This window comes from Gymnoscopelus microlampas, assembly GCF_963454915.1.
Source record: "Gymnoscopelus microlampas genome assembly, chromosome: 8".
Lineage (NCBI taxonomy): Eukaryota > Metazoa > Chordata > Actinopteri > Myctophiformes > Myctophidae > Gymnoscopelus > Gymnoscopelus microlampas.
Genome location: NC_139945.1, coordinates 22,551,500 through 22,669,517, shown reverse-complemented (window position 1 = coordinate 22,669,517; position 118,018 = coordinate 22,551,500). Strand labels below are relative to the sequence as shown.

Here is a 118,018-nt window from a genome sequence, read left to right as displayed (position 1 = left end):
TGTTGGTATTTTGCTGTTGTAGTTTATTTTTAATTTGTTTGTTGCAACGAAGCAACATTATAAACTACAGCCTGTTGTCTTGAAGTATCTCTTTAGAATAGATCATCATACCACCACCTCAATTATTTTTCTTTTGTGAGATTATGTTTTGAAAAGGGAGTCCCACTGGGACTAGGCCAGGGGTCTTCAACGTTTTTCAGGCCAAGGACCCCTTAGCTGAGAGACAGATGAAGCAGGGACCCCCACTACATATTGTATAACATTGTGTTGCAGATTAAACTTTTTCATAGATTTCATAGATAGCTTCATAGGCTTGTTTGACAGCACTGCCATCAGTGTTTGATTCATGTTCATGTGCTTTCAGACAGTTAACCTTTTAAACCCTCAATTTTTGGTCAACTTGACCTTTGGCTCTGTACTTGGTCTGCTCTTTTTCCTTCTACACCAACTCTCTGAAAATAGACGATCTCAGCTTGTAGATCTGCTATTTTGGGCTAATATTACCCATCACGCAAAGATTTGGTGGACCCCCTGTAGTTACTCTGAGGACCCCCTAGGGGTCCCCAACCCCCTGTTGAAGACCCATGGACTAGGCTATAGTGCCATATGTAGACAACACCTGGGAAATAAGCTGCATCTAAGATCAATTTTAGTTGATAACCTTAACTTCAGGCATAAAAGTTAGCCCTCCCTGCCAAGCAAAAGATATTAATGATCGTGTGTGTGTGTGTGTGTGTGTGTGTGTGTGTGTGTGTGTGTGTGTGTGTGTGTGTGTGTGTGTGTGTGTGTGTGTGTGTGTGTGTGTGTGTGTGTGTGTGTGTGTGTGTGTGTGTGTGTGTGTGTGTGTGTGTGTGCGTGCGTGCATGCGTGTGTGTCAGAACACACTTGGTTTGGTTCTTGACTCTTACCTGTAGCCTATTTCTCAATATGTTTCATTCTCTCTGCTGTTATTTGCTGTTATGACACTAGCCCCATTTAGAACCTCTCCCTCCGCTATGACACCTGCATTTTGCCACAGGGATCAATTCAGGTTTATCTTAGTACATTATATATTTCTAATTCTATTTATTATATTCAGACTGGAACATAATTTTGTGCGGCCAAGCACTTCTGCCCCTGACACTAGAGAGCAGTGATGAATGAGTTGTAGGCTACTCTATATGGAGAGTAACCCCCAAAATTATGAATTACTTTGATTGATCGATTGAGTGAGTGACATCTTTATTGACAAAATACATATTTATAGAAAACAATAAAGCTTGAGAGTTTATTTCCATTGTGGTCCTTATTATTAATATGATCATTCATTCATATAAGTGTACATTATATTTCATTGCTGCAGTATTCAGTTTGTGATTGCCAGAAGCCATACAGTATTTACCGAAGACATTATCTAGATCCCATAGCCTGTACATACGAGCAATGGTGTGTACACTGTACACGATCCTGTTGTCTGGGAGACAGCTAGCCATATGGTTCACATGACGGTCATCTGTCATAATCTCTCAAGAACAGATTCTGCACTGCGAGGAGGAACGAACAGCAGAGGTCGCTGTTTTTCCTTTTCAGTTGTCTCATGGGCTACGAGATTGCGACTGTCATGGATGAACTTCAACCTGGTGATTGCACTTTTTCTATTTACAGCCCGTACATCTACATAAACGTTCAAATTTCAAATATGAAGTGCTTACCCTATGGCCATGGATGTTATAATTATGTACGGTTTCTCAAAAGTACCCGTATCTTCCGTATTGTTCAATAAAGATAATTGTAATGCGATTTAATGCGATGTATCAAAGTGCAATAGGCTACACCTTCCACCCAATAGGGTCACGTAGATGAACTGAAAGAAACTACGGAGAAGGTGGCCAGCGATTGGATTAAAATGCTTTTTATTGAACAATACGGAACATGCGGGTACTGTGGATCCGAGTAGAATTGCAACATCCGTGGCCATGGGGTAAGCACTTTATATTTGAAATCTGAACGTTTATGTAGATGTACAAGGTGTAAATGGAAAAAGTGCAAACACCAGGTTGAAGTTCATCCATGACTGTCATGACAAGTTTCAGGGCTTGGGGACAGCTAATAATCAAGCATCAGCCACACAAGTTGTGTTAGGCTTTATGGCAGTTCTAAATCAAACTGACATAAATCGAGTACAAGACACCAGTCAATAATGGGTTCTAGGATTACTTCTATGAAATGTAAGTGAATACCGGTAATGTAACTATTTCTAAAATTGCACCTTGTCTTTCAAAAACATTACATCATAGACTCCCATTCATTCTGAATGAATCTGCATCTGCACTCACCTATGACGCCTAGCGGTCAAATGGCCACATTGCATGTTCATACCTTCAACTAACTCAGTAGTTCCCAAATTGGGGCCCTTGAGGGGGTTCCAGGGGGTCCCCAGCAAAATTACGAACAGAATGCTTAATGAATGACTGTTCAGATCATAAGTTTAAGCACTTCAGCCCCATTCAAAGTTTTCAAAAAATAGCTTATCTACAAGCTCATGTGTGATGCGACGCATCTTCCCCGGTATCTTCAGAGGTGCAGAAAGAATAATCGAAATGTATGGAAAGAGCGTTTCAGTGAAAGTGTGTGTGAAGGTGTGTAGGTGTGTGTTAGTATCAAGATCAGAGAAGGACAGATTTCCTTGGCTCCAGTACAGTTGGACTCTGATTCTATACAGGTTTTCTGCTTCACTGAGAAATCAATGTGTGATGATGAGGAGTATGCTGTGTATTTATCTCTACATAACTTGATTCTCCAGTATTGATTCTGATCCTGACTTTGATATTGACCCACTCTGGGTCCCTTTCTCTGATAATACAGTTTGAGTTCCTCAGCATGCAGGCTGCAGAGATCCTCAAACCCCGTTGAAGTTCTCTGATGTCTCTCCATATGAAGTTCTCACACAGGTTCTTCAGACCCGGGTTAAGAGGCGTTTCCATTGAATGTCTCTTCTTACAAACGGGACATTCCTTTATGTTCTTCTCTCTAAACCATTCCTGCAGAATAATAGGATCTTTGAAGATGTTGTGTCTTTCACAGGAGAGGATAAATCCTCTTCTGTGAAAGACGACGACTGAGAAGTCATTTTGTGAAGCTACACACACTCTGATCGAGCCAGGAAATCAGCCAGTCAGTGGTGGTACTGGTAATAGTGTGAATCCTGGTCCTTATTAAAGTCCATTCAGCAGACAGAGTCAGCCAGACAGAGTAGCTGCAATGACAGTGTGTCTCCTCACACTGGGAGTTATGAGTTTGATGTGATCTTATCACAACAGGTCACGTGTGACCCAAACATATTGAATTGATTGAATGAGATGTGTCAAAGTCAGGACTGTCTTTTATTTATCATATTTCGTATACAGACAGGGAACCATAGAGAGTGAGCTTTGACTGTTAAAAGTGCTTTACAATGTACTCTCACATTAAACCTTTCACACACCGATGGCAGAGGCAGATATTCAATTCACCTACTTACAGGTCCATTTGGTTCAATTTGTACACTCTCAGAGTTATGGGGGTCCATGGCCCTAATGCATACCAAACTGGGGATCCTTGAAATAAAAAAAGTTTGAGAACCTCTGAACTAACCAACTAACTTACTACTGACTGACTGACTAAATAATATGATATGAATAATACATCCATAATCCATATAAGTCTCATTGTCCAATGTCAGTACTTTACTTTTTATTTCATTTTTATACAACCTCTATATGATTGGTATGAACATTGCCTTTTTTATCGTTGATTTTGCATATCTAAAGTGGTGGGAAAAGTACTCGCATGTTTTACTTAAGTAAAAGTATCAATACTTCAATGTAGAAATACTCTGTTACAAGTAAAAGTCCAGAATTCAAAATTTTCTTGAGTAAAGGTACAAATGTATTGGCATCAAAAATGTACTTATAGTTGAAAGTACTCATTATGCAGAATGAATGTCCCATTTCACAAGTTTTACAAATGTATAAAACATGTATAAAAAACATTTGGAAATATACAAGCTTACAATGCGTCGAATCGTGATGCATTGTGAGCATTGTGAGCTTGTATTTAGTGCTGAAGTGGTTAATGTATGTTTTGTAATAATAATCAAAATCTACAAAGTAACTAAAGTTTTCAAATATAATTGTAGTACAGTAAAAAGTACAATATTTGCCTCTGAGATGTAGTGGAGTAGAAGTAAAAGTACTGAAAATTGGAAATCCTCCAGTAAAGTAAAAATACCTCAAATAAATTTGTTAAAAAAAAACTCCAAAAGAAACACCCCTCCTCAAATAACCTCTATGCAAATCACACATGACGTCAACACATGACGTTAAAGTCCTGCGCCATTCCCGGAAGTGTCGGAGCCAAAATGGACGTGCAGTGGAACGAAGCGACAGAAGAGGCTGATGTTGGATAGAAGCTTTAATGACTGTTATTCTCCACATTTCTCCTCAATAAGACGCTGTGTGCTCATACTTCCAACACGGCGAGCAGCGCGGGGCACTTTGTTTAGATGCTGTGAGTTGGAAGGTGTTTATCCTTTATTTACTTACCTCTCTGCTTTGGGCGTTGCGACTTTAGCTTTAGCTTGCTATGCTAACGTAGCATGATGTCAAGTCACGGCTCGTGTTGTTTCCACCGCTCTGTGGTTGATGTCAGTTAGCCAGGTAGTAAACACACACTGTGGTTAATGTCAGTAGTGCTGGAAGAAGTACTCACATGTTTTACTTTAGTAAATAAGCAATGTTGCAATGAAGATGTACTCTGTTACAAGTAGAAGCCCCGTATTCAAAATGTAGCCTACTTGAGTAAAAGTACAAAAGTATTGGCATCACAATATGCTTAAAAGTGCCAAAGTAAAAGTACTCCCTATGCAGAAATGTCCCATTTCAAGTTTTCAAAACGTATAAATACCTTTTGAAAATAGCAGATCTACAACAACTGGATCTGTTGTTTTTGTGTCGTAAATATGAGGAAGAAAAGTGTAGCATGAATAAAACAATCTTGATACACCTGCAACGTTTTTAGCATTCTTAACTCTATATGAGGATCTATGTCAGGTTAAAACTAGGGTTCGGATCCTTTAGGATTTTACGATTCTGGGTCCTTAAAGATTCCCACTTAACGGTCCGATTCCTTAACGGTTCCATTAAACGATTCCTAGGGGGTTCCAAATTAACCCTTAGAAGTGTAACTCTGAGAGTGGAACCAAATGGACCTTTATGGGTCCATTTGGTTCCATTTGTACACTCGCAGATTTATGGTGGCCCTTTGAAATAAAAAGTTTGAGAACCACTGGTATTATAATTGTATAGCAGACATTAAGTCCACATACCAGCTCTAACAGTGTGATAAAACCGGTTCTGGAAACGGTTCCAAATGTGATGGAACCGATTCCGATTCCAAAACACAAGTTTATTTCTTAAACAAAATGACATAAACCTTGAAGTGTCTGTTTCAACATCTAACGTTTCAGTGCCCACGTCCAATTGACTGTGGAGAAATCGTTGATATTTTGATTATGCACGGGGTTGTTTTTACTTAGTGAGATATCACATGTGGTCATGATGATGATGTTGCATGTTTTTCATTCGTTCTGGTGTGTGTGTGTGTGTGGGGCTAGGTGGCCATGGAGCGGCGTGTGGAATGTACTTGGAAAAGACATATCGCTGAGCAGCTGAAACAGAGAGACCGAGTTCAGCGACACGCCTTTGAAGAAATCATCCACCAATGTTAGTATATCTCACACAACAAGCTAACACCAGACCACCCATCGGGGGGGTTTGATCATTGCTTTGGTTTTGCCTACTTACACAGCGGTCTAGAACGGGAGCATAGGATATCACTGTCCTGTTACTGTACATCATTACCTTTACATCTTCCTAAAGCACCCCACAACTATGTCATTCTTCTTTCCTCCTTTCTAGAATGGAGTATTGCTCGTTCTCTACCTCATTGGTTCTCAAAGTGGGGTCCGGGGACCCCCAGGGGTACTTGAGGGGGTTCCAGGGGGTCCCCAGCTAAATGATGGACAGGGACCAAATGGACCCTTATGGGTCTGTAACTCTGAGAGTGTACAATTTGGTTCCATTTGTACACTCTCAGAGTTAAATTAACATTGATTTTACAATATAAATTGGGGTCCCAGAGATAGAAATGCCATTAAATGAGGGTCCGTAGCCTAATGCATGTCAAACTGGGGGTCCTTGAAATTAAAATGGTTGAGAATCACTGCTAGAGAGCCGTAAAAATCTTCTCTTATGGGGGTCCCTGGCTTATCTTTTCAAATGGGGGTCCGCGGTCTAATAAGTGTCTATTTGGGGGTCCTTGGCACGAAAAAGTTTGAGAACCACTGCTCTACCTGTTTACAGGTGCAATAACATTACAGCAGAGCAGAGTCTGACAGTAGGCCAGCTGTGATGGAGACACTGTAGGAGAGAGAGAGACAGTAAGACAGCTGATAGGGAGTCGGTGTAGGAGAGACAGACAGTGGGACAGGTGAACGGAACACAGTGTATTAGAGACGGACAGCAGGACAGCTGAGAGGGAGACGGTGTATGAGAGACTATGGTAGGCCATGAGAGAAGGAGACGGTGTAGGAGGGACTTGTCAGTGAGATAATGGTCTGGCAGGTACTATGATAAGCTTGTATGTGGTTTCTTGCCAACAGTTGGACGTACCGTAATGGAGTTTTGCAGGGAGTGCATCACTGCAGCCACTGCAAGCAGCATGGTCTGAAATGCTGATTGCTGACTGACGTTTGGCTGAGTAATGCTGGAGAGACCGTATAGTCAATGGAGCTTGTCGGCTGTTCCTGTTTCAACCAGAACCATGCTATTATCTAGTTGAGCAAAACAAAGGATTGCTTGATTGTAAATGTGTAACAATGGAACAGTATTGGCAGTTTACCATAGCGAAAAACATAGCCAACATTCTAAATACCATTTCGCACTTGGCACTGGATCATTTTATGCTTAAGCTGGGCTGAGAACGAAACCTTACAGCGCAACCACGGTGGTTTATTGGAGATCTGTGGAAATGATTATCTAGGATTGTCAGAATGCTCGTTGTGGTGTGGTTCAGTCGGAGAGGCAGACGGTAGGCGAGATAGATGAGACAGCTGAGAGGGAGACAGACCCATAAATATAATTTAAATCACATCATACGAATTATATTACTATGGAACTCAGACGTGGTGAACTTCCGCTTTATTTAAACTTTCTGGTCATGTGCCATGCAGGTGGATGCAGGTTTTTCATTCCAACCAAATCAACAGTCAATCCTTCGTCTGTGGTTGATGGACAAGTTTATCTCCAAAGTAATACTCTTCTAAGTCTCCTAATGCTGCATTTACACTAGCAGCGACAAGAGTCACCATTGAATTGTTGCTCAATGTGCCCGTTGATACCGTCAAGTGCACATGTGTGTGGCAGCAACAATCAAGAGCGCTGAAACAAGTTGAAGTCAGCTATGTTTTTTTGTAGCTTTTGTAGCTCGGTCGCAAAGTAGCCTAGATCTCCAGTCTCCTGGACTTGCCTGTTGACGTTCCTGGCATTGGAAGTGGGAGTCAACCTTTAATTTCCCCAACCAACCAGAGTGCAGTGGGCGCTCCAAATGTTGTGACGTCAGGGCTCTTAATGCTGCACATTGGGGGAGGAGGAGGGGCGCGGAGCGGGCGCACAGATCTGTGAACCAATGGGAGCCCACGGATTCTCTCTCCGGAGATTTTGAACCCGCGCCTCTAGACCAGATATCAGACGCGCTAGGGCAGCCTAATCGCACAGTGACGATGACAAGTGTCAGGCGTCAGTTTGTATCTTCATATCGCTAAGTGACTTGTAGCCTGTCGCTTTGTCGCCGCTTGTGTGAACGCAGCATTAGTCTGTGAGTGAACCCCTCACACTAGACACTACAGGATAATCTGGGCAGGGAAGCGGTTCTGACCAGCCTCAAACTGGAAACACCCCCATGATTGTCGGAAGGGGTGTTTCCAACCCAAAATCTCCCCTCTGTAGTGTGAGCCCAGCTTTAATCACTGATGAAATTAGCTGGTGTCAATCAGTGAAATCAGCTGGTGTCAGTCAGTGATATCAGCTGGTAAAGTGTTTGGAAGGAAAACCTGAACAGTTATCCACAATGGACGACTGGACAACACTAAATATCAAAGCATTTATTCCATTTACGTGTGTGTTTTATGTGTGTTTTTTCTTCAGACAACCGTCTGTTGGAGAAGTCGGACCTGCAGACTGTTCTGTCAGAACGCTACCAGACAGATAAATATGACGCCCAGAGGGGACATGAATCCAGGTAAAAGTAGAACTTTTATGGTTTTAGCATGTCGAGGTCAACCTCTGTGTTCTTCACCCTTTGCTGATCGGAAATTCATATATTTCAAGACATCGCTGACTTTTAAGTTTCAGTGCAAGCTTTGGTGATGCAATGGTAATGGTCACTTCCTTGTTTTACTGCAAGATTGTGAGCACTTAAAACTGAAGCCTTTGATTACATTTTGGTTTTCATTTTGGTTGTAGAGGCTTTTAGATCGGCTATTTTCGGTGAGTGATGGCAACGCACGCCAGGCTTCAGGTGCTGGTGTAATGTGGTCCTCTGTACTACAGATATTTCAGCCACAGCTAAAGGGAAACATGTTTCTGACTCACGGCTGCAAGTTGACAGCTGACATGCATAGATGTAATGTGGTAAAATGCACTGGGCTTAATATAGCTGATACAGATCAATTAAAATGTGCTTTGATCAGCTCTGATACAGTACGTTATGCACAGAGTTGATAACTCTTTCCATGAAACTCCTCAACAAAAGCAAAACTGGTTGGTTTCTCATCGAGTCAGTGATGAGTCATGTCATATCCATGTTTGTTCCAATGCAGCAGTTTCACATGGATGTAGTTTTTTTTTAATATTTAATAATTCTGTAACTGAATACATTATTGTTTGAAGGAGACAATCACAATTTTAGTTGTGACTAATGTTTTGTCCCTCCCCTCTGGCTGTATTGATAACTACAGGATTTGAACCTTGATTATTGAACTGTAAACTGAAAAAAATATATATCAATGAAAGTTTTGACCTGATTCTAACAAATTGCCCATCGACCGAGGCTCCTACCGAAGCCGTTCATTCTCCTATGTAGAAATGAGTGGTCAAACGAAAGCCAAGATAAAGTCTTTCACCGACGGTCGCTGGTCAGTTCTCAAGTAACTGTTTCAGCAACATTAAGGGGAAGAGCACTCATTAAATGTATGATGAATCTGAACATCATTGACTTGTTGAACCTTGTGATATGAATCTCGACGTTAAATTGCCATCCTACTCCCAGCCCTACTGTTGTGCAATGGTTTCCAAACTGGGGGTCCCTAAATAACTTGGGGGGGGGGGTCCCCAGATGATTAGCTTACTGTGCAACATTGTTTTCTCTCTCAACAGTAAACAAAGAAACCAACATACAGTATAAGTGTATACAGGGTATCTGCACATTTCTATTTTATTTTACTTTAAGGACTTTTAATACCTCTAAAATGAAGGGGGGGGAAAAGACCACACATTAGTACGTCAAAAGTAACCAACAAACTATACTATAAAAATGTGTTTATTACTTTAGAAAGAGGCAGAAGTTTTGAAAATAGCCGATCTACAAGCTCACAACGCCTCGCATTACAATAGTCAAACTAAATGTAATGCCTCAACTCCTATAATTTCAAGTACTTGTCAGGGTGGGGGGTCCCCAGTTCAAATATGATTATTTTGGGGGTCACGGCCTGAAAAGTTTGGGAACCCTTGCTGTAGTGTGTGGTGACTCTGCTCATGGTGAGATGGACCCAATGAATGCACAATGAATACATGTATTAAAAACAAGTAGTCTACTATTACAGCATTACAATGAATGAGAAGTGGCATGGACTAATGCATTCTGGTTGTTAAAGTCACTATGTGTGGAATGATCACATGACTGGAAACTTGGAACAGCAGACAGCAATTGGTCTCCCGGACGACAAGGATATTATAAAATTGTGGAGGCATTGGGTTGGAATTTATATTCCATGAGAGAGGCATTTTATTATGCGGGAGTTGTCTGTGAAATTCTAGTTAAATGACCATAATATATTAACCCAGGGATGGGCAACCTTTACTATCAAAGGAGCTTTTTTTTGTGCCAATAAATGAATCTGTCTGGAGCCACAAAACATATTTGAGCCTTGTATGAAGGTTATTAAGTTAACAGCTTTCCACACCAGTAGGCTTATCTCCTGAGTTTGGACCTTTTTACAGTTGGAGAATGTAAGAATAACTTGCCTAAATGAAAATTAGAATGTAAAATTCATTTCCATATTGTTTTTCTTCCCAAAGCAACATGGAGTGACTAGACACTGGTCTAGAGCTGCACTAGAGCTGCAGGCTGCCTACCCTTGTATTAACCTGAACTAGTAATGCAACATTATTTCACCAGAGAATATTGACAGGTAGTACTTATCATGCTTGTCCTGATCAGTACGGAGCCTTTATTTCCTTTGGTCATGCTGAGCAACATCCTCTGTGTGTGTGTGTGTGTGTGTGTGTGTGTGTGTGCGCGTGTGCGCACACAGTGTGGGGTCAGACCCGGGCAGGAACGAGGCTTTGCAGCAGGAAATGTCACAAATGAGAATTAAACATCAAGAGGAACTGACCGAGTTGCACAAGAAAAGAGGAGAGGTCAGAATTCTGTCTTATCTTTCTGTGTGTCTGTATCTGTCTGCATGTGTTGGATAGTGCTGTGCAAAGAAAATCTATGAAGCTGATGTATTGATACATATATGCAGTGATGTTGCTAGGTTTTCAATGTAATGGGTCCCGGGACCCAAGGGTGGTCTTTTAGATGGGTCCAGGGACATTTTATGAGTCCCACAAAAATTCACAGCGTTTAACTCGTGTTTCATCTTATATGGTTATAATAAGGTTATATTCATGCAGAACATGATGCTCTTGCAATATCTTTCCTATGTCTGGGAGGGGTGGGCCCTTCATACCTTAAAGAGCAATGAAATCGTAAACCTTGTTTAGCATTATTAAAGCATTAATGCTCTCAGCCGTGTTCTCTATTGCGCTTGGACCATGCCTATCTGTGGTGTTAAAGGAACATTTCCGCATTGTGTGGAGTCAAGCTCTGAATACCTTACCATGTAGTAGCTAGGGTTGGGATCCGGAATCGGAGTAACTGGATCCAACATTGAGGAACCGGAATTGGTTCCATCACATTTGGAACCGTTTCCGTAACCGGTTTTATCACACTGTCACAGCTGTATGTGGACTTCACGTCTGCTGTACAATTATAATACCTGTGGTTCTCAAACGTTTTAATTTCAAGGACCACCATAACTGTTGAGTTACTGGTCCATTTGGTTCCATTTGTACACTCTGAGTTACAGAGACCAGTCACCTGTATGTCTCAGAGTTACTGACCTCTAAGGGTACATTTGGAACTCCCTATAGTAATCGTTAACACATTGACCGCCATAGGTTAATCTCATAATGTACTCACCAGTGCTAACGTTTTATTGTTGTTTTTTGTTTTTTTCACGTTGGCATAGACCTTGTTAAAATCCTTAAAATTGAGCCGTGCACTGTTTGTAAACATCGCAGACATCTGCCTGCTTCTACCACTGAAGAACGCGTGTCAAACGGTGCCTCCATGTTGTAGTTAGAGCGGTTTATGTTAAACAGAGATCGACGAGGAGAAGAAAACAACAAGGAGAAATTTGAGTTTCAGTTTCGTCATTAGAATGAGGGCTGACGGCTTCGGCAAAACCGGAATCCCAAATAAGGGCTTTCCGGTGGTGTTGGTCCGTGCAGAAAATTGAAAAAAAAATCGGAAAAAAAGGAAAAAGCACCACGGCCCGTAGGCTACGGGATCGGCGCTTTACAGTTGGGTTAACGGCCCGTAGGCTACGGGCCCAGCGGGTAGAGTGTTAAAGAGAACCGCTAAGGAATCATACAGTTAAAGAACCGGAATCGTTTAAATCCTAAAGGATCCCAACCAAGCCCCTAAACCCAGTGGTTGCATTGAAGCGCATTGGACATGCTGGCCATTCATAGGTACTGCAGCTGGGGCCACTGTACATGAACGAGCGAAAACGTTTTCGACCAATGGGCACGACGCACGAGCTTGCGCACAAGGTGACGCACGCAAAATGCGTCGCAGAAACGTGTCGCAGAAGTCCCAAATACGCCTCGCCCATCACATTTCCAACACTGAAGAAGGGGTGATTTCGACCCATGCGCTGGGTGAGCAACTCAATACAAATTGATGGGAGGGGATATCCGGTGCCCTAACCCTTATTTTTAACTATGATCCCAACCCTAGTAATAGCCACTCCCACCTACTTGCAGACTTTCTTCCAGTCAGATGAGGTGTAGCTGCTTTTTTTTGCACATGATGAACCATAATATCTGAGGTGTTTGATGTTGTTTGATGTCCTGTGTTCCAGTTGGCATCAAGTGTAATAGAGCTCAACAACCAAATCCACCTGAAGGACAAGGAGATCCAGAGCAATGAAGCCAAGTTAGTATGCACAGGCTTACACACACACACACACACACACACACACACACACACACACAAACAGAGGTGGACATGCATGCGTATACACAATCACATTGGCCACTTGAACATACGTCAACATCGCTGATATATATAGCAGAGCCACCTTGCCATAACCCCACTGCATTTTTTATTTAACAAAGTGTCCTGTATCATAGCATAACTATATGTGTGGCATTTGTAACAAACCAAATCGCTTTCAAATGTGTTGCCAATATGGCGGCCGGCCATGGTGACGCATCACTCCACTGAACAGCAGCGGCCAATGCTGTACTCTGTGTGTGTGTGTGTGTGTGTGTGTGTGTGTGTGTGTGTGTGTGTGTGTGTATATATATATATATATATATATATATATATATATATATATACACACACACACATACTGTACACACACACACACACACACACACACACACACACACACACACACACACACAGTACAGCATTGGCCGCTGCTGTGCTCCATGTAGCATGTATGAATCTTATATATATATATATATATATATATAAGATTCATACATGCTACATGGAGCATTTTCTTGAATAAGTTGTGTGAAATACAGTATTATATAATTATGAAAACAAATAAATCATTATTGTCATTGCAAATGGAAATTATGTCTGTGTGTGTGATAGGATGTTGGAGTACCAGCAGCAGATTTCTAGTCTAGAGGGAGAATGCAAAGAATTGAAGAGTTGCCTTCAGGTAACTATAACTACATACCAAAAGTTAAATATACTGAGGAGTTACCTTCAGGTAACTGTAACCATACAACAAACTAAGTTACACAAATACTTAATATATAACTTATATCTAGATGTGTGTGCTATATGTAAAGATTCTGATGTCTTTGGATCCTGAAACTTTTTCCCTTTTTTAAAGGTCATTGTCTTATGCATTTATGTGAGATAACGGAATGGTAATGTATACAGGACCTGGAGCGAGCCAACCAGACCTTGAAGGATGAATACGACGCCCTCCAGATCACCTTCAGCGCCCTGGAGGAGAAGCTGAGGAAAACGACAGATGACAACCAGGAGCTGGTGTCCAGATGGATGGCTGAGAAGGCTCAGGAGGCCAACAAACTGAACGCTGAGAACGAAAAGGACACCAGGTACTACCCACCCATGTGCAACAGAATTGGGAGTTGGAACATTATGAAATTGATAAATAGGTTGATTGGGTGAAACTGTTGGCCCACCTGGAAATGTATTTTCTGTTTACTAAAATGCTGGGGAGACGGAGAGACCTCTGTTAATGAACAAACACACACTCGATATCAATGATTATCATGTATAGAACTTCTTTAACAAAAAAAACGTTCAATCACTTAACACATTGTGTGCCAAAAACGGTCCGGACCGTTCCGGACCGTTTTTGAGAATCCATGCGTCATGTGCCTTTTCTTTTTTTTTTATACGTGGGGCCCACGGGGGCGCTCTAACGAAACTTTGGGATCATCCAAGGAGTCTCTGAGAAGGAGAGGCCGGATGTGGACCCATGTCAAAAATCCTTCCGATCGGCCGCTCCAATGTTAACTCCTTGACTAAAAGCTTTATATCTCCATTTCTTTTTAACGTGGTGGAAGTGAGATGTTTTCGATCGGCGATCACTCTGCAATGGAGGATCGCGTTACAAATATTATTGTTCCAGGCGTTAGTCGGGACCCTCCGCCGTCTCGCACGCACGCTTTCTTTACATGCACTTCCGCGTCGGGGCTTCTACAGCACTAAACGTATCACCGTAAGTGGATGTAAGATATCCAGGCACTGAACGTACCCAATTTTAATAAACCTCTGGCACACAATGTGTTAACAACACCTTGTAATATTAAATGTATGAGAATAATGTGTTATTATTATTATTATTGTGCTACTTCAGACGCAGACAAGCCAAACTTCAGAAGGATCTAGCTGATGCTGCCAAAGAACCCCTGCCCATCGACCAGTGAGTCCAGCTTTATGTCTATGATTAACAGTCATTTTAGCTTTATGTCTATGATTAACAGTGATGGAGGTTTTAATTGCTTGTAGTATTTAACTCTCTCACTGCCAGACTTATTTCTGGCCGCGTTTGCCCACTGCCAGCGATTTTTCGATTTTCTTACCTTTTTCAAATAGTCACAGAATATTTATCTCCATTATGATCGATCCCCTGATGATTGCTAATCACTGAGGGTTATACTGTGTGGTTTCACAAATGTCAACGGGGTCATCGCGACCTCGTTGACATTAATTGTCTGCCTTTGAAAATGTCTTGTCTGGGCCAAAAATACATAGTAAAACAAAAGTACACAGGAGCCGAGATACAGCCTTTTTAAGTAATAAGTTAAACAAGAAGTGAATGGAGCAGCAAATCTTCTTTTTATTTTTTTGTATTTTTTTTAAAACTCATGATAACTCGTTCTTGGCACTCAAGGCATTCAGAAAAATACTTGTGATACCGCGTTCTTGGCACTCAGAGAGTTAATAGAGCCTGCCTGACTGATGCCTGATTATTGGGTCCGATCCCGAGTTTTGGGAGTCATAGATCAGCGTTTACCCATGTTTTGACCAATGCTTTTGTTAATTGAAAACCATTAAGCCCTGTTTAACAATCTTCAAGAATAGCGTATCTAAAAGCTCACAACGCGTCTCAATGTGAGGTGTTGTGAGCTTGTACCAAAATGGCGACACAAAGGTTGAAAGTGGTTAAGAATCTGGACAAAATTGCAGATGTCGTCAAAAGGGCTCGAGTTGTTATTGCAAGACGTGTGATTTAAAAATGATAAATGTATAAGGTTGTGGTGGTGATGTCACTTGTTTCCTGTTCTCAGGGACGATGACATCGAGGTCCTGGCAGAAGACGGTGGGAAACCCACGGGGGAGGCGTCACCCAACAGACCTCTCAGTAGAACTTCCAGGTTAGGATCTGGATCACCTTTGTAGACCACTTTCAGTCTAATGCACTGGTTCTCAACTTCAACTTGGCGTTCAGTGACCACCAGGGGATCCAGGGGAACCCTACAGGCCTGTAACCCTGAGAGTATACTAAAAACAAATGGACCAGTTAGATTATGGTCCCAGAGATAAAGATTTGTATCAAATAGGGGTCCATGGCCGAATGCATATCAAACTGGGGGTCCTTGAAACACTATGCAAGTGTCATCGTAGATTTTTACCTTGTTGTGACCATGTCACTTGATCTCTTCAACTCAAAAGTGAATAATCCCTTTGATTATACTAATTATTTCTATGAAGTTCTGGCATTATTTTCCTGTGAAGAGTGTTGCCGCCCAGCCTAGTTGATGCTACCTTGGACGACTCATACCAGCTGGACTTTCAGCTTTTCAACTTAGACCCCATTTGTAGCAGTGCTTCCTATGAGTTCAGTTCACATCTGCCCTTTGTTGAACCTCACCAGTACTTGCTAGTTTTCTATCTTTTGAGTTCAGTGCAATGTTCATATAGTTTGTACCTGTTTCAGTCTAATATTTTAGTCCACAAAGGTGGAAAATGTGCAAAGTAAAACTGCAAGGTCCAGACGACTGACAAAGAACCCCAGGTTAAAAGAAATGTTGTCTGTGATGCTTTAAATAAGCGAGTACCATTGATTGTCATTTTATTTATAGATATGAGCGTGGTAGCAATGTTGACATATCCAGGCACAGATATATCATCAGATGTTGACACTGCTTAACCTTTTTCTTCCGGAGATGTTTAACCACTTGAACCCCAAGAGAACCGAAGCCAAAAATGGCAGATCTACAAGCTCACAATGTTTGAGTGTGAGCTTGTAGGTCGGCTATTTTTGGCGAAGAGATTTGGTGTAGACAGAAAAAAAGCGGCCCTACCGGCTAATGTATCCGGTAGGAGACACAAAGTAGATTATTTGTGTCTCCTACCGGATACACACCCGGTCATCAAATTATTGGCTTAGGAATGCCACAAAAACAAAAATAAATCCATGAATTCAAGGCTTCATGGGGTGTGCAATTGATAGAAAATAATTCATTTTTTGGGTGAACTCCTCCTTAAGTGTTTAACTTCTCTAACTTTGGCAGGATGTCCAAACTCGAACTGCAATTTACAATTTAGGCATTTAGCAGACGCTCTTAATCCAGAGCGACATACAGTAAGCAATGTAAACGCAAGGTTATACACTAAATGCATAGACAGTGTAGTGCCTCAGTAATCTAGGATCATAGGTAAATCAAGAACATCATCAGTCTAAACATAATATCAAAAAATAAATAATATGTACATTTAAACTATGCAAACTAGACAACAAATGAATCTGGCATCTGTCTAAATACCATGCTATCTAAATTACTTTTTACAACCTTTGCATACGACTTCATGGTCGTCAAGGCTAGGGCAAGTGCTACGACTAGTGTTCTCTCTCACTACTTTTGACTGGAGGGCCACCCCCCCCCCTCCCCTTAAAATGACCAGGTTTTGAAATGGAGGCACTCGTATGGACTCGGTACTGAATGTTTTGTGGTGTTTTTATTTAGTAAACGGATGTCTCAGACTCCTCCTGGCGGTCTACTAGACTCTATCTCCAACATGTTTGGGTATGTAAGTTAAACTGTTCACCCGTCTGTCTGATCTGTCTGTGCACCTGTCTTGACTTTCTATCCGTCTGTCTGTCTGTGTCTACCTACCTGTCTGTCTGCAGCGTGTCAGATTGTGTTCAGCCTGGACTCGTCCCACCACACTACAGGTGAACATGTGTCTGTGTGAGGAAATGATAGGCCATAATAACTCCACTAGACATGCACAGTAATTGCTGTCGGGCAGAAACCTTATCTCCAGATTTTAACTTCAGTTTTTTCCCTGTTAATTAATTAACGCCCAACTTGATATACGACAGTGTCACACAAAAGCATCAAAGTAGCAGATCTGCAAGCTCCAAACGCGGCGTGAAGCGACACGTTTTTACCTTGTAGATCTGCTACTTTTGATGCTTTTGAATTTGAATCATGAAAAGTAACAGTTTTTGACATATGAGGTTTCCACCTGACAGACGATATAGATTAATTATAAGAGTAGGGCTGGGCGATATGGACACAATCAAATGTCACCATGATGTTTGACCAAATACTTTGTTGATATTGTAACGATTATCATATGGAGATATCAATTTTGTTCATAATTTTTCAAAAATAACAAATAGACGATCGACACGCTCACGTCACGTGAGTATGAAATAAGGCTTAAGTGATTTGAAACGAGGAATATGTAACCATTTTATCACATCACAATATTAGATTAAAAAATCCTAGATATAAAAATCCTTATATCATGATATGGATATAATGATGTACAGTATGTTGCCCAGCCCTAGGTAAGAGCCCAAACAGACCCAAGTCCCCTAAGCTGATATCAGAATGCCTTTAATTGGCTAACCGGTTGAGGTGTTTATGGCGGCTCTGTTTAAGATGTGATCACCTAGCTTCTGCAGGATGTCATTAAAAGAAAACGATACATTTCCATGTGAATTTATCTAAACGGTGTAGGTTGTTCCTCTGCTAGTCACCCTGACAGGAAACCAGTTCACTTCCTTTACTATTCACATTCCCTTATGAAGAAGTGTGTGTCACGGTATAGTCACATGATGTGTTTGGACATGTCAGTCAGGTGTGTAGAGTGTGTGATAATTTTGTAATAGAACTTCACAACAACCAGTCAGCTTAAAGTTCATACAAGGAATGTGCAGGAAAGCCAACACTAAACCATTAACCACTAAAACCATATACTTGACCACACTCCCCCAGAGGTCTATAATTAGGCCCCCTCCTTTTCCCCCCCTCTATACCAATCCTTTCGCCAAAAATAGCTGATCTACAAGCTCAAAAAGCTTTGCAATGAGACACATTGTGCTATTTTTGCTGAACTTTGCCCCAGAATAAGGACACTAGGGCTCATGTGGTTAAACGCAACACATAAGACACTAAAATGTAACAGAATACTATTCAATTTCTGACATGTTGCAGTGGACATTCACTAAGCCACTTTCATGCATTTAACTCCCTTTACCCCCAGGTTTTAACCATTAAACTTAACTCATGATGGCTCCAACACGCATTCTGTGACGAAATGTCCATGTTCCAAAATTGGATATGTCTTTTTGTAGGGATGCAGCGATTGGGGAAATTCTGGGTCGATAACTGATGTTTTTGCTGTTATGAATTCCCCCTTCTGTGCCTGGCGAAACAAATACATCATTAGCCTTTTATCAAATATTTGTGGCACAATCAACTTTATGACCCATCACGAGTATACAGGTGGAACAACGTGGGTGAAATTTGTTTTTGTGCAAGCACCATTTTTGTAATAAGTTTCAGAAAGGGAAAAAGATGAGCACAGAGAAAATAAAAAACGGTAAAGAAACGTGTAAAAAATATAGCACCAGGTTACTGTACATGAATTTAGGCAAAAAATAGGAGCAACGCATTCGCAGGTCCACATAGAATGGTTGTCCATGTAGGGAGAATGTGATACAGATGTATGGGCAACAAAATTGACGCATCCCTGTCTTTTCATCTTGTAACTACGTGCACCATCATCCATTTTTGGGGACTGGAAATAAGATAGTTTAGATGTGATACTAAACTCAGAAAAACACTGGAAAGAAAATAGTTTAAAATAAAACCGAGTAACGCACAGATGGAGCTAGATTAACTATCAGATAATGGCAGAACCCCCCCCCGCCACCCCAAAGCGTAAATATTTTGCCCATAATGACCTTCTTAAAATAGGGACACCAGATTGAAAGTCTTTAATGAAAACTGTACAGGATGAAATAAGATTCAATAATCGTGTTAAAGTCGTTTGGCTGTTCGTACATTGACACAGTACCTGCTACACGCTGTATGTTACGTGTTTGGGGTGTGTGAATGAATGATGTCGTGTCCGTCCGTCTCTGCAGCCGGAGAGCGGGCAACTCGTTCAGCTCGTCGCCAGATTGCCCAGAGACGCCGTCGGGAGGCTGTGCAGACGTCCGCCTCCCCTCCACCGCCCTGCACGTCTTTGTAAGTACCCCCGTTTCCTGACTGTATTAGTACCTCCACTTCCTTCCCTTTTCTGAATCCTAAATGCCTTTTCCCTTTCTATTTTGACTACACAATAATTTCTTAACCACTCTGAGTCCAGCATTTAAGTGGTTAAGTATCGCCACATCCTGTCTCTAGTACCTCCACTTCTTTCTGAATCCTAAAGGCCTTTTTCCCTTCTAAGTTCATGTTACAAATTAAACACTAAGTCGATAAAAGAACAATGTACCTGTAAGGTCAGTGATGAACTGTAAAAGGTCTGATTACCCATACAAGCCCCTCCCACCTGCCCTCTGGCTCCCAGCAGCCCCTGCTCTCTTTACCCAGCATGCTCTAGTGGTGCAGTGCTGGTCCCGAGGGGCTGCTGACATAACAGGATGTGACATCACAGTGTGAGACGGTTAAGAGACCCTACTGGCTCAGAGTGATGACTGACATCCAACACAACCAATCAGCACGGAGCGTCGAGGTGGTGTGCGAGGGGCTTAGGGAACATGATCCCAAGTTTTCAATCTGAGACCAAAAACCATGAATGAAAAAAGATTTTCATAAGTTTATTGAATCAGCGTTCAGTGGTGTGTGTGTGTGTGTGTGTGTGTGTGTGTGTGTGTGTTGGTGTCCAGGAAGCCCATGATGGAGAGGTGAATGCCGTGAGGTTCAGCCCTGGCTCCCGTCTCCTAGCAACCGGAGGGATGGACAGGCGGGTCAAACTGTGGGAGGTGGTGGCAGGTAGCCAATCTAAAAACAACTCACATCACATGATGCTCTCATTGAAAGGTCAGGGGGTCAAAGCTGAAGCAAATGTATTCTTTGAGCAGAGAGACACTATGTTGTCACTTAATATCTTGTGTCGTTTGGTTCCACACCCAGACAAGACCCTGAGTCTTCAACCCTTCATTTAAGTACAGACGGATGATGCTGCGCAATGCCACAAATGGCCTTCCAAAGCAGCTTAGCCACTTTAATCCTAGCATCCCTATTTTGGGCATGTCATTATAGATGAAATACTTCAAAACAAATTCAGAAATCTTTAAGAATAGTGAAAATAGACATTTCTGTGAGGCTACGGTTAGGTTAAGGTATGGTTTTATGAAGTTAGGTTTAGGCAAATTATGGGCGGTCCCTGAGCAAAACCCTCTGAGAAAAGGGAGTCCCATGACTCTTTAGAGGAATTAACGTCCCACTTCACTAAACATATCCTTGTTTCCTCCATACTTCCTCGGTGGGACGGAATAAGACGCTAAAGAGGCCACAAGTGAGGGGAGACGAGGATTTAATTGAAGGACCTGAGAGACGAACCCATTGGGTATCATTTTAGTCTTTGGTATGACTCGGAAGGGAATTGAACCCCTACCTCCCAGTCTCAGGGCAGACACTCTAATCACAAGGCCCTAGAGTATAGACAAGAACTCAATGTCAGAGTTGAAGAGCAAACCGTGTTTTTGAAAAACCGGCTCCTCAGTGATGAGAGAGAGAGACACACAGACAGACAGGTTGTTTCTACTGAAGGTCAGTGATGAACTGTAAAAGGTCTGATTACCCACACAATGCCCTCCCACCTGCACTCTGGCTCCCAGCAGCCCCTGCTCTCTTTACCCAGCATGCTCTAGTGGTGCAGTGCTGGTCCTGGGGGGCTGCTGACATAACCGGATGTGACATCACAGTGTGAGACGGTTAAGAGACCCTACTGGCTCAGAGTGATGACTGACATCCAACACAACCAATCAGCAAGGAGTATCGGGGTTGTGGGTGAGGGGGCTTAGGGAACATGATCCCAAGTTTTCAATCTGAGACCTTCAACACAGGAGAAGCTAAACTGAATGGTGCTTTTTCAATGTTTTATTTTGAAAGGAAAAGCTGAACATTTGCAATGTTTTATTCTGAAAGGAAATATATTGAACCTTTTACAGTGTTCAAAGTCGTAATTTCACCTTAAACTCCTGTCAAATAAGTAATTGTCCAGATAGCTTTTGAAGAACCTTTTTATTCACATTGTTTTGTCTGTTTGTGTGCATGTATTGTATGTGTGTGTGCGCGTGCATGTGTGTGTATGCATGCACAGGTCGCTGTGAGCCCAAAGGACAGCCTCTGACGGGCAGCAATGCTGGAATCACCAGCATCGAGTTTGACAGTGCTGTAAGTTGATACATCTGCTACTATGACAGGAGTGTCTGTATCCATTAAGATGACAGACGGGGCTATAAAGGGAAAGTTGACATAAGTTGTTGTGTTGAGTCAACGATGTGAATTTGTCTTTTCCTGACAGGGTACGTACCTGCTGGCAGCCTCTAATGACTTTGCCAGTCGCATCTGGACTGTAGACGACTTCAGACTGAGGGTGAGTACAAATGAAACGCTGAACACACTTTAAATAGTTGGCTAGTAGTTTAACTAGTTATAGTTAAGATGACTAAAATAGCTGATCAATAACTGTTATAGTTAAACATAAAACCTGGACAAACCTTTAATGTAACTGATTAGTAAATAAGGGTAAACAGAGTAGACTCAACATCCGGTAAACGGCTAACTCGCTCTGTACACAAGATTAACCCTTTAAGACCTGGAACGCATCTGTGTCACTTCAGATGTCTTTGGCTAGGTGCTGCGCTACAAGCTTGTAGATATGCTATTTTTGAAAAATCGTGAAAAAATATTTTTTATATTTTTTTTCAAAAATCTGTTAGGATTTAGAAGACATTTTAAGAATCGGACTCAGGCCTTAATGGGTTAAATCATTATCCGTTAGGACTGATTTGCTGAAAATGTTAACTAAATCATGTAAATCACATGAATCAAAATACTGAGCTGCTTTCACATCTACTCTGGCGTTTGTGTGCACGCATTATGTTAACATTTTCTGTAATGTTCCATCGAGTCCTGTAAATCCATGCATGAAATCCCTGAAGACCCATTCATTAGGACATTATCAGTCACCAGAAGCAGGGTCTTGTGTTTGTTTCTTGTCAATGAGTCTAACATGGAGTTTGATGTTAAATGGGCTTATATAGTAGATCAAATATCTACATATTGACTCAAGCAACTTAAAAACTGTCTGCGCTGCACACAAAAGAGTAAACTTAAATGACCCCAGAACTGTTTTTTTTATTTTTTTGTGAAATCCCCCTTTCAGTGGCTACTGAAATTGGACTGAGCCATATAATGAACAAATATCCAAAACAGCCTGATGTCAAAACGACAACTGAGACTTTGAACGGCCAGTTTCCTTCTCTTGTTGTGAATGTGAGAATCTAAACCTGCAGCAGATGGTCAGTGATGTTTATGTAAAAGGTCTGAGGCCTACATCCCTACCACAGCACCAGCAGCCCCTGCTCTCTTTACCCAGCATGCTCTAGTGATGCAGTGCTGGTACCCAGGGGCTGTGAACATAAAACAGGATGTGAGTTATATACAGGAGTTAGAGACTGTTGACTCTTTGGTTTGTTGCACATCCCACATAACCAATCAGGATGCTGGGCGGGGCATGGCTCATGATCTCACCTTTGCTACTGAGACCTCTGACTGCAGTTTAAATCAGTGACCTCTGATTATAGTTTACATCAGTGGTTCTCAAAGTATTTAAATTCAAGGGACCCCCTGTTTGGTATGCATCATTGGGCCACGGCCCCCATAACTGGGTCTACAAATGGGTTAAATTGGTTCTATTTTTACACTCTAAGAGTTTCAGACCTTTCTTCACATTAGTCACATAGATGTGTAGAATGTATTAAAGTCGTTTTATAAAAAAAAACGTGGACTGTAAATTGTTCATTGATCCTAAATGCAGACGGGAAAAAAAGCCAATAAAAATAATTAACCAAAAAAAAAAGAGTTACAGATCTGTCAGGGTCCATTTGGTTCCTCATTATCAATCATTTAGCTGGGGACCTCCTGGAACCCCCTCAAGGAACCCTGGGGGCCCACTTTGAGAATCACTGGTTTGAATGAACACATCATTTCTGGTTGTAGTTGAAATGAACACAAATTAATCAGACGTTCACATTAAAGCTACAATGCAGGACTTATTTTAACTGTTAATGTGTTTATATTAGAAGCATAGATCAATGTGTGTGTGTGTGTGTGTGTGTCCTCCAGCACACGCTGACTGGTCACAGTGGGAAGGTCCTCTCGGCTCGTTTCCTATTGGACAACGCTCGCATCGTCTCTGGGAGCTACGACAGGACGCTCAAACTCTGGGACCTCCGCAGCAAAGTCTGTACGTGATTTTTGTGTTGTTCACTGTGCATTGAGACACATTGACTTTTCTTAGTCAAATGAACCATAGCGTCCCTATTCTGGGCACATGTTTACCCATTTCACATAATGGGTAAACATTCTGTGAAAATGGCAAGGATGGACCCCTGGGGGACCCCGGTCAACTAATTATAAAGGGTTAAGTGTTTAGAGTGTGGAGAAATACTGTGCTGTCCCAGTAGACTGAGAAGGAAGGTTTATTGGCCAATGGAATAGAGAGAGAGCGCTAACTGTTACTGAAAAGTATTATAACTGTGCTTGGAAGAATTGTAATTGAGACAGTGTTCACAACTGTATTGCAAGAAAAGCACTTGTACTAAAAGCACCTGCAGAAATCTCAATGCTGCCCAACGAATGTGAAGTTAGAATAGGTCAAAATAAAAGTGGGAAATAAGAGAATACAGCTGCTATTAATTGTAGAGAAGACAAAGATAGATTTCAAATGGCAAGGTCCATGTACATGGTACTGAGTCTCGCGTGGCCAGACTGTTGCCTCCCACAACTTTCAAATGCTTCCGCTCATAGTCTGGAGCAACGGAAGCTCTAATCATGAACAAGCAATAAAGTGGATGTGAAGCCTCCTCCCCACTTCCGTTTCGTCTTTACAGTCGCGCAAATGCATCCTAATATAAATCAAAATCATCTAAGCCTATATAGCTTGAGGTTGAGCAGAAAATAAAATGTAAAGATATTTTAAAATACATTTTCGTGAACGGAAATGACGAACAGATGCCAGCTTCCTTTTTTTTCTCCGGATTTCGGGGATTTGTAGTTCCAGGCTCTATAGCATTCGGAGATTGAGGAATAGTTGTCTGGCTGCGCAAGGCTACATGGTACTCCCAACTGCCTATCAGGAACCCCCTGGCTGGTACAGAGAACTAATGGCAGGGACACACATTTATAACATGAAGAGGTTATTATAATTGTACCATGTGTCTGTCCTGTTGTCACTGTACCATGTGTCTGTCCAGACAATGTGCGTGATTGGTTGTGTCTGTTTTCCAGGTATGAAGACAGTGTTTGCTGGTTCCAGCTGCAACGATATCGTCTGCACTGAGCAGTGTGTCATGAGCGGCCATTTTGACAAGAAAGTCCGTTTCTGGGACATAAGGTGAGACCAACCTTGCCTGTCTTTCCTACACTGGCTCCCTCTCAACTGTCCTACTGTCTCTCTCCTACAGTCTCTCTCTCAGCTGTCCTTCTGTCTGTCGCTCCTACACGGTCTCTCTCTCAGCTGTCCTTCTGTCTGTCTCTCCTACACGGTCTCTCTCTCAGCTGTCCTACTGTCTGTCTCTCTCTTCGCTGTCCTACTGTCTCTCCTACTGTCCTCCTCAGAAACCTTAAAAAACACACACACCCAAAGGTCATGTTCCTTGTTTGGTTAATATCTTTGAATCTTATCTGTGAAAATCTTGGTAGTTTCTTGAGCTCTGCATATCTCCAAAGCATTAATAGAGTAAAGAAAAAAGTATTGGTAAATCTTTGGGGATGTTGGGAGCGCCCGCTGGCCTAGCGGCCCAGGTGCATACTACATATGCTGGTAATCCAGCTTGACAGCGTGTCGTGGGTTTGACTCCCGATCTCGACGACCTTTGCTGTGTGTCACCTCCCCGTCTCTCTCCCCATTTTTGCAGCAAGTACTGGGAGCTGATGGTAGGCGTTGCGCCACACCTCAGCAATAAATCTTCAGGGGTCTAGCGCATTGTGGGGATAGACTCCCGCGTCCTAGCTGATACTGACATTGTGTGTGTGTGTGTGTGTGTGTGTGCAGAGCGGAGAGCATAGTCAGAGAGCTGGAGATGCAGGGCAGAGTGACGTCTCTGGACCTAAACCACGACAGAACAGAGCTGCTGAGCTGCTCCAGAGACGACCAGCTCAAGATCATCGACCTGAGAACCAACGCCATCAGACAGTCCTTCAGGTTGAAACGCATTTTCATACCTCAACTAATAACCCCATGGTTTCAACATATCTCGTTGCCGTCGGGCAGAAACCTCTTATCTTCGTATTTAAACTTTTTGTGTTTTTTTTTTCTCCCCGTAAATTAACGGCCTACTTCATCATACTACAGCGCCACACAAATGTGCAGATCTGCAAGCGCAAAACTTTTGAGCTAGCAGATCTGCTACTTTTGGCGCTTTTGAATAGGAAACTTGAAATGTAACAGTTTTGGACATGTTTCCACCCAACAGACGATATACAATAATATAGTGAAAACAATGGAAGAACTTTTTTTTTTTTTTAAGTTGCTGATTTTTAACCTTAATTCCATTGTTCTGATGTGAGATCATATAATTAGGCTTAGGAGTTTATACAAGACATGTTTGTCCGCATTCAGGGAAAACTGGTTTGACTGAAGCACACAGCTGATTAGACTCGATTAGCGAGTTTAATCAGCTGTGCGTGATTAGAGTCAGTTAAAGCAGCGATCTGCAGTGCTTGGGGATCACATAACCTCAAGTACAAGTCCGTTTCAAATACATTTAGTACAAGTCCGTTTCAAATACATTTAGAAATGTGCGTTCCACATAATGCTATAAATAAATAGTGCTGCGTTCTGACCCCCTGTTGCGCAGAAACCAACCCACCCAAAGAATGCCCTGTCTTATGTAGAGTATTTCACAGAAAAATACACATACATAAGTGTATGCCCATGACATCAAATATGTCGTTTTACACAGAAGACATAGGTTATTTTTCCTACACTATATCTCCTCACTCAAGAACAAAGGGATTTAGGTAAACAATTGGGGACGTTTCCTTTTCTCGTTCACTGCCATTCACTAAATGGCCCAAAAAGCCCACACTGCCAGGATTTTGCGATTTTCTTACCTTTTCAAGTAGTCACAGAATATTTATCTCCAGTATGATCGATCCCCTGATGGTTGCTAATCACGGAGGGTTGCACTGTGCTTCCGTGAAAAAAAAAATGTCATTGCGATTCACATTTGCTTGTTATACCCAGTTGAAAATGGCATGTCTCGCTCAAAAATACATAGTAAAACACAGGAGCAGAGATGAGATTCAGAATATTTCCTTAATATTTTAACTAGGGATGGAGCTCGTTCATTTTTATTGATAATGAGCACCTTATCGATCCTGCTTATCGAACCGAGCTTTTATCGAGCCCAATAACAATCTTTTTCTATTATTAACACATTCCATGCCAGAGGTTAATCTCATAATGTACTCACCAGTGCCAACGTTTTATTGTTTTTTGGTTTTTTTCACGTCGCCATAGACCTTGTTAAAATCCTTAAGATTGAGCTCTGCACTGTTTGTTTTGTTCGCGGACATCTCCCTGCTTCTACCAGTGAAAACCACGCGTCAAACGGTGCTTCCATGTTGTAGTTAGAACGGTTTATGCTAAACAGTGATCAGCGAGGAGGAAAAACTACAAAGAGAAAATGGCGTTTCAGTTTCGTCATTAGAACGGAGGCAGACGGGATCGGCAAAACCGGATCCCGAATAATTCCGTTTCCGGTGGTGTTACAAAGAAATGTGCCGTATCGAAAATTGAAAAAAAGTCCAATGTGAACTTTTTTTTCGAAAAAAAGGAAAAAACCAGTTGGCGTAGATCTACGCGACTGGCACGTGGCGGCTTTAAATAGGTTTGCGTCGATCTACGCGACTGGCACTCAATGTGTTAAGAAAAAAGACGTGAGACGAAAAATTCTGAACCGAACCGGTATCTTTTTTTTATTGGCCAGTTGGGACAGTGAGTTTGTGGCTGACCACTATCTAAAATTAAATGAAGATGACAAAAGTAAAAAATATTTTTGCCTATCATTAAAACAACCATTCATATAATGTGCAATAAGTGTTAAATGGCTTTATATTATGAATAGTACTGTAATAATTACTATAAAATCTCCATGTCTCTTCAACTCTTTATAAACAAAAAAATGCATATTTATTTTTTCTATTTTTTCTTTGTTTTAACCAAATTATATCACTCGCACTACATTTTACTAGGGCCTTCAAATACAGTACTTTTCTAACAGACAGAAGGCAAGTGACCTACTTTTGGAAAATAATATTGAAGAAACGGTCAATGTGTGTACTGTCACTTTAAAAGCGCACTTTATTCTTCATCGTACGACGGTGTCACGCACCAAACATAGCCGATCTCCAAGCTCACACTGCGTCCACGTTGTGAGCTTGTAGATCTGCCATTTTCTGCAACGATAGGTGGTTGTTGTTCAGACATGTGCTTATTTTATAGATTAGGAATACCGTGCCGAGTGCTTTTTTTTCCTTGAGAGAAAATGTTATTTTAATGTGTCTGTGTGTGCGTTCAGTGCACAGGGTTTCAAGTGTGGTGCAGATTGGACCCGAGTAACATTCAGGTGAGTGAAAGTCTCTCCTTCATGTTTCTGTGAATAACATTTAAGTGTTGATCCTAATAAATGTTTCTCTGATCCATTAACACATTGGACGCCAGAGGTTAATCTCATAATGTACCTACCAGTGCCAAGCTCTTTTTGTTGTTTTTTTGTTTTTTTCATGTCGTCATAGCCCCCGCTAAATCCGTTTAAAATCCGCGTTCATTTGGTTCGACACAAACACGGGATCCGTGAAAAACAACAACAAAAAAATCCGAGCCGATCCGTGCCGCCATCTTGAAGTTACAGGCGAGAACGTTAGACAGGACGATGCGGTGAGGAAAACAACAAGGGAGATAAATCCATTCTAAGCTGACGCCCAGACAGGAAACGGATGCGAGCGAAAAAACCGGAACCAGTTTTATTTTGTTTCCGGTCGGCCCCGGAACCGGAAATGGGTCGAAAAAAATTCCGGAATGTGCACTTTTTCGATTTAACATGGGAAATGCGAGTCGCGTAGATCTACGCGACTGGCACACTGCGGCTTTAAATCGTTTGGCGTAGATCTACGCGACTGGCACCCGATGTGTTAATGTTCCTAATTTGTCTCATCCTGGGTCAGTCCTGACGGCTGCTACGTGGCGGCAGGTTCTGCTGATGGAACCCTGTATGTGTGGAACGTTCTCACTGGGAAGGTAGACCGAACCCTGGACAAGAACCACAGGTGAACACTAATTAACAGTTGCTTTCCACCACTGGTTGTGTAGTACTAAGTTCATTTACTTAAGTACTGTACTTAAGTACAAGTTTGAGGTATTTGTACTTTACTTGAGTATTTCCAATTTCCAATACTTTTACTTCTACTCCACTACATCTCAGAGGCAAATATTGTACTTTTACTCCACTACATTTAGTTGAAAACTTTAGTTACTAGTTACTTTTCAGATATAAACTATGATATAATGAAACATACATTAACCACATTAGCCCTATTTTATACATAGGCTATTTGAAAATAGCAGATCTACAAGCTCACAACGCGTCACGACGCGTTGTGAGCTTGTAGATCGGCTATTTTCAAATATTTAGTACTTTTACTTTGGGTACTTTAAGTACATTTTGATGTCAATACTTTTGTACTTTTACTCGAGTGCATTTTTAATTCTGGACTTTTACTTGTAACAGAGTATTTTTATATTGCAGTATTGGTACTTTTACTTAAGTAAAGTATTTGAGTACTTTTTCCACCACTGCAACAGAGGGTTTGGATGCATGGATAAGGGGGTAGCTATGGGTTGATAGGGGATAGAACATGGATGGATGAGGGGAATAGATGGGTGGATGGAAGGCCCTGCCCACACTGCCCCAGCTAAATTGTACCGTTTTCTCCCCCGTCTCCAGTGTCTTTTGTTGAGATTCTGAATTCTTTCCTCCCCTGACTCCCCATCTCTCAAAGTTGATCCAGTTACTGTGATTAGTCCAGGGCTAGGCGTGTATGAACTTTAGACTCAGGAGTTTATAAACATTTTGATCTTTTTTGCCAATCAATTATTTTGTGAAATAAACAGCTTTTTGATCTTAAAAGCATTATTTTATTTGGCCCTACTTCCCTGGCATTTGGCCTTTGTGCCCTCAAAAACACCACCATAGGCCTAGTGGCCTTGCCTCTAAAATGAGGACATTTCAGAGATGGGTGGGTGGATGGATAAAGAGCAGTAAAAGCCAGTATGTAATGGTGTTTTGGTGTCTTCCAGCTCGGCCATCAACTCTGTGTCCTGGTCACCGTCGGGAACCTACGTGGTGAGCGTGGAGAAGGGTAGCAAGGCTGTCCTCTGGTCTGACTTGTGATTGGACCACTCCACCTGGCACCGGAGGGAGGGGTCCGGACGGAGGCGGGACTTACCAGTGTGTCAGAGCCTGTGGGGCGTGCCCGTACCCCTCCTTGATAGTTGTTGCCATGGATACGGAACAAACAAAGACACAAGATGGTGGACTGCTCTCACTTGAACCCAAACTTGTGTGTGTGTTGTATGTGCTGCATTGTGTTGAATGTACAGCTGTGTGTGTGTGTGTGTGTGTGTGTGTGTGTATGTATGTTGAATGTACAGCATTGTTGTTTATTTCATTCTATTGCCGTGCCCCTCAAACGTTATATTTTCAAGGACCTCCCCCCATTACTCTGTGTACAAATGGAACCAAATGCGCTATTTGTACACATTCAGAGTTAGACATGTAAGGGTCCATTTGGAACCCCCTCAAGGAACCCTTAGTGTCCCTGGAGCCCACTCTGAGAACCATTGTTCGATTGACAACAGCCAACAGCACCTTTCAGCAACACCTGTTTTCTCATGATGCCACAAGGGCCATTTTTTTCATCGGTTCTGTTTACTTGTTGGGGGGTTTCTAATTGAAGCGGGGTTCAAACCGGTGCCGGTGAAGACGAGCTGAAAGACATGCCACATGGACAGACTGTCCCTCCCCCCACCCCACCCCGCTTCATGAAGACAGAAGATGAGTTTGAACCAGAGTGAAACTACTATATCAAATGAAATGTATGATATCTAGAAGGAGAAAAAAAATACAATTATATGAGTTGACATGTGGGGAACGAACCGATTCCAAGGCTATGGTGTTTTGTTGCCGTCATTAATTTAAACAGAGCTGCGATAGGCTTTTAAAATGACTTCCGTCTACTGTCTGTCTGTTTCATGGATTATGAGGGTTCAGGTTGTACTTGAAGCTGCACTATGTAACTTTACTGTTCTACCCCCGGATTTGAACCCGGGTGTCCTGCGCCATGTGCTGACATTAGTACCACTGAACTAATGGTGCCTGCCTCCTTGCTCAGGGGAGAAATTGAATTTTGACCTTCAGGTCAAAGGGTCAACATTTTTGTCAAACAGAAACGGGACCGTGTCAAACGTTGTCTAACCTAGACACAGGATCTAAATGTCTCAATAGAAGAGCAGGGAGACCAAATACAACCACCCCAATTGTAATGTTATATTGTATTATTAACATACTGTACCATACCGATTGGACAAAATCAAATGGTATTCACTAAACGTTACATAATACCTCTTTAAACAGTGTCCCTATGCTGTGGGGAACATTCTGCGAAAATAGCCGACCTACAAGCTCACAGCGCATTGCGGTGCTTTGTGAGCTTATATGTTGGCTATTTTGGGTGTAGAGGGGATTAAAGGAGCCAAGTGTAGAGCCCTGGGTGACCCTGGTCAACTATTTATATAGGGTTAGTTAAATTCTTCTAAATCCTAAGGTTTGTGAAGAACTTGTGTTGCTATGTCATTGGCTCTCAAACTTTTTCATGTCAAGGACCCCCAAAATGATATGTATTTGGCCACGGACCCCCATCTCAAAAAAATTTGTTCCAGGGACCACCAGAAGACGAAGCAAAGATTTGAGTTAAAAATGTTCGCTTTAAAAAACATATAATTATATTCAAAGATTTGCACAAATTTTCACGATCAAAAATAGCAGATCTAAAAGCTCATAGCTCGGCACCAAGTGGCACGCTATGTGCTTTATATCTGCTATTTTTGAAGAATCTAGCTATAGTAATATCTAAAATGTACACAGATGCTTTCCCGGTTTTAAAGGACAACTTTAGTTTTTTACAACCAAGGTTTATGTTTTAAATTGTAATTAAAGTAAATAAAATATGAGTGTTAAAAATGTTAAATGTACTGCTTTCTATAGTTTTAGCAATTTTCGCCATCTTTTTTACAGTGGGCGGGGGCATTCTGTCCGGTGGCTAAATATGTCTTTTTTTACACAATAACCCGGTGTTTTCTTTATTATTATGTACAGTAGCTCTTCTAGCCCCCAATAACTCACATCTGGCCATCAAAGACCACAGGACCTTTTTTATTGTGTAAAAAAGGCATATTTAGCCACCGGACAGAATGCCCCCGCCCACTGTAAAAAATATCGCAAAAATTGCCAAAACTGTAGAAAGCAGTACATGAAAAAAAAATAACACTCATCTTTTATTTACTTTAATTACAAGCTAAAATATAAACCTTGGTTGTAAAAAACTAAAGTTGTCCTTTAATGGGTTAAAGGACTGGTATCTGGTATATGTTTAGCCCCTTTGGTATGCTTTGGAAAATGGTTGGCAATATTGTTTGTGATTTTCAATCGTATAACCTTGGTTTATTTGAACCGACATTAAAAGCTGCTTCACTGCTGTCAGGAAAAAAAGACGACAGAATGTCACGCATAATTTACTAGATGATCAACCTGACAAAGCTGTTGGTTTCCATGAATTTCAGTTTTGAGATGATTGTGAATATTTTGTGAAATGGAAACTAACACTATCTATAATGACCAGGTTTTGTTAAATATTCACAAATATTTATACATTGCAACGAAGGCTGATTGATAGTCACCAGGCAGTCTATTAGAGCGAAGCATAAAGAGACATCTTGGGAGTGTACTCACTACTACTATGGTCTGGCGGTCATTAACAAGCTGCCTTTTGTCACAAGATGATTGGTTAAACATTTCATTTGTCATTTTTTATGACCATGAAGTGTACAGTAGCAATATTTACCTCAGTGACCATGGGGCTAAAGAATGGGTCAGAAACTGTTCATGTTCACTCCCATTGGAATCAATATACTCCAACCCACTTCTGGTCTCCTAAAGGGCCCTACGACCCACAGATACGGGAAGTATCTGTGCGGCTGTGTTGGACTACAGTTAGCCTATATAGCTACTTATGGCCACTGACCACCAGAAGTACACAACACCAGTAGTGGAAAAAATACACACATATTTTACATAAGTAAAAGTATTAATACTTCATTGTTTAAGTACTGTTACAAGTAAAAGTCCAGAATTCAAAATGTACTTGAGTATAAGTACAAAAGTATTGGTATGAAAATGTAGTTAAAGAAGTACCAAAAGTAAAAGTACTCATTATGCAGAATGTCAGAAGTTCAAAATGTATACAAATCTTTTAAAAATAGCAGCTCTACAAGCTCACAATGCGTGATCGTGTCGCATTGTGAGCTTGTAGATCTGCTATTTTCAAATGGCCAAAATATATATAGGGCTGAAGTGATTAATGTATGTTTTGTAATAATCAAAATCTGCAAAGTAACTAGTAACTGAAGCTGTCAAATAATTGTACTGGAGTACAATATTTGCCTCTAAGATCTAGTTGAGTAGAAGTAAAAGTATAGTAAATTGGTACTGAAGAAAGTAAAAAGACCTAATTTTACTTAAGTACCGTACTTGAATAAATGTACTTAATTACTTCACACCACTGCACAAAGCTGTTACAAAGAGTAGTTAGTTTAATTCTTCTCTAGAGGGCACCACTGCTTTATGAAAGCTATGGCCAAACTGTCTTCTTTTTTCTTTTTTGTTTACAGAGATTGTTCCCTCCTGCTGGACACTGAGCCACATACAGCCTCCATCACCCATCCTCAAAAGTGGCCTGCCTACTGATTGGCCCTCTGGGAAGTATTAGGTGACATTTTTATTTAAATTATTTAATTTATTGAAAAGGCACACACCAACTAATACGCATTACACCATTATGAAATGTTTCTCCTTTATAATACATGGATACAAAATAAAGACTTTTGTGGGATTTAAACATATATTTTTAACGAATGAAGGGGGAGCTTATGATCTCTATAATAATGAATGATAAACTTTAGATAGCCTTTTTTATATATAGCTTCTTAGAACAGGTGTTTTTGTTTATGTATTATGTACTCTGTATGTGTGTATTCATATTATCACTCATGAGGCATTAGTCTTTGTGCAAAGCTATTGGTGCGTGTGTGGACAGCCAGTTGGATAATGAGGGCAATGACATGAATGAGTGAGCGGTTGTTCCATTATACTTATTTATTCACAAAGATGATGTGGAAATATCATTAGATCAAAACATTAATTGAATAAATACATAAATACTTTTGTGTGAATTAATCACATAAAACAATTGCCCCTAGTGTGTAAGGAGCTTTAGGCAGCCATGTACAGTATATATAAACATAATGTAGAACACACACACACACACACACACACACACACACACACACACACACACACACACACACACACACACACACACACACACACACACACACACACACACACACACACACACACACAGAGCAAGGCTGAGATTGTAGGGTTCAGCTGAGATAATGGCATCATATACATTCATTACCTACTTATAAATTGTGTGTGTGTGTTACATCAGATGATAATCTGGAGATGCTGAGCTCAGCAGACTGTGTGCTGAGACAGGTAGCAAGGCATTAATTCAGCTCAACGTTATCAAACACTGGACCCTCACAGCTTGAGCCCTGCTGTCCCTTTTCTGGACATATAGCAGCCACAACGTTGTGAGCTTGTAGATCAGCTATCTTCGGCAAAGAGATGTGTTGTATAAAGAACAAAGTAGGGGTCAATGCAGTATAGTGTTTAAATGGTAACACAACACAACACATAGGCCTATATACCAGGAATGAGTCTTAACACAGTGCCATGAAATAAACTACATTATGAAAAATAATAAGGAAAGGATAGAAGGGAGGAAATTAAGATTATATGAACAGAAAGAGTAAGAGTGTGTACAGTATCAGTGTAACAGTGTAGAGAATTTACGTTCAATGACTTTAGAATAATTATTTATAGATTGACAAAAAAAAAAAAAAACTACATGGATCTCAGGAAGCATGAGACCACAAATAACCTAACTTGACAAATACCTGTAGTTCCAAAGTCTCTGCCAATACTCAGGTTATGAAATCCTATTGGCCTCATGTGGTGCTGTAACAAGTAACCTTACACAGAGGACCTGACATGGTCAGTACACACTGACACCCTGGTGAAGAAGGAACAACGTCTACTCTCTACCATCTATAACTACCGTCTATAACTTGATCCATATGACACAGAATCAAAATTCATGGGTTGTTCGTTCCGTGTTTATTTGTATACTGTAGTAGGTCACATACCAATTTCTGTGCAAGATACAAACAACATATCTTGCTGTCGTTTGGATCTAACTTAATTTAGTCTTAATGAGTTTATACCAGGAATACCAGCTCAGTGGAGGAGATAGGCCCTATATGGGCCACTTGGCTTGACAAGGCTCACTATAATGAATTTTAATGCGCTTTGTATTCTGTTGGGTTCTGTATTGTTCTAAGGGGTCTTACAGGAATTAAGAGCAGTTCCATCCTATAATAATCCTCATGCTGACAAAAAGCTGACCAAGTAAAACACATGTAGACACACAGTAGATTATAAATACCCCCTGCTGACCTGTGTACTATCTATTCCACTGCTGCAACACTTCTACAACACATCTGCACCCAGGACAACTACAGGTCTGTCTGTCTGTGTGCGTAAACGTGTGTTGGCCTGTCTGTCTGTCTGTCTGTCTCTGTGTTAAGGTGTCTCAGTCTGTTATTATTTGTTATGTTGTTGCATAGTAGGTCAATCACAGGTCACTTTAACACTTAAATATGATTCAAAATCTTTCGAACACTTTCCAGATTCTTAAAAAATATTCGAAAATAGCAGATTATCAAGTGACGCGCTGTGAGCTTGTATATCTGCTATTTTTGAGAACCACTGTTCTAAATCACTTTTCTAAAGCCTAAGCGTTCTCCGAAATAAATAAATAAATTAAAATTAAAACTTATGTTGCTATAATTATATATGTAGCTAAAATCTAAAATGACACAGATGCTTTCCTGGTCTTAATGGGTTAAAGGCCAGTCCAGACCGATGCAACTCCTTGCAACCATTATCCCTAAATGGCACAGGTCTGCAACTGGTCAGTCCAGACCGCTGCAATTCCTTGCAACTGGTTGCAAGTTGAGACTAGTTACATTTGTGTGGACTGGCCTTTACAAGCCAGCTTTGTAAACGAAGCAGCTCGCCAATTGGCTTTTAACTGTCAGACAGTGTCGCCATGTCTGCTTATTATAAGTGACTTTGGGCTTGTTTTTCAGTAAAGTTGCTTGTAGATATTGATAGTTGATCGTTTTTTGGCCTTGTTTTTAAAGTGTAGTTGCTTATTTGGGCTTGCTTCCTAAATGTTGTTTAAACCAGTGGTTCTCAAATATTTTCATGTGTTAAAGATATTTCAAATGTTTCACTTTCTCCAAGATTCTTTTGAAAATAGCAGATCTACAAGCTCTGAAGCTGACAACGTGTTGCATTGTGAGCTTTTGATTTAAACTAAAGGCCAGTCTACACCAGTGCAACTCCTTGCAACCATTATCCCCAATGGCAGTTGCAAGGAGTTGCATTGGTGCGGTCTGACCTTAAAGTGCTCATGTAGCCTATAGTTGCTTCTTTCGGGCTTGTTTTCATAGTCCTGGTGGCTTTTTTCTCTCTCAAATCTCAGATGAACGAACACATTGACCGTGTTGTGTTGTGGTGTGGTGTGCTGTGGTGTGCTGTGGCATAGGTCTTGTGTCGTCTTATTATGTTGTGTTTGTTTTGTGGTATACGGCCTATATGTTGTGGTGTGTTTGTTTTGTGGTAGGCCTATATGTTGAGGTGTCATACTAGAACACCACACAATTACAAAATAAATGACAGAAGACAGCACAGTAGAAAGCATTATCTCAACTATTACTGTCGTGTTGTGTACTATCATGTTGTTTGTTATGCCAACACACACAACTGTGTGTGTGTGTGTGTGTGTGTGTGTGTGTGTGTGTGTGTGTGTGTGTGTGTGTGTGTGTGTGTGTGTGTGTGTGTGTGTGTGTGTGTGTGTGTGTGTGTGTGTGTGTGTGTGTGTGTGTGTGTGTGTGTGTGTGCGCGCGCAGACCAGCCATGACTCCTAAACAAGTTGTTTTCAAGAAGTTCTCCAAAGACAAGTCTGTGAGTCAACACTGAAGACACATTACTGTTAAATTACAATGCTGTTAAATACCTGTTACATGCTCTGTTAAATTACTGTTATATTCACAGTTCCATGCTTTGTTACACACCGTTACATGACTGTTACACCACTTTTCTCCACTAGCATGGAGGTTACATTTACAAATGACTTAAAGGACGACTTCACCCATTTTCAACCTGTCTTCATATAATTGGTCGTCACTAATGCTCATTATAATATGGTAAAACTTTTGTCTACTTGGTCTGTGTCTCAGAGGAGGGCTGTGGACACTTCAGAAACCCAGTGACATCATCAATGTGGAATCAAAGCTAATAGAAACGGCTAATAGAAACGGCTTTCTATTCCTGAAAAGTGGATGCTATAATGAAAGCCATTGTTCTCCCGTTAATACAAATCTAAAAAAAAAAATGTTATCTTGTATGGAAAAAACACAGCACTCCTATGAGGCACAGACCAAGCAGAATTGGACCAATTATATGACGATAGGTTGAAAATGGGTGAAGTGCTCCTTGAGCTTGAGTAATTAATTTGTAAACAATTCTACATTTAAATGTAGATTTTTTTTACCACAATATAAATATCTTATTGTGGTGTTGATCTAAAATCCTGTTATATAATCAATCATACTCTTTGTTTTAGATTGCGGTCTACATGACCAAGAGAGACTTTGTGGACCATGGTGACTTTGTAGATCCCGTTGGTGAGTTTTTCTTATGCTCTGGAAACAGAGCATTTTTGTTGATTTATTAAAGTTTAATTAATAAACAGAGAGTTCTCTCTCTCCTTTTATCAGATGGAGTTGTGTTGATTGACCCTGCTCTGCTGAAAGGAAGTAAAGGTCAGTCTTTCTCTAACAGACAACATAAGACATACCTGTCCACTCAGAGTTACTACAGGAGGAGGGCGCCAAATCTCTGTTTGATAGGAATGTTTTTTTTTTTTACATTAACCACTTGAACCCTAACATCCCTATTCTGAGGGGAACATTAGCCGAAAATAGCCGATCTACAAACTCACAGCGCCTCGCAGTGCAAGGCGTTGTGAGCTTGTAGATCGGCTATTTTCGGCAAAGAGGTTTGGTGTAGAGGGAAAAAAGAGCAGACCAAGTACAGAGCCAGTGGTCAAGTTTACTAAGTAGGCTATGGGTGTTTAAATGTCTGAAAACACACATTAAAACTAGAAAAAGTGCTCCTCGGAGCACAGGTCTCCGCCAGGTCAGGTACGTTGTTGTGGCCTCCTGGTGGCGCTATAATGGTCCAATGGGAAAAGGGTGCCATTTCTTCTTAGGCCTTTCATGGCAATCGGGCACTGCATTCATGATTTGAGGCATTTTGTTCCAAAAATGTGTTTTGCTAAATTAGACCTGCTGGTGGCGCTATAACAGGCCAATGTGAAAAGGGTGGCATTTCTTCCTCGGCCCAATGGGAATGTGCGTGTGAAATGTCATGGAAATTGCATGATTTGAGCCATTTTGTTGAAAACGGACCAATCCTGCAAATTTTGGAAGCCAACCTTAGCCAATCAGGATGGAATATGGGAAATCAGACAGATCTGGGTTGATCACATGACTATAGAGATACTGTGTACCAATTTGCATGACGTTTGGATAAAATCTATAGGTGTAATATCAAAAAATGGGTTTTGCACAAATCGGCCTCCAGGTGGCGCTATAACAGGCCCATGTGAAATATTTGGGGCAGAGGTTCTGAATTGGCATCGAGGGAGTGTGTGTGCACAGTTTCGCAGCGAGCGGGCCAACGGTGCCGGAGATTAGCTGGTAACACACAGACAGGACACACACACGGACGGACGGACAGGGGGTAAAACATACTCTCTCGCCATGCCTATCGGCCTGGCGGAGACAATGAATCCGACATATTAATAGAGAAGATTACGTGTAAACCAAATAAAGCATTAATTTACACAACACTGATGATAGTGCTGCCAAACAAGTCTATGAAGCTATCTATGAAATCTATGAAAATGTTTAATCTACAACATCATTGTCTCCGCCAGGCCGTAAGGCATGGCGAGAGAGTATGTTTTACCCTCCGTCCGTGTGTCCGTCCGTCCGTGTGTCCGTCCGTGTGTTACCACCAAATCTCCGGCACCGTTGGCCCGGTCGCTGCGAAACTGTGCACACACACTCCCTGGATGCCAATTCAGAACCTCTGCCTCAAATTTTTCACATGGGCCTGTTATAGCGCCACCAGGAGGCCGATTTGTTCAAAACCCATTTTTTCACATTATTCCTACAGTTTTTAACCAAACGTCATGCAAATCGGTACACAGTATCTCTATAGTCATGTGATCAACCCTGATCTGTCCGATTTCCCATATTCCATCCTTATTGGTTAAGGTTGCCATCCAAAGTTTGCAGGATTGGTCCGTTTTGAACAAACTGCCTCAAACCATGAACGCAGCGTTCGATTTCCGTGAAATTTCACACGCACATTCCCACTAGGCCGAGGAAGAAATGCCACCCTTTTCACATTGGCCTGTTATAGCGCCACCAGCAGGTCTAATTTAGCAAAACACATTTTTGGAACAAAATGCTTCAAATCATGAATGCAGTGTCCGATTGCCGTGAACGACCTAAGAATAAATGGCACCCTTTTCACATTGGCCTATTATAGCGCCACCAGGAGGCCACAATAACGTATCTGACCTGGCGGAGACCTGTGCTCCGAGGAGCACTTTATCTAGTTCCGGGGGTCCCTGCTTTATCTGTCTCTCAGATAAGGAATCCTTAAAAACATTGAAGACCCCTGCTGTACAGACACTGCAGGCCAGGAATACACAGACACAATGCATGTAGACACAGACGCACGCAGGGAACATAGAAACACTGTTGGGACACAGAAAGACACTGCAGAAATACACAGAGATTTCATAATCTGAGGTTTAATCCATATGGCACATAATCTGAGGTCTAATCCACATGTCATAATCTGAGATGTAATTCACATGTCATAATCTAAGGTTTAAACCATATCCATATGTCATAATCAAGGTCTAATCCACATGTCATAATATGAGATGTAATTCACATGTCACAATCTGAGGTCTAATTGGCCGTTCACACTGAGTGAGCACTATAACTACTGCAGGGGTTATAGTTTCAGGCCAGGGACCCCCAAACTGATGGGGAGATGGAGCAGGGACCCATACCTCGTACAAGGTACAGTGAGCGGGTGGCCGTACCACTGCCCTTTATAAACATACCTTATTAACTGAGAACCAATGTCAATACTCAATTGCACTATAATTATATATACAAACAATTAAAAATGGACAGAATAATGATTTATTTGAAACATAAATGTGGACAATGTTTAAAAAATATTTAAAGACAAATGGACATTTTTGAAAAAAAATAAAAAAAAATAATTGTCTTATCAAGCAACAATTTTGCAGACCCCCTGCAGTACCTCCGCGGACTCCCTAGGGGTCGCGGACCCCCTGTTGAAGACCTCTGAACTACTGTATAAAAATATAGTTTAAAAAAGTGGATGGCAGTGTCCACACCAACTATAAAAAAATACAATGGTGAACGATATAGTTATAGTGCTCAGTGTGCTCAGTGTGAACTGCGTACACTGAACAGCAATAATGGCCGAGCTGTCTAAAGGTTTAATTTTGTTTACCTGGTGGTCTTCCTGCAGTGTACGTGACGCTGTCGTGTATGTTCCGCTACGGCTATGCGGACGTGACAGGGGTGCCGTTCAGGAGGGACCTCTTCCTGGCGACCAGGCTGGTGTACCCTGAGCTGCAGGACAGGGACAAGCTGACACGCACCAACGCACAGGAGAACTTGCTCCGCAAGCTGGGGGACAACGCCTACCCCTTCTACTTTGAGGTGACACACTGTGTGCTGTAAGCACTGTAACACTGTGACAATTTCATTTTTTATTTATGCAAACTGGATAGGGCTCGATAAGCAGTATGCTTCTCCCTGTCCTCTTTTTGGCATCTTGGACACTTTATTATGCCAAATGGACTTGACAATTTGTGCCATCATGGACTTTTGAGATTGTGCCTTGTTCTAATTTGCACTGTTGTACATTACACAGACATGAATTTCTTTTTACGTCCAAAAATTCCGGACTTTTACTTGTAACAGAGTATTTCTACATTGCAGTATTGATACTTTACTTATAAGTAAAAAATGTGAGTGCCTTTTCCACGGTTCCACCACTGGTCCACACACCACAACTAACAACGACACAGTGGTGAACGATATCGTTGGGATCACTTACAGAGTTATTTGATGAATGATAGAAACAAACACTGACAGCCAATCAAAACCCATCAAATGTACAGGTTCACCACCTGACTCACACATTCTGCATGTTTACAGAACGTTGTCGTTCATCAGTGTGGGTGATGCTCACTGAAAAACATGATGTCACGTTTTTCTTTCCAGTTTCCAGACAATCTGCCGTGTTCTGTCTGTCTACAACCTGGACCCTCTGATGAAGGAAAGGTACTGGTCTGTCTGTCTGTCTGTCTGTCAGTCATGCGTTTGGAAAAGTTGCACTGAAATAAGTGACATGATGGACACCTTGCATGACTCATTATGACATCATATTATTGGTGGATGGGTGGATTTATGGATTTATGAAGCAGTCTGAACTGTGTGTGTGTTGGAACAGAAATGTGCGGTGGAGTTTGAAGTGAAGGTGTTCAGCGCTGAGAGCAAGCACGCTGCAATAGACAAACCGTATGTACACACACACACACACACACACACACACACACACACACACACACACACACACACACACACACACACACACACACACACACACACACACACACACACACACACACACACACACACAGAGTAAATAAAACAACAGAGAATATCTCACACAACCTCAGGTTCACAGCTTGGTCATAACTATACATTTATATATCTTCTCCACTTTTTACCTCTATTCCTGCAACTTTCTTTCTTTCTGCTGTCTTGCTCTCCTTTGTGTGTGTGTGTGTGTGTGTGTGTGTGTGTGTGTGTGTGTGTGTGTGTGTGTGTGTGTGTGTGTGTGTGTGTGTGTGTGTGTGCGTGCGTACGATGTAGGAGTTCTGTGTGTCTGTCTGTGCGTAAGATCCAGTTTGCTCCGGTTAACAGTGGCGTTGTTCCGTCTGCAGAGACGATGTTTGAGTTCCTGATGTCTGACAAACCTCTGCACCTAAAGGTCAGCTTGGAGAAAGAGGTATGCACTGGATTTGACAACAATACTTTAGTGGCTCCTGAACTGGCTGTGTCATCATACCCAGTACCACAATGCATTGTATAACAGCCAGAGCAGATCCCATAGATATACATACACGTAGATAATGCATCTCATTGATCTTCTACACCTCATTGCTCTTCAGTGGAGTGATGCATCAAAGTGGTTAAAATACACTAGAGAAGGTTAAGTTTAGATACTGCACAAGGTTATAAATGGCCCCGGAGTGGCCATTGACAGAAATACATTTTTAAACGTGCGCACGATTTAGTAAAACGTGCGCACGTTTATATTTATATTACATCATGCGCACATTATATTACATTGTACTACATTGTATTACAATGGCCACTCCAGAGCTCCGTAGTATAGGAGTTAAGTTTAAGTTTAAATTTGCTTTAGGTACACGACGCGACACCCTCTGAAAAGGTCCTCCGTGACAAATTTGTGTAGTTTTGATGTCACTTTCATCATGTACAGTGGTATGAATGCCGTCATTAACAATGTCACTAACCTGTCTGTCTGTCTGTCTGTCTGTCTGTATAGACGTATTACCATGGTGAACCAGTCAAGGCCAGTGTTGAGATTACAAACTTGTCCAAAAGAAACGTTAAAGACATCAGTGTTTCAGGTCAGAACTAAAATATTATAGTAGCTACAATACTGTCATCTCTGTCTGTCTGTTTGTCTGTCTGTCTGTCTCTTCAACTGAATCTGAATGTCTATTTGTCTTCCCGCTTTCCATCCATCTGTCTCTCTGTCTGTCTCTATCAGTTGAACAGGTGACCAACATTGTCCTTTACTACAATGACAAGTACGTCAAACCTGTGGCCAAAGAAGAGACGGGGTGAGTGTTAATTAGTTTGTCTCTCAAGCCAGACCACTGACCAATGTTTTGTCTCAGCTTTGGGGGCAGTTGGAGTGCTTGTGTGCTGGCAGACCCCTGATGAACACCATGGCTAGGCCATTTTAATTATAGATGTAGCATTGGTATTGTATTTTATATAGTTGTTATCGTTGATTAGTCACCTTTACAATGAGGCATAACTTGGCATAAGGATCGTGCAATCGTGGAATGCGAAACATGTGTAGGTAGCGCCCCCCAAACATTTACCAAAATCTCCCAATGTGGTGCTGTTGGTAATCACTCTTGTTTTGAGCGACCTGCCAGCACTGAGGTGTGTGACTGGCACCTGAGCATGGGTAAAGGTGACTAATCAACGATAACAACAATATAAAATACAATACCAATTGGTATTATTGAAGGGGAGAAATAATCAACCAAAGTTACATTTCCCATTCTTTTTGGAGGAGTTTATAAAGCAGTTTAACCATAAGGACTGATCTACCCCACACAGTGACTGTGTCCCCAGTGGAGCCAGTATGAAGACAGACTACACACTGCGCCCCCTGCTGGCTCTAAACAAGGACAGGAGAGGTCTGGCCCTGGATGGAAAACTCAGACATGAAGATACAAACCTGGCCTCCTCCAGCATGTAGGAACACACTATTACTACTACACACTACACAACATACACACCTGGCCTCCTCCAGCATGTAGGAACACACTATTACTACTACACACTACACAACATACACACCTGGCCTCCTCCAGCATGTAGGAACACACTATTACTACTACACACTACACAACATACACACCTGGCCTCCTCCAGCATGTAGGAACACACTATTACTACTACACACTACACAACATACACACCTGGCCTCCTCCAGCATGTAGGAACACTCTACTAACTTGTATTGCTCCTACTTCTAGCACAACCAGTTGTACACAAACGTATTCACTTGACATATTCGACTGGAGCTATAATCTGAAGGCAGTGATGGAAAAAGTACTCAACCCCAGTACTTTAGTCAAAGTATATACACGTTGCTGTCCGGCAGGAACCAGCTAACTCCGATCCATTTTGACGCTTTTGCATTTTTTTCCCATAAATCAGGGCTATTGAACAGCGTTTACATCTGTGTTTTGGTATAAAAAAGTATTGAACCAATATTGACTCTAGCCTGGTAAACCCTCCCTCCGGAAATCTCATTTCCATTAAATGGAAATGAGATTTCCGGAGGGAGGGTTTACCAGGCTATATTGACTCCAGGCTCCACCCTCTTTTGACCTCCAACCTCATTGTGAGCTTGGAGGTCCATTCAGCTGTTCTTATCAATGATGAACAAAACCTCCTAACTCTACTTTTTGTTTTGTTTTTTTCATTTCCTGAAAAATGAACATTTTGGAGTTAGCTGCTTTCTGCCGGACAGCAGAGACATACTCCTTGCCAAATATTCAACTCATTGCTCAGGCACATTTTTACTGGAGTGGTTGTTTTTAAAGACACTTAAGTACTCAAAAGTACAGGTACAGTAGTTTTTAATATCAATGCATTGCAGTATTGTTTTACAGAACCTGTAACTCTGGAACCACATAATGCTTAAAACCACTATGCTATACAAAGCCTATAGAAACACATATAAAAACGCAAGCATAGAAATGCAATTAAAAATGTATATTTTTTTATTTATGTAAACAGTAATGTTAGCTGTAACTGAGTTGAATTAAAAAACGTTGCGATGCTGTGGTCGCTAGTTTTCCCTTGTTGAACGATCAAGTTGACAAAGACTAAACTATACTAAACTATAATTGTTAGAAGACAAAGGGTCTAACTATCAACTACTAGTGATTATCCTGTCTATGTGTGTGTGTGTGTGTGTGTGTGTGTGTGTGTGTGTGTGTGTGTGTGTGTGTGTGTGTGTGTGTGTGTGTGTGTGTGTGTGTGTGTGTGTGTGTGTGTGTGTGTGTGTGTGTGTGTGTGTCTCTCTCTCTCTCTCTCTCTCTCTCTCTCTCTCTCTCCCCTCTCCTGCAGTGTAAAGGAGGAGGTGTTGAAGGAGGTGCTGGGTATTCTAGTTTCCTACAAGGTGGTGGTGAGGATGATCGCCTCAGGGTGAGCCTGTCTGTCTGTATGCCTGTCTGCCTGCCTCCTGCCGGCCGGCCTGTCTGTCTGTCTGTGTAGTTTATATAAGACAGGCTGGGTGAGGAACATCTTCATGTCGCTGGCTTCCATTGAAAATGAATGGTAGCATGTATCTTTGTATCTGCCCGTGTGAACGCACCATTAGAATGGGGTTTACATAAGTATTGGTTACAAAAGGTGGTGGAGAGACAACATGACATTTTAACTACGTAATATTTAACACGAGAACCACACGTACATACTGTACTGTACTGTACAGGCCTTCATAAACACATCCACCAGGCTGTAGTTTGTCATGTTTAGTTGTCAGTCAGTATGACCTATTCAGTCATTATAAACCTATTATGTTCTCCCATACTGCATACTCAGAATATAAATCTTAGTCATGATAAACCTTCATATACAAAGTTTATAAACGTCTTAGTCATTATACATGTTCTCACATATTAATTATATAAACATCTTTGTCATTATAAATATATATGTTCTTACATATTAATGATATAAACCATGTATCTCTTTTAGATGCTAATGTTTCCTTCAGTTGATTGAGCTGATCTCAATGGTTTTAGATTTTATGAATGTTATTTTGTTAAAATTGTAATTCATGTGTTCTTTTTCTGTCTGACTTCAACAGAATGATTGGATCCAGGTATGTTTCCACTTCCCACTGCTAAACCAGCATTAAAGCCGTCTCTCAAAAACCCTTGTAAAATTCATTCTAGCAAATCATGAATTTCTACAGTATGTTGCTATTTTTGTGTCTCTAAATTGGTACTAGATTGGGGAGAATAATTTGCAAAAAGTAAAAAATACATTAACAACAACAAAAAACGATTTCGTATCACACCTCCATGTCGGTATCAACTGATTGCATTTCCAGTGCAATCTAGTTATGGGATAGTATCTGCCCGTCTGTCTGTTGGTTTCAGTTATATTTTCTACATGTGCCCATTTGTTTTGCAATTTTACAAGCTGATTGAAATGAGGATGTACTGTATGCAGTTACATTTGTACAGTAATTGAAAGACAAACTATGAGACCATGAGCATCTCTACACTCACAACGCCATGATTAGTCTACTGTCCAAGTGACAGCTGTTATCAAGGGGACTGCAGCTAATTTAAATATTGTCAGTAACGTTGCACACAAGGGGATGTATTTGGAGAGCAGTTATGACAGATTATAGCGGTGTGGTGGAGTGGGGAGAGTACTTCCAGACGAAACAAGATACTTAGATGAATGTGGATAATCTGCTCAGAGCCGCTCTTCAAAGAGGGGAGATCGACTGGAGACGCTCAGTTACCGAACCATTTGAGCCCTACTGTATATGTGTGCTTATGTGTGTGTTTGTGTGTGTGTTTAGTGAGGTGTCCCTCGAGGTTCCATTCAAACTGATGCATCCTAAACCTGATCCAGGTAATCTACCCCACTTCTGACATCTACACTTGATTGATTGATTGATTTACGGGCAGAAGATAACACTTTACTTTCCAAATTGCTGTAAATGCAGTAACATCAAAGGAACAAAGCAACTTTGCTAACAATGACATTGAGTAACACAAAAAAAGCATATTTTTTAAATTTGTAATAAATTAAACTGTTTTGTTTTTCTCAAAGGTACTGACAATTCTCTGTTTTCTTGTCTGTCTTTCTCCCAATCTGTCCTCTGTGTCTTGAAGCCAAGGAGAGGTGAGACATTTCTCTGTGTTTGTACTAACCTGGGTTTTAAATTGTGTTAAACTTCTGTCATTGTCTGGACCGCTATAGAGCAGTGGTTCTCAAAGTGGGGCCCCCAGCAAAATGAGGAACAGTTTAACTACTTTAACCCTATTTTATACTTCGGCTATTCGAAAATAGCCCATCTGTAAAAACACAATGCATCAAGGTTGTACATGAGCTATTTTCTAAATATTGTTTACAATTCTTAACACAAATGTTCTCTTATGGAGGTCCCTGACACAAAATATTTTGAGATGGGGGGTCCGTGGCCAAATACATATCATATTAGTTAGACAAGTGGGAAAACCTGACTGAGACTACTCTAGTCTACTCTTAAAATACCAAAGATCAAAACCACTAACTCTCAGCCTCTCAAAGAAGAATAAAAAAAGAGGAGACCCCTTCCATGGAGCAGAGGCTTGTAATAGATGTTAAGTGGAAAATATTAAAGCAAACCTAAATATGCGCACATCCACATGGGTGCAAGACAAAAAGGACTAACGTTGAGAAGAATAAGAGGATGGAAATGTTGTCATGGATTATTAATGAAGTTGATCTTTCCCATGGCGTTGGAGTGCTCTCTTTCTTCTTAAAGGAGTAGTTCACCCCAAAAAATACTTATTTTCTATTAATTACACACCCCATGTGAAGCCTTGAATTCAGGGAGTTTTTTTTCTTTTTTTGCATTACTGAGCCAATAATTTGATGACCGGCGGAAAGATGCTAATGTATCCGGTAGGAAACTCCGCCGGTCATCAAATTATTGGCTTAGGAATGTGACAAAAAAATAAAAACTCCTTGAATTCAAGGCTTCACATGGGTTGTGTAATTGATAGAAAATAAGAAAGAAGAAAAAAATTTTTGGGGTGAACTATTCCTTTAAGTGGACCATATTAAACTATAAGCCATATATATTTTGTTGTACGACGAATAGCCAAAATAGCCCATCTACAAACTCAACACGTCTCAATGCACCAATCATTTCATGCATAATATGGAAACCAGGTTTCTTATTAATATGCATATTTGAAACAGAAAATGGTTAAAATTCACCAAAAAAACTAAAGAACAAAACTGTTACATGCCCATACTGGCAAAGTGACAGTATAGAAACAAATGATATAGATAGTATAAATATTGATCATGAATAAAACACTATGACAGAAATCAATAGTCAATAAAGTCCACAAGGCATTTGTGGTTCTGAGTCTGACACAGATCAATTAAGGAAGGACATAAATGTTTACATTTTTTACCCTTGAGTATTTTCATAAAGTACTCCCCCAGTGCCAGCGATTTTCGTGTTTTTTTATTTTATTTATTTTGTCATTTTTCATGAAAATAAATTGTCAGTGTTTTTTTAAACTCATAGCACAAATCCGCCACTAGAGAGCAGCAAATGACAGCTTGATCAGCTCCTTGACTCACTCGCACCCCACACAACCAGTCAAACAGTGAAATACATCAAACCGGATGTGACGTGGTCTCAGATTGTCCGATCGGCAAAATTACGATGTGATACACGACGGCGATGACTGATCGTCACCCAGACCATAGATTATAGAAGAGAACGTCTCCGTTCGTTTATTACACCGTGTGAAAAACCGTGTGTTTCCCTATTCTGGCCGAAAATGACCGGGGGAAAAAAATGAAAACCGGAAACGGAACCCGGTCATGAAACCGGATGCAGATGTGGGTGAAGTAAGTGGAACTCGAAACCAAGATTGAATAATAAGCAGCATAGCGCGATCAGAGATTAAACAATAAACGCGCGTCCAACGTGTCTAACGCGTCGACGGCCAACTGAACAAACTAGCAATTGACGCGTCATCGAATCAACAGCATTCAAGTTAATGTAATTCAAAAATGTATATTAAAAATTAAAATGAAAAACCCAGTATCTCAACATGGCTCAAAAGTCTATCTGTCATGAATTAATTCCTAAAATAGCAATAATCACAATAATTGCAATATACATTTTTCAAAATGAAATGATGTTTTCTTGGATTAATCTGTGTCATATATTCCTTACATACTGTATAGACTCTATTCCTTTACTATATTCCTTTAGACGCACATGAACTTTTCCACCGTGATGTAATGTTTGCACATGCACCACAGTCATTTAGTGATACAGGAGTGGCAGCAACCCACAGTTTAGAGAAGGAAGCTTGTAACATCATGTTACAGTGTTATTGTCTCACACAGCAGGACGATGACAATAATGTTTATTATGTTTTCTTCAAAGCTGCTTATGTAACCGTTCCGAGTCCCTAGAGAGCTACTGTACTGGATAGAGAAAGTGAATCATAACGTTTCTTCCTTCCTCAACCATTATCCAGGAAACTTCTACAGCCTGAGCTGCATTCTGTAGGGGTTCCCGTCGCATTGCGATGCGTTTTGAGCTTGTAGAACTCCTATTTTCACTGAGTATTTGCCTATTTTCGCAGAATGTTTGCTTATTACGACATCCCTGCAATAGGGACGTTAGAGTTCATGTGGTTATAAACACCATTCTCTCCAAATTCTTCATTATAACAGAAGTAAAGGAGCTGGACGATGATCATTTCAAAGAGTCATTGTAGAGTTTAACCACTTAAACCCCAGCATCCGTATTGTGGGGAAAGCTTTCGACAATCTCACAGCAGGTTGCGTTGCGAGCTTGAACTAAGAGCACAACTTAAGATGACATCTGTTGGTAGACTGTACAGTACATTTTATAACGATAGCCTATGCATTTATTAAATGTAATGAAATATTGATTTAGTTTCATTCAGGGTAAATGATTTTAAATGCTTGTTGTTGCTGACTCCCTCCGGACTGCATCATGTCTCAGTCATCTGACTGTCTGACATGATAAAAGCGTTGTGGTATTTTTCCATTGAAAATAAAGTCTGTCTATAATGACAGTGGATCAGGTTGTGAGAATAGCAAGGTGTTTTTGGGGATCAGAAATACATCGGAGGAGAAATTTAAGATTAGTAGGGAGTGGTTCAAGGCAGAAAGGCATGCAGACCTTAGAAATGACGCTTGTCCCTTGTCCCTTGTCTCTGCCTGCAGCTCAAAGGTGGCCAACAACGCTTCCTATTCCGTCATAATATAACATAACATAATACCTTTTATACGGAACTGCGAGACGGAATGACGGGGCAACATTACCGCCTTGAATAGGTGTAAAAGGGCTTTAATATAAGTCTTCCATGCTTTTGGTTTGTTGCTTGTACTCCATGACATCTGAAACAGATGTTTGAACACAGGACTCATCCTGACACTCTTTCAAAGCATTCCTTCGTTTATTGTACTAAAACGCTTCCTCATCTCATAAAGATGTCCTTACCACAATCCAACTGTTGCATAATGTGATTGTGTTCAACAGAGACATCCGAGCTGTCAAATGTTGAATAGAACGCACATTAAGGTCAACCACAAACAACGTAATTTCTATCAATATTGTACTTCGTCTCATATCATGTTATCCATGCATCCAAGTCATCCCCTCTGGGCTTCTCAGCCTTCTTGATCTTGTACTTCCAAACTTAAGCTGTACTTTCAATTCAATTATTGTCCTTGCAGGTGCAACAGGATTAAAATGTGCCACTGCTGATTTAATGCACAAATAGAATAAATAGAAAATAATATCCAAAGTAAATATTTAAGACAAATAGAGATGTTTCAACCTACAGCATAATAATAGTAAAGCAAAGCAAGACCATAATCTACACAGTATCTTGAAATCTATTCCTTGCTTGACTGGGCGCCAGTGAAGGTTATGGAGGTCTGGTGTGATGTGGTCCCTAAATCGGGTTCTGGTGAGCAGGCGGGCGGCAGAGTTTTGTACATACTGTAGTTTCTTGAGAACTTTGGTGGTGACACCGTATAGGAGGCTATTGCAGTATAGTTGAGTCTGGATGTAATGAAGGCATAATAGTCCAATGCAGTAACTTCACACTGCGTCTCTCTCCCTCCCTCTTTCACTCAATCTCTGTCTGGTACACATGCATGCGTGCGTGTCATATGTGAATGAGGAATGTTGTCACATGTAGTATGTTAGCGTTAATCACACGTGGGCTTTACCTGAAGGGCGTACTGTCTCCTGTGCGCACACACACGTATAATGTATACACGTGTATGCACACAGGTCATAATGTAGGTGCACGTTCTCTCTGTCTGTCTCTCTCTTTTCTCTCTCTGTCTCTCTGTCTCTGTCTCTCTCTCTCTCTGTGTCCAGTGTGCATGCACGTGTCATAGGGGCGCGGGTATGTTGTCAAGGGGGTCAGCTCATAATTCCGACCTCCCATTATTCCAAAGTCCCAATAGTCCGACAAACGTTAGGTTAGTGTGTACTTCTAGTTACTGCTGCTAATTCAGGACCATGTGGACAGCGTTAGGGTCATTGTGATCCATGTCCCCAGATTAAGGGTGGCTTTTATAAGGCTCAATGCCGGTCACAAGTTGATGTCATTTGTCCATGGGTGGTCCAGCAATAAATAATTGTATTTAACCTAAACATAACTAAAAAACAACTTAATACGTCTTAAGGTTAATATGAGCATCAAAACAATAAAACCAACATGTAGCCTAATCCGTAATTTTCCAACCCACAAAATACCCAACCCAAAAAAGAAAAAAAAAAAAAAAGAAAACCTACCCCTTCAGGGGCTCCGTAGGTTGCTGAGGTAACGACAGGTGTGAGTAAGGGTCGGTCACGTATGTGACTGAAGGTGAGTAGCCAACGTGTCATTCACCCATCTTGTGGGTTATGGGCAGTGACACGCACAGAAAGCGATTTGCTGAGTGTGTAGTTTGTTTGACTTTTGTTGGTTGGCTCACTAAAAGAAAATTACAAGTGGGGTCAGTCTCGCACTTTCTCCTCTTGGTTGATGCCAAAGTCAAGGTCAGCACTGGTCAAAGTTCACCAATGTTGAACTCCTCCTCCTCACTATGACCATCAACTCGCTGCCACTGTACGCTCCACACCTCCACTTGCATAGAATGGAAGTGAACAGGACACATCTGCCCTAATTATCTACACGCTAGTATAATATACTATACCCTGCCTTGTGAGCTTGTAGAACAGCTATCTTTGATGAGCGATACTGTTGTACAACGAGTGTCCGAGTGTGCAGACTGATACACATCTTTAGAAATCTGATTTGTACACATTTCAAACCACCAAGAATGTGTTTGTTTTATTTTGTTTTACTGTTCAGACTTGATAACACCAATCTGATTCGAATCTTAAATAGGCTAAAAATCGAATTTGGGCAGCCAGTCTGAATACGTAGCCTCATAGTGACCCTTATATTCCCATAGCATAGATCTAGTGTCCTATAGCTAGTAGGACAAGATGTACCGATAACTATTAGACAATAACTGTTTTCAGCTATGGGACATTAAAGTCCCATAGGATCAACTTTGGGCTACATAATGTGGCTTCCCACCTCATTGTTTATTAGGATGTTCCCAGGTGTCAATATATAGAGGAAAGGAGGTTATTCCTCAAGTTATAAAAGTCGCTCAGATTTCATCCGATATCCTAATCCTTCCTTGTTTTTTGTTGATGGGTTCCTCTCATACCGTGTATTCATCTCATACCGTGTATTCATCTCTTGATATTACGTATTGGATGCGGGTGGCTCGTCTCATAAGCCTCTTTGTTGTTCTTGTAGCTTGTTGTGAGCGGCAGTATTGTGTTCTGTGTCAAACCTCGAGCCAAATTCCTCCTCGGAGACATGAAGGAGTGTTAATCTAGCACTTGTGGGTGTGTGTGGCGGAGGTGTTGTGCGTTGTGCAGTGTGCTGAGCTTCTCCTCGGAGGACAATGAGTGGTTGAACCCAGAGTTCCAAACTACACGATACGCTTTTGGGCACAATGGGCTCCCCGAACCCTAGGATGACACGTTAGCAGGTTCTTGGCAGTGGGGAGAGCAAAAAAGAGGAAAGGATCTGTAAACCGATGCAGGTGGATAGGTAGAAAGTGATACTTGATGAAAAATTGTCTGAATGAAAATGTAAATGACGCCATGGTGTGAAGTTAGCTTGTCTGCCTTTCTCTCCATCTTCTACCTGTCTGATGCCCCTTCCTCTGTCCCTCACTCTGGTCTTCCTTCTGTCTGTCTGTCTGTCTGTCTGTCTGTCTGTCTCTCTGTCTCTCTGTCTGTCTCTCTGTCTCTCTGTCTGTCTCTCTGTCTCTCTGTCTTTCTCATTGGACAATGGACTGGAATGGACAATATGAAAAAGGTTATGTTTGCACCTTCGGTCCCTAAAAGGTGACCATCCACAAATGAAAAAAAAAAACGTGCACGAATCGATTGTCTAGGTCACTCAGTGTGACAAGGGTCCAGGTCGGCCGTTGCAGACTACGGTGGAGATCTGTGGAGATACGGTGTCATAATGTCTGGGCAACAAGACGGTTATATAACAGCCAGGCTACAAATACAGGGAAGCTCATCATTTTGTGTGACAGAAACTGAGCACTGAGCAGATAGTTTGTAGCTTGTAGTTATTATCAGCTAATTTTGGACAATTGCCACCCTATAATGACCCCTTCTGCCAAGTCAAGACTGGGACAAAATATTCCTTTTTTCTTTTAGTGTGTGACATTTGGTTGTAATTTAGTTGCTCAGTTTGTCAGATAAGACTCAATTCAATTCCGACAGTCTGACAAGGTAGATAAACATGATTGCATGTTTTTCATGAACGTATACGGGTATGGCGATGGTCACACATGTGCGACTGAAGGGGAGTAGGTAACCCATGCAGTGTGGACCTCAACCTCCACACAAAGACCCGTGCCACATCAACGTGCCGCAATTGGACGTTCCACTACTTCACTCACATAGAATGGAAGGGAACACGGAACGCGTCTGTTTCAGCGTTAAGGTACGGTCACAATGTGTGACCGTACCTTAACGCTTGAAACCCACTATAGTCCAGGGGCCAACACTGATATTTTCACAAATTGGTACCACCTGAGGTGGCCGTAAAGTTTTTGTATTTTTGTATTCCTACATGTCTCTAGTTTATATTTTGGTATGATACATCTTCCAATTCAGTAGCTTAATGGCAGTTATCACTACCTACCGGCTAATGTATCCGGTAGGAGACACAAAGTAGAATCTTTGTGTCTCCTACCGGAAATACACCCGGGCATCAAATTATTGCGACAAAAAAACAAAATATATCCATGTATTCAAGGCTTCATAGGGTGTGCAATTGACAACTTCTCAGATTTTTGGTGTTTGCAAAAAGACTGCTTTCCATAAGCTTGTAAAAGTTGACCCTCCTAGCCCGTCTAGGGTGGTCATAGCTGAATGGGTAGAGAGTCCCCCTGGGAAACTTAAAGGAGGAGTTCACCCAAAAAATGATTATTTTCTGTCAATTGCACACCCCATGAAGCCTTGAATACATGGATATATTTTGTTTTTTGTCGCAATAATTTGATGCCCGGGTGTATTTCCGGTAGGAGACACAAAGATTCTACTTTGTGTCTCCTACCGGATACATTAGCCGGTTTAGAGTGATTACTGTCATTAAGCTACTGAATTGGAAGATGTATCATACCAAAATATAAACTAGAGACATGTAGGAATACAAAAATACCAAAAATGTACGGCCACCTTAGGTGGTACCAAAATCTGCCTTGGCCCCTGGACTACTAGGCGTGCAAGCATACGCAGGCGGACTCTAATCTTAATGAATGCAGCCGTTCTCACTGGCCACGCATGGACGCTCCAGTTGTGCACGTGATTTTTTGTTTTCTTTCACTCAGGCCGTGAAAAAAATGTATTGGTCTGCACGCATTTCATTGAAATGCATTGACCAGACTTCCCACTGTGGCCGGGTTTGGCAAGAACAATTGCACGCAAACCTGCATGCACATTAAAGCACGTGAGCGACGTTTGGTGGGTTCCCAGCCTACGGTGGACAAAATGAAGTGTGCAAGAACCTCATGTCTGTCCCTCTTATAATCACCTACTCTCTGTATGTGTGAGCTCTCAATCTTTCTCTCTCTCTCTCTCTCTCTCTCTCTCTCTCAGTGAGTCAGGTGACATGGTGTTTGAGGAGTTTAAGAGGTCCTACTTGAAGGGGGTGATTGCCGATGATGATGAGTCTCCCACTGAGGTGTAAAGCACAAAGATGCCACCCCACCCACCCTGCCACAGTCCAGAATCATACTTAGACAGAGTTGGATTGGCAGTGTGCTTGTTAAGTTGTTAAAACTCTCTCTGCTCATGATATTCAGTGCTCAGAAGTTCATATGGATGACAAATAGGAATAAGAAATAAATGACATTTCATGCTAATGCTGTTCATACAGCTTATCACTGTCGGGCAGAAACCATGAATCTCCATATTTCATCTTTGCTTTTCCCCCATAAATTGGTGCTATATTTTACACTCAGTGATTATGACAGTGTTGTGCTGAAGTAGCAGAAATAGGTGATCTACAAGCTCACAACGCATAGGTCTGCTACTTTTTCCAAAATGTCAAAGTATTAACAAGAACTTATGACTAAAGAATAACTACATTGGATCCACTGGAACCAGAGCCTTCTATTAGAGAGTTGCGCCAATGAGGGGTCAGAAACAGCGTCGGTCACGTGGTTCATGTACAGTAGCTGGAAATAGTGACAAGGAGCCGTCGACTTCAATGCATTCCATGAACTTCCGGTTTAGGGATTTGTCACTATTCGCCAATGTATGTGTATGTAGAAGACCTGGCCCGAAGAAGTGAACGGAGTTGGCGTAACTCTCTAATAGATGGCACTGACTGGAACAGGTTATTCTTTCCATTTCCTAAAAAGTAACGGTTTTGGACATACAGTAGCTACAACGTTTCCACCCGACAGCGATGAGATAATACTGCTTCATTGTTAACCTGTGTAAATATATTGTGCTTAACACAATGCTGTCGTGCTGTGGACTGGTAGAATAACAGAATTCCAGACATGTAACTGACTATTTAACTTATAAAAGTTATAATTAGAATTATAATTGTCAACACTCAATGCAGTTTGAAAAGTCGAAACTTTTGACCATCTGAACGATGATGTGACGTCTTTTAATGAAATATGATATGAAAGACATTTCAATTTCAATTTTTGTAACAATAGCTAAGATTAGATCAATCTTTATTGTCCCAGAGGGATATTTGTTTTCACAACCTGTTCAAACATAGAAACACATATACTGTATCTTACTTTAGTCGTGCAGGAACACTCTCGTCAAAGTAGATTTAACCATTTATTACAACAAATGGAATACAGTTAAACTTGGAATTAAAGGCCCGCTCTCTGGGATGTTCTCTGATTTTTTTTCTCCCAAGCAGCATGCTAAGCAAAATCAGGGAAAGTTAAGCAAAAAAGGGATAGAATAGCAATATAATAAGCAATACAAATTGTGTGACATATTAGCTTGAATCAGCAGACATAAAATCACAAATATTTGAGCCTTTGACTTTGCCTGCCTTGTCTAGGTATTGTATTTTTTATGTTATGGTCATGTTCTACAGTAGTTTTCATAGTTCTATGTTCATGTCCTCCGCAGATGTAATCTGTGTAATCAGCCCTCAGTATATTAGTCAGTCCTTGTCAGGACTTTGTTTGGTGTTGCATCATGTGAGTTTGTTTGTAATGTCTGTTCTGTTCTCCTGAAATAAAACACCCAACCATTGAACACTACTTGCCTGGCTGTCCTGCTTTTGGGTTCTGTATGTGACAAATACTCCTAAAGCAAAATATCCATCTGGTATAATGTGAAGTGATAATTGAGAGGGTGATCAGTGTCACTTGCTTTTGTCACTGTCAGTGCTAGTATTATATTATCTGTACATATTGCAATATGGCCATCAGTTCTGTTTCTCTGATGACAACAAGCAGCATTTGAATTTAAACGTCCCCCTCATCTAGACTGAGTGGCAAAACATTGAGCAGCATGGAGCATTGGAGTTTGGAAGCGCTCGTTGGAAATCACTCAACGGTCCTGCGCACCACCTGTTTCTAAATTGCACAAAATGCAGGAGGTAGCAGGACGTTGTGTTATTGAAAACGAGCGCTTCCAAACTCTGACACTTTGAAAAATAATCACCTGCACGGAAACAAAGACTTTGCAAATAGAAAGAGGATAATTCAAGCTTTCCGAACAGCTGCAATGTTGGAGAGTTTAACGTTGTTTAATACAATCAGATAGGACTTTTCTGTTTGGATGTATAGACTGTCAAGGCCAAAAAGTCGTTCTTTGCCACTCAGTAGGCGTTCCAGCATAACTTTGGGTACGATGATATCACGTGCTTATTACACGGCTTGGTTGAATGCTCGATTCTGATTGGTCAGTCATCGGTCATTATTTCTCGATAATGACCGCTGAGCTCAATAACGGACCGCTGTGTAATCAAAGACTCAGAACACCTGCTCATATCAACCTCCGCTGCTTTGTTTTATGCTTTATCCAACATGACAGCCATGTAAACAAACAACCAATGTCATTTACAACTAAACGTTGCTCTCAAGAATGTTTTTGAAAACATTTGAAGTGAGAAATAGACGATGCAATGACCGAAAAGTGATTCTATTTGATCCACTGCACTTCCTTGTTTATCGTGGCTACGGGGGAAATACCAAAACGCTCGCCCCAAAACACAGTCGCCCCGGGGCAAATCCGGCGGTATTACAGGCAAATCGGCAGTATATAGAATGGGGGGCGAGTGTGTTTTGGGGCGAGTTTTTTTCTATTTTGTCATTTGTTTTCCGAGGCAAACTCCGCCCAGCCCAATAGGCTACTTATGGAATACTTTCATTGCCGTAAGCAAGGAAATACTTCGTTTTGTTGTTACTTTTGGGTAAATTTATTTATGTATTTATTAAGTAGCCGTGTAATAAGCGGGATAATGCATGGGGAGGCAGTCATTATTGAAATTTAAAGCCCTTCAGGGCGATTAACCACCGAGGCGCAGCCGAGGTGGTTAATCGCCCTGTCGTGCTTTAAATTTCAATAATGACTGCCTCCCCATGCATTATCCCTTGCATAGCCTCTATAGTAGGGTTGGTGATGGCTGATTTAAACAGTCACACCTGGCCTGAATCAAACTAATTAGACTGACTGCACACCGGCTGTGCATTGAGCTAATCGTTGCACTCAGGACAGAATCAGCCATCCCAACTCTCAGGGAGAGTTTCTGTCCAAACTTTTTCAAAACTTAGGGGAAAATCTTAAATAAAAGATCTACATGCTCACAAAACGTCATATCATGCTGTCCCCTCGCTTTATTCATGGCAGCCATGCTGACATAAATGCTGTAGTTTGTTTGTAGAAATGTTACATCATGTACAGGTGTTAACAATGATACTATTTGTTTGTTCCATTCAGATCAAACAATAGGGTGCTGCTATTGTGCATGTTGGCTCATTGGAAAGACTACTAAATGCTACACTAAATGGAACGACTACTTTATGTCAATATGGCTATTAATGTCAAAAAGCCTATTAAAAACATTGCTACCAACAGTGTTTTAATGTGACACTTTAGTATTACGCCATCATCATCAGCAATTAATTGAAATGAAACACACACAAGAACTAGCAGATAATTTCCAGTGTTTTATTAGAGATTTTTTCCAAAACAATGTACAGTAATTTAAAGTAAGACATTCAACATTTTAAATACTCTATATTGGCCTAGTCCCTAAACTAACAAAGATAACAAGTTCTGTTCTTCTTCACAAGCATTCACACATGAGAATTAGGGGTCATTTTCCACCGGTAGCCATGATGCTGTCATTCCTGCTCCCTTGGCCATGTGATTTTATGCCAACTGATGTTTATAAATAATAACAATAATGAAATAAGGATATTAAATGTGTCTCACTTTTAGTTGTTGTTGAGGTAATTGGCCAAGTACATTTCCACATGCATGTCTTTTAAACCATCACTGTATCACTATGGCGACACTTCTGGACCTCTACAGAGGGACAGCAACATGGCGGCCATTAGAATACCACCTGGAATAATATCGTCGTTGTTGGGCAGAAACCTCGTACTTTTTTCGTAAAATATAATGCCTTATTCGTTATACAAGAGTGTATACACAAATGTAAGTATTTTCACCATTTAAAATTATGTTTTTTAAATAATAATAAAGGAATGATTTTGGAAAGGTTTCCACCCGACAGCGACGAATATAATATATATGGCTCTGGTTCATCTGTCGTTAGAGGAAACACGTGTGGTCCTCTCCTCTCCTGAAAGGTCTCGCACACACACACCACACACACACACACACACACACACGTGCACACTAGCACACACGCACGTCACACACACACATAACTTTCACAAGTTATAACTAACAACGCAGTGACATCAAGTAAGATTAGTCAAGTTATAATTTCTCGCGTTTTTGCCGTTTGGCCAAAATGTTTTCAAGTCGTGTGTTTCTAACATTTGGTCGTAGCACCACCACCCTGCTTATAAGCATGGACACTCTGTACAGCCACAGCCTTCTGGTCACTGGGAGCTGCCCAGTAAAACCAGTCCTCCTTCACAACACCACACACAGGACTCATGTTTCTTGCTTTAGGGGGATTCAAGGGTCACTGTTGTTCAGGGAGGGGAGAGCATTACTCATCCACTTTCCCCTGCCCCAGTTTACCTAGCTGGTCAGGGAATTCTAACCGGCAACCTTGAAGTTCTCTTCCTTCTACAAAGGGATGAGATGAGATCTTATCAACAAATAGTTGTGAAACAAAACAAAACGGTGTAAGTCATGTATGTCCCTGTGTTCAGCCAGAGTAAAGGAACAGGGCAGGGCCCTGTGCCCAGCTGAAAGCGAGAGGCCTCTTTGGCCCCGAACCTTCTGATGTAACAAAGGGAAGGATCTAAACATGTCTCCTATATCATCTTACAGCAGCGGCGTAACTTCAGTGTCTGGGGGGCGATCAGATAACTGTCGGACTGTAAAGATAGCAGAACGTTTTTGAAGCTACACCAAGTGAGACAGAGACGCCAGGTAGAAACCAACTCACGGATACTCTCTGTCACACACATACACACACACACACACACACACACACACACACACACTGACACAATAGCTAACAACAATCACAGCGAAAACAACCGCAAGACAGTAGTAACACAATCACTGTCATGTACACAAGCTATTGTTCGAGGAGAGGAGAGGCTCACTATTAGTGGGGAAGAAGAGAAGGTTTTTTTTTCTTTTCACAATGATGAATAGAAAATTAGACTTGATACTGTACGACTTTAGATCTGATCACTTAAAGGTGACAGACAACATAAAGGAAAGAGAGAGCAGTATAAAGAGATGAAACCAATATGGAAAAAACACTGAAAACAGATGCATAATTTACCTACCGGATTAAAACACAATAACTTACTTAAACAATCTCTTCCTTCAGACTGAGCAGTAACAACTTCTACTACAGAACTGAAGGCGGATGTTTTTTTCTTAAGTTAGTAGCTACTCTACACACATAACGGGATGTTGGCACTTTGTTGGGCAGCTTTTGCCCGCAGAATTTGGGATTCCCAAAATCAGCGAATGTTTCGAACGGACATTTTATTGTCCAGAGAACGATCATGGATCCATTCTCAACTGGTATGTTGATATTTTGTTCAGGGCAATAACGTTATCTAAGCCTATCATCTACTGGTTGACTAAGATAATTTATTCATCGTATCTATAGGTCGGTTACGGTCATTTCTTCGGGGTCGTGTTCGGTGTGCATGGTGCTGCTCCGCTGGCAGTCTAAGGCTCCTCAGAGTCCCAGTTAGACTTGTCACTCTCGAACTCGAAGGGCCCGCTCGCCTCTGTCGGACCGTCCCTCCCCGTCATGGATACGTCACAGCTGTCCGGGTGGAGCAAGAACCCGGAAAAGGTGCTGCTGTCTTCGTTGCTGGTGTACATGCCGTTGGTCAGGCTGTCCTTGACCTGAATCCAAATTCCGTCGCCCTGGTTCAGGTGGAGCACCACCTGCTGCGAGGCGGTGCCGTGGTCGGTGGTCTCGGTGCTCTTCACCTGGGGGTAGTAGTTGTGGAAGAGGCCCACCTTGAGGATGCGCTCGCGGACACTCAGGTGGTAGCTGAAGACGTAGGTTCCGGCCACGGGGGCGGTGTAGATGCCGTTGAGGGGGCTGTAGTGGCTCTGCGGGTTGTTGATGACGTTAGTGAACACCACCGGGTAGTCGGCCACCGGGAACACGGTGGACAGGCCAGCGGAGAACGAGGACTGGATGGCGGGCATGCAGGGGCCAGGAACGCCCATCATCCCCATAGGCCCCAGGTCTCCCTGGTCTCCCTGGATTCCTTGTGGCCCTTGTTCTCCCTGGGCCCCCTCGGCTCCAACCTCTCCTTGGTCTCCTTTCTCCCCGGCGCTTCCCGTGGCCCCGTCCTCACAGTTGCATTCGCCCTCTAGGCCCTGGTCGCCCTTGACACCGGCTACTCCAGGAACACCGGGGACTCCCGCCTCACCGGTGTCACCCATGAGACCAGGGCTGCCCATGGGGCCGTTGAGTCCAGTTGGACCTCTGGGACCAGCGGCTCCGGGCAGACCACCGGGACCTGGGGGTCCTGGGATGGTCTCGCATCTGTCAGGGCACATTCCATCAGTCCCCTGAGGGCCAACCTCACCTTGGGGGCCGTTGGGACCATGGTCCCCCTTATCACCTAGACAGAGTTGATTGATTGATTGATTGATTTAGACATTTTTTAAAAATACACAATATATAGTATAATGAAATACTTGTATCCATGTTGTACATCATACAATGATTCAAGGTGGCAAGGCAACACAATAATGTATAATTCAATTTTATTATTACTTGTTTTTTTTACCTTTGAATCCTCTCTCTCCTTTGGCTCCCATGCGTCCAACTTCACCTGTGTCTCCTTTCACGCCCTCGTCTCCTTTCTCTCCTGCAGGACACACACATTTTCATTGAATGTTCACTCCAGAATAAGGATGCTAGTGGTTAAGTACGAAACACACAAGATATTTTTTCTGCTTCCAAGAGTCGGGTACCTTTAATTCCTGTTCTTCCTGAGAAACCTGGACGACCTCTGACCCCAGTCAGACCCCGCCTGCCCGGGCTGCCTGGCATACCTGAGAGAGAGCGCGAGAGAGAGAGAGAGAGAATTATATCTGATAAGATCAAACTGAATTGATCTTGAATGAATGTGTGTTGTCATGTAAACATCAGAGCAATAGCCAACGTGACAGAGATTTATCTCTGCTGAATAGAACTGTACACTCACGCTGAGTCATTTGATATACATGTACAATATGTATGATTGTAATGTAACTGTAGGTAGATACTGTAGATTCTACCTACAGTCATCTAATCTGATTGTTGGCGGTTAGTTTCAAATTAAAGTCTAGCTAAAAAGTCTCTCTCCTTTTCTGTTTCCTTTACAACAGTATGTCCTTCTATAACACAGTCAGAAATACAACCATTTCTACCTGGTAGCGAAGGTACTACGTAATGAAAATGTCTCTGGCTTGAATCTGGTTTAGGACATAAGTCACATGCCATCATCGTCTGCTTTCTTTCCCTCTTCATTGACTTACAACTTAGAGTCAAATGAAGACAAACTGCGCTGTAAATGTCACCTCTGACATTTACAAAGTATATACTAGACAATCTTGTGACAGTGTTCTTCTCAACTTTAACTGTCTGATTGAAAAGACAAAACAGCCACTGACTTATTAGCTAATTTTGGAATCCAATTGAACTTTATACATTCAAGATTGATTATATACGAGTATTAAAAGTATTTGGTTTTGGTTCCTCAACATTTAAGCAGTAAAAACATAGAAATAATTAAGAATAGCAACAATAGTCAGTAGAAGAGGTGCTTGAATGCACGCATGCACGCAGTGGTGGGAAAAGTACTCAGATAATTACTTAAGTTAAAGTATCAATAATGCAATGTAGAAATACTCTGTTACAAGTAAAAGTCCGGAATTTAAAATTGACTTGAGTAAAAGTACAAAAGTATTGGTATAAAAATGTACTTAAAGTACCAAAAGTAGAAAGTATTCAATCTGCAGACTGTTCCATTTCACAAGTTTTCAAATGTATACATTGCATAAAAAACATTTGAAAATAGCAGTCTGCAAGCTTGTAGATCGGCTATTTTGGAATGCCGAAATGTACTGTATATACAGTATATTTGTCTGAAGTGGTTAATGTATATAGTAATAATAATTAAAATCTACAAAGTAACTAGTAACTAAAGTTTTCAACTAATTATCGTGGAGTAAAAATACAATATTTGCCTATTTGGAGTAGAAGTACAGAAAATTGGAAATACTCCAGTAAAGTAAAAAATAACTCAAAATTGTACTTAAGTACAGTACTTGAGAAAATGTCCTTAGCTACTTTACACCACTGCATGCACGCACGGCCACCACATCAACCTGACCGCATTGTAACGTTACCTGGCAGTCCTCTATCTCCTCTGTCGCCCTTGGGTCCGAGGCTGGCTTTACAGCGAGAGCAGACACAGGACCAGGGAAGCTGGGACGTCACCATCTCACAGTAAGAGTCTGTCATGTCTCCCGGGCCCTCGGGGACAGTTCCGTTCATGTCAAGGAAGTCAGGCATGTTGGACATGTCCTGAGGGGGGAACATTGGTGGCGCTGACCGCTCTCGCTCTGGCATTGCCAAGACAGACGATACAGATAGAGCTACCAGCAGGAACGGAAGCACTGATGACATGATCTGTAGAGGAGGAGGGATGGAGAGAGAGAAAGAGAGAGAGAGAGAGAGTTCACATTGGCCCCAAATTGTATACTTAATGCAGTATGTATGGCTGATCTTGAAGTTCACAACGTGTTGATCTAGAAGTTTTAGAAAATTCTTGGAAATCTTTTTACATATTTTTGAAAAAATATTTTGTGTGAGTAATTTTACAGATAGTTCAAGATTTAACATGACTTCTGATTATTTCGACCAGCTCCAGAATTCAGCACAAATGGACAGGAATGAACACACATTTCATAAATAGATCCAAGGGATATTTTACAATAGAGCAAATGGTAGAAAGGATGTTTCGAATAACCAAAATATATTTGATATATATATATATAAATATATAATATTATATACTTTTGGCCCAGTTAAGTATATTTTGAAACATTCCTGTGAAATATCATGAGATATTTGTTAACGAGGAATGTGTCTCAGAGAAGAAGAAAAATATCCAAAGTTTTTTTTAAAAGCCTGAAAAAAGGTATATTGTATAAAAAATATATACACTTAAAAGAGCCAGACCGGGTCCACAGTAGCAGGATGGATGCTGGAGAAAGATGTCTACTCACCAAACCAGGAGCTGATAAGTGAACCATGATGGCTGATGTTCTGACGAGTTGTCAGGGAATGTCTTCTATCTGCACCTACACCTGTATATATACACCTGTACAGTCTCCACCCACTAACACTCACACTGTTGTGTAGCTTGTTGTGTCATTGTTAATGGGTGACAACTAGGTCTGCCGTTTCTGGTTTCTAGTCTCTATTCAGTGTATGCTGACCCCATTAGGTATTCACATAGGACACTAATAATACACTCAATAGAACACAATGTATGGGAGGTCCAGGGCCAGCGTGCATTTGCACACACACACACACACACACACACACACACACACACACACACACACACACACACACACACACACACACACACGCAAATAATGACCTATACACTAGAGACCTATTCAAGTGTCCCTCACTCATACACTTACATATATGTACTATGTACTATGTAGCTATGTACAGTATGTCTATGTACTGTAAATGTGTATGTACACACAGTGTATACAGTAATTGCATATACAACATATATATATTATGTACTTCTACATTTCTTCTAATTCATGGAAGCAGTGGTTGATATTTTTCTCCCAGTGATGGAGATGGTTGTTTGAACAGTACATGTGTTTCTAAACCTTTAAGTGACTGTGCATTACTTTCAGTTAGTCATGTTATAACCAGGATGACGACGCACTTTGAGCAAGTCAGTAATGAGAAAACAGCCCGATGCCAATTAAGCAAGCCTCTGGACGCACGCACACACGCACGTGCGCGCACGCACGCATTTAGGAAGAAGAACAGTCAATACTCACATCAATACCGTATGCACACACAAACACGTTAGACCAGATGTACATAACTTCTTGTGCATGTGGACAAAGTGTCTGCGGCCCCCCGGCTGCGGCCACACAAACGTGACAATAATGTGCCTGAATATTTACAGATCTGTATATATTTGATGTACAGATGTGAACATATTCAGGCACAATCTTCGCTCTACCCTATGTATCAACACCAAAAGTGGTCGATCTACAAGCTCACAATGTGTCACAACACGATGTGTTGTGAGTTTGTAGATCAGCTATTTTCATTGAATGTTCACTCCAGAATAAGGATGCTAGTGGTTACGAAACACACTGCTTCTCTTGGAAGCAGAACACACTTCTGCTTCCAAGAGTCGAGTACCTTTAATTCCTGTTCTTCCTAAGAAACCTGGATAACCTCTGACCCCAGTCAGACCCCGCCTGCCTGGGCTGCCTGGCATACCTGAGAGAGAGAGAGAGAGAGAGAGAGAGAGAGAGAGAGAGAGAGAGAGAGAGAGAGAGAGAGAGAGAGAGAGAGAGAGTTATATCTGATAAGATCAAACTGTAATGAATATGACTGAATGTGTGTTGTCATGTAAACATCAGAACAATAGCCAACGTGACAGAGATTTATCTCTGCTGAATAGAACTGTACACTCACGCTGAGTCATTTGATATACATGTACAGTATGATTGTAATGTAACTGTAGGTATTTTAGGAAGGACAGTCAATACTCACAATCAATACCGTATACACACACAAATGTAGGGATGCTCATAGCGTGTAACTTCGTGCAGCGCTTGTAGATCTGCTATTTTTGAAAAATCTTGAAAATGTGTGCAAATCTTTGAATATATATATATTTTTAAAGGGAACAATTTTACCTAAAATTTGCTTTGGGGGTCCCTGGAACGAACTATTTAGAGCTATATTGTATGTAGATGTACGTACATTGGTACTGTATGTGGAATGTCACTTTACCCCTGATACAGCGAGGCTCGTTAACACTGCCCCCCAATGGACCCCCCCACCCCACCCCTCCAGGTGAAAACAACAGATAAACAAATAACTGAATGTACAGTTGAGAGGACGCTTGGGAATTAATCGGAAGGTCACTGGTTTGATCCCTGGTGCGCCCAGTCTGCTGTATGTGTCAAAGTGTCCCAGAGTAAGACACTTATCCCCTAACTACTCCCCCGGTGCCGTATTGATGGCAGCCACTGCTCCTAATAGTTAGCATGGGTTAAATGTAGAGGAAGAATTTATGGTATGTGCAAATGTACTGTACTATAGCAAGTGCCCCAACGACTAGTATAATAAATGCTGCCATACAAACAAAATACTAATACCCTCTGTATGAGTACTTTTCATGTGTACTCAATTCAACAAGTGCAATAATTATGTCACTCTGGCGTCTCTATTTTTCTTTTCAAAAATGTGATGCAAAGCTTTGTGAGCTTGTAGATCAGCTATTTTATTTATCAGCTAACGCCGGCACCGTCGTAGTATAGAATACGTTGTCAATTGCATTGTGAAATATATGCTACAGTACCCTCTGTGTACAACACCTTAATACGTGCAATAATCAATCTATATTTACTGATCCATCTATCAACACTGCTATATCAGTCCATACAGTCTATGGTGTACATTGAATATTGCTAATATTGATATAGTGTATATTGAATTCTACCCATTTCTGCTTACGTTAATATCTTATATTGAGATGTTTCCTTGTATGTTCAAACATACTGGCAATAAATATAATAATAATTCTGATTCCTCTTCTGATCTTAAAAGCCTCTTTGGCTTTCAGGTGAGCTCACTCTCATGTTCTTCAATACAAAGAAAGGGGTGGTTCAGACCTCTAGAATTTGTTCTGACAAATCTCTTACATGATTCGGTAAAGGGATCTTTTCCCCTACAAGCTAACATCTGAAATACAGTACAACAATACAGCAAATACAAGCCCTATGCCTATTCAGCTGTTGTTTAGAATTAGAATATCTGACTTTGTGCATTTTTTTGTTCATGTCGTTTTCCGTACCACATGCGTATCTGGATCCATTCCATTTTTTCTGGTGTACTGTAAGTTGCTACAAAGGAATTTCCCCTGTATGATGCTTGATAATGGACACCAGACACCTGTGAGTGATACTGATATCCCTGCAAAATGTTCATCTATCGTCCCGTTTCCTTGTATCATATTTAGAGCTCCTGTTTTACATTGTACTTAATGACTGTTTCAACCCAGTTCTCCTGCTGGGATCAATAGACATGACCTGTAATAATAAACGATCAGTCAACTATGAGAACGACCTCAGGGCTTAAACCATTGGTGTCTTCTATACCAGCTATGCAAACATGTGATATGGTGCCTGGGATATTACAGTAATTTATCTGTGAAACTGAGCTGCCTAATACAACCCCTGTCTGTTGGTCACATGGGAGCTGACCAGTACAACCATGGTATTCTGCTGTTGGTCACTGGGAGCTGACCAGTACAACCACAGTCTTCTACTGTTGCCCAGTGGGAGGTGACCAGTACAACCACAGTATTCTACTGTTGCCCAGTGGGAGGTGACCAGTACAACCACAGTCTTCTACTGTTACCCAGTGGGAGCTGCCCAGTACAACCACAGTCTTCTACTGTTGGTCACTGGGAGCTGACCAGTACAACCACAGTCTTATACTGTTGGTCACTGGGAGCTGACCAGTACAACCACAGTCTTATACTGTTGGTCACTGGGAGCTGACCAGTACAACCACAGTCTTATACTGTTGGTCACTGGGAGATGAGCAGTACAACCACAGTCTTATACTGTTGGTCACTGGGAGCTGACCACTACAACCACAGTCTTCTACTGTTGGTCACTGGGAGCTGACCAGTACAACCACAGTCTTATAATGTTGGTCACTGGGAGCTGACCAGTATAACCACAGTCTTCTACTGTTGGTCACTTGGAGCTGACCAGTACAACCACAGTCTTCTACTGTTGGTCACTTGGAGCTGACCAGTACAACCACAGTCTTATACTGTTGGTCACTGGGAGATGAGCAGTACAACCACAGTCTTCTACTGGTGACCACCGGAAAGATCCAGTGCAGGATGCTTCTGGTGACCAAGATGTAGAAGTCTCCTGGATAATGGTTGAGGAAGTTATGATTCAAATTCTCTGTCCAGTAGCTTTCTAGGGGCTCGTAAACACTCCTTACATAAGCAGCTTTGAAGATAAGGTAAGAAACGTTATTGTCATCGTCCTGCTGTGCAAGACAATAACACAATGAAATTATAGAAGCTTTCTTCTCCAAACTATCCATTGCTGCCACTCCTGTACATAAACCACTAAATGGCAGTAAATGTGTGACCTGTCTTCGACTGATCTGTGTCAGAACCATATTGCCATCATCAGGCAGAGGCTCTGAGCCATGCACACAATACACAGCTGTTTCCAATAATCAGTATCAAGTTGGCTTGGAGGTGTCTGTGTAATGGTTTTGTATATGTCTTCTTTTTAAGAGCAATCTCATGTGAATGGTCTTTATGAATGAATTGGCCCCCGGAAATGCAATTGAATTAGTTTGTAAAAGATGTATGTAATTGTGTAGATTACTCACAGGCTCATAGGATTACCAATTACTGTCATTGTGTCATTGATCCACAGGGGGAGGACTCTGTAGCTCAACTGCCATCTTGAACTATGTACGCTTCAGTTTATTGGCTTAGGCTAACAAGTAGACACCACCTGGGGAGAGCTGCCAGCTAGGGGCCAGGGCCTTGGGGGAAAGGGCATTGCGTGCTACAGTTCTTGAGTTCTTGGTTTGTAGTTTCTCTTAGTTTAGCTGTCAAGAATGTACATTCTTTTTTCATTCTTTTAAGTTTTTGTTAGATTAGTGTTTTTGCCTAGGCGCACTGTATAGAGCCTGCACAGGTTTTATTTGTGTTTTTGGAGGTAAATAAATATACGAAAAACCTGCAATTCTTGCATTGAGCCTTGTAGCCATCGGCCAACTCTCACAGATTGTTTACAAGGCAACTAGCCAATGACTTTGTAAAGGTAGGGCTCCATTCTAGTATATTTGTTTACCAGGTAACCAGTTAGCCAGTTTGTAAATGTATAGGGCTCCATGCTAGCAGATATCTATTTACAAGGTAACCAGCTTTTTTTGTTTTCTTTTTTTGTCCTTGAAGATAACCTACATACCAGTAGATCTTGTAAATTGTTTTTTAGACTAAGGACAAATGTTAAGCTGTTAACTTTTAGCTGAACTCACACATGAAAACTACATCAAATGTTAATCCAGTATGGTGAAAATTGACCTACATGTATATCAGAATATTTAGAGGAATATTGATGTTAGAGAGATCACAGTCCATGTAAGTTAGAATGTGTCTCTTACATATTGTATTGTGGCGCAATGCACTCATGAGTCATATGACGTAATGGGACCTATATGTAGCTATAGAACACACAGCTGTGTAGGATTATTGTTTAATGTCACCAGGCCAGCCTTTGTCTCCTGACTGTGTTATAATGTGAGAACGCACACACACACACACACACACACACACACACACACACACACACACACACACACACACACACACACACACACACACACACACACACACACACACACACACACACACACACACTTTATTAAAACAGGGAATCCCCATTCAGAATGAGGTCTCATTTGTGACGATGCCCTGTTTATAAGCAAATCTTATGATCATACAAATAATCAAATCAAGGTGTGCGTGCGTGTGTGGGGTGCAGTGGTGGAAGAAGTAGAAATAGAAATACTCTGTGACAAGTAAAGTTCAAAAATTACTTAAAAAGTACGAAAGTATTGCCATAAAAATATACTTAAAGTACAGAAAGTAAACATACTCATTATGCAGTATGTCCCATTTCACAAGTTTGTCATGTATAAAAATATTTTGAAAATAGCAGATCTACAAGCTTGTAGATCGGCTATTTTCAAATAGCCAAAGTTTAGATAGGGTTGAAGTGGTTAATGTATGTTTTGTAATAATATTCAAAGTCTTCAAAGTAACTAGTAACTAAAGTTTTCAAATAATTGTAGTGGAGTAGAAGTACAATATTTGTCTCTAAGATGTAGTAGAGTAGAAGTAAAACGTTTCAATGTACAGATTATTATTTTGATAGTATGTTGAAAATACAACTCCCGGTTCGAACCCGGGCTCCCAATGTGTTACTGTCGAAGTGCCCTTGAGCAAGACACTGAACCCCTACCTGCTCTGCTCCTGGTTTCCTCCGCCATCAGGGAATGTGTGTGTGAATGAATTAACCCATTAAGAAGACCTGACGCCGATTCTACAAATGCCTTCTAAATCAGTAGTTCTCAAACTTTTTTGTGTCAAGGACCCGCAAATATATTCCGTATATCCCCATCTGAAAATGTTTTGTGCCAGGGACCCCCCCCCCCCCCCCAGAAGAGAAGATTTGTGTTAAAAGATTTTTCCAAAAATGTTCAAAAATAGCAGATGTACAAGCTTTCAGAGCGGCACAAAGCGGCGCGCTGTGAGCTTGTATATCTGCTATTTTTTGAGAACCGCTGTTCTAAATATATAACTAAAATATATAGCTAAAATCTCAAATGACACAGATGTAATTTAATGTACAGTATGTAAATACACCATTTACCATTTAAATAGGTAAGTACGTAGCCTATATGTAGAGGTGGATGGATTGCAAACATTTTAACACCTAACCCTGGCGTTACTATAAGCATCCAAATGTGTGTGTTACAATTTAGGCATTTAGCAGCTCTTATCCCGAGCGACACAGTGTAGTGCCTCAGTAAACTAGAATCACAGGTAAACCAAGAACCATAGCACCAGTATCAACAACATACTATCAAAATGATAATCTGTACATTGAAACTATATACCAGGTAAACAATTAACCTAGCATCTGTCTAAATAACATGCTGTCTAAATTACCCTTTGCATAAGTCTGCATGGTCGTCAAGACCGTGTGTGTGTGTTTGTGTGTGTGTGTGAGAGAGAGAGAGAGAGAGAGAGAGAGAGAGAGAGAGAGAGAGAGAGAGAGAGAGAGAGAGAGAGAGTGTGTGTGCTTGCAATAAAGACGTTGAGTAATAACTTTCTCCAGACTTCCGCCTCACAGCAACAGGAGCTGTCTTTCACTCTCCTGGCTCCATAGGAACCAAAGTACCGGCAGTGAAACTGGACCCCTGCAAACAACACCACAACACAAAGGTTCCTACAGCTGCATTGACACACACACCCCTAAGCTGACCCTGTTTCAGCAGAATCACACACACATTTTTTATTTTTTATTTTTCTTATAATTTTTGTCCCGCGATTTTGTAACCCTTTTTTCACCCGGTGCCAATTTGCTAAGTGATCCTGGGCACTACACTCCCCCCACCAGCCTAGGGAGGCCAGGGCCGAGCTCATGCCTCCTTCAATGCATGAGAGCCAACTGACCTTCTTCTTGTCACCTGACAGGGGGGAGTTTCCCTGGTTGGACGTAGCGCGCGGAAGGAACACGTTATTCCAACCAGTTCCCTTCCCCTCCATCAGGCGCCCCGGCTGACCAGGGGGAGGCAGTATAGTGACCAGGATTACTACATGTTTTTGTGAGGGTATTAACTACCCTAGGAGACACGGGGAGAACATGCAAACTCCACACAGAGTGGGCCGTTTCGCCAACCCCACCTAAGGTATGGGCGCTGATGACGCGGAGGAGAAGACACGCCCCCAGTGCCCACAGCGTCCCCGGCGGGAATCGAACCCAGGACCTTCTAGCTATGACATTTTTTTTTGTTATTGCTGCTAACGCTGCCAGTGAATAGTTGTATATATCTTGTCGTAAATTCTATATACTGTATGATTCTAAACCCCCCCCCCCCCACACACAAACACACACACACACACAAGCAGAGAACACTGCGCTTCGCACTGCTTGCCCGGCGTTGTCAGTTTTATTGTGCTGACAAGATGTTGTGTCGATCAGCAGCGTGTTCAGGTTTCAGTACCTTCAGAGTATTGGGTAATCTCCCTCTCTCCCTCCACTCGTATTGTTTCACTGTCAACTTCGTAAAGAAAATGTTCATGTTTAACGTGCATGACAATGCAGGTGTGCCACGCTGTGCAAGACTTAGCCGGTTGAGTGTCTAAGCGGAAGTACTGGAATTTTGGCGGAAGTACCGCCCATGGAAATGACGTCGATGCTTTACAAATCTGTTTACAATGAAACGGGTGTTGTGATTGGTTGAAAAATATAATTTTCGGGGAAAATACATACAACGTAAATCCAACCCCTATAGACAATCTCTGCATTAGGTCGTGACCTGGCTTATAACCTCGGGGATGAGTAAATGCTGGGAACGAGGCTACAGGTGTGCCATCAGCGAGGCCTTGAGGCCTGTGAGGTGTGCCTGAACGAGCTGCTAGGCGAGTGACTACCCTTGCAGAGCAGCCGATGGACTCGCTCGCGAAGGCACGTGAAGCGTGCAGTCCGATTTGGCAAGCCTTGGCGGACAGAATAAATGATCACCTATCTATCTATAACCTAAAATAAAATTATTTCTCCCCCATCCCCACATCATTGGTTCCCAAACTGGGTGTAGAGACCCCCAGGGAGATCCCTAAATTATTTTGGGGGGTCCTCAGATGATTAGCTTACTGTACAACATTGTTTTCTCACTCAACAATAAACAAACCAACATACAGTATAAGTGTATACAGGGTATCTGCACCATTCTAAAGTTACAATTTAATGACCTTTAAGACCTTTTTAATACCAAATTGGCCAACTTGTCAAATAGTAGGTGAGAAAGAGGAAAACATTGTAAATATAGTCGGTATACTGTACAAACTTGTGAGCTTGTAGTTCGGCTATTTTCATAATATTTATATGTGGAACCGAGTCAAACTAAATGTAATGCCTACAATTCCAGGTGCTTCTCAGCGTGGGGGTCCCCAGTTCAAATATGATAATTTTGGGGGGTCGCGGCCTGAAAAGTTTGGGAACCCTTGCCCTACATGACCAGATTCCTAAACATGATTCTGAAGAGAGATCTGTTTAATAACAATTATTCTGTGTCAATGTTGTGAGGTAGTTTTCCATTAGCAGTGAGAGCTCTCTCTCTCTGATAACAATGGTCAGAACAGAGGATGAACCGAATTCTACAAAGAAAATGACCCCGATTTTTGTTTTTGTTTGGAGCGTGTGTGTGTGTGTGTGTGTGTGTGTGTGTGTGTGTGTGTGTGTGTGTGTGTGTGTGTGTGTGTGTGTGTGTGTGTGTGTGTGTGTGTGTGTGTGTGTGTGTGTGTGTGTGAGTGTGTGAGTATGTGAGTGTGAGTGTGTTTGAACATGCACGTACATGTTTTGTGTGCACAGCGTATTGTTGAGAAACATGTACGAGTGTGAATAGTGTGAATACAAAGTGGGGCAGATATAGACAGATATAGGGCAGATATGATGACAAAACATTCACACACTAATAAGAGCTCCCTGGAGCCTTTGATGTGCTGTCCACTGTGCATGTGACCATCATATACACATGGCCATTGGTTGACGTTCTAGGATGTGATCCTTGTACTCTTTGCTATTGGCCGGTTGTAATGTTGCTGATCTGGGTCTAGGATCTGATTATTATTCTGCTGTTGGATTTCTTTCGTTGTAAAACGATACTGTATAGAAATGAAGGTCAGATACACGTCATATAAAGTAGGTGATATTATTAAACCACGTACACAGTGTGCAAATATGGAATGTAAAATATCTTCACACATGGCTCCTATATAAGGTTCTGTATTGGAAAAATATTACACAACATAATATATGACATACATACAGTATATATTGTCTACTCTTGTTTCTAGGCCAAAGTGACTCATTACTTATTAGCAGGTCTATAAAGCCCGGGAGGATTCTCTGACTCTCTCTCCCAGCACACTCCATACGCCTCTTTTGATTTTGTTTTAACCTCACCATGGACAGGGGTGATTAACGTTCGTTTTAACCTTTAGCTTTGCATGCAACACACATCACAGAACATTATCCACACGTGCATTACATTGAATTAATTCTGACTGACTTTTGAACCACTGCATAACAAGCAAACGCTCTTTAAAACATTATCTTGACAATCCAACCAACCAACCAACGGTTCCAGAGCCATGTGGCCCATAGGGTAGCCTATATCCTGTTTCTGTAGCGTGAGGCAGCTTGATGTACAAGTACACCCCCTGGACATGACGCTAGTATGTTTATGACTTACCCCAAATCCAACCCTTGATGCTGAGTGCCACGCAGGAAGGCATTGGTATTTCTATAGTCATTGGTATGACCCGGCAGGGGAATTGAACCCCGACCTCCCAATCTCAGGGGGACACTCTATCCCCAATTCCATTGAGCTGGTATCTAGACAATGCCATGTCTGAAAAATTGCTCATTTTCACTTGTACAAAAGAAGCATTATGCAAGGAGTGTATTGATATGGTCCGTACCCCCAAAATTAAGCACTTGCAGTCTAAAGGGAACCATGTTTCAACTCATCGTCTCCCAGGCGATAAGGCTGTGAAGGGCAACTACTGCATACTCTACCAGCATTTTAAATTATTGAATGCATATCACACATAATAAACCATACAAAGATTGCAGCGTATAGTCATGCCTGTCAATTGTGTCTTGCTGTGGGTTACACAGAAGTGGTATAAATTGACCTGATGTATTTGTTTATTTGATAGGGACAGTGCATATTAATGAACATCAGTGTAAAAGAATATGATGTAAACATGGCACTTGTAATCTCAATTTACATAATGAATAGGCAGGTAAGACAAAACAGGAACATTGCAATTGGCAATATTCAATACAAATAAATAAATAGAGACACAGCAAAATGTCAGGTTAAAATTGATTTATTTTTATTTTACTTTCCCTTCAAAAGTTGTGTGTCTATAGCCTACTGTGTATACTCTATATGGCACCTCACAGTTCCCTCTAGTGGTGGCTCTATACATACAGAATAACCTTTATTCAACCAGTAAAAATACACACAGTCAGAAAATATCTTTTTACAAGTATGCACTGGCCAAGAGGTAGGAATGTTACACAAGTTCTAAGCTTAAAATTGACAAAACAAGACAGAACTCTATTAAACAAACATACTGACTAACAAACACTACTCAAGTGGGAGTCCCTAAAGAGTGAAATTGGAATAAAAAAAACTTTGTTTACAGTATATGACCAAATAAATACAACAAACCCATGAAAACCCCCCCAGAAAAAAAGTGAAATCAAAGAAGGGAGTTTAAGTTTTAAGTGATGGTCATTCCAAGCCCACGATCCAAACTGAAATAGGCTTCTTTTGCCAGTCAAGTTCAAGTTCCTGTACTGACGTACTGTATGTTTGGCAGGATATTGTGACTTAACTGAGTCAGATGTCTCTCTAAACCAGATTAGGACTCACCTAACCCATGCTTATTATGCTAGGGTGGGATGGCTCAGGGTAGAAGGGCAGAGGACAGCAACTTGCAATGGGCCTGGTCTTCAAGATACTGAAGGGACCAGTGCCCATGTACCTGTCAAACTACTTCAAAAGAGTGAGTGAGGGAGCTCCACTGATCTCATTCCCCCCAGATTTGGCACAAACATGGGGATGAATTCATTCTACTATTATGCCACCAAAATGTGGAATGCCCTATACCCTCCAAACCACCACAAAAGAGCACCTGTCTGCAATTTACAACTGGACCTATACAAGTCTTCTAGCTTGCTAAAAGACATCCACCCCCTAATGTTTTTCTGTAAAAATACTTTTACTGCTCCTAGTATTGATGATCTCTTGTATAGTACTGTCTTTATGTCTTGATGAATTGAATACACATAGGACCACAATGGAAACAAGCCCTCAGGGATTTTTCATGTTATCCTTTTAAAATGATTGTATAATGCATCTATGTATACTGTACCTCTGTAACTTTTGCTAACTGTAAAGTATTCATTCAATCAATCAATCAATCAATCAATCAATCAATCAATCAAAATATCCCCTCAGCACAGTCTTTCACAGAAGAGTCATATTGGTCAGCTGGTCCTCTAGCTACAATATATGTTCTGCATGGGAATTTGATTATGCAAATCTGCTGTAAATAGTACGCATTTGGGTAACAAGGTTCAATGTTTTTTTTAAAACAGCTATGGCAGTATTGCAGGTAGGCCTAGAGCCACCTCATCAGTGTGACAACAATACAAATGACAAGATCAAAATAGTCATAATAAAAGAAAAATATCAACAATACAGTACAATACAAAAAGACAAGGAGCAAGTGAAAGAAAGGTTGATCACATCTGCACAGATTGTGAGACTATATTCCTGTAGAAATAAAAGAAGGTGAGCTTCTACTGCCCTCTACTGGACAAATCCTATGAGTCCACAACTTTTATATGGCGCTGTTCTGGACAAGACCAAGGAATAAGGAAGGAAGGAAGGAAGGAAGGTCTGTCTTATAACAGACATTATGATATTCATATAATATGCAAGTCCTGCAAATTTAATATGATTTTAAGAACCAGTTAACAATAAAGCTTGAAAGGCTCTTGGATAAAAAGTGGAGGTATAGCCAGTGTCTGCTCACTGTGCTCAGTGTCTGTATGCTGCATAGCAATTTGTTTGGATTAGACAGCTCGTTTTAAACACATTTAGGGTTACGTTTGTTCTTGCTGGTAGGTGTGTTACGTTCCACAAAGTGTTTTTGTGTTTGTGTTTGAGATTTCTGTGTCCTCCTCCTCCCTGTCTGTCCGTCTGTCCGTCCCTCTATTCTACTCTGCAGGCACATGCAGTCCCTAATCACCTCGTCCTCTGCTGCCAATCAACCATAACCTTGTCCCATCCCCAACAATTGTGTTTTCCATTCCCATCCGTTGTTCCTTGCTTCTGACTCCACCTCTATCCAATCATATCCATCTGCTGCCCTATAAAAGCCTTGGTTCCGCCTTTGCTGCAGTGGTCAGTACACAACTCTTACCAAAAGTTAACTAAGCAAAAGTAAATATTTGTTATCAAAAGAGACCACATTTACAATGGAGAATAAAACTTCTTATCATGTTTAGCTTGAACCACTAGGTTGCAGTAGAAGCTTGTTGTAAAACATATCAGGTGGAATACACGGTTGGGAACGATGTAAAGGTGCAGATTGAACCTTTTCTAAGCAGCAGTGTGACATGTGAAGGTGCAGATTGAACCTTTTCTAAGCGGCAATGTGACATGTGAAGATTAAGACTTAATCTTTTGTAAGCAGCACTGTCAGTGTGTCACATGTGAAGGCGCAGATTGAACCTCTTCTAAGCATTAGTGATGTGGCTAGCTGAGCTCTGATCTTGCCCCTTGTTTTTGTTGTATTAAAGCTGCACTATATAACTTTTTTTTAAATAAATAATATGTAATTTTGTCTAATCTGTATGGTGGAGTATGTTAATACAATATAACTTATACAATTGGGGTGGTTCTACAGTAATTTGTCTAGACTGCTCTTCTATTGAGACATTTAGATTGTGTCAAGGTCATGTCTGGCCTAGACAGTAGACACAGGATCTGACATGAATTTTGACCTTTAGGTCAAGATAAAATTTATCCCCTGAGCAAGCAGGCACGCTCTATTAGCTCAACGGTAAAAAAAATGTCAGCACTTCAAATCCGGGGTAGAAGAGGAAAGTTACATAGTGCAGCTTTAAAGAGAGTAATTAATAGAATGGTTTAATACATGTAATTTTTTTTTTTTTTACCAGTTTACCATCATTATAAAAGTTGATTTAAACATGATAATGATTTTTTTTAAAAACATAATAATCCACCAATGGCAATTGAATCAGTGTGGACAGGAGCACACAATAGGCCAGTGATATTCAACTGGCGCCCCGGCGGGCCAAATCCGGCCCCAGCTGAGCTTTCTTCCCTGGAACACATTCCATATTCCACTGTAAAAAAAAAATGTAGAAATGTATTATTACAATAGATGGTTGGTTGTACAGAATGACAATACTTTATATAGAAGAGTGGAGGAAATTCCAACAGTATCTGTGTGGTCCCCACCTGAAAGAACTACACTATGTATGGGCATGCATTTGATCGGTGAGGAGGATATTGTAAGTGGGCCCCCAAATAATTGGGAAAACACTGAGATTTGTATAACATTAATACTTAAAATCAATTATGTAAAAATAAATAAATAAATGTATCGCTTTTGAGACTTTAAAAAAAAAAGGAAAATAAAGTAGTTTGAAGTTGAAGTTGGCTGAAGCGGGCCCTGATCCAGAAAAGGTTGACAAAGAACCACTGAAGCAGTGGACTGTCTCCACCTCTCCAACAGGGAGAGGCGTACATCCCTCCCTGGTCTATATTTACTAGCCTCTCTCCTCTCAGGAAGTCATTGGTGAGGCAGAGGACAGAGGACAGCCTGTCATTGTGAGGACGGAGCTATGAGCACAGCGATGGCTGACGTGCAGCGCTGCGTGATCAGCGCCCGCATCATTGGCGTCATGCAACGGGCAGCACCCAAAGTAAAGGTATGCTGATTGATGGTGTATCCCAATGGTTCTCACACTTTTACATTTCAAGGTCTCCCCTTAACTCTGACAGTGTACAAATGGAACCAAATGTTCCATTTGTGCACTGTCAGAGTTACAGATTTGTAAGGGTCAATTTAGGGGGGTCTAAATTGACCCTTAAAAGTCCCTGGACCCCACTTTGAGAACCACTGGTGAATCCTATTCTCTCTCTCTTTCTCTCTATCTCTCTCTCTCTCCCCCCTGTTGCGTTGTTTTCTTATTTCTATCAATAGTCGATTCATTCACCAGTCTATTGATAAAATATGATAGGGCTGCAACTGTATTTTTCAAATAATGGAATAATCGAGAAAAGCATTATATTGTGTAGCCGATTTGCAAGCTCAAAAACGCATAGCGAAGCTTTGCAAGCTTGTAGACCGTCTCTTTTAGCAATCTTCCAAAATTGATTATTTATTTTATATTCAATTGCATGGATTGTTTGATTAACTGTTTCACCCCTAATTGTTTTTTTGGTGATTTGAGATGAGGGGTGGACCTGTATTTGAAATAATGACAGCAAGAACAAATATTTAAAAAAAAGATGTGCATCTGTCATGGCAAGAGAATTATGGAATAACTGTGAAAACAACCTAAAAATGTGCAGTTTAAGAACATTTTTAAAGAAAACATAATAAATAAGTATAAAGCACTATTATAAATGATAAGTGTATATGTGTGTATGTGTGTGTATATATATAGACAAATACTGTAGATACCTTAAGTATAAGAAACAAACTTTTGAGACAAGTATGTTAGTCCTAAAGATAAAAAGGGTAGGCATGATAAGCTACGGCTTCAGCCTACACCTTTTCTGCACAAGTACTGTTTCATTTTTTTATTTTAAATTGTTGCGTGTTAAAATTTTTAATTCTTGATACAGAAATAAAAAACATTCATTCATTCATTCATTCATTCATTCATTGCTCCCCCTGTAGATGTTCATGATATCTGTAAAATGGTCTGATCATCGGGAGGTGACTGTCTACAGACTGTTCCAGGATTTTGAGAAGTTTCATGTAAGTAGGCCTTCTGTATAGAAAGATGATCAGAGCTACTGTGGCTCGATGTGAGTTTGCATGCTGTGACTCTTTAATAAGCTGCAGATATCGTTGCTGTCGGGCAGAAACCTCCGATCTCCAAATTTACACCTATATCTGACTTTGTCTGTGTGTCCGTCCGTATGTCCAAAAAACAAACATTGATGACAACATCAATACGGGGCTCATCAAAGGCACCACTCTCTTCACACAGGGTGTGATTTTTAAATTAACGCCCTATACTTGATCATACTACAGCGTCACACAAAAGCATGCATCAAAAGTAGCAGATCCACAAGCTCGAACATTCTGAGCTTGTCGATCAGCTACAGTACTTGATGCTTTTAAATTTGTATCCTGAAAAGTAACAGTTTTGGACATATGAGGTTTTCACCCGACGATTTGTGATATGTTTCTTTTCTTGACAGAGGCAGCTGAAGCGCTTAGCTGCTTCAAGGCCGACGGCAGGATTCAAAAGGATGATCCCAAAATTCAAAAGTAAGCCGTTTATCCTGATCTGTCTTGTGTTTTCATATACTTTAGTAGCACTTTTAGAAGTACATCTAATACTCATTAGTACAATAACATCTACTGTATCTTGTCTCCTCTCAGCCAGGGCCATGAGAAGCAGCATGCAGCGCAAAGGTTCCAGCAGGTCAGTCAGCAGGATGAGGTTTCTGTCGAGCTACTGCAGCGAGCTGTTGAGGTGCGATGCCACCGTGACTCAGAGTTCAGAGCTCACACAGTTCTTCACGGCCAGGGAGCACGATCTGGAGCCAGACTACACCAAGAACAGGTAGGGATCCAAACCATATCTTTGACCGTTATTTTGTTGTTTGTCGGTGTTGACCAGACCAATTACATCTCAGACAGCCGGGGAACGAGGGTGTCTATCCCGTTTTAACCCATTAAATCTGGGAACGCATAGCTGTGTCATTTTAGATTTTTAGCTGTAAACATTATTTTATACTATAGTATAAAAAGATCTACAAGCTCATAGAGATCTACACAGAGAGATCTACGAGCTTGTTGATCTGTTAATTTCATTTTTTTTTATCGTGAAAATGTGTGCACACAACCTTGAATCTACATATTTTTTTAAGCTAACATTTTTAACTCAAATCTTTGCTTCTGGGGATTCTACAAATGTCTTCTAAATCGTAAGAGTTTTTCTTTATTTTTTAAACTTATGTTGCTATAATTCAGTGTTTCTCAAACTTTTTCATGTCAAGGACCACCAAAAATAATATGTATTTGTCCACGTATCCCCCATCTCAAAATATTTTGTTCCAGGGACCCCCAGAAGCAAAGATTTGAGTTAAAAATGTATATATTCAAAGATTTGCACACATTTTCAACATTTTTCAAAAATAGCAGATCTACAAGCTCATGTCAGCTTGTATATCTGCTGCTTTTGAATAGCCAAATAATAGCAATCTATCTCCCTTTTCCCCATGGGAAACGGATTGCTGAGGTGGAGCACACGCCTAACATCAGCTCCCAGTACTTATACCACACGTCTCAGTTACCCACGCTGAGTTGGCGGTGCGGTGCCGTGGATCAAACACAGAGCCTTTTGGTCCAAAAAGTGAGTGCTCAACCGACTGAGCTACCTGGACATAAGTAACCATACTGTAGGTGTTGACCCTAGACCAGGGGTCGGCAACCCTAGATTTTTGTAACCCATTTTTTCACCCAGTGCCAATTGCCTAAGCTATAATCCTGAGCGCTACTCTCCCTCTGCCAGCCTGGGGAGAGCCCCAAACTGAGCTCATGCTTCCTTCAATGCATGATGAATGAGCAGGCCGCTTCTTATCACCTAACAGGGGGGAGTTTCCCCGGTAGGAGGTAGCGCATGGAAGAAACACGTTATTCCAACCAGTTCCTTTCCCCTCCATCAGGCTGACCAGGGGGAGGTAGTATAGAGACCAGGATTACTACATGTTTTTGTACCCTAGGGGACACGTGGAGAACATGCAAACTCCACACAGAAAAGGCCCTTTCGCCAACCCCACCTAGGGTATGGGCACTGATGACGCGGAGGAGAGGACACGCACGCCCCCAGCGTCCCCGGCGGGAATCGATCCACTTCTTAAAAGTAGATTTGATCTCTTCTGACGTCTTCAGCAGTGATTCAATCGCAGTTTTTCTCTCATTCCCAGCTGGCTACTCTTTTGGAAATTTACCATGCCTTCCCTGGAAATTCAACATTACTTTTTGAGTGGTGCCAACCACTCCTACATTTGACCGTGTGTGTCTGTCTGTCTGTCTGTCTGTCTGTCTGTCTGTCTGTCTGTCCGTCCGTATGCTTGAGCATGGCCTCAACAGCGGCGGCTGATTGCAACACAAAGATGCAACCAGTTACACTAATTCATAATTAACTAATTAACTAATAACACAAACAGGAGTGTAACACATGCGGCACTTAAAGACATGCGCGCACACACACACACACACACACACACACACACACACACACACACACACACACACACACACACACACACACACACACACGCACACACACACACACACACACACACACACTAAAACGACCGATCTACAATTTGAGTAAACGTACTTTAAGTACTTAAAAGTAACTTATGTGAGTAAAAATATTTAAAAGTAATTACATTTAGTAAAAATACTTTAAAAAAAACGTTTTACTTTAGAAAACATACTTATGTTTCTGCTAACATAAAGTTATTTTAAAGCAGTCTTAGGCTAATAATAGCTTAATGAAATGAACTCATCAAAGGCACCACTCACTTCACACTGGGTGTGATTTTTTTGTTGTTTGATAACTTCTCACTGCAGAGCAAACATGTAATCCATTTGCATTTTTTTTTGCAGTCCATCTGCAGTTTTCCTCAGCCATCTTTCTTTTTTTGCCTTTGGAATCCATAGCGTAGCAGGGAATCACTCACCCAACGGTTTGTTTACAATGGCCACCTTGCTGGCACTGCGCCGAAACATGTGTTGCAGGCTCTGACGCAAATTTTACTTGACAGAAATGTTGAAAGTTAATATTTAGTCTACACATTTTTACAATATTGGAAAACGTAAGAATGTTTGTGTCACGTTTGGCCTCATACAGCAACCATAAATTAAAAATAAACATTATTCATTTTCATATTTTTGGGGGGAAAGCTACAGGGAGCCACTAGGGAGGGGTTAAAGAGAGCCACGGGTTGCCGACCCCCGCCCTAGACCAAGGGTTCACAAACCTTATCAGCTCCAGACCTAGAAGAGAAATTTGATTGAAACTTGAACCAAACAAAATACATTATGATTTAATTACTCTTTATATGTAGGCTCTATTTAAGTTTCAATACAACAATGTATTTATATTAAAAAGAAAATGTAACTTTCCTCTTCTATCCCAGATTTGAACCCGGTTTCCTGCGCAAGTGCTGAATATGTTTTACCATTGAGCTAATAGAGCCTGCCTGCTTGATCTTAGGATAAATTGAATCTTGACCATCAGGTCAAAATTCGTGTCAGATCCTGTGTCTATAGGTGAGACATCTAAAATACGTCTAAGGGCTAGGCTAAAACGGGGTTATAATTGGTCTAACAGTGAACGTTTTTTAGCGGTCTAGGCTTAGCCTAGACGTTGATTAGCTGTTTTTTAAACGTCTATTTATAGACCGTCTATGTTATAGCCGTTGAAATGACGTCTATAATATAGACGTCTATATACAGACGCTTAAAAAACAGCTAATCAACGTGTAGGCTAAGCCTAGACCGCTAAAAAACTTTCACTGTTAGACCAATTATAACACGGTTTTAGACGGAGGTCTAATAACCGACTATGGCTCAGTGGGGGAGTAATATTTGACCAGGAGTAACTAACTATACTTAGAAGTAAGTACTGAGGGTTGAGCACTTTGTCCACCATGTCTGCATGTGTGTCCCCAGCATCATGGTGCTGCTGTCAGAGGACCGCTCTGAGGTGACGGACGGTGCAGCGGGTGTGCAGCAAAGGGGCAGCGTCACGTACCCGTTTGTCACGCAGACGTACCACTGTGTGGAGGACTTTGAGACCATGGACACCATGAACCGTCCCTTTAAAGTGACCAAGAATCAGAAGCTCGACGTGCTTATTAAAGACCCTACAGGTGAGTATCTCACATCACACATGGCAAATCATGGCACGAGGGCAGATTTTATATGGCTTTTAATAGGCTTTCTTCCTAAAAATCTATAATTCATGGCCCGCCAATATACTGGGCAGATTTATAATGAGATATTTCTCATTAGAATTTGTAAGGACTCATAACTGCATGGTCCTTGTGTTGTTTCATTCTCAAGATGTGAAAGAAAGGCTATTTAATTTCCTTTTATATATATTTTTTACTTTTGTAGATATCTTTCCACACTTGGTTACATTTGACTACACTGCCATTTGAACAAAAGACAATCTATTGGTCTGTAAATATAAAAGCAATGCATTTGGAAAAAATGGCTGAAGTCCACAGCACAGATGTTACATGTGGCTTACATGCTTACATGTGGCTACACTGCCAACAAAAGACTGTTGATATTGTGCTGTAGTTAAAAAAAAAGTTGTAATGCAATGCATTTGTATATGATTTTGTTATGGTCCAAAGATACAGTATGACAGGAGATGCCGACAGTCGCCCTAAGGTGTTTTCATATTTTCAAATAATGACCCCCTTTGAACAAAGTTTAGACACCCCTGTTGTAAGGGTGTTGTACATCTTGAACAGGCTGGTGGCTGGTGGAGCATGAGGACAAGCGCCTGGCTTGGTTCCCCGCTCCCTTCTTGGAGAAGTGTGAGGACGACGAGGATGATGAAGATGAAGTGCTCAACGGAGATAGATGGATCAGAAAGGATAGCCTGGATGACCAGAATAATGACCAGAGTAAGAAATATTATGATATGATAATATATTATAATTCTTTATTAATTTATGTTTTTTTTTTCAATGACAACACATGCAGTTGTGTTTTTTAACTCTTTTTTTGTTGTTGTGTCCCACAGCTGGCATGTTCTGTGCTATCAGAAACTACTCCCCCAAAGAGCAGGACGAGTTGTCCCTGACCATCGGCTCTGTGGTGGAGCGGCTGAAGAAGACGGACAATGGCTGGTGGCTCGTCAGGTATTTGTCTAACGGCACAACAAACAAAGCAATGGGGAATATGGTCTGTTTGAGAAAACCAGCACTTACAAACCTACGCCCGCTGCTTTGAAAGCCAGTTTGAGCCCATTCACTGAATTAGATGTCACCAGATGTTAGCCTCGCGTGGCCAGACAATATAACTTTTGCACTGGCAGATTCGTCTGGTCCCAGGCTGACCAGACGTATCAGTAGGTGGGGATCTCTGATTGCCAGGCTACATTAGGTAAGGTAAGGTAAGGTAAGGTAAACTTTTATTGTCCCGAAGGAAATTTGTTTTGGGCTTTAACCCCAGCTGCAGCCACACGTAAAACAATGACAATACAAAATACAAAATACAAAATACATAACAGGGGGGGGGGGGGGACATTACATTAGACTATTGTCTTAGCTCACAAACTACATTTTAAATTGGACTCAAATATTGCCATTGTCTACCATTTACAATTTACAATTTAGGGATTTAGCAGACGCTCTTAATCCAGAGCGATTTACAGTAAGCCACGTAAACTCGAGGTTATACATCAAATGCCTAGAAATAGTACTCTAGGATAGGTAAACCAAGAACCTATCATCAGTTTAAACAGTATAATATAAGCAAATCTATAATCTGTACATTGAAACTATCTACACACTAAAGGATGCCAGGTCTACAAATGAACCTGGCATCTGTCTCCATAACATGCTATCTAAATTACATTTTAGCCTTTGCATAAGCCTGCAAGGTCCCTATAGGGCATTGTCTGCATATAGCGAGTGAGTCACAAAACCAGGAGTTTAAGGAGTTCTCAGTATGGCAAGAATGTCATGTTGTGTGGATTTATGCCATTTTAAATAATTTTTAATGGAGGCCAGCAACGTGAAGCTATAAACTGACGCCTGACAGACAGCTGTGTGACTGTTGACTTTTTTTCCCAGCGCTCCAATGACGCAGTGAAGCGTCAATCATTTCTTTGTTTCACTGTGTTCACTCCCCTCCTCTCTCACCTGCACCATTCCTTAAAATTCTTGCCGATATCCAGTGCCCTGTGCTATTTAACCCTATACCCTTTTTCATTTATATGGCTTAAACTTCACTTCACTGCAATGGTGACTTTGCAGCAATGTAGCTGACCACGTGTGGCCGTTTTGTAGTTTGTTGCCTATAGGGCATAGCAGTGGCGGCCATTTTGTGGTTCCACTCGAAAAAAGGCTATGATGTTTTTCCCATAGAGATTTCCAATATTTATATCAATTATTTTAAGCCTAGAATCAAGCAATCCAGGCTCCTGGAACCACAAAATGGCCACCACTGCTATGCCCTATACTGTGAATGCAGCATTGAGAATAAGCATGTTTCTATTCCTTCAGCATGTGTGGTTCCACTTCCAACCCCTAAACCCTGGCAGTTAATTAAAAATGTGTCGCTTTTGTCACTTGTCCAAAAAGGAAGGATTTTCGAGTGAAAATCTGTCATTTTCAGTGAGTCATACGTGAGTCAAGTATAAAGTAGGCTGCCGAGCTACACTAGAGCACTGAGAGTCAATGTATATATATATATATATATATATATTTGAAAAGAACAGAAAACTTTTCACCTACTGTATAATGAAATGAAATCTTCAAAATAGGGATGCCAAATTGAAAGTTGTTAAAAAGTATACCGTGTTTTATCAGTTGAATGAACCTAATTTCCTTGGAATACTTTGTCTTTTTCAGATACAAAGGCAAAGAAGGTTACGTTCCCTCGCTGTGCCTGGAGCCGTACCACCAGCAACGATCACGCCTGTACAGCCTGATAGGAAAGCTACCCAACAGTTCCACCTTGAATATGGCAGCTAATGGTTTGCGAAACGCATCCCGCCGAGGCAGCTTCTTTTCAGCTAGTCTTCCTGAAGAACCCAACTCACCCGATGTCTCTGTTCAGCGCGTGCATGAGTCAGACAAGACCAAACGGCTCCACTCAGGCCTTTCCCTGGATGGCTTCAAACGTAGTGTGAGCACAGCGTACGAGTTCTCCAGTGTCTCCAATGTCTCTATCCCAGACAGCTGTAAAAGCCCCATCAGCACACTGTCCAGGTTCTCCAGTTACTCTTCCATGAGCTCCGTCGAGAGTGGAATTTCTGCGTACAAACCCAGATCGTCCCAGTGGCAGGGCATGAAGGACCATCCGGGCCATGCGTCCTTATCCCAAACCGGGACAAGTGATGGCGGACACGCCAGCCCAGATCTCAGATTGGCCCAAGGGCAGCACCAGGACCATCCTCCTGGCCATACCTCCTCATCCCGATCCAGGATGAGTGATGGCGAACGCAGCAGCCCAGATGTCAACCCCACCTATGATCTCAGATTGTCCATGGGGCAGCACCAGGACCATCCAGGCCATACCTCCTCATCCCGAACCCGGACAAGTAATGGCGGACACACAAGCCCAGATCTCAGCCCCACAAATCATCTCAGATTGTCGCCGGGCCAGCGTAAGGACCATCCGGGCCATGCCTCCTCATCCCCATCTAGGATGAGTGATGGTGAACGCAGCAGCCCAGATGTCAGCCCCACCTATGATCTCAGATTGTCGCAGGGGCAGCGCAAGGACCATCCAGAACATGCCTCCTCATCCCAGCCCAGGATGAGTGATGGCGAACGCAGCAGCCCAGATGTCAGCCCCACCTATGATCTCAGATTGTCGCAGGGGCAGTGCAAGGACCATCCAGAACATGCCTCCTCATCCCAGCCCAGGATGAGTGATGGCGAACGCAGCAGCCCAGATGTCAGCCCCACCCATGATCTCAGATTGTCGCAGGGGCAGTGCAAGGACCATCCAGAACATGCCTCCTCATCCCAGCCCAGGATGAGTGATGGCGAACGCAGCAGCCCAGATGTCAGCCCCACCTATGATCTCAGATTGTCGCAGGGGCAGCGCAAGGACCATCCAGAACATGCCTCCTCATCCCAGCCTAGGATGAGTGACGGCGAACGCTCCGGCCCAGATCTTAGCTTCACCGACCTCCCCCAGCCAGACACCGGTTCTGATAGCTCTGGTTCGGACGGGTCCAAAGGTAGCAAGACAGTGCTGGTGGCCCCACAAGTGCCTCCCAAGGTGGTCTTTGTTGTTGCATCTTCTGTACACGTACTAAACAGGCAAATATCAGCTCCTTAGACATTGTAGCAACATTAGTAATAGTAATACAATATAATAACAATAATAATAAAATTCAACATAATGTACACAACATCAAGAAAACTGGGGAAATTACAAAGAACACGGTTTTGACTATTGTCCTATAAGGCTGTGAATATTCTGCTATATTTTGATTCAATTCCGATTCCTGGGGTCACAATTCGATTAAAAATCGATTCTCATTAAAAAAAAATCCCAATCAGTTTTATAAAAATTATTTCAGTCATATTGCTTTCATCTGGACTTTAACAACCAAGCGTAGTCTAGTTATTTCCAACAGCTCGAAACAAAAAACTAAACTATATAATACCAGAGAGGGTCGTGTAAAAAATCTTGGTTTTGATGGAATCTTAGATTACTGTAGGTGTAGGTCTATTTTATGCAGAAACACAACGTAATTGCCTCGATGAAAGTAACATTAACGAGTGTCAACGAGTGTCAGCTAGACAGTGACACAAACCTCAGATGTGCTGAACTGAAAGTGACTAGTTAGTTTTTTTAAAAAGCCCTTGAATATCACTGAAGACGATGATAATGATAATAAGATGATAATGTTTACTGTGATTATGGTAAGCTTAGATTTCATAATCACCATAAACACCATAGAGAAAAAACTCCTGTAACTTTAACCAGCAAAAAAAAAATCCAAAAGAAAATAAATATTTAAAACGATTTTTGGAAATTGTGAATCGATTTTGAATCGTTGATAATAAGAATCGCGATTCTTACATGAATGCTTTTTTCCAACACCCCTATTGTCCTAGCACTTAAGGTGCTTGAAGGTGCTGTGCGTGAAGTTCTTATTCCTAGGTGTTCATTGTTCAACGTCAAATATAAACACATTTTGAGCATAAAGTTGCTACAAAGTGACCTGTGCCAGTGTCATTGGCGTTCATCACACAGGTTGGGGGCTGTCATGGCTGGGCCCGGGGAAGCATATAGGCGGGTGGTTGGGGATATTAACATTTCCCACGCTTATTTTTTTTTAAAACTTAAACTGGCTAGCTTGTTCAGGTGTCTGATTGTCTGGGGCTTGCCATCAGTCTACTGCCAGTGACGTTGTGGCTCCGGAGCCACTTTCCATGTGGCATCATCTGAAACAATCCATGATTCATTGTGTTAGTCTGATGGAGGGAAGATCACATCCGCTGTTGTGCATTCCTCACCACCACCTGTTTGGTATGTACAGTACGTGCCCCAGGTGCGTTTCTCAGTGATGTGAACTCTCAGGAATTTGAACTATCCGCTGTGTGGATGGGGGTGTGGCCTTCGTTTGGCCTCCTGTAGTCCACGATCAGCTCTTTGGCCATGTCGACATTGAGAGCCATGGTTGTTCTCCTTACATCATTGTTTTTAATAGATGCAGATTGAATAATACAAGTTTTATAAGGACGATTTAACTGACGTAATGATGCGCTGGACCCAGTTTGTTATCGTCTGCACACATACCGCTGGACTGCTGGACTGGGCGAGACGAGACAGAATGAGGGATGGCGATGATATGTTCCATCGTCACTGTGTTGAATAACATTGTAAAATTTACAGAATATGATAAACTAGAACATTTAGGTATAAAAAACAAGAAATATAGGATGGCAATTAGTAGCCCGATTCATTGTGCAATATGTATTGGAGTTGGGAGTACAGTTCAATGGATTCAATGGCATATCATTTATAATATGTAACTTTTGGTAGTCTGGTGGACTTGAGTAAACTGTCAGTTATTATAAATACTACATATTTCTTGGTGGTGGGGCACAAACATAGAGCTTAAGATTTCAGCCGAGCCTGCCGGGACCCGATGAGTCAGGCCAGGCACGAATTGGTATAAATATATATTTGGAAATAATTATATATATATATATATATATATATATATATATATATATATATATATATATATATATATATATATATATATATATATATATATATATATATATAAATAAAAGATCAAGTCAATAAGTAACTTGTGTCGTATTAGTAAGATCCGGTTACTCTCTCTGTCTCTGTCACTGTACTGTAGGGCCAGGTGTGTGTGTGTGCGTGTGTGTGTGTGTGTGTGTGTGTGTGTGTGTGTGTGTGTGTGTGTGTGTGTGTGTGTGTGTGTGTGTGTGTGTGTGTGTGTGTGCCATGTAGAATAAATCAGACATAAATGTGAGTCTGGACCTGAGATTATGTATTTATGATATATAACCAGAACAATATAACCAGAGCACATTTTTAAATAGGCTCTTTCTTGATAAGTCTAGCACAAATTTGAAGTTTAAACAACTACACTCTCACCTTAAACATTGTTATAACTACATTCTGTGACACAACAGCAGTATTGTTTGGGAAACCTTGTGAGTTCTTTCCTCCGCCATTAAACTCCAATAATAATAGTTATAATGTCGAACCAATGGTACTTTGGTGTAATGGGCCGCCTGACTAATGGCATGGTACCGGGTGACATCACGGTCACTTATTCCATTTTGTTTAACAGTCTATGGTTGCTCACTGACTTACTTTTCACCAATGCGCCAAATGAGCCACGCCTGTAATCATGAGCCCTATCTGGGGCATTGGATTGTGCTTTTCTCATGTGAAGGAATCATGTTGTGGCTGAGATGGTTGTGTTTTGTTCAGAGATGACAAGATGTTACAAAAATATGTACATTTTCTGATGTCTGCATTTGTCTTTACTATGATGAGGTACAATCTGCATGCTGCCATGCCATGTAAATACTGAGATGCAAGTCATTAGTTTCTGATTTAAATCTATGTTAGAATGTATAAGTTGTTATTAGAGTGTACAGAACATGACTGTACCTTGTGTGTTTATTCCTCTCCTCTACTGTATTATCAATCAATACATCTGTATTTATAAAGCAAATCTTCATACACCAATGTAATTCTAAATACTTAATATTAGAAAATGAACATTTTAACAAGGACATGTATTCATGGCAGTATAAACAAACAAATGTCACTCTGGCCCATGGGGTGTGGTTGTTGGCGTCAGACTCTACTATCCTCCATCCTCCAAAAATTGAACAAAGCTCTGTCTGTCCCCAAAAAATCTCTTCTGCCCGGTTCTCCTCAGTGCCTGGAGCAATTGATCTGCATTTACACCCAGCCATTGACCATCAGCATGTGCACGGAACACCGACGCTGTTTTTCACTTTACCCAAATTCAAGCTCAATAGCCTTTTTTTTGTTTAACTCTATGGCCGGAGTTTTTGCCGTTACTGCGCATGCGTGGCCACATGCTCATGCATGCGCAGCCACGCACGTGTGCATGCACGGCCATGCTTTTACTCACTGTCTGATAGGTGTATGCACGGCCACATAGTATGCACGGCGGGTCCGCGGACCCCCAAGTGGTCTGCGAAGCATTCACTGGGGGTCCGAGACTCCGGGTTCCGGACCCCCAAAGCATTCGGTGTACAGGTCTCCGGTTGTTGCAACATCCTTGACAAACAAGCAGACCGGTGTTGCCACATCCTTGAAAAATAAGCAGACCATCATCCGGTTGTTACATTACATTACATTACATTACATTACAGTCATTTAGCAGACGCTTTTATCCAAAGCGACTTACAATAAGTGCATTCAACATAGGTAGGGAACGAAACTACTAATCACCAGAGGTCTTAAGTGCATTTCCTGTAAAAACAAGCAACCAAGAGTATACCTAGCGCTAAGGTAAAAGTGCAATATATCAGCTATCTACTTTCATGGTTATTGCCACATCCATGAAAAACAAGCGGATCAGCCACATCATTGTGGCTGCAGCGGGGGTCCGGTCCGGGGACCCCCTGTGTGGGTGTGTGTCCTTGCGGTCTTGTTTCCAATGAGGGCCTGTGAGCAATTAAGGGTTAAGAGTCTTGCTCGGGGACAAATTTCATTTCATCGACACATTTGCTGGCCTGGCCTGGAATCGTACCTGGCAACCAGGGCCTCTGGCTCCCTAGGCGGGCTCACTAACCACTCAGCTATGGCCACCCCTAATACTGTAAATATGTCTAATTTGACATGTTACAGTATGAGATCAGGTGATTCCACCACCTCACCTATTATGGTCTAACCCAGTGGTTCTCAACCTGTGGGTCGGGTCCCCATATGATTTTGGGGGGTCCCCACATGACATTAAAGTGACAATGTAAGGACTTTATTAGACCTTTTTAATATAAAAAAAAGAAAGAAAATAAATTAAAAGAAAAAAGACCATTACTGCATCAAAAGTAATCAACAAACTATACCATAAAAACTGATCAAACAATGGCCAAATTGTCAAATAATATAAGAAAGAGGCAAACATTGTGAAAATAGCTGATCTACAAGCTCACAACGCCTCGCAATGTGAGCTTGTAGATCGGCTATTTTCACAATTTATCTGTGGAACTGAGTCAAACTAAATCTAATGTCTCAACTCCTACCATTCCAAGTGCTTGTCAGGGTGGGGGGTCCCCAATTCAAATATGATTATTTTGGGCAGTCTCCAGTTCAAATATGATTATTTTGGGGAGTCTCCAGTTCAAATAGGTTTATTTTGGGGGGTCGTGATCTGAAAAGGTTGAGAACCACTGGTCTAACCAATCAGTGATGACACGGTTCCCCTATATATATACACGCGTGCGCCCATTTCCTTGTTCTGAGGAAGATCAATGTGATCATAACGTTAAACACTAGAGCATTTAAAGGTAGGGTAAGTGATTTACTTTGGTTAAAATAAGTGTTAAATAGCTCTGTATGCTGATAGTACTCATTATAGAGTGTTTGTTCAGTAAAAGGAGTCTCCCATGTCTCTCCAGCTCTTTATTAAACAGAAAATTCGTTTTCAGTACTCTCTCCTGATAGGCTTAAATTTCATCACCTACCTGAAAATGTACTATATTCTGTTTACTAAAGAACTGGAGAGACCCCTGTGACCGAACAAACGCTCTGTAGCAATGATTACTATCAGAATATAGTACCTTTTAACAAAAAAAATCACTTACCCTTTTCTTGTGACCCTGGAACAATTATATTTTTATAATCTTGGATGATTGGTTGTACGGGATATATACGGGTATATAAATTTTGCCTGATGAAGACCTAAGGGTCGAAACGTTGCATTATAAAGAGTTTCTTGGAGCTTTAAACAGTGTGCGGACCTCCTCCTTCTTTCTCTTGATTCCTCCTTGATGTCCAGCACCTGGCCTAAATACGGGCGTGGGATGTGCACACAACCTTCTCTTTGGTTGTACGGGATGACCATTTTGAACATTTTTCATAACCGTTGACCAAAACTCGTCAATGATTAATAATTAAGGGGCCATTGTGTGCTATACAGTAATACAACACGTGTTCAGCTATAATAGGTACAAGTGCTCTTTTGTCCCTCTGTCAATTACACTCCTCAATGGAGTCCTTGCGGAGGGCAGACGGCAGGGAAGATTTTGAGGTGGTGCTAAGGTGTTGTTTTTGTTGCACTATACGCTGGTTGGGGTGTTTATTCATTTATTATGCTGGAAGGTGATGTATAGGCCTGTTGTACGTGTCACTGTGTGCCTTATTGTTTTGTCTTGTACTGTATGGTATTGTATATGTATGCTGCTGGTCCTTGTGTCCAAGACAAATTTCTCCCACGGGAGACAAAATAAAGTAACCTTGAACATGTCCATTTGTTATGTGCTATAGGTCCTATAGGACGATAATGGACATATTATGTCCATTTGGGTGACATACTGTATACTGCTTCATACTGCATTTACGCATTTTGATGTTTGAGAGGATAATATCTGTGCCAGACCTCTATGCTGCACAGGCTTTGATTTTTGATTTGAGAAAATAGGAAGTAGGTATTTAAATGTGTCCTGTGCACCGGACCCTGGCATCGAAGGGTCTTTTTGAGAAGAGCAGTAAGAGCCAAGCTGGCATGGTGAAAGTGTTTCCGTGTTCGTATGGAAAGGTTTTTGCTGTTAGATTTGAGTACATGGCTGATAAGGGCACATGCTCTTATGATGTATTTCATGAGCAATCTGTGACAGCGTCATGACATTCAGCCTGGGACGCTCTTGAGTGATTGAATGAAACATACGACTGTGTAAAAGCTAATGGATGTACATGGAGAATTATTTATTTGATGTGATGGTGTCGTGTAATCGGGTCCTGTATTTATGAAATATGAAATATGGAACATGAAATATGAAGACTTAAACTACCTTTATTAATGCATTTTGACTAGGTAACCTTTAAGGTGCCCCATGAGCGTGAGCTTTAGGAGACCAGATGGTGGAGAACTAGAAAGTCGGAAAACCCGTTTGTTTAGGTCAGACTGTGGCTGCCAGCTGCAATTGAGTTAATGCAGTTTAAGGAAAGCTGTCCAGGAATGATGAACAGCTAGAGACATGTAGGATTTCAGTGCACGTTTCTTTTAAGTCATTTCATTTGTTTAGATCATTCATCCAACGTTGGCTGTGTAAATGTTTGGACTTATTCAAAAGCTAATAGAATGTTATATAACAATGTCATAATCTGAGTTTATGTTATAGCATAGTTTAATAGATAAGGAGATAAGGGAATAATGTCATGGGTTAAAATCTTCTGTGTGTACTCAGGGCTGGACAAGTCTTTGTTCTAAAAAGCTCGCTTGGGATTGACCAAAAGAGGAGGTGTTTCTATTTGTATCTAATGTTTGGTACATAATGACTTGTTTTTGAGAGAAACAGGGCTCTGCAAAATTGGCCACACGCATACGCCACGTTCATATGGAATAAATGGATTCTATGAACAAGATGCGCTATACTGATTTGATCCCAAATGTATTGATTGCTAAAGATTCTGATAATAAAGTGAATGCTGAGAAAAACAAGTCTGAACTGCGACTTGTTATTCCCTCCCCGGAAATGGCCCTATTTTCTGCCGGTTGTTATGGCCAGAGAGAGAGAGAGCTCTCATTATGCGTTTCATGAACCATTAGTTGAGAGTTGAGCATCATGATATTAAGCCCGGGACGCTATTGGGTGATTGGAGTCCACTCTAAACTCAAAAATAGGTAGCTACAATTTGAGGGAGATGGCATGAACTGCACTCAAAACTCATATTGTGCTTTTCCCTGTTGATGCAGAGCCTGCCCAGCCTATAGGTAGAGATGGCAATTGCCTATAGGGTCGCCATTAGGCTTGGGGACCAAGCCAAGATTTTCATTTATTTTTTAAATGAAAAATATACGTATTTGTGTATTGTTTATATAACACAGAACCGTTTTCAGTTTCAACAGTGTGTCAGTCACAGAGTTAAATGAACACTGAGGAGTTTTACTGTATTCTACCTTCTCGGTTTTTCACTCTCTGTGGGCAACACAGAGGTTGTACAGTATAGACAGGTTTCTTGTTGTTTTACAAACATTATTGTGTGCGCATTCAAGGTGCAAATCCACTTTAAAAGAAACATGCACAGCAGAGATTAATAGTGTCTCAAACTAGATTTAAGATAAGACCTTTATTGCCAGAAGATTGCATTCTAGATAATGTAAAGAGTTCTGCGTTTATAGATGTGCAGACACCTGTTTATTAATTGCAATGGTACAGTACAGTATAACATACTGTGCACGAACATGCGTGCAATGCACATGCAACAGCCACCCATGTGAATGGCAACGACGTGCAGCATGAAAGTTACATTTCTTTGACATAAGACTTTCAGAGGTCTTTTAACTCCAATTTGTTGCCTCCCATTTTCAAACTGCACTCAAAACTCATCTGTGTCAGGATCTATATTTTTGAAGTAATGGTCTTGTGTTTCCTGTCTTCCATACTTTGTTACCTGTCTTGTCACCTTGTAATTATTGTTCATTTGTGTCAGCTGTGTCCTGTTTTGTACTATTGGGTATGCTAAATAACATACAAAAAAATACTGGCAGATCGAACTCCTGGAGAGGCATCATTTTCAAGATGGCGGGAGCTTAAAATGCCGGGAGCATAAAATACCTATAAACTGGGAGGGAATATGTGCCATCTTGAAAATGATGCCTTTCCAGAAGTTCGATTTTCCATGTTCCCTATGTTATTTAGCATACCCAATAGTAACAGAATCCATGGAAAAACTTTTCTATCAATTATTTGGGGTTTTAACCATATACTGACCTATATTTTGCACCTAAGTGCAAAATATTTATGCTTTTTTACATAATCCCTCCCATTTTACAGGCATTGTATAAGCTCCCGGCAGCCATCGTGGGCGCCATCTTGAAAATGATGCCTTTCCCAGATTTTCCTAAATCTTTCGTATGGTATTTAGCATACCCAATAGTAACAGAATCCATTGAACAATCTCTTCTATCAATTATTTGGGGTTTCAACCATATACTGGCCTATCTAATATTGGATTAATTGCAAACCAACCTCTAGGGGGCGAGCCCAACTCGATTGTGACAGTTTTTGAAAACCATATGCCCATACCTAACATCATGCCAAAAATGTAAAACTTGTCACCAAGTGCACACTGATGATGATTTTTTACAAATTACCTCCCAGCTTATAAAGAGCTGGAGAGACTTCACTAGGGAACAGGGCTGGATTAGCCATTGGGCCGCCGGGGCCGTGGCCCCAGGGCCCTGGGCTCTTAGGGGGCCTTCGATGGAACTGGACCGCGCAGCCATCGACAATTTACTAAAATTAAATGTATAGGTTAATCAAATATCAAATGTGCGGGCCCCTCCTCTGTATTTACAGCAGTGATTCTCGTTGGGTTTGAGGCCCTTCAAGGGCTCCTGGGCTCCAAGGGCTCCTGGGGCCCTTCCATATATGATGGAATATGATTAAGGATTTCATATCATACACACCATACCTGTAACTTTCACTAGCTCCCCCAAAAAAATGATGGGAAAAAAAGAAAGAAAAAAACAACAACGTTTTTTTAGGGGGGGGGGGGGGGCTAAAAAAATGGGCAGCCCCAGGGCCATTGCGGGGTTAATCCGTCCCTGCTAGTGAATCTAGAGCTATTTAAAGGAGTAGTTCACCCAAACAATTACTTATTTTCTATCAATTGCACACCCCATGAAGCCTTGAATCCTAGGATTTAATTGCGTTTTTGTCGCATTCCTAAGCTAATAATTTGCTTCCTGTCTCCTACCGGCTAATGTATCCGGTAGGAGACACAAAGTAGATTCTTTGTGTCTCCTACCGGAAATACACCCGGGCATCAAATTATTGGCTTAGGAATGCGACAAAAAACAAAATACATCCATGTATTCAAGGCTTCATGGGGTGTGCAATTGATAGAAAGGTCACACCACTGTTACCTCAGTGGTGTTGAACAAGGGTTTGTGCTAAGTCACATTTCCCCTGGATAAATAAAGGTTGAAAAAAATTGAGAATGTTTGAGGAACACAACCTTATGAAAACTTCCTCTACTTTCGTGGGAGCTTTTCTCAGCAGTGTTAAACCGTGGTAAACACAATGTCAAATCAAAGGGACTCAACAGAGAACATGGTCCTGTAACTGTTATTTTGTTTTAACCAATATTCACCTTTTATCTTATGACATGCCTGGAATTGGGATGTTAGGATTTATGTGGTTTACTCAAGTTCCATTACATTTTCAGGTGTTTCTGTGTTTTCCTGTTTACCATCTATGAGTCAAAGGGTAAATTTCCTAGTACCTACAGTAATGTGAATGATAAGCTCACCCATCTCTTAAAAATACATCTTTGATGTACAATAAAAAAAAAACACTATTAACATGGCCACATCCTTAACCTGAGTTTGCATAAGGTGTCATTTGAGATAGTTGATTTCTAAACGTATTGAGATAAAAGGTTTTGAGGAATAGGCTCCATTAAAGGGAACACATATGATGAGCATAACATGATGATGGAGGACAGAGACCAATTTTTTTGGGTCACAAGTAAATTGCCAACACTCGATCCTGATTTTAACTGTCTCCTTCTTGGCTCCTGAATTTAAATGAATCCTGAATTTCTCCTGATTTTTCCTCCAAGGGGAGAACTAGACACTGGTACCAGTTTGTCTTTAAAGCTATTTGATGGGAAGTTACCGCCATACATTACATTGTTGCTAGAGTGGGAAAAAAGCACTCGCCAGACCCGCTCAAGCGACTGGCTCACACTCGAGGTTCCATCTGTGCAGTCTGAACTGCTTTCCGCTTTGATGCTCCTATTTCATGGAATACCTTACAATTCAAGCTAAAAATTAACAACCCAATTTATGTTCAATTTAATAACTTACTCCTCCTACCTCAATATGTGATTGTTTTTATGTTTCTGTTAGGTCTTATCTTGTTGTTTCTGTGTTTTTATATGTTGTATTGTTGAATTGTAGAATGTATTGTTGATTTCTCATGTGTGTGTGTAATCTTGTTCTGTAATCTCGACAGCATTGCAAATTAGAGTGAACCTCAATGCTCTTTTCGAGAATAAATAAAGGTCTCAATCAATCAATCAATCAATGTCAAGGACTGAGAGTAAGCTGAGAGTTATAGACCTGTAAGGATGCATTTGGATCCCCCTCAAGGAACCCTGAGGGACAAAAAAGAAAAGAAACCTGAATGAAAGCGTGAGAGAAAAGATCTTCCTTATTGAACTTTTGCCAAAGCTTCATAATCATCTCAGTAAGTATGAGGAAGAAAACGTATTGTTTTGAAACGTTTGAAATGGTCACATTTCAAACTATCAGTTAACTATTGTTTGACTGTGACTGTGTGCGTGTGCGTGTGCGTGTGCGTGTGCGTGTGTGTGTGCACAGGTGTGCTGTGCTAAAATGGGAGTTGGACAGCTAAAGCATGTTGTGACTCACTCAGCCGTTCTCACTTTGCGACTTACACTTACACTTTGTAAGTTGCTCTGGATAGTGTCTGCTAAATTCCTTTAAATTGTAAATTGTAACTTAATTGTAGTGCACACATTTGTTTTACGTCTGACCGAATAGATAATGTAAGCTTGATAAGCTGATGATTAGATTATGTTAGATGCACTGATGTAGAAGAACAAAACTCATCCACACTGTCTACAAATGCAAAAATAAAGTTTTAATGGGACACACAACGCTTTGATCTGAAGACCTTCATCAGGATATCTTACACTCTACTTTATGTCTCCTGTTGGGACATGAAAGTGGATGGATTTGTTTGTAAAGGTTGTGTTGTTGTCTGGCAGACTAGAGACATGAAGGCCCATTTAGATCAGCCAATGCAAACCTTTTTTGGATGAGCATTCGTGGTCCACCCATCTGACAGATGCATGTGGACAGAGCATGGACATTTTAATGATCAATCAATCGATTGTTTTCCGGCTTGTAACAATGGAACTAACATAGTATATTTTAAGTTCTTATATCAGTATGTATCACAAGGAAAACTGTTTTTTCAAGATTTTAAAGAAAGAATACCATGGCTTTGTTTTTACTTTTTTATTTATTATTAATGTTATATTATCATTAAATATTTGTGTTTTGCCACAAAAAAAACTTTTTTTTTTGGGGGGGGGGGGGCATTTACGATATCCTCACTGTACAATATATAATACAGTATAACGAGAAGGTGAACTTCTACTGCCTTCTAGTGGAGGAATCATATTGATATCCACAAATTGCATGCTTGTAGGCTACTTTCCCTATGCTGGATTATCTTCTCTTGTGTAGAGTACTTTCCTTATGCAGACTACTGTGATGTATATTGTATTGTGTTGTTTCGCATTTTGTGTTGGGCTTCCACAGCTGCTGCCTCTATTGTCTCTCAGTGCCTTCCGTACTTGTTCTTCCAACACACTGATCTAGGATCCTTGTGCTCCTTTACTATTGGTTGATTGTAATTGGCCCAATACAGCAGTGGTTCTCAAAGTGAGGTCCGGGTACGCCCAGGGGTTCTTGAAGGGGTTTCAAGGGGTCCCCAGCCAAATGATTGATAGTTAGGAATATGAACCAAATGGACCCTTATGTGTCAGTAACTCTGAGAGTGTACAAATGGACCCTTATGTGTCTGTAACTCTGAGAGCGTACAAATGGACCCTTATGTGTCTGTAACTCTGAGAGTGTACAAATGGACCCTTATGTGTCTGTAACTCTGAGAGTGTACAAATGGACCCTTATGTGTCTGTAACTCTGAGAGTGTACAAATGGACCCAACTGGCTTAATCCATATAAAAACTGGGGATCCTTGAAATTAAACTGATTGAGAATCACTGCCATGGCTGTAAAAATCTTCTCTTATGGGGGTCTCTGGTATATCTTTTCAAACGGGGGTCCGTGGGCTAATATGTGTCAATTTGAGGGTCCTTGACGTGAAAATGTTTGAGAATTTCTGCCCTCATCTCGTAGTTTCGTCCAATGAAAGTCAAAATGTTTTTGTTGACCTGGTGTCACCAGGCTTTGTCCACACGGTGGGAAAATGAACGACTGTGACGTCTGAGGAGGTGACCGAATTCCTTCACACAAAAGACTGAATCATCTTCCTTATTGAACTTAAAAGGACATTTCGCCGATTTTGCATCAAACCCCTATTTTTATCTAGGTCTAGGACCCATAAACATGATCCTGGTGTGTTTTTTGTGTTTTATCTGTATTTTTAGATTTGTATCCATATCCTCAGAGACTCTGAGTCATTTGACTCATAGTCTCTTTATCTCACCTTATTTCCTGACTGCAATGTAGACCACACCCCCACGCAGCCTCCCCTCCCCACAAGGAAGGGCAGTGCCCCAAAGCATTATGGTCATTGTAGTAATGCAGTCAAAAGTCAAACACACAGACTTCTATATTTTTCTGGCCATAGGGTGCAAATTTCAAATTTTAAATTAAATACTAACTAATAACTACTGTTATCTACTACAAATATTATTAACATTGAGTGACTGTAAGTTCTTCCAGGGGTGAAATGCTCCTTTAATAAGTTCAATAAGGAAGTCTAATAAGCTTCATTGGTTGATTGTAATGTCACTGATCTGGGGTCTAACCACTCTGCTACTGTATTAGACCATTGATTAAAATGTAATGGTGTAAATATTAATAAAATGCTGTGATGTCTTCCTCAGTGTGAATTTCATGATCATATGAGATGATTATTGTTTTGTTTTTGTTTTACTACTACAAACATACATAAACATCATTACAGTAACTATACTGGTAGTACATGCTATTAATTATATATGTCTTAAAAATAAAGGACGCCTACTATACCACGGGTCTTCAACAGAGGGTCTGGGACCCCTAAGAGGTCGTCTATGGAAGTCTGTAGGTAAAAAAATATATAAATACCACAATGAAATAAATAAAATCCACAATCAAATCAATAAAGACCACAATGTTATGAATACAAAAATACAATGAAAAAAAGACATGTATTTTTTTATTGAATTATGTTTTTATTTTATTTCATTAGGCAGCATTTTATGTTAATGGTTTTGAGGGAAATTGACTCCAATTAATTATTAGTAATGATTATGCACCATTAGAATACATGCCTGCATTCCATATTCCATCCATATGTAACTCAAATGTAAAATGTTTATAATATCAGAGAAACAGTCTGCTGTGAGTCCATATAACGTGATGCACTATGTTTGAACATGTGAGTGATCTACAGTACAGATGTGGGGGAAAAAAGGAGTGTCATGTCTACCAAATTCATGCAGTTTTAACTGAATTCGACACCATATGTTTGAAGTTTCAATGCAATAGTCCAATGTGTGGCCCTTCAGTCACTTTATCAAGTCAGTATGGCCCCCTGGTGTATATCAGGTAAAGCCGGTCTGTTACCTTGTTGCCTCGTGCGCTCTAGAGCAGTGCTTCTCAAACGTTTTCATGCCAGGGACCCCCAAATTGATATATATTTGGCCGCGGACCCCCATCCGAAAATATGTTGTGCCAGGGACTCCCAGAAGCAAAGATTTGTGTTAAAATGTTCGCTTTAAAATAAATATAGTCAAAGATTTGCTAACCTGACCCTGCCAGAGGTGGCGGTATTGAGTAACCAGGTTCCTCAAGACAGCTATGAAACAATGTGTGGAGCAAGCTGTTTGGATCTGGTAGCGTCAGGTTAAAGATTTGCACGAATCTTCAAGATTTTTCAAAAATAGCAGATCTACAAGCTCATAGCGCGGCACTCGGTGCCGCGCTATGAGCTTGTAGATCTGCTATTTTTGAATAGCCAAAGTATAAAAGGTTAAAATTATTGTGATGCTATATTCACACATTTTGGTGGGGACCCCCTGGAACCCCCTCAAGGACCCCTGGGGGTCCCCGGACCCCACTTTGAGAACCAAAGCTCTAGAACCCAAGAAGCATTGTTGCAATAAAGAATATTATTTATTAATGTATGTATTCATTCATTCTTATTATTTTTATTGTGTAGCACAGCACACAATATCCAGTTGAAACAAAGTCACAGCTATCTAACGTTCCTTTGACTTGCCTATAATAGTGCGGTGGTTTATTTTGTCTTATTTCACTTTGACTGAATTGTCTTTGTTTACTAGAACTGAACTAAACTTTGTTCAATTAAAACAAAAGTCTTTTCTCATGTGTCCTTGCTCAACCCATTAAGACCTGGAACGCATCTGTGTCACTTTTAGATTTGAGCTAAAAAGCATTATTTTACACTTTGGGCTATTCAAAAATAGCAGATATACAGTACAAAGTGCCGAGTGCCGCGTTACGAGCTTGTAGATCTGCTATTTTTGAAACATCGTGAAAATGTGTGCAAATCTTTAAATATATATATATTTTTAAAGCGAACATTTTTAACTCAAATCTTTGCTTCTGGGGGGTCCCTGGAACAACATATTTTGAGATGGGGTTCGGCGGCCAAATACACGTCATTTTGGGGGTCCTTGACGTAAAAAAGTTTGAGAACCACTGATACAGACACACATGTTTTTTTCAGAATACTGTTGGGATTTAGAAGACATTTGTAGAATCGGCTTCAGGCCTTAATGGGTTAACTGGAAGGTAGTTCTAGCTCTGTTTTCATCCTGTAAATAACTGTTTCATCCACGGCACCATCTGAATGACAGTGTTGCTTTTATAGCGCCTTACATTCTTACAGTCTTTCCCCCAAAGATACAGCATGTCACGGGGAAAACTTCATATCAGAATATCAGTTTACTTTAACCCTTTAAGACCGGGAACTCATCTGTGTCATTTTAAGATTTCTTTGGCTATAAAAAAATAGCAGATCTACAAGCTCATAGCTCGGCACCGAGTTTTTAACTCAAATCTTTGCTTCTGGGGATTTTACAAATGTCTTCTAAATCCTAAAGTACCTTTTTCCTAAAGTGTTTTACTTATTATTATTATTATTATTATTTTATTTTTTTACTTATGTTGCTATATTATCAATGGTTTTCAAACTTTTTTTATGTTAAGGACCCCCAAAATAATATGTATTTGACCGTGGACCCCCTGCCATCTAAAAATATTTTGTTCCAGGGACCCCCAGAAGCAAAGATTTGAGTTAAACATGTATATAAAAGATTTGCACAAAATGTCAGGATCTTTCTAAAAATAGCAGATCTACAAGGTAGATCTGCTATTTTTGAATAGCCAAAGAAATCGTTTAACCACCCGAACCCCAGCATCCCTGTTGTGTGGGGGGGACATCACGTGTTGTGAGATTTGGTGTACAGTAGATGGAAAAAGAACGCAGTGAGGTGAAGTGGTTAAACTGAAGTGATATATTGATGATTTCCAAATATTATCAAAGTATTCTGCGCCCACCCCCTACTTTGTGGCAGCGGTGGCCTAGTGGTTAGAGGGGCGGCCTTGATACCGGAAGGTCCCTAGTTCGATTCCCCAATTCATCACATCAATCATGAATCACCGCTGAATAGCCCTTGAGCAAGGCTTCCATGCAGGGTCCGGCTGGAAACAAGCTTCGTGCTTAGTCCGACACCCTGGGTAAACAACAAACTTTGCTTTGCTTTTTGCTTTGAGAAACCCTGCCCTTGGACAGTGGTTCTCCACCTTTTTAGGCTGCGACCCTCCAAAAATAATCATATTTGAACTGGGGACCCCCCAAAAAATCATATTTGAACTGGGGACCCCCCCAAAATAATCATATTTGAACTGGGGACCCCACAAAATAATCATATTTGAACTGGGGACCCCCCACCCTGACAGGAACTTAGTAGGAGTTGAGGCGTTACATTTAGTTTGACTCCACAGATAAATATTGTGAAAATAGCAGATGTACAAGCTCACAACATGAGGCGTTGTGAGCTTGCAGATTGGCTATTTTTTTGGCTATTTTATATTATTTGACAATTTGGCCAATGTTTGACCAGTTTTTATAGTATTTTGTTGATGTTGAGTTTGTTGATTACTTTTCATGTAGTAGGCCTAATTGTGTTTTTGGTATTAAAAAGGTCTTAAAAGTCCTGTCAGGGGACCCCCACCCCCAAAATCATGTGGGGACCCCCCTGTGGGTCCCGACCCACAGGTTTGGAACCACTGCCCTAGGAAGCAGGGAGGGGTGGGGCTATAAGAGTCCTCTAATGGTCGGCCCCTCCCCCTATCTCACATACAAATGTTTGTGACCCAGCTGTGTTTGAAAATAAAACAACTCTTATAGTGAAATAAACAACTCATTATGTAATGTTACTCCACATGGACGTTAAGTAGAGTTATATCAGCGTTTACCAGGCTGTTAAAACAAGCTGTTAAAACACACTGTGTGACCAGAATGAGGAAATATTATCTCCATCCAAATACAGGTGAGTTTTCTACAGGTGTGTTAGCTAGGTAGCTTAGCTAATTAACTGCTTAGCATTAAGGAATTGATGAAATTGCGTGTAATCTCACTTTTCCTTGACTTGGTAAAAAAACAACCACTAGTGAGGATGAAGCAGCTATTGCTGTGTGAAGTGAATATGAATCGTGTTTGTTTTAGCCCTGAAACATGTCTGTCATATCATGAGTCATGGATTAACTTCAACCTGGTCTTTGCACTTTCTTCATTTACGGCCCGTACATCTACATAAACGTTCATATTTCAAATATAAAGTCCTTACCGCATGGGCACGGATGTTACAATTATGTACGGGTCCTCAGAAGTACCCGTATCTTCCGTATTATTTAATAAATAGCATTTTAATCCGGTCAGTGGCCATTTTCTCCGGCTTTCGCCTATGCTTTAAACCACGTGACCCTATCGGTTGGGAGATGTATTGCACCATTGTAACTCTATGAGGAAAATGGCCACCGATCGGATTAAAATGCTATTTATTAAACAATATGGAGGATACGGGTACTTTTGAAGGCCTGTACATAATTATAACATCCGTGGTCATGTGGTAAGCACTTTATATTTGAAATGTGAACGTTTATGTAGATGTACAGGCTGTAAATGGAGAAAGTGCAAACACCAGATTGAAGTTAATCCATGACAGTCAGTGCTGCAACTAAGTACATGTACTCAAATAGTACTTGAGTACCATTTTGAGGATTTTTTTTTACCTAACTGGGATTCCAATGTTCAATACATTTACTTCCACTCCACAGCATCTCAGAGATAAATATTTTACTTTTACTCCACTCCACTACAATGATATGAAAACTTTAGTTACTAGTTATTTTGTAGATTTTGATTATTACAACACATACATTAACCCCTTCAGTGTGTGTGTGTGTGTGTGTGTGTGTGTGTGTGTGTGTGTGTGTGTGTGTGTGTGTGTGTGTGTGTGTGTGTGTGTGTGTGTGTGTGTGAGCACACACACACACACACACACACACACACTCACACTCACATTCACATTCACATTCACATTCACATTCACATTCAATTCAAAGGGCTTTATTGGCATGAGAAAACATATGTTTACATTGCCAAAGCAAAAAGCACAATACAACAATACAGCAATACAATCAAAACAAAAAGTGTACATTTGTAAGTCAGAATCTTCAATAGATCAATTTCTATGTACCAAGATCACTGGGTGCAGGTATAGTGCAGGAATATACACAATGATTAGTCTTTAGAGTGGTTGTGTTCCGTTCGATATCCTTCTCCTATCACAGCAACTAGCGAATCTTGCTGCTGTGTTTGCACATTGTTGTACTTCGCCCAGCAGATATGGGAGTTTTTTGTCATTGGTCATGTTTTCAAAATCTCTGTGTGTGGTTGTAATCTGTGGGAAGTATGTGTCTCTGATGTCTTGGTACAATGGACAGACGGTTAGGAAGTGTAGCTCGGTTTCCACTTCCTTTTTTGTGCAGTGGGTGCATAGTCTGTCTTCTCTCGGGATACAGGTCTGCCTGTGACGACCTTTCTCGATCGCAAGACTGTGCTCACTGAGTCTGTACCTAGTTAAGATTTTCTTTGTTTTGGGTCGGTCACGGTGCTCAGGTATTCTGCCACTGATAGATAGCATTCTAGTTTACTCTGCTTTTGTGTTGCTTCTTTCCAATGTGTCAGGTAGTTTTCCTTTTGCTGTTTTATAATATTGTTTGGTCCGATGGGTTTTCTATCTCGTGGCTCTGTTTGTGTTTGTGCCCGGAGTTCCATGGCCAGCTGGCTGAGGGGGATATAATTCCTTTTAACAGGTCGTTCATGAAAGTCCTTGCGGTCTTGTTTCCAATGAGAACCTGTGAGCAATTAGGGGTTAAAAGTCTTGCTCAGGGACACATTTCATTTCATCGACACATATGCTGGCCTGGCCTGGAATCGAACCTGGGGCAACCAGGGCCTCTGGCTCCCTAGGCGGGCTCACTAACCACTCAGCTATGGCCGCCCCTCTCTAGAGTTTTGCTGTGTGTGAGTGCTTTGTTATGGAGTCCATCTAGGTCGCTTTCTTTTAGGTGGTTGTAGAACTTAAGTGCTCTCTTTTTTATTTTGATTATGAGTGGGTATCGTCCTAGTTCTGCCCTGCATGCATTATTTGGTGTTTTTCGATGGGTACGAAGAATGGATTTGCAGAATTCTGTGTGTAGGGTCTCGGTTTGGTGTTTATCCCATTTTTCAAGGTCATGGTTTGCTAATGGTCCCCAGATCTCACAACCATAGAGGGAAATTGGTTCTATCACAGAGTCCAGTATTTTAAGCCAGGTTTTAATTGGGATGTCTATTTTGATGTTTCTTTTGATAGCATAGAATGCCCTTCTTGCCTTGTCTCTCAGGTCCTTTACAGCTTGGTTGTAGTTCCCTGTGCTGCTGATGTTTAGGCCAAGGTAGGTATATTTTTTTGTTTGTTCTAGTGGGATTGTATTTAGGAAAAATTGATGGTTTTGGCGGCTGGATATTTTTTGAAATATCATGATTTTAGTCTTAGTTAGGTTCACTGTCAGGGCCCATGTCTGCGAGAATTTGTGTAGGAGATCAAGTTGCTGCTGTAGTCCTTCCTTGGTTGGAGACAGCAGCAGCAGGTCATCTGCGAAAAGTAAGCATTTGATTTCTGTGTTTGCCAAGGGGATGCCTGGAGCTGTAGACTGTTCTAACGTTTTTGCTAACTCGTTGATATATATGTTGAAGAGTGTTGGACTCAGGCTGCATCCCTGTCTAACTCCTCGGCTTTGGGGGAAAAAGTCTGTGTGCTTTTCGCCTATTTTAACTGCGCATTTGTTGTTTGTGTACATTGATTTTATGATGTCATAGGTTTCCCCCCCTATGCCACTTTCCAATAGTTTGTACATCAGACCCTCATGCCAAATTGAATCGAATGCTTTTTTGAAGTCGACAAAGCAGGAGAATAATTCGCTTTTGTTTATTTGGTTGTCAATTAGGGTGTTTAGAGTGTAAATGTGGTCTGTTGTGCGATATTTTGGTAGAAAGCCAATTTGTGATTTGCTCAGGACATTGCTTTCTGTGAGGAAGTTTAGGATTCTGTGGTTGAGGATCATGCAGAGGATCTTTCCGAGGTTGCTGTTTACACAGATCCCGCGGTAGTTATTTGGGTCATATTTGTCTCCACTTTTGTGGAGTAGCGTTATCAGCCCTTGATTCCATGTGCTGGGGAAGATCCCAGAGCTGAGCACGATATTTAGTTTTAGTATGGCCATTTGGAATTTGAGGTCGGTGAATGTTATCATTTCATTTAGAATACAGTCTGCCCCCCAGGCCTTCTTGGTTTTAAGTGTTTTTATTTTGTCTTGTAGTTATTTTAGGTTGATTTGGGAATCTAGTGGATTCTGGTAGTCTTTTACGGCTGACTCTAGGTTTTGTAGTTTATCTTTTATTTGTTTTTGCTCTTTGTTCTTCTCGATTGGGCCAAAGAGGCTAGAAAAAATGATTCACCCATATATCTCCATTTTGGATGGGTAGTTCGTCCTGTTTTAGCTTATTGAGTCTGTTCCAGTTTTCCCAGAAGCTGTTTGTCTGTATGGAATCTTCGATATCTTGCAGTTGGTTTCTAACATGTTGATCTCTTTTTTTCTCTTACTGTATTTTTGTATTGTTTCAGTGTTTCCCCATATTGTAGACGTGTGTTGTGGTTGTCTGGGTCTCTGTGTTTTTGGTTTGATAGTTTCCTTAATTTTTTCCTGAGATTATTGCAGTCATTATCGTACCATTTGTCATTCTCAACATTTTTTCTGGCTTTCCTGTTTGATACTTTTAGGTTTGCTAGTGAGGCTGTTAGTTCAAATATATGATTGAGGCCTTCTACTGCCCTGTTTACACTTTCACTGTTTTCTTCAAAGGTTTTTTCTAGGAAATGATCCAGTTGTGATTGGACTTGTTTTTGCCTAATAGCATTTTGGAAAGCTAATGCGCTATGTTCATTCCATTTGTAACGTTTTCTTACAGTATGTAGTTTGTTTGGCGTTTGTTCTTTGTGTCTGTGTGTTGATCTGTGTAGATAGGCTGTGATTCTGTTGTGGTCTGACAGGGGTGTTTGCGGGCTGACTGTGAAGGCTCTGAGCGATGCTAGGTTTATGTCCGTGATAAAGTAATCTACCGAGCTGTTTCCCAGGGATCTACCGAAGGAGTCCCCTCGGGGTCTACCGTTAACGATGTACAGACCCAGTGAGCGACAGAGCTGTAGCAGTTGTGACCCATGTTTGTTTGTTGTTTTGTCGTGATTGTATCTCGGGGGACATGTTGGGGAGCTGATGTTTCCCCCTCCTGGTAGGTGTTTGTTTCCCTGTGTGTTGAGGGTGTCAGGCCCTTGTCCTGTTCTGAGATTTAGGTCTCCACAAATTACAATGTGACTGTGTGCCTGGAAACGGCTGATATCCTCTTCTAGTGTGGGGAAAAAGTCCTCTGTATAGTAAGGGGATTCAATTGGGGGGATGTAGGTGGCCCACAGGTAGACATTTTTTTCGGTTGTGGTAAGTTCCTTGTTTATTTCTAGCCAGATGGAAGATGTTCCAGTTTTGACTAGCTTAATGGCGTGGACTAGTTCTGATTTGTACCATATTAGCATACCTCCAGAGTCCCTTCCCTGGGTGACTCCTGCCAGCTTTGTAGATGGTACCACAAGTTCTCTGTAGCCAGTAGGACAGCCAGTGGGGCTGTCCCCTCTGTGCCATGTTTCTTGTAGAACAATGATGTCTATGTTTGCATCTCTTAGGCAAAGTCTGGGGTTCTGCTTTTGATGCCAAGGGCAGTCGACCTCAAACCTTGTATATTCCAGGATGATATAGTGAGTGATTTGTACTCCATTGTTCACATTGTTGTTACATTCCAGGGGTTCTGCCCTGGGCCCATGCTGTGTAGAAATCCCTGAACATTTGCTCGATGCTGTGTGTGCTGGGGATGGCTCTGGTCACTGCCTGTGCATATGTGTATGGTTGGAGAGGGAGGGGGAGAGTGGGCGGTGGTGAGGCTGATGTAGGAGTGTATGGGATGGACATCAGTGGTGTGGGTGAGCTGTGTGTGGGATGAGGTCTGGGTGGAGCAGTGAAGATAGGCATCAGGGGTGTGGGTGGGCCACCCTGTTGTGTGGCATGGGGTCTGGATGGAGCGGAGGGGTGTCTAAGAGAGGGTCTGCTAGGTTGATAGGGGTGGTGATGCCTAGTAGAGTGTCCTCTGTGTGCAGTGCGGTGTCCTCTGGGTGTAGGATGTTGTCCACGCTGGTTGCGTTTGTAGGGTGTTGTGTCTGTAGGATGGTCGCGGTCGAGTGCGATGTCCTTCAGGCTCTTTGCAAAAGTTGGAATGCCAGCCTTGTGGATGTGTACCTGGTCGTGTAGGCTTCCCTTGTGCAGGGTTGGGTGTTCTGCAAAGTGGACCTTAGTCTTCCTTGCACAGATTCTGGAAGTCTGTGTGTTGATTGCGTTGATGTAGTCGTATTCGACGTCGCCTCTGTGTAGCAGTGCCGAGATGACTACTTCTGCGTTGGGAAATGTTGAGGTGGCTTTTTCTATCATTCCCTTGGTGGACGTAACCATCTCGTGGTCTTCCTGAAACCATATGTCGTTTGTGCCGGTGTGGATTATTATGTGGCTGGGGGAGCCCAGCCGGTCCCTTGTCAACAGCTCCATTGCACGTGTTGTGTTTCGACATCTGATGTGTTCAACTCTGTGCTTTGGGAAGAGTTTTTTTGCATCAATGTACTTCCCATTTGAGTCAGTCAGGAGTACAATTTCTGGGTTTTGTGGCTGGCGGTTTCCTGGAGGTGTGGCAGTGGGGGAGGGTTGGGGTGATAGTATATGAGCCAGACAAGATTTCATTATCGAAAGATATTAAATTGTTCATAGGGTCAATACGAGTAAATAAATATATGATAACCTCTCCACAGGAGTAGCTTTTTCATGGTTATCACACATTTTGTTATTTTCCCCATACGTACATGACAGGTGAAAAAATTACAACATTTAAAAAAGAGTTATCATAATGAAACTTCCTGAGTTGATTACTTACATGAAGACAATGATTTATTGTATTACAAGTTTTCTGAAATGGTATATTTAAATATGCAAATTAGGCATTTAGTCCATGAGCCTGAGCCCCAAAATTGAGCCAGATATTGAATATTCCATTGTTAAAAACCTTTGACTCCAACATCTTAACAAAATGAAATAAGTATGTTGACTCTGGCTTTGTCCAATGTTCCAATGTTGATTCAGGAAAGGTATGCAAATTTGGGCATATATTCCTAATGCCTAATTTTCATATTTAAATATACGATTTCAGAAAACTTGTAATACGATAAATCATTGTCTTCATGTAAGTAATCAACTCAGGAAGTTTCATTATGATAACTCTTTTTTAAATTTTGTAATTTTTCACCTGTCATGTACGTATGGGGAAAATAACAAAATTTGTGATAACCATGAAAAAGCTACTCCTGTGGAAAGGTTATCATATATTTATTTACTCGTATTGACCCTATGAACAATTTAATATAGGTTTGGTTTTGCCCACTCTTTCGATAATCATTGCTCAATTTTGGGGCTCTGGCTCATGGACTATGAGTCCTGTTGAGTTGGGGTGAGAACGATCTCTTGGGAGAGTGCTTGGCTTTGAGGTCCCGCTGATTGGTCAAGGTTATCTGCTATTTCTCCTTGCTGATAGCTGGTTGGAGTTGCTTCCCTTTCAAGCCTTTCTATCTCTCTCCTGAGTGCCCCTATTTCCTTTTCCTGTCTTTCTCTTAGCATTTCTAGCTCCTTTCCCATGTCTTCCTTTAGCTGTCTTATCTCCTTTCCCACATGTTCTTGTAGCTGTACCAACTCCTGTTTGAGCTTCAACTCACTGTCTTGGAGCCTTTTCACCTTTGCTTTAAGCTCACTCTCTTCCTGTTCCTTTCTGGTACTGGCCCTGGGAGCTGTCTGTTCTTGCCTGTACTCTAACAGCTGTTGTTCCATCTGTATCTGTCTATATTCTAAGCTGTGGAATTGTTCGGCCAACTTGGTAAGCAGGTTTGGCTCTAAGGTGTGACCTTTTGTGGTACTGGTTTGTGGGGGTGGGGGTGGGCTCTCTACTGTGGCTAGATGTGTGGGTGTGGCTATGTGTGTACTGTTTGGAGTGCCATTTTTTTGTGCCATCTCTCTGATTTTGGTCATTCTCTATGGGTGTTCTGTTCCCCTGGATTATTACTCTTCCAGAGTTGAACATGTTTACAGTGGTGGTTCCTTCCTCTGAGTGCATTTTAAGGCTACATCCCTCAGTCAGCTGTGCCTTTTTTTTTATCTCTGTGTAGTGCTCTTGTGTGGCTTCAATCCATGCTTGAGGTCTATGTGTGGAAAAGATTAGGTTTGTTATAACCGTCTTTGCGTTACAGTCTGCATAAAGTGTCTCTATGTTATTTGTCAGGAGTTCAGTCTTGTAAATATCCTTTTCTTTAATGGATTTTGCTTGGGTTGGGTATTCAATTAAAAGTGAGTGTGTGTGTGTGTGTGTGTGTGTGTGTGTGTGTGTGTGTGTGTGTGTGTGTGTGTGTGTGTGTGTGTGTGTGTGTGTGTGTGTGTGTGTGTGTGTGTGTGTGTGTGTGTGTGTGTGTGCTGTAGCTAGTGTCTCAGTTATGGTTGCCATTGTTCAGGCTCACACCTAGCTCACCTAGCTTCACGCCTATCTACCTGGCCCCTGTCTAACACCCCTGTTTTGTTGAGTGGTAAAAACGTTGTTTTATTCCTTGTTGTCCTTCGTAGATCCTTTTTGGTCTTTGTGAAAAGTGTTAAAAGTATTTCACAAAAGTCTTTAAAAAGTATTCCAGTGTCCAAGGGCTCAGGAGCTCACAAGAACACAACCTTCCACCTCGACAATCAGGAGCACACACACACACACACACACACACACACACACACACACACACACACACACACACACACACACACACACACACACACACACACACACACACACACACACACACACACAATTAGCAGATCTATAAGTTCATAACGTGTGAGCTTGCCTTCTTGCTATTTTCAAAATATTTTTTATACATTTTGAAACCTTTAAAAGAGACATTTCTGCATAATGAGTACTTATACTTTGGTACTTTGAGCTATTTTTGAATTGGAATCCTGATTTCTTTTGGTGCTATTTTTGAATTGGAAAAGTAGCTTTTATTTAATTTACTTATGTTAACTTTATGAACTTAAATAATAATACGTTGGACATAAAAAAGACAATAGAATTTTAATACTAGTCATTTAAGCTACTAGCCTATTATATATATAATAAATAAATACATCACATGGATGCAACTGGGACGCATCATCAGTGTTGTAGCCTGGGGTCATAGGGTGTTTCGGGTCTCGCAACATACAACATACACCCTCGCCCAGGTGACCCAGCCAGGGTTGATCAAGCCCCGACTTACGTCCCAGTAGCACCCACGGTCAGTCCTATAGGGAAAGACAGGGCCACTCAGTCCGCTTCTCCGGAAGTACTCTGCCGGGACTCGGGGAGGCTCTGGCACGTGGAGGGACTAGGCACTGTGGGTTGTCTCCTGGCCGGGCTCCTCCTTCGTCTCACCAGGTCCAGGACCTGAGCGCTGCGCCAGATCAGGTGCACCGCCCCGATCCAAACATTTCCTTCTGGCGTGATGGTTCCTTGGGCCGATACCACTAGATTGGGCCGTCTAATGGTATTAGCTCCGCTTGCGGTACGCTGGAATGGAATGGCCCTCCTAAAGGCCTCACCGTGGGTGAGGCCTTTATAGACTGAAGTAATTAAAGCGGGTCATGTTTGCATGTTTGGAATCATAACAGCTGAAATCAATAATATATCACTATTCTGATATTAACCTGTGGGACGCATTAAGAGAAGGTGGGGGCCGCATGTGGCCCCCGGCCGCCAGTTGCCCATGTATGTTGTAGTGTAGATGGAGGTTGAGTGAACAGTAGATGGAAATGTCTATTGAATAGTAACCAGGTTCTGAATGTTTTTAACAACTTTGTTAGTGGTGTGGTTTGTAATGTTTAGAGGTAGTGAGGAAGACCGCAGTGCTTATGAGTTAAAAAAATGTTTTTTGTTTTTTTTTACCTAAGTACAAGTACCATTACTGCAATATAGAAATATTCTGTTGCAAGTAAAAGTCCGGAATTCAACATTTACTTGAGTAAAAGTACAGCAGAGGCGATGATTGACAGGCAAAATCCCTCAACAGCGACACCCGCAGGCAAAGATTTCTTTTTTCATTGCAGTTGAAAAGGCTTTAGAAATGTGAGAGAAAAACATCTGCCATGGATCAATGGAGTGGAATTTTTTTAAACTTTTTATACACATTTGAAGGACCATGACAGAGACTTTTAACCCATTAAGACCTGGAACTGTGTCATTTTTAGATTTGAGCTAAAAAGCATTATTTTACACTTTGGGCTATTCAAAAATAGCAGATATACAAGCTCATAGCGCGGCACCGAGTGCAGCGCTACGAGCTTGTATATCTGCTATTTTTGAAAAATCGTGAAAATGTGTGCAAATCTTTGAATATATATTTTTAAAGCCAACATTTTAACTCAAATCTTTGCTTCTGGGGGTCCCTGGAACAAAATATTTTGATGGGGGTCCGCGGCCAAATACATATAATTTTGGGGGTCCTTGGCATGAAAAAGATTGAGCACCACTGATATAGAAACAAACGTTTTTCAGAATACTGTTGAGATTTAGGAGACATGTAGAATCGGCTTCAGGTCTCAATAGGTTAATGTGTGGTAAAACTGAACGTCATGAAACCATTAACTAATCTTCTTAAGGAATATTCAGAAAATGGCAGTTGATAAAACCCAAAGTTTATATTGTAACGCTGGGGTACTATCACACATGTGTTTTATGTTCAGTGACCCTAAACCTCGGGTTAGCTTTGTGCTGCGGCAAGGGAATATATCTGGGCTCAGTGTGTTCAAGCTGCTACCTTGCACATCGTCGCCTCGTCTTTCTAGCTTCCCCGCAGAGAGAGAGAGCGCGAAAAAAACTAAAAACCTTTACAAATTAAATAAAAAGTATACTTGAAAAAAATACCTTTTAAAAAGTAACAAATCAACAAAACAGTAGTGGCTAGACGTTCTGAGGTCCAGATCCGCCCAAGCCCTTAATGTGATGTTACTTAGCACTGGAATTTTGTTATATTCATATTTCTACTGTTTTCTGAACTTTTATCGAGATCAGACAAACATCACTGCCTGTGAACATGTGTGAATCTGTCTGTTGTGCCTTTTGTGCGTATGTTAATAGTGTGTGTGTATGTGTATGTGTATATATATATAGCCGATGGTCTTCGGTGGTTCTCAGACGGTTTTTAAGTTGCTTTATTCCGTATTTAGATATTTGATATTAATTTAATCAGACACGCCCCCTTCCTATACAAACCCATTCTGACTTCAAACTCCATTTTAACCATGTTAGATTCATCGACAACACCCGTCCTTGGTCCTGGTGACTGACATTGAGCTTCTAGTGTGCGAGTAGACCGGGTTTTTGCAATACGTTTTTTCATTTATTTACTTTTTTTTAACCGTTTTATTCATTTACTCCAAAATATTTTGTAAATAAATAAAAAAAAGTAAGTGAAAAAACACGGTCCCACACATTAGAAGGTTCACATCAGTCACCAGAACCAAGGACGGGTTTTTTCAATGAATGTTAACTCCATTGTAGTTTGAAGTTACAATGGGTTTGTATAGGAAGGGGGCATGTCTGATGCAATGTATATCATCAAATATCTAAATACTCAATCAAGCAATTTAAAAAGTGTCTGGGGTGAATCACAAAAGCAGAGTGGAAGTTAAAATGAGCTCAAACAAGTTTGTAAGTGAAATATCCCTTTACGGTTATTTGTCATGTGCAATATTTGTTTTATTATGAAGCCTGAAGGCCACACAGAAATGACATATGCAGTGGTGGAAAAAAGTATTTTAAAATATTTGACTTAAGTAAAAGTATTAATACTGCAATATAGAAATACTCAGTTACAAGTAAACGTCTGGCATTCAAAATGTTCTTGAGTAAAAGTATAAAAGTATTGGCCTCAAAATATACTTAAAGTAATACTTAAAAGTAAAAGTACTGAAATGTTTGAAAATAGCAGATTGTGAGCTTGTAGATCAGCTGTTTTTAAATAGCATAGGTATAAAATAGGGATAAAGTGGTTAATGTATGTTTTATGATATAATAATTTATATCTGCAAAGTAACTAGTAACTAAAGTTTTCAAATAATTGTAGTGGAGTAAAAGTACAATATTTGCTTCTGAGATGTACTGGAGTAGAAGTAAAAGTACTGACAATTGGAAATACTCCAGTAAAGTAAAAAATACCTCACAACTGTACTTAAGTACAGTACTTGAGTAAATGTACATAGTTACTTTACACCACTGTTCCATATGTTCCAATGCCAAAAACACAACTAAACGGTTAATCACATGTATTTGTATGACAGGCGTCAACTTAAATGTTTTAATTGTCTCAGCCCTAGACATAGCCTACGCTAGGGGTCTTCAACGTTTTTCAGCCCAAGGACCCCTTAGCTGAGAGATGAAGCAGGGACCCCGAACTACATATTGTGTAAAATTGTGTGGCAGATTAAAGTTTTTCCTTAGATTTCTTAGATTCATTGACTCTCAGTGTTGTGTAAATTAATGGTAGACATTTAACCACTTAAACCGTCAATAGACCATGTTCACACAGCGGCCATATTGCCATTAAGTTAACTCGTTCAGTGCCAGACTTATTTCTGGCTGTGTTTGCCCACTGCCAGCGATTTTGTTTGATTTTGCTACCTGTTCAAGTAGTCACAGAATAGTTATCTCTAGTATGATGGATCCCCTGATGTTAAAACCAGGATACAGTATATATATCCTATATGTGGCTCTCGGCTAGCCTGACACCTCATTTAGTTTCACTCCATTATTCAGTCTGAAAGCCCTCTCAATGCAGCCGATTTCTGAGATGGGGGCGTGGCCAAAGTGGGACTCCACTATGAACCAACGCGATTATCCCGATACGTCGTACAGATTTTCAACCGAGAAACACCCGCCTTCGACAGCGTCACCAGACCTGAATGCGAGGCAAACGATTCAGGGGGTGGAGCCAGGCTAGCTCTCGGCCACTTGAATAAATCTTTGTTACTTTGTTTGTTTCTTTCAGATACTCAAGAATACATCCTGGCAGAGGTGTTGCAGGGGGGGACCTCCCCCCTTCCTCTTCATTATAAGCTACAAACTAGAGTGGAGAGAGTTTTGCCGAGGTTGTTCTTGCCTGCACCCTCCTGTGAACCGACCCAGGCTGCCTGCATCCTCCTGTGAACCAACCCTGCCTGCACCCTCCTGTGAACCGACCCAGGCTGCCTGCACCCTCCTGTGAACCGACCCAGGCTGCCTGCACCCTCCTGTGAACCTACCCAGCCTACACTAAGTCTTTTGAAGAGGAGACTCTGTCTACACCTCCTGTGACTCGTCTCAGCCCGCATCCGCCTTTCTCTATCCATGGATTTAGGGGGATTCCTCCGCGCCAAGGCCCATCGGGGGGTCCGGTGGTCTCCACCGGCTGTATCGATTCTGATTCATCACAGAATTCCACTTCAGTGTGTCTTGTGTCTTCATTGATGCAGAATCACACGACAGTGAGTCACGACAGTGTTGTATGTGTCTAGGTTGATGCATAGTTTCACGACAGTGCGTTCTGTTTTTTGTATCCCCCATCGATGCTCAACGCCGGTTGGTTTCCGCCGTCGACCTCGGCCCATCGGGGGTTTCCCCTGAAGACGCCTCAAGGTAGGAACCTCTTTAGGGCTGTCACGATTATGACGTTTGACTTGACGCTTGATTAACTGTCGCTTAAATAGTTAAGATTAACTATTTTAATTGCGTCGCAGTAACATTATGAATAAAACTTTGTCTGGCTTTTTTTAGGATTCGTAAACAAAAGCCGAACTACAAGCTCAAAACGCATCACGTCGTGATGCGTTTTGAGCGTGTAGTTCGGCTATTTCCACAACGTTTGGAAAATGTTTGAAATTATTATGAACATTTTTCAACATGGAAACGATTATGACTATTATCCCCCAAAA

At 41.2% G+C, this 118,018-nt stretch overlaps 3 protein-coding genes across 7 annotated transcripts; 2 read left to right on the top strand and 1 right to left on the bottom strand.

Annotated features, from left to right (window-relative positions):
* Positions 1-4,372: 4,372 nt before the first annotated feature.
* On the top strand, positions 4,373-31,928 carry atg16l1 (ATG16 autophagy related 16-like 1). Of its 5 annotated transcripts, none has more exons than XM_084065083.1 (21): positions 4,373-4,527; positions 5,633-5,741; positions 8,223-8,316; positions 10,610-10,715; positions 12,488-12,561; positions 13,237-13,306; positions 13,534-13,715; positions 14,483-14,548; positions 15,417-15,503; positions 17,097-17,156; positions 17,261-17,305; positions 19,514-19,616; positions 20,261-20,366; positions 21,700-21,773; positions 21,904-21,975; positions 23,730-23,850; positions 24,894-24,999; positions 25,660-25,809; positions 28,190-28,237; positions 28,836-28,937; positions 29,968-31,927. In XM_084065083.1, the coding sequence occupies exons 2-21, from the start codon at positions 5,639-5,641 to the stop codon at positions 30,059-30,061; spliced, it is 1,863 nt and encodes a 620-aa protein (XP_083921209.1). In that variant the 5' UTR covers positions 4,373-4,527; positions 5,633-5,638; the 3' UTR covers positions 30,062-31,927. The 5 variants fall into 5 exon arrangements, with proteins under 5 accessions (XP_083921209.1, XP_083921210.1, XP_083921212.1 ...); XM_084065084.1 differs by having other exon boundaries at positions 4,373-4,539; XM_084065086.1 differs by lacking the exon at positions 17,097-17,156 and having other exon boundaries at positions 29,968-31,928.
* A 5,126-nt stretch (positions 31,929-37,054) lies between these two features.
* LOC311050517 (S-arrestin-like) lies at positions 37,055-55,199 on the top strand (the record flags this gene model as incomplete). The annotated part of the gene is made up of 15 exons (XM_084064602.1): positions 37,055-37,102; positions 37,764-37,824; positions 37,918-37,962; positions 40,790-40,983; positions 41,551-41,610; positions 41,780-41,847; positions 42,205-42,340; positions 42,905-42,989; positions 43,133-43,205; positions 43,717-43,854; positions 45,241-45,318; positions 45,986-46,000; positions 46,715-46,767; positions 47,031-47,040; positions 55,109-55,199. 15 exons carry the CDS (start codon positions 37,055-37,057, stop codon positions 55,197-55,199), a joined length of 1,155 nt encoding a protein of 384 aa, XP_083920728.1.
* Positions 55,200-60,835: 5,636 nt separating this feature from the next.
* On the bottom strand, positions 60,836-63,749 carry LOC311050516 (uncharacterized protein; the record flags this gene model as incomplete). Its single annotated transcript, XM_084064601.1, has 4 exons — positions 60,836-61,752; positions 61,921-62,001; positions 62,108-62,188; positions 63,527-63,749. 4 exons carry the CDS (start codon positions 63,747-63,749, stop codon positions 60,836-60,838), a joined length of 1,302 nt encoding a protein of 433 aa, XP_083920727.1.
* Between the last annotated feature and the right edge of the window lie 54,269 nt (positions 63,750-118,018).

Excerpts from the sequence above, each read along its gene's own strand:
- atg16l1 (XM_084065083.1), top strand. The coding sequence starts at position 5,639 with ATGGAGCGGCGTGTGGAATGTACTTGGAAAAGACATATCGCTGAGCAG. Across the intron at positions 17,306-19,513 it reads CTCGTCCCACCACACTACAG|CCGGAGAGCGGGCAACTCGT; the intron begins GTGAACATGTGT and ends CCGTCTCTGCAG. Across the intron at positions 20,367-21,699 it reads ACTGTGGGAGGTGGTGGCAG|GTCGCTGTGAGCCCAAAGGA; the intron begins GTAGCCAATCTA and ends ATGCATGCACAG.